Raw genomic sequence first — 144,179 nt, forward strand, 5'->3', positions numbered from 1 at the left:
GAATAAAGTCCTCTGTGTCTGTGTGAATAAAGTCCTCTGTATCTGTGTAAATAAAGTCCTATGTATCTGTGTGAATAAAGTCTACTGTATCTGTGTGAATAAAGTCCTATGTATCTGTGTGAATAAAGTCTACTGTATCTGTGTGAATAAAGTCCTATGTGTCTGTGTGAATAAAGTCCTCTGTGTCTGTGTGAATAAAGTCCTCTGTGTCTGTGTGAATAAAGTCCTCTGTATCTGTGCGAATAAAGTCCTCTGTGTGTGAATAAAGTCCTTTGTATCTGTGTGAATAAAGTCTACTGTATCTGTGTGAATAAAGTCCTATGTGTCTGTATGAATAAAGTCCTCTGTGTCTGTGTGAATAAAGCCCTCTGTATCTGTGTGAATAAAGTCCTCTGTGTGTGAATAAAGTCCTTTGTATCTGTGTGAATAAAGTCTACTGTATCTGTGTGAATAAAGTCCTATGTGTCTGTATGAATAAAGTCCTCTGTGTCTGTGTGAATAAAGTCTACTGTATCTGTGAATAAAGTCCTATGTATCTGTGTGAATAAAGTCTACTGTATCTGTGTGAATAAAGTCCTATGTGTCTGTGTGAATAAAGTCCTCTGTGTCTGTGTGAATAAAGTCCTCTGTGTCTGTGTGAATAAAGTCCTCTGTGTCTGTGTGAATAAAGTCCTCTGTATCTGTGTGAATAAAGTCCTCTGTGTCTGTGTGAATAAAGTCCTATGTATCTGTGTGAATAAAGTCTACTGTATGTGTGTGAATAAAGTCCTCTGTGTCTGTGCGAATAAAGTCCTCTGTGTCTGTGCAGATAAAGTCCTCTGTGTCTGTGTGAATAAAGTCCTCTGTATCTGTGTGAATAAAGCCCTCTGTATCTGTGTGAATAAAGTCCTCTGTGTCTGTGTGAATAAAGTCCTATGTATCTGTGTGAATAAAGTCTACTGTATCTGTGTGAATAAAGTCCTATGTGTCTGTATGAATAAAGTCCTCTGTGTCTGTGTGAATAAAGTCTACTGTATCTGTGAATAAAGTCCTATGTGTCTGTGTGAATAAAGTCCTCTGTATCTGTGTGAATAAAGTCCTCTGTATCTGTGTGAATAAAGCCCTCTGTATCTGTGTGAATAAAGTCCTCTGTGTCTGTGTGAATAAAGTCCTATGTATCTGTGTGAATAAAGTCTACTGTATCTGTGTGAATAAAGTCCTATGTGTTTGTGTGAATAAAGTCCTCTGTGTCTGTGTGAATAAAGTTTACTGTATCTGTGAATAAAGTCCTATGTGTCTGTGTGAATAAAGTCCTCTGTGTCTGTGTGAATAAAGTCCTATGTATCTGTGTGAATAAAGTCTACTGTATCTGTGTGAATAAAGTCCTCTGTGTCTGTGTGAATAAAGTCCTCTGTGTCTGTGTGAATAAAGTCCTCTGTATCTGTGTGAATAAAGTCCTCTGTATCTGTGTGAATAAAGTCCTCTGTGTCTGTGTGAATAAAGTCCTCTGTATCTGTGTGAATAAAGTCCTCTGTATCTGTGCGAATAAAGTCCTTTGTGTCTGTGTGAATAAAGTCCTCTGTATCTGTGTGAATAAAGCCCTCTGTATCTGTGTGAATAAAGTCCTCTGTGTCTGTGTGAATAAAGTCCTATGTATCTGTGTGAATAAAGTCTACTGTATCTGTGTGAATAAAGTCCTATGTGTCTGTGTGAATAAAGTCCTCTGTGTCTGTGTGAATAAAGTCCACTGTGTCTGTGTGAATAAAGTCCACTGTGTCTGTGTGAATAAAGTCCTCTGTATCTGTGTGAATAAAGTCCTCTATATCTGTGTGAATAAAGTCCTCAGTATCTGTGTGAATAAAGTCCTCTGTGTCTGTGTGAATAAAGTCCTATGTGTCTGTGTGAATAAAGTCCTATGTGTCTGTGTGAATAAAGTCCTCTGTATTAGTGATGATCGAGCATACTCGCAAGTACTCGGTACTCGCCCGAGCATCTCAGTGCTCAAGATGCTCGGAGCTCGCCACGTACTTGCGAGATGCTCGGGCGGATGCTCGGGTCGCCTCTCTGCATTTTTGGCGCTCTTTACAGAGCCAATGAACATGCAGGGATTGCCTGCCACTCACTGTAATGCCGCAGCCATGTTGGTTGTGGCATTACAGTGATTGGTTGGCCGCACAGCGTTATCAGGTCTATATCAGACCTGGCGCCGCTGTGCTCGTCAGTCTACTCCGCAATCAGGCAGTGTAGGGAGAGGTGCTGCTGAGCTAGGGAGAGATTTGGTTGTGTATTAGGTAGTGTAGGGAGAAAACAAGTACATTACACATATCCATCTCAACAAACAGTCCTTCTGAGGACTAATCCATCTGCAGAGATATCAGACAGGCAGCGTATATAGGCAGGCAGGATATATTGCAGACAGCCGTGCATATAGCACAAGAGGCTCCATTCCAGTTCTGCCTTCTGCGGATGTTAGATATTTCTAGACAAAGGCCCAGGTCTCAGAGGCCAGGAATATTTTTTTGGGGATCTTAATCCTTATTATTTGCTTAAAAAGCAATCCAGAGAACACTTTTTTTGTGCCATTTGCTTGTTAGCACTGCAGAATACAGCCAGATCCTTTACAGCGCTAAAAATCCAGCTATTTAAAACTGTGGTTTGTCCGTCACACGGATTACATATAATTGCGCTGAAAATACTGCCATTTTTGGTCTCCATTCAAATTTTTTTTCAGTGTGTCAGCAAAGTTATTGGCATCGGTTTGCTGTTTAAAATAGTTACCTACAGGCCAGGTATTTAAAACTGTGGTTTCTCCATCACATGGATTACTTATAACTTCGCTCCAAATTCAGCCATTTGTAGTGAGCGTGGAAGATATTGTCCTCCATTTAAAATGGGCAAGGCGCGTGGCAAGGGACGGGGAACTGGACGTGATGGTGATGGTGCATGCCGAGGCAGTGGGCAAGCTGAAATTGTGCCACAACAAACACCCAAATCTTATCGCCTGACCTTCCTGTCCCAATTCCTAGGGGACCGCAGCACACCACTATTGAACCCAGAGCAGTGTCAAAAGGTTGTTGGTTGGATAGCGGATAATGCTTTCAGTCACTTAGCCACCACCACCATCATGTCTTCCACACGGTCAAGTCTCAGTAGCCATGAGTCTGGACCGCATATTCACCCTGATCCTCCTTCCTCCCACCAGGCCGAGTGCCCAGAGACAAATGATCCCACACTTGGACACTCTGAAGAGCTGTTCACTTTTCCATTTATAGATTCAGGCCTCTCGCCCGGTCCACTTGAAGTGGGGCAAGAGGAGATCGCAGGTAGCGATACCCAAATATTTGAGCAGCCACGGTCACATGAAGGCTACGGTGGGAAAGTGTCACAAGAGGTGGACGATAATGAGACACAATTGCCAGAAAGTCAGGAGGAGGAACAGGGTGCGGAAGTGGAAGACGAGGTGGTGGATGATATAGTAACTGACCCAACATGGCAGGAGGACAGGAGCATACAGGTGGAGGGAGGCAGAGTACCCCAACAGGCAGGAAGAAGCAGTGTGGTGGCTGCAGACAGAAGGCAGGCAACCGCTCCCCATAACACCAGCACAAAGCAAGTTGCCAGTACAACTGTTAGGTCTTCCCGAGTCTGGTTGTTTTTTAAAGACTCCGCCGACAACCCCCAAAAGGCTATTTGCACCACCTGCCAGGCCAGCATCAGCAGGGTTGGCAAAACTAGCAGCCTGACCACCACCAGCATGATCAGGCACATGGCAGCAAAGTACCCGACTTTGTGGGCCGAACCCCCGGGACAAGGAACAGTGTCAGCGGGTGGCACCATTGACTCTTTCGCTGTTGTGCTTGCAAGCCAATCTCCTGTCCATGGTGCATGCGAAGATGCCTCCTGCCCTGCACCTGTCGTTGCACACTCTCAAGTAGCAGCATCAGGAAGCACGTCCTTGTCCCAGTGCAGCGTTCAGTTGTCCATACCTCAGTCCTTGGAACGCAAGCGCAAATACGCAGCCAACGCCCCACAGGCCACAATACTAAATTCCCACATTACACGACTGCTTGCGCTCGAAATGTTGCCTTTTATGCTCGTGGAGACAGAAGGATTCCGCAACCTGATGGCGGCAGCCGTCCCTCGGTACCCGGTCCCCAGCCACCACTATTTCTCCCGGTGTGCCGTCCCCACATTACACAAGCACGTGTCCCAAAACATTAGCCGTGCCCTCAACAACGCAGTTACCGGGAAAGTCCACCTAACCACGGACACGTGGACAAGTGCTTGTGGGCAGGGACGGTACATCTCGCTGACGGCACACTGGGTTAATATAGTGGAAGCCAGGACCCAGTTGGACCTTGGGACAGAACATGTCCTCCCGATGCCAAGGATTGCGGGCCCTAGGTCAATCAGGGTTGCCCCCACAGTCTACAGTTCCTGCACATCAGCCTCCTCTTCAGCCTCCATCTCCGAAATGACCACATCGGTCACAAGCTAGAAGCACTGCAGCACTGCCTCGGCCAAGAGGAAACAGGCTGTGCTGAAGCTAATATGCTTAGGTGACAAACCGCACAATCCTGAAGAGTTGTGGACAGAACCTACAGCCAGGCATGGTCGTGTGTGACAATGGCCGGAACCTGGTGGCGGCTCCGAGGCGAGGAGAGCTCACACACGTACCATGCCTGGCCCATGTGCTTAACCTCGTGGTTCAGTGGTTTCTCAAATCCTACCTGGAGCTGCTGGATCTGCTTGTTAAAGTACGCCGCCTGTGTGCCCATTTTAGAGACTCACCTACAGCTTCCGCCCATGCCGTGTTTCAGCAGTATTTTCAGCTTCCGGCTCACAGACTGGTGTGTGATGTCCCCACGCATTGGAACTCTACACTGCAGATATTGGGAGGATTTGTGAGCAGAAGAGGGCCGTTGTTGATTACCAGCATCAAGGCCGTCGGTATTCAGTTCAGACTCCACACATAAGACCTCAGGAGTGGACATGGATGTCAGACATATGTACCATCCTCCAAAACTTTGAGGACTCCACTAAGATGGTGAGCGATGATGATACCATAATTAGCGTCACCATCTCTCTTCTCTGCCTTCTGAAATGACCTCTGCTCACAATCAAAGAGGATGCATTGCAGGCGGAGCACGATAATATGGATCAAGGAATCATACAGGGTGATTACACACAGCCCAGCCTCATCTCATCCCAATGTGGATTGGGTGACAATGAGGAAGAGGAGGAGGAGGAAGAACAGGAGCTAGTAGTACCGCTATAGACGGTACTATCTGCACAGCTGTAATACCGTCTGTTCAGCGTGGATGGCCAGAGGACAGAGAGGAGGAGGAGTAGGAGAGCATGGTCAGTCATCCTTTTGGTGAGGACTCGGAAGTCTTGCCTGTTAGCAGTCTGGCACACATGGCTAAGTTTATGTTACGCTGCCTTTCCCATGACCCTCGCGTTTTCAAAATTTTGGGTGACAGTCATTACTGGTTGGTGACACTTCTAGACCCACGCTACAAGGAGAACTTTATATCTCTTTTTCCTGAGGCGGACAGGTCTACAAAAATGGGGCTGTACCAGAAGGCCCTTGTTGCAGAACTATTAAAAAAATTCCCATCTGAAAACGCTGGCGGCAGAGGTCACAGTTCGCTGGACAACCAAGGACTACAGGAGAGACACAACTTCAATCCAGCAGAGGCAGGGAAACACTGTCAAAGTTCTGGGAGAATTTTCTCAGCCCCTCCCATCGCACAGGCCCTGAGATGCAGGGTACTCTCACAAGGAGTGCAAAGTTTGGGAAGATGCTGAGGGAGTGCTTTACCGACCGTACCAACGTCCTCCGTGATTCCTCTGTGCCTTATAATTATTGGGTATCCAAGCTGGATATGTGGAATGAACTGGCTCTCTACGCCTTGGAGGTCTTGGCCTGCCCTGCCACCAGCGTTTTATCAGAGCGGGTTTTTAGTGCCGCTGGTGGAATTATAACTGATAAGCGCATCCGCCTGTCAACTGAAAATGCTGACAGGCTGACTCTTATAAAAATAAACAAGGGCTTGATTGGGCCAGACTTCTCAACACCTCCGAATGATAGCAGCGTAACATAAACTCAAATCCAGTGTCTTTTTTCGTGAGGTGTATTCCCATGCATCTCCTCACACCCACACATGGGTATACGCTTCCTGATTTTGGCTATTTGCTCTTGTCCTCCTCTTTCTCCTCATCCTCCACCACCATATCACCAGGGTGACCGTGGTCCGTGATGCAACATCCACCTAATTTTTTTAAAGGGTGTTGTTTATGATGCCCGTAAAAAAAAAATGTATACAGTATGTTCATATATACCCCCCAAGGGTAAATGTTTGTCAGCCCATACACTTAGTGCATGGGCATTTCAAGTATAGGAGGCCTGCTCCTTTCTAATGGGAACATTTTTTTATGAGGCCCTCCTCCACGTCTCTTCCAAGGGGCATTGGAGTGCCTCCCAATTTTTGGCAGCCCTTGCATTCACTGCATAGGCAAACACAATGGGAGACCCACTTCCTAATAATGGGAACATTGTTTTCAGGAGGCCCTCTGACCTCTACGTCTCTTCCAAGGGGCATTGGAGTGCCTCCAAATTTTTGGCAACCCTTGCATTCACTGCATAGGCAAACACAATGGTAGACCTACTTCCTAATAATGGGAACATTGGTTTCAGGAGGCCCTCCTCTAAGTCTCTTCAAAAGGGGTATTGGGGTGTGTCCAAATTTTGGGCAGCCCTGCCACTAACTGCATACGCAATAACAGTATAGGAGACCCACTATTTAGTAATGGGAACAATAAAGCATAGCCGGGTGATGGCTCTCTAAGAATAGTGAGGGCCGACTGCTGGTCCTTTAAGAATAGTAAAGGCCGCCTGATGGCCCTATAAAAATAGGCTTTGTGACTTTCAGAGTCCCTCCATCATAAATAAAATAGGATGTGTCTGATGATGTGTCACACACCACATGGCCCGATAAGGTTGTAAAATGTTAAAATGACATTACCTGGTGAATGCATTTGTCACGGTTGAAAGCAATGCAAAAGTGCAAAAATGCATCAAAAATGCTTAGTGTGAACATAGCCCAAGGTGTGGAGGAGTATTTTTGTTTTTGGTTATTTATTTTGCTTTACATACAAGTTATTACCCTGGAAAGGAAATTCCTTAACATATTTCCCAGGAAAATCCATTTTGGTTTCGTTTTTGTATGTTTTATTGTGAGTCCGCAATAGTGGCGTAATACCTCTGACCACGTTGTTGACAGAAGTGACCTGGGAGTCAGAAATACTTCCAGGGGTCTTCCCCATGCTGTTCCCATGTTATTTGAGCACTGTTCCCATCGAAACTCTGCAGACCCCCGGGGGATCCGCCTGAAAAATGCTCGAGTTTCCCATAGACTTACATTGGGCTCATTGCTCGGGTTGAGTCCTCTGTATCTGTGTGAATAAAGTCCTCTGTATCCGTGTGAATAAAGTCCTCTGTATCTGTGTGAATAAAGTCCTCTGTATCTGTGTGAATAAAGTCCTCTGTATCAGTGTGAATAAAGTCCTCTGTATCAGTGTGAATAAAGTCCTATGTATCTGTGTGAATAAAGTCCTCTGTATCCGTGTGAATAAAGTCCTATGTATCTGTGTGAATAAAGTCCTCTATATGTATGTGAATAAAGTCCTCTGTATCTGTCTGAATAAAGTCCTCTGTATCCGTGTGAATAAAGTCATCAGTATCTGTGTGAATAACGTCCTCTGTGTCTGTGTGAATAAAGTTCTCTGTATCTGTGTGAATAAAGTCCTCTGTATCTGTGTGAATAAAGTTGTCAGTCTCCACGGATGATCCGCAGCCTCTGATGCATGCATAGTGAACATGGGATTTCTAGAGATCCCATCCATTATGTGTAGGGTAACATCTGGATGCTGCAGGTATGACGCTGTATAAACATGCAGCATCAAACCTGCAGCGGCTCCTGATCGTGGCCATGTACCCAAACTCACCCGCAGCATGTAAATTTCTGTAGCGGACACGCTGGTCTATGCTACAGATTTTGACCGATTGAAGTGTTATTATATGCGGTGGATTGACATATACCGACAACAAAAGTGCGGCATTAGAACACCTCATTTTGGACGCAGCAAGAATATGCTGCATCCAAAGCGCTGCTTCTTGCTGTTCGTGGGGACGTAGTGGCTGTGATTAACAGCTGTGAGCTGTTAATAACAGCCAGGGACCATGTTTGCAAATAGCACTTTCCCAGGCTAAAAATAGCAGCTCGCAGCTGCCCCAGAAACTACATGAATAGAAATGCTAATGAAGATTGAAATGGAATTAGCTGACACCTAGCTCTTTTGTTTGGTGTTGACAAGGTGTCAAACAGACCCTTTCATGACCAAACCTAATTAAAGTAAAGTTAAATAAAACACACAGAGTAAACAGTTTATTTGAAATATAACAGACACGTTCTTTAATCATTTAAATTATATACTCACCCCAGTTCTCACGGTAATCTGTAAAAAATACTTATTTTCGTATAATTTTCTATCGAGGACTTCTTATTAGATGTGATTGATCAAAAACTATATCACAATATTATTATGAAAAAAATGTATTGATTTATTCTCGGATTCTCCATTAAAAAGAATGATTGAAATAGTTACAAAGTGATTGTCCATTTGTCCATAATTAGCTTAATTGTTGAGAGTCACCCATCTTTCCCTGGGATCCTGGATGGTAGATTGCGTCTGTCTGTGTCCAGCACATGTGTCCGGATGACACCATGTGTCCGGGTGTCTCCTTAGGCCTACATCAGCAGCTGTTTTCTTCACACATAGATTCTTGTCCTGTGAAATGGCAAGATCCCCCCTCTCTCTAACATGGGCTTTTATAGCTGGTCATGTAACACCTGTTCTTCTGCATATGGCACTGAACTAAAAATACACAAATAGCACATGTCATCTAGAAACCCTAGCACGATGGCTGATGGAATCTTATGCAGTATATGGTACAGAATTCAGAATAAAATGAATATCCGTAATTAATATTTAACAATTCCCCCTTTTTGAGGATGACAGACATCAACTGAAATCCTCAAAGTAGATAGGTTCATCATTAGGATAACAGGATCATTTTTCTTTTCTTCTTCCTTGGCAATATCATTTAATGTCCATAATAATAATATTAATATCAATATCAGTTTATTGTTATATGTATTCAATAGCATAATGATATGAATTCATGTTATGGTAAGCCGTGACTAATATTCATTTAATATGTATAATTATACTTCCCTATATCTAAATTGAAGCAATCACGGGTCCCATCGTCATCATCTGATGTCATCGGGTCTTCGTCTCGTCTTCTTCTTGGTTCTTTTATAACACAGTCTTTAGATGAAAACTCCTTTGAAATAAATTATAGCGTGTAGATATTGTACAGTCCATAATTGTATTCATTATTGTGCAGTCCATAAACTGTTCTCTTTATTAGAAAGATCATGTGTCAATTGATAAGAAAACAAAGTCCATGGATGAAATGTAGCTTTAATATCTGTGCAGTGTCACCTGGACTTACGTTGGATTGTCTTTGGATAATTCTGGAATCCTCCGTGTCATCCGCACTGGTCTCGTGTCACTTTTGGAACAGATGTGACATCTTTGGTCAGCAAAGCAAGGGTTAGCTTGACACTTCCCAGCTTTATATAGCACCATAACCAGTACTCAGTCCTTAATGTACAGGACACATATGTCAGGCTGGCAGCTTTCTGACACTCCTTCATTATTCAGCAGCTTTCATGTGATAGGAAACCACTGGAGCGTGATGAAAACTTGAACACAACCCAGTTCATATAGGATCATCGTCCTCTGTAGTCGTGGTTATCAGTGGTGTGAATGCAGGGGCGTACATAGAAGTCATGGGGCCCCATAGCAGAAGGTCTAATTGGGCCCCCCCCCCTCCCCCCCAAAAAAAAAAAAAAATATTTGTCTGCGTCACAGAAGAGCAGATCTCATAACTTTCCAGCCTTTACATAGTAATTTTCCTCCTTCTGAAGTCGTAGATTCCTCTTTCATTGCCCCATAAAGTATGATGCCAACAAAAGTGCCCCCCAAACAGTATGATACCCCTATGGTGCATTCCTCCACATTAGCCTTCATACGCTCTCATGGCCCCCACACAGCCCTCCAAACAGTATAATGGACCCCACACACACCTTCACACTGTATAATTGCTTTCATACAGTATAATGGCCCCCCACATAGCCCTCAAATATTATAATGGCCCAACATAGCCTTCCATATAGTATAATACACCACCGATAATCTTCCATATAGTATAATGCGCCCCCATAATCCTCCATATAGTATAAGGCTCCCCCATAATCCTCCATATAGTATAAGGCTCCCCCATAATCCTCCATATAGTATAATGCTCCCAACATAAACCTCCATATAGTATAATGAACTTCCCATAGTCCTCCATAGAATATAATGCACTGCTCATAGTCCTCCATACAGTATATTACACACCCCATAGGGTAAAATGCAGCCCATATAGTATAATGCCACAGTCCTGCAGTATTATGGGCACCACGTACTCACTGATTTTAAAATACCGTATATTTTAAATAAGCCGACCCGAAAATAAGTCGAGGCCCCTAATTTTACCACATAAAAATGAGAAAACCTATTGACTTGAGTATAAGCCTAGGATGGGAAATGCAGCAGCTACTGGTAAATTTCCCTATCCTGGTATGTGTGGCCCCCTCAACCCCACAATCCCTGGTATGTGTGGCCCCCATAATCCCTGGTATGTGTAGCCTCCTCAATCCCCCAATCCTGGTAAGTGTGGCCTTCTCAATCCCCCAATCCTGGTGTGGCCTCCTCAATCCCCAAATCCTGGTATGTGTGGCCTCCTCAACCCCTCAAGCCTGGTAAGTGTGGCCTTCTCAATCCCCCAATCCTGGTAAGTGTGGCCTCTTCAATCCCCAAATCCTGGTATGTGTGGCCTCCTCAACCCCTCAAGCCTGGTAAGTGTGGCCTCCTCAATCCCCCAATCCTGGTATGTGTGGCCTCCTCAATGCAAGTATCCTGGTATGTGTGGCCTCCTCAATCCCCAATCACTGCACACATAAAACAATAAACACTTATACTCACCTTCCTTCCTCACCTCTGCTCCATCGCTGAGTCCTGTCTGCAGCAGCTCATGTCGGCATCTGAGCAGCGCGCGCTCTCAGTTGCTGAGGTGAGCTGCTGCTGCTGCCGGCACATTCAATCCTCTCCACGTAGGGACTATGTGCGTGAAGAAGCGTGAATATGCTTCCTCTTTAGCAGCGGGCACTGACAGGAGCCGCGGCTCAGCGCTCCTCCGTGCCCACTGCTGAAGAGAATGAATATTCCGTCTTCTCCACGCCCATGGGCGTGGAGAAGAGGGAATATTCATGTTCCTTTAACAGCGGGCACATGTAGTAGCTGCGGAAGGGGCTACTGCGTGTGCCCTGCTCCTCCACTGCCGCAACCCGCTCCTCTGCCGCCGCAACCTCCTACTCACCTATCCTCCTCGTTCCCAGGCTGCTTGGGGAACGCCACTGTGTGAATGTATTTGACACAGTCTATTATAACACTCAGCATTCACAACATCTTTAACTTCTGAGATTTCCGGATATCGGTTGCTTCTTCTTGTAACTTTTGAGAGTCTCTATGATTTTTAAATATGAAAGTCTTTATTAAGATAGAATTCATAATTGCGATGTCTTGATTGAAGTCTTCATTCCCTAATCTGATACCAAATCTGGCAATTTTCCTAACCTATAATATCACAGCGTACCATAGCAATCAATAATATCCATCTAATTATTATCAAAATATTAAAATTAATTATGTTAGGAATAATAAAACAATAATAGATAGTAATTCATTATTAAACAAGTTCTTCATGTGATGGAATATTTTTGTGTCATAGGTGTAATTACCTTTTCCAACCCATAGGTGTCAGTGTGTTTTGAAACAACAAGTGTTTATATCTTTATTAAACCAATAATACCAAAGAATGTATACTCATGAACCAAAATGAATAAATATAAGAATGAATGAATGAATGAATGAAAGAATGACTTGTTGTGTTTACTCAGAAAATTGAAACATTTTTTCTTCTTATATTGGGACCATATCATTGTATTTAATGAAGCAATATTCTTGTACTAGACATTACTTTATTAAATATTAATGTGCTTTCTCAATTGAGATATGGAGCTGAAATAAAATCAAAAAATGAGAATTAAAAATGAAAAATGGAAAAATAAGTAAGAATAAAATTTAAAAATGAAGATTAAAATTAAGACTAAAAATAATAATAATAATAATAATAATGCCTTTTTATGTTAATTACAAATGCAGAGTAATTATATTCTCCATAAAAATACTCTAATATTTCAATTATCTGGATGATTTCATATTTGTCATAACATTGTATTACCAAAAATGATTAAATTATGCAACTTTGCATATAACCCATTCTTTGTTATACCATTGTACCTTATTACTATTTTTCCTTTATTAAAAATGTGTGAAAAATAAGTATCGATCAAATGTGATTATGTAATCAGGATCAAAAACACATTTCCCTCCTTAATGCCAAAAAATATTATTTTATAAAATAATTTATATATCAGAACTAAATTAAAAATAATTATTCTTCTATAAATATTTTGCATAAATTTCATATCAATGTGTAGCATATATTTGTCTGAAGAGGTGTGTACCTATTTAGGTAACCATTAAAAAATAATAACCTTGAATACTATAAAATTATCATGTGGAAAAATGATTCTAAATGTAAATTTGCTTTGTAAATCATTTTGATGTGTGGTTGCCCTTATCCACTATTAGCTAAATCAAGAAATAATTACTAAAGAAATCTAGAAATGTATACATATATTATGTAGATAATACTTATTTATGTATCATAATTTTCTCAGAATTAAATATATTTTTGTACCTTCACATAAAGAAACATTTTTTTTCAAACATACATGAAATGAGGCCTCTGTCACACAAATCACACTTAGCAGATGAAGTAAATGAGCAGCTGCTATTTCACTCTGACATTCACAAATTTGTTGAACTATACATTCCACATACAAAGGTATGAATATATATACAGTACAGACCAAAAGTTTGGACACACCTCATTTAAAGATTTTTCTGTATTTTCATGACTATGAAAATTGTACATTCACACTGAAGGCATCAAGACTATGAATTAACACATGTGGAATTATATACTTAACAAAAAAATGTGAAACAACTGAAAATATGTCTTATAATCTAGGTTCTTCAAAGTAGCCACCTTTTGCTTTGATAACTGCTTTGCACACTCTTGGCATTCTCTTGATGAGCTTCAAGAGGTAGTCAACGAAAATGGTCTTCCAACAATCTTGAAGGAGTTCCCAGAGATGCTTAGCACTTGTTGGCCCTTTTGCCTTCACTCTGCGGTCCAGCTCACCCCAAACCATCTTGATTGGGTTCAGGTCTGGTGACTGTGGAGGCCAGGTCATCTGGCATAGCACCCCATCACTCTTCTACTTGGTCAAATATCCCTTACACAGCCTGATGGTGTGTTTGGGGTCATTGTCCTGTTGAAAAATAAATGATGGTCCAACTAAACGCAAACCGGATGGAAGAGCATGCCGCTGCAAGATGCTGTGGTAGCCATGCTGGTTCAGTATGCCTTCAATTTTGAATAAATTCCCAACAGTGTTACCAGCAAAGCACCCCCACACCATCACACCTCCTCCTCCATTCTTCACGGTGGCAACCAGGCGTGTAGAGTCCATCCGTTCACCCTTTACTGTGTCGCACAAAGACACAGAGGTTGGAACCAAAGATCTCAAATTTGGACTCATCAGACCAAAGCACAGATTTCCACTGGTCTAATATCCATTCCTTGAGTTCTTTAGCCCAAACAAGTCTCTTCTGCTTGTTGCCTGTCCTTAGCAGTGGTTTCTTAGCAGCTATTTTACCATGAAAGCCTGCTGCACAAAGTCTCCTCTTAACAGTTGTTGAAGAGATGTGTCTGCTGCTAGAACTCTGTGTGGCATTGACCTGGTCTCTAATCTGAGCTGCTGTTAACCTGCGATTTCTGAGGCTGGTGACTCGGATAAACTTATCCTCAGAAGCAGAGGTGACTCTTGGTCTTCCTTTCCTGGGGCGGTCCTCATGCGTGCCATTTTCTTTGTAGCGCTTGATTGTTTTTGCAACTGCACTTGGGGACACTTTCAAAGTTCTCCCAATTTTTCACACTGACTGACCTTCATTTCTTAAAGTAATGATGGCCACTCGTTTTTCTTTACTTAGCTGCTTTTTTCTTGCCATAATACAAATTCTAACAGTCTATTCAGTAGGACTATCAGCTGTGTATCCACCAGACTTCTGCACAACACAACTGATGCTCCCAACCCCATTTATAAGGCAAGAAATCCCACTTATTAAACCTGACAGGGCACACCTGTGAAGTGAAAACCATTTCCGGTGACTACATCTTGAAGCTCATCATGAGAATGCCAAGAGTGTGCAAAGCAGTCATCAAAGCAAAAGGTGGCTACTCTGAAGAACCTAGAATATAAGACATATTTTCAGTTGTTTCACACTTTTTTGTTAAGTATATAATTCCACATGTGTTAATTCATAGTTTTGATGCCTTCAGTGTGAATGTACAATTTTCATAGTTATGAAAATACAGAAAAATCTTTAAATGAGAAGGTGTGTCCGAACTTTTGGTCTGTACTGTACATACAGTGCAGAATATATACATACTGACCCAATATACATACAGTACAGAATATATACATACTGACCCTATACACGTACAGTACAGAAGATATACATACATACATACAGTACAGAATATATACATACTGACCCTATATACATACAGTACAGAATATATACAGTACAGACCAAAAGTTTGGACACACCTTCTCATTTAAAGATTTTTCTGTATTTTCATGACTATGAAAATTGTACATTCACACTGAAGGTATCAAAACTATGAATTAACACATGTGGAATTATATACTTAACAAAAAAGTGTGAAACAACTGAAAATATGTCTTATATTTTAGGTTCTTCAAAGTAGCCACTTTTTGTTTTGATGACTGCTTTGCACACTCTTGGCATTCTCTTGCTGAGCTTCAAGAGGTAGTCACCGGAAATGGTCTTCCAACAATCTTGAAGGAGTTCCCAGAGATGCATAGCACTTGTTGGCCTTTTTGCCTTCACTCTGCGGTCCAGCTCACCCCAAACCATCTCGATTGGGTTCAGGTCTGGTGACTGTGGAGGCCAGGTCATCTGGCGTAGCACCCCATCACTCTGTTGAAAAATAAATGAAGGTCCAACTAAACGCAAACCGGATGGAATAGCATGCTGCTGCAAGATGCTGTGGTAGCCATGCTGGTTCAGTATGCCTTCAATTTTGAATAAATCCCCAACAGTGTCACCAGCAAAGCACCAGCACACCATCACACCTCCTCCTCCATGCTTCACGGTGGGAACCAGGCATGTAGAGTCAATCTGTTCACCTTTTCTGCATTGCAGAAAGACACGGTGGTTGGAACCAAAGATCTCAAATTTGGACTCATCAGACTAAAGCACAGATTTCCACTGGTCTAATGTCCATACCTTGTGTTCTTTAGCCCAAACAAGTCTCTTCTGCTTGTTTCCTGTCCTTAGCAGTGGTTTCCTAGCAGCTATTTTACCATGAAGGCCTGCTACACAAAGTCTCCTCTTAACAGTTGTTGAAGAGATGTGTCTGCTGCTAGAACTCTGTGTGGCATTGACCTGGTCTCTAATCTGAGCTGCTGTTAACCTGAGATTTCTGAGGCTGGTGACTCGGATAAACTTATCCTCAGAAGCAGAGGTGACTCTTGGTCTTCCTTTCCTGGGGCGGTCCTCATGCGTGCCATTTTCTTTGTAGCGCTTGATTGTTTTTGCAACTGCACTTGGGGACACTTTCAAAGTTCTCCCAATTTTTCACACTGACTGACCTTCATTTCTTAAAGTAATGATGGCCACTCGTTTTTCTTTACTTAGCTGCTTTTTTCTTGCCATAATACAAATTCTAACAGTCTATTCAGTAGGACTATCAGCTGTGTATCCACCAGACTTCTGCACAACACAACTGATGCTCCCAACCCCATTTATAAGGCAAGAAATCCCACTTATTAAACCTGACAGGGCACACCTGTGAAGTGAAAACCATTTCCGGTGACTACATCTTGAAGCTCATCACGAGAATGCCAAGAGTATGCAAAGCAGTCATCAAAGCAAAAGGTGGCTACTCTGAAGAACCTAGAATATAAGACATATTTTCAGTTGTTTCACACTTTTTTGTTAAGTATATAATTCCACATGTGTTAATTCATAGTTTTGATGCCTTCAGTGTGAATGTACAATTTTCATAGTTATGAAAATACAGAAAAATCTTTAAATGAGAAGGTGTGTCTGAACTTTTGGTCTGTACTGTACATACAGTGCAGAATATATACATACTGACCCTATATACATACAGTACAGAATATATACATACTGACCCCATACACGTAGAGTACAGAATATATACATACATACATACAGTACAGAATATATACAGTACAGACCAAAAGTTTGGACACACCTTCTCATTTAAAGATTTTTCTGTATTTTCATGACTATGAAAATTGTACATTCACACTGAAGGTATCAAAACTATGAATTAACACATGTGGAATTATATACTTAACAAAAAAGTGTGAAACAACTGAAAATATGTCTTATATTTTAGGTTCTTCAAAGTAGCCACTTTTTGTTTTGATGACTGCTTTGCACACTCTTGGCATTCTCTTGCTGAGCTTCAAGAGGTAGTCACCGGAAATGGTCTTCCAACAATCTTGAAGGAGTTCCCAGAGATGCATAGCACTTGTTGGCCTTTTTGCCTTCACTCTGCGGTCCAGCTCACCCCAAACCATCTCGATTGGGTTCAGGTCTGGTGACTGTGGAGGCCAGGTCATCTGGCGTAGCACCCCATCACTCTATTGAAAAATAAATGATGGTCCAACTAAACGCAAACCGGATGGAATAGCATGCTGCTGCAAGATGCTGTGGTAGCCATGCAGGTTCAGTATGCCTTCAATTTTGAATAAATCCCCAACAGTTTCACCAGCAAAGCACCCCCACACCATCACACCTCCTCCTCCATGCTTCACAGTGGGAAGCAGGCATGTAGAGTCCATCCGTTCACCTTTTCTGCGTCGCACAAAGACACGGTGGTTGGAACCAAAGATCTCAAATTTGGACTCAACAGACCAAAGCACAGATTTCCACTGGTCTAATGTCCATTCCTTGTGTTCTTTAGCCCAAACAAGTCTCTTCTGCTTGTTGCCTGTCCTTAGCAGTGGTTTCCTAGCAGCTATTTTACCATCAAGGCCTGCTGCACAAAGTCTCCTCTTAACAGTTGTTGTAGAGATGTGTCTGCTGCTTGAACTCTGTGTGGCATTGACCTGGTCTCTAATCTGAGCTGCCGTTAACCTGCGATTTCTGAGGCTGGTGACTCGGATACACTTATCCTTAGAAACAGAGGTGACTCTTGGTCTTCCTTTCCTGGGGCGGTCCTCATGTGAGCCAGTTTCTTTGTAGCGCTTGATGGTTTTTGCAACTGCACTTGGGACACTTTCAAAGTTTGCCCAATTTTTCGGACTGACTGACCTTCATTTCTTAAAGTAATGATGGCCACTCGTTTTTCTTTACTTAGCTGCTTTTTTCTTGCAATAATACAAATTGTAACAGTCTATTCAGTAGGACTATCAGCTGTGTATCCACCTGACTTCTGCACAACACAACTGATGGTCCCAACCCCATTTATAAGCCCAAAAAATCCCACTTATTAAACCTGACAGGGCACACCTGTGAAGTGAAAAACATTTCCGGTGACTACCTCTTGAAGCTCATCAAGAGAATGCCAAGAGTGTGCAAAGCGGTCATCAAAGCAAAAGGCGGCTACTTTGAAGAACCTAGAATATAAGACATATTTTCAGTTGTTTCACACTTTTTTGTTAAGTATATAATTCCACATGTGTTAATGCATAGTTTCGATGCCTTCAGTGTGAATATACAATTTTCAAAGTCATGAAAATACAGAAAAATCGTTAAATGAGAAGGTGTGTCCAAACGTTTGGTCGCATGGACTTATTATTTTGAGCTTTGTTCTGTTATTCCTTTTTGTGCCAGGAAAAGGCTGTTACTTTTGTTTCCTCACTGGTGTATGGACACTAAATAAACCACCAGTTTGTTTGAACTCGCGGATTGCATCACTGTGTGAATCTGTGCCTACCTCCAACGCGGCTCAGTGAGTACAAATCCCTACAATTGGTGCTAGAAGCACGGGCACAGATCCCAAGCTGCAGTGTGACTACTGCAAGAAGACATATATGTCCTGGGTGAAGTCCACCATAAGCCAGCAAGTGTCGCCGGACAAAATGGAGTACCTGCTTAAACATTTGTTGCAAGCACAGCAGGAGCAACAAGCGCAACACCAGCAGCAGTACCAGCAGAGCATGCTGCAGCAGGAAACAAACTTCTGATGCAGCAGATCCAACAGCAGCAAAGACAAATTAAATCATGGCAGAGCAGAACCGTGGCAGGACGACCGCCACATCCTCAGATCCAGGTGATGACTCATACGTCAGGAAGATGGTAAGAAGAGCATTACAAAAGACCCCGGGTGATGACGTTGAGGCGTTCCTGACTGTCTTTGAGAGGGTGGCAGAGCGGGAAAAATTGTCTCCGGAGCAGTAGGCGGAGGTGCTGGCGCCATATTTGACAGGCGAGCCGCAGAAAGCCTATTATGACTTGGCCTTGCAGGACGCGAAAGAGTACGCTATGTTGAAAACTGAGATTTTGGCACACTTAGGAGTGACTCTGTCAGGGCGCAACGGGTGCACCACTGGGCCTATTGCAGTGACAAACCTCCCCGGTCCCAGATGTTCGACCTCCTACACCTGGTCCAAAAGTGGTTGCAACCAGAATCTTCTTCCCCAGCACAGATGGTGGAGAAGGTCATTATAGACAGGTTTATACATTCTCTTCCGAAGTTGGTGAAATCCTGGGTTGCCCAGGGAGATCCCCATAATGCCGATGACTTGGTGGGGTTGGTGGAAAGATACCAGGCGGTTGAGAGTCCGTTGGGAAAACAAGGGGTCATAGCCTCTCAATACTGGGGTTCTCAAAAGGCAGCGGACAACCAAAAGAAGGGAGCTAGCGCCACACCTGGGGGGCGTCATAGAGTTCAGGAGGGGTCTGAGTTGGTGCCCAAGGTTCCACCCCATAATATAGTGTGTTGAAGATGTCATACCCCTGGCCATACTGCCGCCCGGTGTTCCGTAAACTCTGAGCCAATGGACTGCAACATGGGCCGACGTTGCTCTTATTTTGCCTACCCCGCCTGCAGCGCAGTTTCTCAACATGGCGAGGGTCCTCAGGCATGCTCAGTGTCAGTATACGGGGCACGATTCTCTGGACTATTGGACTCAGGAAGTTTGGAGACCCTGATAAGGGCTATACTCCCTCATGGACTGATTTCTGGGAAGGTGGTGCGTGTCCGGTGTATCCATGGGGACGCTAAGAACTATCCAGTGGTTCCGGTGGATGTAAACACGGACTGTGGCACCACATCTCATGAAGTGGCGGTCGTTAAGGACCTATTGCATCCCATAATAATTGGACGTGACTTTGCATTATTCTGGGAGATGTGGGGGAAAGCGGGGACACACGTGGCTCCGCTCCGTACACCTCATACACACACGGCTCTGCTCCGTACACCTCGTACACACGCGGCTCTGCTCCGTACACCTCGTACACACGCGGCTCTGCTCCGTACACCTCGTACACACGCGGCTCTGCTCCGTACACACGCGGCTCTGCTCCGTACTCCTCGTACACACGCGGCTCCGCTCCGTACACCTCGTACACACGCGGCTCCGCTCCGTACACCTCGTACACACGCGGCTCTGCTCCGTACACCTCGTACACACGCGGCTCTGCTCCGTACACCTCGTACACACGCGGCTCTGCTCCGTACACCTCGTACACACGCGGCTCTGCTCCGTACACACGCGGCTCTGCTCCGTACACCTCGTACACACACGGCTCTGCTCCGTACGCCTCGTACACACGCGGCTCTGCTCCGTACACCTCGTACACACGCAGTTTCGCTCCGTACACCTCGTACACACACGGCTCTGCTCCGTACACCTCGTACACGCGCGGCTCCGCTCCGTACACCTCGTACACACGCGGCTCTGCTACATCCACACTGTAAACCCCTCCTGAACCCACACATAAACTTCAGCTCATCCAGCACCATGACAACCAGCACAGCAGAGTCCTGCATCCAGAGGCCCCTGATCATGTGACCCCTGACTCCTCCCCTCCTGTGACCTCATCACAGCTCCTGTGCGCACAGAGCAGCCATATATGTGGTGGCGGCTCTGCAGGTGGAGGTATGTGGAGACCCCATTACTGGGTGCAGGGGGCATTAACCCCTTCAGCACGGAGACTCTTTTGGGGTCTTGTGTTGCCCCTTTATAAGAATCATAAGGTTTTTGTTCTGTTTCCTGTAATAGATACATACGACCCAACTATGGAGACAGGAAGGGAGGAAACGTATTGTTCTCATAGTACAGGACCCCTTTATTGCCCCCACAGCGTAATGCCCCCATTATACCCCTTATGCAGGATGTATGATGCCCCCACACAGTGTAATGCCCCCATTATGCCCCTTATGCAGGATGTATGATGCCCCCACACAGTGTAATGCCCCCATTATGCTCCTTATGCAGGATGTATGATGCCCCCCACAGTGTAATGCCCCTTATGCAGGATGTATGATGCCCCCACACAGTGTAATGCCCCCATTATGCTCCTTATGCAGGATGTATGATGCCCCCCACAGTGTAATGCCCCCATTATGTCCCTTATGCAGGATGTATGATACCCCCACACAGTGTAATGCCCCCATTATGCCCCTTATGCAGTATGTATGATGCCCCCACACAGTGTAATACCCCTATTATGCCCCTTATGAAGGATGTATGATGCCCCCACACAGTGTAATGCCCCCATTATGCCCCTTATACAGGATGTATGATGCCCCCACACAATGTAATGCTCCCATTATGCCCCTTATGCAGGATGTATGATGCCCCCACACAGTGTAATGCCCCCATTATGCCCCTTATGCAGTATGTATGATGCCCCCACACAGTGTAATACCCCTATTATGCCCCTTATGTAGGATGTATGATGCCCCCACACAGTGTAATGCCCCCATTATGCCCATTATGCAGTATGTACGATGCCCCCACACAGTGTAATACCCCTATTATGCCCCTTATGTAGGATGTATGATGCCCCCATTATGCCCCTTATGCAGTATGTATGATGCTCCCACACAGTGTAATACCCCTATTATGCCCCTTATGCAGGATTTATGATGCCCCAACACAGCGTAATGCCCCTTATGCAGGATGTATGATCCCCCACAGTGTAATGCCCCCATTATGCCCCTTATGCAGGATGTATGATGCCCCCAGACAATGTAATGCCCCCATTATGCTCTTATGTAGGATGTATGATGCCCCCACACAGTGTAGTGCCCCCATTATGCCCCTTATGCAGGATGTATGATGCCCCCACACAGTGTAATGCTCCCATTATGCCCCTTATGCAGGATGTATGATGCCCCCACACAGTGTATTGCCCCCATTATGCCCCTTATGTGGGATGTATGATTCCCCCACACAGTGTAATGCCCCCATTATGCCCCTTATGCAGCATGTATGATGCCCCCCCACCGTGTAATGCCCCTTATGCAGGATGTATGATGCCCCCACACAGTGTAATGTTCCCCCAGTACCGCCTGAGGTCTTGCAGTTGGAATAATCCCTCTGTAAAATGGTTTTGCCTTTGCCTGCTCTCCTACATGTATACCTTCGAGCATGTATACATGCATGTAGGGGAGCAGTCCTTACTAGATATCGAGGCTTTGTACAGTAATATACCGCATGAGGATGGTATCAGAGGAGTAAGACATTTCTTGAAATCGAGATCAATAGAGTGTAGCAGACATAATGACTTCATGGAGGATCTTCTAAAATTCACTCTTACTCATAACTTCTTTCTTTTTGATAGGAAGTACTTCCACCATCTCAGGGGTACTGTGATGGGGAGCCCCTGGGCTCTCTCGTATGCTAACCTATTCCTGGGCTGGTGGGAGGAAACCACAATATTCAGGGATGATCATAAGTGGTGGCATTCATTTATTGGGGTATGGTATAGATATATTGGCAACATTTTAATCATCTGGTCAGGGACGAGTGAATAATCTTTTGAATGTGTCAGGGAACTCAACTTCAACAGAGTCGGCCTGAGATTTACATCTGAGTTTAATGATTACCAGTTGCCTTTCCTGGATGTACTAATCAAGAAAGAAAGGGATGGGACCCTAGGGACATTCATCTACCATAAACCTTCAAGCACTAATAAACTATTGAAGTGGGATAGCCACCACCCCATCCCCATAAAAAGAGGAATACCCAAGGGCTAATTTTTATGGTTGAAAAGGTACTGCCATAATGTCACAGATTTTAATATACAGGCAATAGACCTGAACAACAGATTCAGGGAAAAGGGGTACTCCTGGTACATTTTGGATTCCGCATTATTGTTTGCAGAAAAATGGGAGAGACAGACACTCCTACATACCTATTCAAGAGACCAAGAAAAAGATGAGATAACACAAGTAAGAAAAACTTGCGACAGTCAGAGTGACTGTATCTTTAATATCCTCAGTAAACACTGGGATATACTTGTGGCTGACCCAGACCTGAGGGTGCTGTGGGATCTACTCCCACAATAACTTTCAGAAAGGATCAGTCAATTAGAGACCATTTAGTGCATAGTTTCTACAAAAAGACTGCACCCAAGGGGACTTGGCTAGATAGAAGAATCTCTGCGGTTTATTTAGATCTGGAGAATGTTGTACATGTAATTGGATGAGACCATGTAAATCTTTCTCGAGTTCCTCCACGACTAAAAAAAATTTTCAGAGAGATTATTCCAACTGTAAAACCTCAGTACTTGTGTATATGGCCACATGCACCTGCCCCCTAGATTATGTAGGCAAGACCAAGACAGAGTCTAGGAGGAGGGTGGGGGGCAGTTGGGTGATATATGCCATGGTCAGTACACCACATTAGCGAGACACATTAACAGTGCACATTGAAGTGAAACCGGAGACATCTCCTTTTGTATCATTGAGGTGGTTAAACCCAATGTGAGAGGAGGTGATCACAATAGATGTATCCTCAAAAAAGAAAGTAAGTGGATTTTTAGACTGGATTCACGAGCCCCTAAGGGACTCAATGAGCAAATCTCCTATGCCTGTTTTGTATGAATACAGACCCATTCCGGATTACATTTTTGGATTTTATACTCTACCCATTGCTACTCAGTTCCCTGTGAATGGGGATCACATATTGTTGTACTTCATCGAGATATCTGAGCTTCTATATCAGAATTATTTCTTATCAGTTATATCCCATATATACTATTTAGTAACTAACAAGTGTGGTGATCCTTCTGTATCTCTAATTATGCAATAGGGGTCAAATATTACCATTTAGGAATTTACTGTGGGCCACCATCCCATATTTTATGTAGTGATAAAGTAGATCTACATGCCTATTGCATTATGGGATGATGTGCAATACTTGTTTTTAGTCTCCCATGACGCTGATCTCAGAGATAGGATTTTTCTATATTGGTGGAATGCAATCCAATACCATATGCGTGGGACGCATGCTTCCGGAAATGCGCATTCGCAGATAGGAGACCGTGATGCACTCCGGCATGGAACGCACATGTCCGGGCACGTTTTTGCTTTCTGCCCGCCGGTTGTTTTGTGCTGAATTGTGGGGAATACTTTAGAATTTATTTTTGTTCCATCTGTCTTTAGTTGATCCCACTGATGCATCAGATAAGTCCTCAGAGAATTATAATTAGAGGAACCCATGGACACATTAGGATTTGTGAAGCTGACCTCCGCTCTCCTCTATTTCCTTTGAATTTATTGTGTGACTTGTATTTCAGAACAGTAGCTCCTGGTTTGTTTCATTTCCATGCGTAAATTGAATTTGACTCGCAGTCTTTGATATCTCTTTCAAACTTAGTTTTTTTGATGTCTGAGATCCATCCTCCAGACTTTGTAAAGTCTTTTGCATATTTTGTTTGAGTTTTGTATCCAAAAAGGCTTCTACACTGGGCGGAAAACTTTCACCGAGTTTTTTTCAAGAAACAAATATCAAACGCAATGTGATTTGATTATCCTTTATAAATTTATCTTTATTAAGTTTTGAAAAGGAAATACAAATACAAACACCGGGTACTAGTTGTGCAACAAGTAGTAGGTCAAACATGACCCCATAACCATAACAATAACCAGTATTTCCAAAACATTTGAAAATGAAATAATTAAACACAATACAAAGTAGAGTCGCTGGTAGAACATTTGGTTCAATGTGTTTTAGGATATACCAGCGTGGTGACTCAGACTTAAACATTAAGTCATTACATATTCATGTTGATTAACAAATAAGGGCTATAAAAGAAAAAACGAGTAGTTAAAACCAAAAACATAAGTGCACACAAAGACAAAGGGAAGTGATGTATGGGTAAGAGGGTTAGGGTAACTTCGGAGAGGCTCCTTAAGTATAGACTTAGCTTTCCCCTATGAGGTCAAGGTAATCAGCGGAAGATTTAAACTCCAGTAGAACCATGTTTTATAAAATTTATCATGGGAGTTATTGATCGTGTAGGTGAGCTCCTCCGTTAACATAATCTCATTTATTTTGGAGAACCATAGTGAGATTGTCGGGATAGTGTTACTTTTCCATAGCGAGGGAATACATGCTCTAGCAGACGTGATCAAGAGTCTCAGTATCGAGTTTTTATATGTTTTTAAAGGGATGTTGCTGTGATGGAGAAGGACGAAAGCTGGGTCATGTCTTGCTCCATCCACCAACGTCACGTTACAACACAGACTGTCCAGGAGTTTACGGAACCTTATTAGGAGCATGCCCAGGCGTTGTAGGGAGGTCATACAGGCACTTAGAGGCCACACACAATACTCAGCCTGATTTTGACTTGTTTTAAGGACATTACATCAAAGTTTGATCAGCCTGTAGTGTGTTTTTCCACTTTAATTTTGGGGGTGACTCCAAATCCAGGCCTCCATTGGTTAATAAATTTAATTTCCATTGATAATTTTTGTGTGATTTTGTAGTCAGCACATTCAACTTTGTACAGAACAAAGTATTCAATGAGAATATTTCATTCATTCAGATCTAGGATGTGTTATTTGAGTGTTCCCTGTATTTTTTGAGCAGTGCATTTAATAGAATGTATAGAGAGTAAACTACAATATGTGGGATGCACGTCAGAGTCGCTAAAAAAATGTATTAGAAGACATTTATCTGACACAATCAATCCCACAACATTAAACGTTTGTGGTTTCAAGACGCTTCACCATGACATATGATTCAAGCCGTGTTAGTTTCCTTGATACCGTGGTGATCAAGGATACACAGGGCCACCTAACAACTGACCTCTATTCCAAGCTCACCGATCGCATTGGCCTATTAGGCTATGCGCCCACGATGCAGAAATGCTCCGGATTTTTTCCTGAGCGTTTCTGCATCTCCCTGGCAGAAAAAAACGCATGCGGATTGTACATGCGGATTGTGCATGCGGATTGTACATGCTTTTTCCTGCCAGGGACTTGCGGAAATGGAGCGTTATTCACTGACATTTCCGCATGTGGATTGACAAGCGCTTTCCAAGTGATTAGCATCACTTGGAAAGTGCTTGTGACAACTAGGTCACACTATATAAATCCATGCAAACAGCATGGATTTATATAGTGTGAACCGAGAGAGTGGTAAAAATAAAAAAATATATATATATACTTGCCCTCCGATGGCCCGCACTGTCTTGTTTCGATCAGTCCCGGCTGCTGGCAGCAGTGGATTGAAAGACCTGCTGACGTTGGCATCGCGTGACCCATCACATGACTCTGACGTCAGCGCAGGGCCTTCAATCCACTGAAAAGTGCCGGGAAGCAAGCAGGAGCACAGCGCGGGCCGCCAGAAGGTAAATATATATTTATTTTTTATTTTATTCTTTTTTTACAGATTTTTTAATGGTACCTAGGTGTGGATGAGACTCTCCTCTCATCTACACCCGGGTACCATCCGCACATTAGAACGCATGGATTACGCATCTACATATACAGTGATTCGTAATCCATGCGGTCTAATGCAAGTCAATGGCGGCGAAGACGCAACACTTCCCTAAAATAATTGGTAGTGCTGCGTTTTTTTCCGCAATGATAATCCGCAGCGGAAATTTCCGCAGCATGTGCACAGCACATGCGGATTATCATTGGGGAACATTGCTGCCCTTCTACCATGCGTTTTTAATGCGTTTCCGCAGTTGCAAAAACGCTGCAGAAACACATTAAAAACGCATCGTGGGCACACAGCCTTACACTTTTCTAGCATTTATCCAAGGTCGATGAAGAAATCTATACCTACATCACGATTTCAGAGGGTCAAACGGATTGTGTCCAGTGAAACTATCCACAATCAGAGGTTACAAGAAATGTCGACCAAATTCACTGAACGAGGCTATCCACCTAGCTTCTTGCATCCCCAGGCGTCGAATTCCAGAGCTGTTCGTCCAAACACTAAGGACTGAATCCCCTTCGTTCACATGTTACACCCCTTCACCTACATCTTACATAAAACCATTAGGAAACACAGGAACATCTTACAAACCGGCTATCCCACGATCCCTGCGTTCCAACAACCTTTCCTACCTTGTTTTAAGAGAGCAACCAATATTAGAGACTCTCTGGTACGTGCCGATTTGGGCACAGCGCACCAAGATCCTAAACAATGGTTTTTGCAGAATCCCAAAATGGGCACATTCCCATGTCTCCAATGTCGTCAATGCAACAATGTCCTCAGGGGTAGCATTGTTCATCACCCACAAACTGGCAAAATATGCAACATCAAAGGGTACTTTACATGTGACAGTTCATATGTGGTATATCTTATTAAATGTCCATTCGGCCGAATCTATGTAGGGGAGACGGCACAGCCCATAAAGGATAGGATTTCAAAGCACAAGTCCACAATTTGGTGCAAAAACCTAATGTTACCCATTCGCCAACAGTTTATCACGGCAGGACATAGTATTTCTCAATTCAAGTACCAGGTATTGGAACAAGTTTTGACACCACGTCGGGGGAGCGACTGAGTGAGTCTTCTCAAACGTAGAGAAGCCTACTGGATTCATGAATTACAGTCCTTAGAGACGAAAGGCCTTAATAGGGACTATGACCTGCTGGCTTTTTATATAAGTTTTTTTTATGTTTGGAGTTTGGTTCTCATTGAACAATTGGTATAGAGAAACTTGTCACCCAGGGATCTTATGTGACCCTATGTTGAAATGTATTTGACATTTGGAAATGTGGTCTTCAATTTGAATAGGTCAATAATATACATGTTTTGATCTCCATATCCTACTCATATATTGTCTCCTTTATTGCAGATTATTCCTCTCTGGTACACTCTTGTCCCCCCTCCTGGATCCTTCTCCACTCCAACAAAGGCTCTGGCTCATGCCCATTGGGTCTTATGCTCTATACTAGTGGAACGCACATTCTCTCTCCCTGGCACTCAAACCTCCGGCTCACTGGAACGCATTTACACCAGCCTGCGGAACGCACAGCTTCCTGGGAGCATTGCATCACTTCCGGTGACGTCACACGTGCACTTCCGGAGTTCACACTACACAGCACTGCGGGATTGGTGGCGATTGGTCAGCTGATACCATCCTGCCCCTGACAACGCTCACAGCACCAGGAACTAGCGGTGGACACAGTGTTCCTCTAAGCCACTACGTGCAGTACCACCTTATAACCCGGAACTAGGGGTCACAGGTATGCTACGTCCAGCTCTATTCTGTGTATCTCTGACTCCACAGTCCCTCTCAGCTGATAACTCTGTGTCTGCCACTCTCTGCTCTTTTCTGCAGACCCAAGTAACCAGAGTCAACATATCTCCACACTTTTGAATTCCTACCTTTGAATACCATCCAGCAGTCTAGTAGGTGTCACCTCTCTTCAATTTGTATATATACTTGCTCTATACTATGATGTATCCGCATTAATGGGGTTTAACAAAATATTATACACTGTTTAAGAGGGGTTTGGGAGAAATTTTTAATATTTTCTCAATATTTCCCTGACAGTGCGTCTATGAGAAACGTATTCAGCTACATACTCCAAGGAAGAAACTGCTTGTTGTATGTGTCCTAAAATATATAGGTTTTATTACTAGATGTAAAGAAAAAAACGAAATACTGTAAAATAATAAATCTCCTCATATGTTTCCCCTCATTATCTCCAATAGTTGTGTTATTACACAGGATTTTTATGATGTTCCATCAACTTATCTTTTTCTCCTCCAGGTCTCTACAATATCGGATCCTCTCAGTGAAGATCTTCTATATGAGAAAATTTTTATGATTTACCCATCAAAGATGGATATGGACAGAGACAAGATGGCGGAGAGGATATTCCACCTCACCCTAGAGATCCTCTTCTGGCTTACTGGAGAGGTGAGAGATTCTGATGACGTCACATTACATCATTCTTATCTATGGGAATAACAGATGGACAGAACTGGAGAGGTGAGGACTCTGGAAATGTCTGGAGTGAGATTTATTAATGTGTCTCTCCATAACCAGGATTACACAGTAGTGAAGAAGACCTCTAATAAGCGCTGTCAGGACCCTGTGTCTGAGGGATGGGAAAGACCCCTGAGCCCAATCACAGGGCCTCCACCTCACCCCCTGATACATGAGGACATCAATGACCAGAAGATTCTAGAACTCGCCTACAAGATGATTGAGCTGCTGACTGGAGAGGTGACACTGCTGGGAATGCTGGGACATTATACAGTAACGCTATGAAGGGATCGGGGAGATGACGGTATCATTGTATGTGTCAGGTTCCTATAAGATGTCAGGATGTCGCTGTCTATTTCTCCATGGAGGAGTGGGAGTATTTAGAAGGACGCAAAGATCTGTACAAGGACGTCATGATGGAGGTTCCCCAGCCCCTCACATCACCAGGTAATAGACAGGACTAAATACACACGGCCTATAATTATCTGTATGTAAAGAATGAATTCAGTCCCTGTATGTGTTTCCTCCAGATCTATCCAGTAAGAGGACAACACCAGATAGATGTCCCCGTCCTCTTCTTCCACATGACTGTAAACAAGAAGGTCCCAATGTTCCTCAGGATCATCAGGTAGATGGAGAGAAGGAGTCATGAGATCTCACCTATGATGTGTAGACGGCTGTAAAGGTTTTGTATTTTTGGATTCAGTCTTGTTTTATCCACCATTATTATGTTTTATACTTGTGTAATGAGAACGGTGGAGATGGCAGGATTAGAGCCGATCATAGATGTGACTTCTCCATCTGTCTTTGACTTTTATAATATTTATTTGTTTCAGGGTGAAGATCTGACCCATATTAATACTACAGAGACATATGTGAGGAATGATGAGCGGTGTAAAGAGGAGATTCCTACATATGACTACCCAGGTGAGTAGTAATCACTAAATACAGAGAAGTCACAAATTCTTCTCGGTCACCGGCTGTGGCTGCTTTATCGGTGGTGTAGTCCAGCTGTATCACAATCGTGTGATCACCATTTTGCCTGTAGACCACAACATTCTCCTCCGTTCAAATTACTTTGGGAAATTGTGAAAGCCCTTTTCTATAGAACTTACAACCTGGAGGATCCACCTACCCCCTGGGATTAGGAGACGCTGACCGTTACCTGCCCAGGTCTGTAAACTACAAAGCGTACGTAGAATGTGCAGATGATCAGGCCCCATTTTTCAAATCTGACAGATGTCACTTTATGTGGTGATAACTTTGAAATTTTTCACAAAGGATAATAAGAAACAAATGGACCTTACAAATTATTTTCCAACTTCTTTTGAATTTGACAATCCCCTATATATGGTTGTACACTACTGTCTGGGCACATGGCAGGTTAAGAAGGGAAGAAGCGCAATTTAGCTATTAGGAATGCAGATTTTGCTGGAATAGTTTGCAGACACAATGTATTGGGGGCGCTTTGGAAGCTCAAAAGATGGCTACCACGAACAGCCTTGCCTTATCTACCCCGTTTACATATTTCACAAATTACTTTCCTCATCACCCTTTAACCTCTCTACATGGATCTGGACTTACACAGAGACCCCTAGGCTTGGGCCACGGTGTTACCTGCTGTTCTGTGGTGTGAGATGGGAAGAAGAATAGTCTGGTAGCCAGGTCAGAACCAGGAGGGCAGAGAAAATACAAAATCAGAAGACACAAGAGTAGTCAGTAAACGGGCCGAGGTCACAACAGGAAACAAATCCACAAGCCGGGAGCTGAGCACAGAGGACTGAACCAGAGGAGAACAAGGCTGTATCTGGCAGCTTCCGGCAATATGCTTCCAGCTTTAGTAGGGTGTGGTGCTCTCCAAATGGCTGAAGCCGGGAGCAGATTATTCCAGCTGGACAGCAGACACACCCATACTGCCAGACTGGATGGTACTACTGGTCCCAGGCTCCCTAATCTTAGTGGCTGGACAGAGCATGAGCCACCCAGAGCTTCTGGTTCTGATGTCTCCTCCATCACCAGCGCTGCCTGCAGGATGAATAAGGCGGCGCCTGGTGACAAAAGCAAACGTCACACAAGTTGAAGCAGGAGGAGAAGCCGACGTCCCAGACGAGATGGGACACACCTTTTGCAGAAGCCTTAATATGACAAAATGGCAGAAAACCGGAGCAGTAGAAATCCCCATAAAGTGACTCCATTTTGGAAATTATAACCTTCAGTGAATTAATTTATAGGAGAAGTGACTATTTTGACTCCACAGTCACTCTCCAGAAATTAGCACACAGTGGATGTTGGAGAGTGAAAATTGCAAATATGCTGTTTTATTACCCAACACATAGTGTCCAGATTGTGCTGCAGGAGACACACACCGTAAGTTAAGTGGGTTCTTCTCATTATAGTAATACCAAATACATGGATGCTAAATGTGACTTACTTAGGCACATAAACTACTGCAAGGCTCAGAAGCGAGGGGGAGATCTGACATTGGGAGAGTGGAAATTGCTGTATTGGTTTATGGAAGCCATGTTGCTTTTCAAGAGCCTTTGAGCCACTAATAATATGGAAACCTCTGTTCTATTCGTTCTCCCATGACAGCACCACGAGAGAGAGGATCCGCCCATCAAGGACAGGAAACCTACAGGTTAAAAAGGGCGGCACCTCTCTCTCGCCTCAGTTTAGGTTTCCTGTCCATGATGGGAGACCTCGCAGGCTTACCTGCAGGAGATGGTCTCTTGCCCCAGAGGGAGCCACAGGGCGCTGGATGGAGCTGTCGGTCCTGGGCCTCTGGAGACGCCACGGCAGGGCTCATTGGGGCACCTCCGTGTGCGTTGCAGCAGGCGAGACATCCCCTCACAGGAGGTAGATATCCGCCATGTGTGGAGCCGCTAGCGGACGTCCCCCCCCCCCCCCCGCTGTGCGAGGCAGGAGAACCGGGCGTATTTCCGGTGCGTCGGGGACGTCACCGGAAGTGGGCGGAGCTCGCGCGCGCAACCGGGAAGTGCGTGCGAGCATGAGGACGCCGAAGCCATGAGGAAGACAACGTCAGCTGGGCAGGCGGCGGTGAGCCAACCTGGGGGAGGGGAACCACGTGGGAACAATTAACTCCCTCCTGGGTTCGTAAAAAAAAATAAAATAAATAAATCAGCCCACACATGGTACCTGGTATAGCCAGTGTAAAAGAGTCCTGGCAACATACAGAGGTGCTTCCCAGCCCATTGTTACCTTGGTAGACATGGGAGATTCACAGGAGCAGCTTTCACCTCAGCAAGAACAACTGCTGCAGGAGCAGCCCTCTGGGGAGCCCTCACAACTGGTGGTGCAACGTCATTCCCGGTCTGGGTCTAGTCGTTCAGCTAGGAAGTTCACCACTAAGAGCAGAAAAAATGGTCCGGTTCAGCGTGATTCCCCGCCGGTTATGATGGATTCTTCTGCGGTACCAGATATTCTGTGGGGTAAGTGGAATCTTCGTGGAAGTTCTACTAATAGTTTCCTCCTCCTTTTTTCTTTCTATAAACTCCTCTTTCAGAGCAAGAAATGTTCAGCTAAATCGAAACATAAAGAATGTGCCTTATGCAGCAATCTGCTCCCAGATGCATATAATAAGAAATTGTGCCAGCTGTGTATTAACAAAGTAATGGCGGAGGAAACCCCGGGGTTTTCCCTGGGCCTAAAAACTTTAATTAGAGAGGAAATAGGCAAGGCTTTGCAAGGCTCAGAATCTACTCATATTTCTCAGGAACCTCAGCCGGGTTCAGACTCTGACATATCTGACATTTCCTCCTCTGCTCTCTCTTCTTCTGATAGTGAATCGGATAGACAGTGTTTTCCTCTGCAGGAAGTTGATGCCTTGGTAAAAGCTGTCCAGCCTACCATGGGCATTGTAGACATGAGGGCAGAAAAATTTGTGGAGGACGTAATGTTTGGTGGATTAGGTCAGAAAAAGAGAAAACGTTTTCCCGTGAATGCAAGAGTTAAAGACCTCATTGATAGAGCGTGGAAAAAACCCGACAGGAAGGGCAGTGTTCCTCCATATTTCAAGAGGAGGTACCCATTTGAGGATGCCATATGTTCCTCTTGGTCAAAAGCACCAAAGCTGGACGTTGCTGTCGCTAAAGCGGCAAAAAAGACTTCCCTCCCGTTTGATGACATGGGAGCATTAAAAGACCCCCTGGACAGACGAGCTGATACGTTCTTAAAAGGTGCATGGGAGACAGCTGCAGGAGCACTGAGACCAGCAGTAGCAGCCACCTGCACATTTAGAGCCCTGATGGTTTGACTGTTTAACTGTTCCAGTCAGCTAAGGGATGGTGTTTCTAGGAAGGAGATTATTTCTTCCCTTCCACTGGTTTAGGGTGCAGCGGCCTTTCTTGCTGATGCGTCTGCGGACTTAGTCAGATTGGCAGCAAAGTCATCAGCTCTGTCAAATGTGGCTCGACGAGCGTTATGGATTAAATGCTGGCCTGGGGATGTACAGACAAAGTCCAGGCTGTGTACAATCCCTTGTGAAGGGGAATATCTCTTTGGCCAGACTGTGGACGAATTATTGGAGAAGGCCGGAGATCCTAAGAAGGGTTTTCCATCGGTACCTCTACCCTCCTTTAAGAGATCGTTTCGGAAAAGAAAATTCATCCGAAGAAGATTCTTCAGGGAACCGGACAAGTCCGAAGAAAGAGGTCGAAAAGGTAGAGGCCTTCTCTTTGGTTCATCTCCAAAAAATGAGCAGAAGCCAGGGAATGCACAATCAGCCCAGGTGGGAGGGAGATTGTCATTATTTTTCCCAGCTTGGGAACAGATTTCTCATAGTAATTGGATTTTGAGCCTGATTAAGTATGGTCTAAAATTTCAATTTCAAGCTTTTCCTCACAAGAGATTCATGATTGTTCCCTCTAGTTCCTCCCCAGAACGCCAGACTGCCCTCGTATCGGAAATTCAAGTCTTAATAAGGAAAAACGTCCTGATTGAGGTTCCAGATTCAGAAAAGGGTCTCGGATTCTACTCCTCGCTCTTCTTGGTCCCAAAAACGCATGGGAGTTTCAGGACAATTATCAATCTAAAATCTTTAAATAGCTTCCTTAAAGTAGACACTTTCAAAATGGAATCCTTGAAAACAGTAATAAAGTTGCTTTTTCCCCACTGTTATATGGTAGTTCTCGATCTCAAGGATGCGTATTACCATATTCCCATTCATAGTTACTATCAGAAATACCTGAGGCTGGCCATTGAAATTGAGGGGGTGGTTAAACACTTTCAGTACACTGCACTTCCCTTTGGGTTAGCAATAGCCCCACGAATTTTCACCAAATTAATGGCAGAGGTTATGGCCCATATAAGAGAAAGAGACATTCTAATAATCCCTTACCTAGATGATCTCCTGATAGTGGGAAACTCTTTTCTCTTTTGTTCAATGCGAGGCCCACCTTTGGGTGACCATGTCTGTCTTGGAGGGCTTGGGGTGGTTTCTAAATTTGGAAAAATCTAGATTAACTCCACTCAAAGCTCCGCAGTATGTGGGGGCCATTTTAGATTCTAAAAGAACAGTTATGTTATTTATCTGAAGAAAAAATTACAAGAATCCAGGGTTTGGTAAGACAGTGTATGGATAAACCCTCTATGTCACTCCGTAAAGCCATGTCGCTATTAGGGACCTTAACCTCGAGTTTTTCCGCAGTTCGTTGGTCACAATTTCATTCAAGGGCTCTTCAGTGGGATGTATTGTATAACAACTCAGTCCTAGAGGGACATTTAGACCGTGAGTTTACCCTGTGTCCTCGGACCATACATTCCCTTCATTGGTGGTTACGACACGATAATCTTTCTAGGGGGGTCCCCTGGGAGTGTAAGCTGATGGCAGTCTTAACTACGGATGCGAGTGCTGCAGGTTGGGGAGCTCACTTCAAAGGAAACTTAGTTCAGGGGACCTGGTCAAGGAGTGAGATACAGTTGTCATCAAATGTTAAGGAGCTTTTGGCGGTGGATTATGCATTCAACAAGTTCCTTATATATTTACAGGGCCAGCATGTCCATATACTCTCGGACAATCAAGTCTCGGTAGCTTATATAAATCACCAAGGGGGAACCCGCTCAAGAGACTTAATGAGGGTAGCGGACAGACTTCTTCAGAAGGCAGAAGATCATTGTCTCTCCCTTTCGGTTATTCATCTAAAAGGGAAAGAAAACGTCACAGCTGATTTCCTAAGCCGTACTTCCATAAAAGAGGGAGAATGGTCGTTGAATCCTCAAATCTTCTCCAGAATTGTGGCAATGTGGGGTCTTCCGACAGTGGACTTCTTTGCGACAAAATACAACCGACCTGGAGGAAGTTTTTATCATTTACGGAATTTAAACCAGAGGAGGGGCCCCCTATTGGGAAAATACTAGAGTTTCTGCAGCGGGGCTTAGAATTGGGGCTTACCACTAGTACCTTAAAAGTACAGGTGTCGGCTTTGGGAGCTTTGTTTTCTTCCGATATTGCAGCTAATTATTGGATAGCACGATTTATGAAAGCTTCCTTTAGGTGTAGACCCATTATCAAAGCAAAATCCTCTCCCTGGGATTTGAATTTGGTCCTAGATGCCTTAACTAATCCTCCCTTCGAGCCCCTAGATTTAGCCTCCCCAAAAATTATTTTCCTTAAAACAGCCCTGTTAGTGGCCCTGACTTCCGCCAGAAGAGTGAGTGACATACAGGCTCTTTCCATATGTCCGCCATTTACTCAGGATGATAGGATTGTATTAAAACCTGACCCAGCCTTTCTTCCAAAAGTAGTCACTCGGTTCCATAGAACTCAGGAGGTAGTTCTCCCAACCTTTTGCTTTCCCCCAAAAAATCAAAAAGAGGAGAGGCTACACACTTTCGACGTGAGGAGGTGCGTACTCAAATACCTACAGATTTCACGCAGTTTTAGGAAGGATAATTCCCTATTTATATGCCATCAGGGGGCTAGAAAGGGTTGTAAGGCCTCAAAGTCTACGATTGCAAGATGGATTAGAGAGGCCATATCCCTCGCCTACTCCTCATGGAATAAGGAGGTTCCGGAGGGGTTGAGAGCTCATTCCACTAGAGCGATAGCAACCTCCTGGGCGGAGAAAACAGGGCTTTCCATCGAAGAGATATGTAAGGCTGCCACTTGGTCTTCTCCTTCTACCTTTTATAAGCATTATAGATTGGACCTGGGTGTCTCTGCCGATCTCACCTTTGGGAGAAGGGTGCTTCAAGCAGTGGTCCCTCCCTAATTTCCTTTCGTCTCTGTAATTCTCTCGTGGTGCTGTCATGGGAGAACGAATAAAGCCTTAGTTACTTACCGGTAACGGGATTTTTTGGAGCCCATGACAGCACCCGTATATTCCCTCCCTTCACTGGTGTTTTGCACTCCCGTAGAGTTGGCTTTCCTTTGTTTTGTGCACCTTTGGGAGAAGTTGGTGAAAGTAATGTACTTAATGTAATGATGTGTTTATTGTAACTAACCTTGGCGGTCCTCTCATGCTCTGTTAACTAAACTGAGGCGAGAGAGAGGTGCTGCCCTTTTTAACCTGTAGGTTTCCTGTCCTTGATGAGCGGATCCTCTCTCTCGTGGTGCTGTCATGGGCTCCGAAAAATCCCGTTACCGGTAAGTAACTAAAGCTTTTCCATTGACAGATGATGGATCTGAGTGGGGACTTGTTTTTTGTCAAATAAGTAGAAGTTTTTATTGGTATTATTTTCGCCTACATAACATTGTTTGGTGGCTTTTTATTCCATATTTTGGAGGCAGAATGAACAAACAGTTGAACACTACGCTCTACTGGTCCATCCTATGAGGTTTTCTATTAGACAGTCATTGTCCTGGTGAATAAGTGAATTTTTTTATATAACTTGCCTTTTTTACGGACAGTTTATGTAGAAATGTTCAAAAATATAAAATTCAAGGATTTTTTATTAAAAATAATAATTGGTTTTATTCTTGGCAGATGTCTGTACCAGGAGATCAGAGGGACAGCTGACATCTTCAATTTTCAAATCAGATAATTTTCAGATCCAACAGGATACAATTCAAATGAATGACATTTCTCCAGATTTACAATCATCCCTTCACAGCCAAGATCTGTCATCTGATCCTTTGAAACAGGTCCTGTCTTCTGATCCATTACCAACTACTAAGGAAAATCAAAGTCACAAAATAAGCATTAAAAAACAAACTGCTCCTAATGCAAAGAAGCCATTTTCACATTCAGAATATAGAAATAGTTTTCCTCTCAAAAAGTCTTTTCTTAAACCTCAAAAAATTCACACAGCGAAGAATAGATTTTCTTGCTCCAAGTGTGGGAGATGTTTTAATCAGAAAACAAGTCTTGTTAGGCACCAGAGAACTCACACAGGAGAGAAGCCATTTTCCTGTTCAGAATGTGGTAAATGTTTTATAGAGAAATCAAATCTTATCGCACATGAGAGAACTCACACAGGAGAGAAGCCATTTTCCTGTTCAGAATGTGGTAAATGTTTTACAGAGAAATCAAATCTTATCGCACATCAGAGAACTCACACAGGGGAGAAGCCATTTTCCTGTTCAGAATGTGGAAAATGTTTTAACCAGAAATCATATCTTAATATACATCAGAGAACTCACACAGGGGAGAAGCCTTTCCCATGTTCAGAATGTGGAAAATGTTTTAACCAGAAATCATATCTTAATATACATCAGAGAACTCACACGGGGGAGAAGCCTTTTCCATGTTCAGAATGTGGAAAATGTTTTAACCAGAAATCTAGTTTTCTTAAGCACCAAAGAACCCACACAATGGAGAAGCCTTTTTCATGTTCAGATTGTGGGAAATGTTTTGTACAGAAATCATATCTTAATATACATCTGAGAACTCACACAGGGGAGAAGCCATTTTCCTGTTCAGAATGTGGGAAATATTTTGCAGAGAAATCAACTCTTATCAACCATCAGAGAACTCACACAGGAGAGAAGCCATTTTCCTGTTCAGAATGTGAGAAATGTTTTTCAGAGAAATCAAATCTTATTGTACATCAGAGAACTCACACAGAGGAGAAGCCATTTTCATGTTCAGAATGTGGGAAATCTTTTGCAAAGAAATCAAATCTTATCAAACATCAGAGAACTCACACAGGAGAGAAGCCTTTTCCATGTTCAGAATGTGGAAAATGTTTTAACCATAAATGTAGTTTTCTTAAGCACCAGAGAACCCACACAGAGGAGAAGCCATTTTCATGTTCAGATTGTGGAAAATGTTTTGGACACAAATCATATCTTAATAAACATCAGAGAACTCACACAGGGGAGAAGCCATTTTCCTGTTCAGAATGTGGGAAATATTTTACAGAGAAATCAACTCTTATCAACCATCAGAGAACTCACACAGGAGAAAAGCCATTTTCCTGTTCAGAATGTGGGAAATCTTTTACAGAGAAATCAACTCTTACCAAACATCACAAAACTCACACCGGGGAGAAGCCTTTTTCATGTTCAGAATGTGAGAAATGTTTTACAGAGAAATCAAGTCTTATCAAACATCAGAGAACTCACACAGGGGAGAAGCCTTTTTCATGTTCAGAATGTGGGAAATGTTTTAACCAGAAATCGGATATTGATAAGCACCAGAGAACTCACACAGGGGAGAAGCCTTTTTCATGTTCAAAATGTGGGAAATGTTTTAACCAGAAAGCGCATCTTGATAGCCACCAGAGATCCCACACAGGGGAGAATGCCGCAACTACACCCAACTAGTCTCTGTAGAAACTAGAAAAAAAAAACATAGCAGCACAGCTAAAAATGCCACCACACACCTAACTAACTAATAAGCCGTTGAGGAGTTTCTCATACCTCCTGAGGAACTAGAGAGGAGGCTGCAACACACTCTCAACGAGGGAAAAGGAAAGTATGAAGTAAAATACGAAATCTCTGAATGAGAAACAAAAACACATTCATATAGGGCAAAGAAGGCAGGCTAAGGAGAACCAAAAATAAAAGGAACAAGTATAATCTCCCAGAAACCTAACATTGTTAGACTTAAAAGGTACTGGGAGGGAAAGCAAACTGACCGGGAGGATAGTTTCACCTTTGTGGTGAAGCTTACAAAATTTGTCCTCACCAACTGTATATGTAAAACCCGTCCATTTATAATGACCACGGACAAGATAAAGATTCCCAACTCACATCATGACCACAAGATCCCAGCTACTTTCAGCTGCATCACAACTAATGTAATGTACTTAATTATATGTAGCAAATGTCCAACTGGGGGTCTGTATGTAGGGGAGACCAGGCAAAAAATTAAAACAAGGATGAATTCTCATCGCCACCCAAAAAAAGAAAAAAAGAATAGATCTACTTGTGTCCACACATATTTACGGCCACAACTGCTTATCCCTTTCCGAAACTGATAGTTCTGCTTCACGTCACTTGTCTTATTTATTGCATTATTGCTGTGCCCTCTTGTGTATAAATATGTGACTCTTCAGATTTTGTGTTATACTATGTCTGCTGAAGAGATCTGAGTAGTCTCGAAAGCTTACTGACTAATGGCTAACTGAAAAGATTGTATCAACCACTGAGGACTCTCAAATTTTAATGTTTTTCTCCAAACAGCAATTTTAAGATCTCTCCACAGGTGTTCAATGGGATTTAGATCCGGATTCATTGCTAATCAGAACTGTCCAGCACTTTGTTTCCATCCATTTTCTGGGTGCTTCTTGAAGTATGTTTGGGGTCATTGTCATGCTGGAAGACCCATGACCTAGCACGCAAACCCAACTTTCTGACACTAGGCACTACATTGTTCCCCAAAATCCTTTGCTAATCTTCAGATTTCATGATTCCTTGCACACAGTCAAGGTACCTGACCAGAGGCAGCAATACAACCCCAAAACCTCTTTGAAGCTCCACCATATTTGACTGTATGTGTTGTAAATTTATTGATTATGTTGCGCACGTTGGACAGAGGAACATCCGGATCTCAAAAGATGGACTTATAACCTTGAAATTATTGATATTTTTCAACAATTTTGGTTCTCAAGTCCTCAGACACTTCTCTTCTTCTTTTTCTGTTTTCTCCATGCTTAGTGTGCCACACATATGCACACAATGCAAAGATTGAATCAACTTCTCCCTTTTTTATCTGGTTTTAGTTGTTATTTTCATATTGCCCACACCTGTTACTTGCCACAATTGCATTTGAACAAGCTTCACATGCTTGAAACAAAGTTGTTTACCCACAATTTTGGCAAGGTGTCAATAATTTTGTCCGACCTATTTTATGTAGTTTTGTGTGAAATTATGTTCAATTTGCCTTTTTTTTCTCTGTTTTCTTGTGCTGTTTCAATACACGCTAAGGAAATAAACGTGTATAATAAAACATGTAATTGCAATAATTTTCTGGGAGAATTACTTCATTTTCTGGAACAATTTCAAGAGAGCCAACACTTTTGACCATGACTTGTTTTTGTTGCTTTTTTAATTTGTTGCAGCATATCATCCTCTACGTGTTCAGCTATATTAGGAGGCTTCTAGCAAAGTCCAATTAGCAGCTTTCCATTATTGCCATTCCATGTACATTACCCATACTGATTTTACATCAGGGATGTAAAGGTCAAAACATGCAGAGGGCCAAAATGAAAAACTTGGATAAAGTTGTGGACCAACCAGTATACAGTATAATGGGCCCCACATAGTCCTCCATACAGAATAATGGGCCCCACAAAGTCCTCCATTCACAATAATAGCCCCACATAGGTGTGGTGGTTCTGGTGTCGTGGGTCAAATATAATCACCAAGAGTTGGGCATGTGTGCTGTACATTGTCGAAGCTGCCCCCCATGTCGTCATTGAGCTTGAGGTCTTAAGTTGGTTTTAACGAAAATACACACCCGTCTACCTATTTTTCTTTCCTATCCGTTTGAATGTAGTGTAACCCTCTATGTTTGACTCCAAGTCATGGCTTTCATCCAACCAGGTTTCTGTAATCTGTGGCTGACCTAAGAGTCTCTGATTCATTCATTTTGTTTTCAAGACTTCTTTCATTTGCCTGCAGACATTTAATACTATTAGCACATTTATTACTGTTACTCTCCTCCTTACTTTCCTTGAATGTCTCACTCTCTGTCTATTCTACCTCCTTATTTGCACGGCTAACCTCTCTCCCCCAGATTCTAGTTTGAAAGCTCCTCCATCCATCTGACCATTTTTTTCCCCAGCACATCTGCATTCTCCCCATTGAGGTGCAGCCTGTAGTCGACAGAGAAGTCATCCCAGTTCTCCATGAACCCAAACCCTTTCTTCCTGACAATTATCTCCTTAAGTTCCCGCTGACTTTCTAGTGACGTAGTGGAATCAGCAGTATTTCTGAAGACACCACCTGTACTTCAGCTTCTCTCCTAATTCCCTGTAATCATTTTTAAAGACCTTTCACCTCCCTCTAACTTTGTCATTGGTACCAACGTGTACCATGACTACTGGGTTTTCCCCAGTCCCACCCAATAATTTGTCTATCTGATCTTATGAAGATCCCCCTGTTAGGTGCACACATAATGCGTGTGTTCTCGTCTGAGTTGTCTGCCGCCAAATTGTATATAGGATCTATACGGTCGGAGAAATCACAAATGAACACTGAGTAGTGTCTCAAATAGGCTTTTTATAGGAAAAATCAGGTCCCTTTCCACACATTACCTCATTGCCTTATCTCATAATTATGGCTGACATCTGTCGCTAATGGGTCATTATTTTAATGTGTAAACAATTAAGTCAAGCTGACTCTCAATTAAATCAGTTAAGTCCGTCTTGCATGTAAGGTTCAAAGGTCAATCAGTATAGTCACTTATCTTTTATTATTCTGTAATTTCCCTAAAAGTAATAGAGATCATTAGCAAGCTCTTATTATCAGATTAATATGTTAGTCAATAATTATTAGGGATTTTCCATAATTTCATGTTCCACGTAGTATGTGGATCTTTGATCAATATGAGGTTATTGGTACAATGTGGTACGGGCAGGAGGAGGGAATTTTGGATTGTCTGCAATTCTTAATACATACTATTTTCATATAACTTCCATAATCATACATTTATTTATCCATAACACCCCAAATTAACTTAGGAATTATCTTAAGGACCATAATCTTTCCACTTGAAGAGATAATGCAGACGGTACCTGACCCACCTGGAACCAAGAATTCGCCTTACCTCATCCTCCCGATATCCTTCCAAATCCACCTCAATTATGTCTTGAGGTCCCCTCAAATTTTTTTAAAAGAGAAGAATGGAAATGATTATTGATTTTCCAGGCAATAGGAAGTTGCAACTTAACTGTCACAGGATTTAAAATTTTAATAATTTTATAAGGACCTACAAATTTAGGTGCAAACTTTCTAGATATTATCTTTAAGCGCAGATTTTTTGAGGACAACCACACAAAATCCCCCACCCTAAAGACAGGAGCCTTCCTATGTCTGCAGTTAGCAACTCTTTTGGTCCAGTTACTATCTACCAAAAGATACATTTCGACCTCCCTCCAGATCTTAAAGAGGTTGTCCACTACTATTAACAATGCCCCCATGGATTTAAATTGTGCCAACAAGTCTTTTTGTAAATACCTTGCTTGTTCTTTATTGCCTGTGAGCGGCGCTATTGCTGGCCGCTCACCAGGTATCATGTGACCCCGGCTGCAGCCGGCTCCGACATCCACTGATGTCACGTCAAGTTCCGGCTGCAGTCAGGCGTGAGCAAGTGACGCACTCCCCCTTGAGTGATGGGCTGTGGTCGTGGTTTCATCGCACATCACAGCTCAGCATCCACCTCGCGCTTTCCCTCTCTGCTTTAGTTAGGAAAGAGCAATAAAAAATTGAATTGCACTCGGACCAATGTTAATGAATGAATGACCGCTCATCTGCAATTTTTTTTAATCAGCTGAAATCGGGCTGAGAAAAAATTCACAGCATGCTGCGATTTGCCACATATCTCGGACGAGACTCGCCAATGCAAGTCAATGGGTGTGTGAAAAAAATCGCACAGCACTCAGACCATGCGAGTGCTGTCCGATTCTCACTCACCCGTCTCTTTAAAAGCCGGCAATTCATCAGCCGCATACAGTTAACAATACATCGGTGCCCAACAATTTAGAATAGAAAGAATAGCTATACACATAGAATAGATAGAAAGGTGTCAGTCATGTATATAATTAGTACAGTGACTGGTTACTGTACTTGTCATTTATTGTTAAATTAAAGGATTTATTAAAAAAAAATTGGTGTGGGGCCCCCTGTAATTTTATAGTCTAGCAGAGGTTAAGCAGACAGCTGGAGCAGATTTTTGAAACCTGGGAAGGGCTTTTTGTGGGGTCTTGAAGCCTTTGTGTGGGGTCCCCCTATTTTACCAGCTAGCACAGGCTATGCAGACAGTTGGGGACTGATATTAATAGCCTAGGAAGGGATCATGAATATTGGCCCCCTCCGAGGCTAAAAACAGCAGCCCTCAGCCATCCCAGAAGTGGCGCATCCATAGGATGCACCAATTCTGCCATTTAGCCTCCGCTCTGCCCACTGCCCTGTAGCGGTGGCAGTGGGGTTATAGGGCTGGGGTTGATGTCAGCTTATAAGGCCAGCTGACATCAAGCCCAGCTTAGTAATGGAGAGGCGTCTATAAGACGCCCCCATTACTAACACCATAGTGAAAGTGATATGTGAAATAACTACACTGCTCAAAAAAATAAAGGGAACACTCCAATAACACATCCTAGATCTGAATGAATGAAATAGTATCATTGAATACTTTGTTCTGTACAAAGTTGAATGTGCTGACAACAAAATCACACAAAAATCATCAATGGAAATCAAATTTATTAACCAATGGAGGCCTGGATTTGGAGTCACCCCCAAATTTAAAGTGGAAAAACACACTACAGGCTGATCCAGCTTTGATGTAATGTCCTTAAAACAAGTCAAAATGAGGCTCAGTATTGTGTGTGGCCTCCACGTGCCTGTATGACCTCCCTACAACGCCTGGGCATGCTCCTGATGAGGTTGTGGATGGTCTCCTGTTGGATCTCCTCCCAGACCTGGACTAAAGCATCCGCCAACTCCTGGACAGTCTGTAGTGCAACGTGCACGTTGGTGGATGGAGCGAGACATGATGTCCCAGATGTGCTCAATCGGATTCAGGTCTGGGGAATGGGCGGGGCAGTCCATAGCTTCAATGCCTTTATCTTGCATGAACTGTTGACACACTTCAGCCACATGAGGTCTGGCATTGTCCTGCATTAGGAGGAACCCAGGGACAACTGCACCAGCATATGGTCTCACAAGGGGTCTGAGGATCTCATCTCGGTACCTAATGACAGTCAGGCTACCTCTGGCGAGCACATAGAGGGCTGTGTGGCCCTCCAAAGAAATGCCACACCACACCATTACTGACCCACTGACAAACCGGTCATGCTGAAGGATGTTGCAGGCAGCAGATCGCTCTCCACGGCGTCTCCAGACTCTGTCACATGTGCTCAGTGTGAACCTGCTTTCATCTGTGAAGAGCACAGGGCGCGAGTGGCGACTTTGCCAATCCTGGTGTTCTGTGGCAAATGCCAAGCGTCCTGCACGGTGTTGGGCTGTGAGCACAACCCCCATCTGTGGACATCGGGCCTTATACCACCCTCATGGAGTCGGTTTCTAACCGTTTGTGCTGACACAGGCACATTTGTGGCCTGCTGGAGGTCATTTTGCAGGACTCTGGCAGTGCTCCTCCTGTTCCTCCTGGCACAAAGGAGGAGGAAACGGTCCTACTGCTGGGTTGTTGCACTCCTATAGCTTCCTCCACATCTTCTGGTATCTGCTCCATGCTCTGGACACTGTGCTGACAGACACAGCTACCCTTCTTGCCACAGCTCGCACTGATGTGCCATCCTGGGTGAACTGCACTACCTGAGCAACTTCTGTGGGTTGTACTGTAGACACCGCCTCATGCTACTGTACCTGTAGGGGTGAGAGCAATGGCAAAATGAAAAAGTGACCAAAACAACAGCCCAAAAGGATGAGAACAGAGAAATGGTCTGTGGTCACCACCTACAGAACCACCCCTTTATAGGGGGTATCTTGCTAATTGCCTATCATTTCTACCAGTTGTCTGTTCAATTTGCACAGCAGCAGGAGAAATTGATTCAGTGTTGCTTCATAAATGGACAGGTAGATTTCACAGAAGTGTTATTGACTTGGAGTTAAATTGTGTTGTTTAAGTGTTCCCTTTATTTTTTTGAGCAGTGTACAACAACACCATGAATAAAATATTTTATTTGAAATAAACACAGAGACCTTTTATTGTTATAAAGTAAACCCTACTTACCTTAATGCCCATTCCAGATGAAGCCAATGTCCCCTGCAATGAAAGTTAAATAATAAAGCAACCTCATCCTTACCTAACTAGAAACACTAGCGATCTTAGGCCATGGTCCCACTATCAGTATTCTGTCAGTATTTTTTCTCAGGAGTGAGACAAAATGAGGTGAGGAACAATCAGAGAAAAGGTATAATAGAAACAAGTCACCAATTCCTGCATTTATCCCCCATTGCTGAGAAAAAATACTGACCGAATACTGATAGTGGGACCGGGGCCTTAGAATAAAAAACTGCATTGTATTGACATCAGCGGTATAGATTTGAGTAACTAACTCAAAAACGAGGAATAAAGTGCAGATTTTTGGGGGGCACATGATACAATATATACAGTTGAAATCAGAAGTTTACATACACTATATAAAAAGACACATATGCATGTTTTTCTCAATATCTGGCATGAAATAAAAATAAACCTTTCCCATTTTAGGTCAATTAGGATTATCATAATTTTTTATATTTGCCAAATGCCAGAATAATGAGAGAGAGAGAATGTTTTTAAGGCATTTTTATTACTTAATGCAAAGTCAAAAGTTTCCATACATTTCATTAGTATTTGTTGCCATTGCCCTTAAACTGAATGACTTGGGTCAAACGTTTGGGATATCCTTCCACAAGCTTCTCACAATAGTTGGTCAGAATTTGGGCCCATTTCTCCTAACAAAACTGGTGTAACTGATCCAGGTTTGTAGGTTACCTTACTTGCACCTGCCTTTTCAGCTTTGCCCATAAATTTTTAATAGGATTGAGATCAGGACTTTGTGATGGCCACTCCAAAACATTGAATTTGTTATCCTTAAGCCACTTTGTTACCATTTTGGCAGTATGCTTCGTGTCATTGTCCATTTGGAAGACCCATTTCCGCCCAAGTTTTAACTTCCTGGCTGATGTTTTGAGATGTTGCTTCAGTATTGCCACATAATCTTCTTTGTTAATGATGCCATCTATTTTGTGAAGTGCACTAGTCCCTCCTGCAGCAAAACAACCCCACAACATGATGCAGCCCCCCTATGTTTCACAGTTGGCATGGCGTTCTTAAGCTTCCAAGCTTCTCCCTTTTTCCTCCCAACGTAACAATAGTCATTATGCCAAAAAAGTTGAATTTTAGTTTCATCAGACCACAGGACGTCTCCAAAAATTAAGGTCTTTGTTCCTGTGTGCATTTGCAAACATTAATCTGGCTTTTTTATGTTTCATTTGGAGTAATGGCTTCTTCCTGGCAGAGTGGCCTTTCAGCCCATGTTGATATAGTACTCGTTTCACTGTGGATATTGACACAATCTTACCAGCTTCCGCCATCATCTTCACAAGGTCTTTTGCTTTGGTCCTTGGGTTGATATGTACATGTCGGACTAAAGCACGTTCATCTCTGGGACACAGAACCCATCTCCTTTCTGAGCGGTATGATGGCTGGACATTCCCATCTTGTTTATACTTGCGTATAATTGTTTGTACAGATGAACGAGGCACCTTCAGGTATCTTGAAATTGTACCCAAGGATGAGCCAGACAAGTGCAAGTCCACAATTCTCTTTCTGGTATCTTGGCTGATTTCTTTAGACTTTCCCATGATGCTGCACAAAGAAGCAGTGTGTTTCAGGTGTGCATTAAAATACATCCACAGGTGTGTCTGAGAAGCTTCCAAACACATGACATTGTTACGGATCCGGGTGGTGGAACCTCTGTGCTGGGATGCAAGAAGGGACCAGAGGGGCGTAACTAAGTGCCTACTCTGACCGACCCTGGTCGCACGGCGGCTTAGTTGACTCCGTGAACCAAGGAGGGACCGGGCAGGTGGACCAGGTACCACACTGGGACCGATCTTGTGTGAGAACAGGCGACTCCCACGGGTCAGATGGCTGAAGCTGACAGGTACAGCGGGAGAGCACGGCAGGTAGCCTGACGGGTGATCCGGGTTGGCAAAAAGGCGGGCACGGCAGGTAGCCAGACGGGTGATCCGGGTAGACAGGTTGGCGGGACACGGCTGACAGACAGGCTGGCGGGCACGGCTGACAGGCTGGCGGGACACGGTTGACAGACAGGCTGGCATGCACGGCTAACAGACAGGTTGGCGGGCACTGGAACCTGAGGGCTGAGGAGAGTGTTAGCACACAAACAACAAACTTGCACAGGCACCTCCAAACCCCTTCCAATCCACAAGAAAGAAAGTCTTTCCTCTTACCCTCTTGATGGCCAAAATGTTCTCTACCTCAAAGACGTCCTCAGCGGAGACTGGAGCTGGAGCGGTACCTGGATCATCAGAGAAAGAATTAAGGATAACAGGTTTGAGGATAGACACATGAAATGAGTTGGGAATCCGTAAGGAGGCCGGGAGTTTCAGCTTGTAAGCCACTGGATTTATTTGGTTCTGAATCTCGACCGGACCGATGAACCGTGGACCCAACTTATATAATGGTATCTTGAGACGGACATATTTGGAGAAAAGCCAGACCTTGTCTCCCAGACGGAATTGAGGCGGATCCAGACGTCTCTTATCAGCATGCTTCTTCATCCGCTCGGAGGACTGAAGAAGCGCAGATCTAGTGTCTTCCCAAATAACAGAAAATTCACTGACGAGAGACTCCGTGGCAGGATTGTCCACTGCAGTGGAGACGGGAAACGGAATCCGGGGGTGTTGACTGTAGACCACAAAAAATGGAGACTTAGCAGAGGACTCACTCACATGGTTGTTATAGGAAAACTCGGACCAAGGCAGGAGCTCAACCCAATCGCTATTGTGAGCGTTGACAAAGTGCCGAAGAAAGCTGGTAAGGATCTGATACTTTCCACTTGACTGAGGATGATAGGCAGAAGAGAAATCCAAAGAGACATCCAGCAGCTTGCACGTGGCTCTCCAAAAGCGAGAAGTGAACTGAACTCCTCGGTCCGAGACAATGTGGAGGGGTAAGCCATGGAGACGGAAGATTTGACGGATGAAGTCCTTAGCCAGCACAGGTGCAGACGGAAGACCAGGCAGAGGGATGAAGTGAGCCATCTTGGAGAAGCGGTTGGCGACCACCCAAATGACTGTACAACTGGCCGATACAGGGAGATCCGTGATGAAATCCATTGCAATATGTTGCCACGGAGCGGAAGGCACGGGAAGAGGAAGGAGGTGACCGGCTGTAAGGTGCCTAGGTATCTTGTTACTGGCACAAGAGGAACAAGTCGAGACAAAATCCGCAACATCCTTGCGCAGGGTGGGCCACCAATAGTGCTGGGCAATGAGCAGAAGTGTCTTCCTCTGGCCGGCATGGCCAGCCAGTTTGGATGAATGGCCCCAGAGTAAGACCCTCTTCCGATCTTGAGCCGCTACAAAGGTCTTACCAGTAGGTAGATGGAGGGATCAATGATGTGTAGAGGCTCCTCCTCCAGTTCGGAAGACAAAAAAGAGCGGGATAGAGCATCGGCTTTAATGTTCTTGTCTGCCGGGCGGTAATGGAGATTGAAGCAGAATCGAGCAAAGAACAAAAACCATCTGGCCTGACGAGGGTTAAGTCTCTGGGCGGTCTGCAAATACGTGAGGTTTTTATGGTTAGTGTAGATGACCACCGGGTGCAGAGCCCCCTAAAGCAAGTAGCGCCACTCCTCCACAGTTCTCGATCTTCTATGGAGTAATTAGGCTCAGCCGGAGAGAAGAGTTTGGAGAAGCCGCAGGTCACCATTCGCCCGGACGAGGATTTCTGGGTGAGCACTGCTCCGGCTCGGGAGGAAGAGGCATCAACCTCCAGGAAGAACTGTTTATGGCCATCAGGACGGTGTAGCACAGGAGCTGAGGAGAAGGCTTGCTTAAGAGAGATAAAGGCATTCTCTGACTCAGGAGACCACTCCCTGGGATTTGCTCCCTTACGGGTAAGAGCAGAGATCGGAGCTGTCCGGGAGGAGAAATGAGGAATGGAGAGGGGAATGGAGAGGGGGTAATAGTTAGTGAATCCCAGAAACTGCTGAATAACCTTCAACCCCTCTGGTCGGGGCCACTTTAAGACAGCAGACATGTTCTCGGGATCCATCCACAGTCTGGTCTCCGAGTTGATATACCCCAGAAATGGCTGGGAGGTCTGCTCAAAGAGGCATTTCTCATACTTCGCATACAGGCGATTCTTCCCGAGCCTCAGCAGTACCTGACGAACATCCCTCCGGTGAGAGGGCAGATTAGGGGAGAACACCAAGATATCGTCCAGGTACACCACCACGCAGGAATACAGGAGATCTCGAAAGATATAGTTTACTAACTCCTGGAAGATGGCTGGAGCATTACAGAGACCGAAGGGCATCACGCGGTACTCGTAGTGACGATCCCGGGTGTTGAATGCAGTCTTCCACTTGTCTCCCTGGCGTATCCGGACCAGATTGTACGCCCCACGCAGGTCGAGTTTAGTGAAGACCTTTGCGCCCTTTAGGCGGTCAAACAGCTCCAAGATGAGTGGCAGGGGGTACTTATTCTTGAAGGTAATCTGGTTGAGGCCCCTATAGTCGATACAAGGACGAAGAGAGCCGTTCTTCTTCTTGACGAAGAATAATCCTGCTCCAGCCGGAGAGGTGGATTTCTGGATAAATCCCCTAGCAAGATTTTCTTCGATATATTCAGACATGGCACGGGTCTCGGCCAGTGACAAGGGGTAGATTCGCCCGCGAGCAGGTGAAGCACCAGGTATAAGATCGATGGGGCAATCATACGGCCTATGAGGTTGTAGTGTCTCTGCCTCCTTTTTATTAAAAACATCCTGTCACGCTGTCTCTGTATACTGGAGGTAGGGGGCCTAAGCTGACCCTAAGCTGGGGCCCTGACTAATCCCTCAACCTGGAGGTACTGTTAAAGGTACAGAGGTCCAGGCCGCCAGCGTAACCCCTACCTCCTGAGGATCCCTGCACCTAAGTAATCTAGTCCTGAGAAGGACCCCGATCACAACAAAAGGGGACAAGTAATAATATGCCCACACACAGTACTTAGACGAACGAGACAGTACAAGGGAAAAACCAAAACCACCTTGCATACAAAAACTACACAACTACAACAGAGGGAACACCAACGGGAAAGGAGATAAATGATAAAGCGAGGAAGGGAAAAAACGCTCCAAATACACTTATCTCTGAAACTCCAAATACCACGATCCGCTCTGTTAGTCTGCATGAAATGCTTTCACCGACACTTCCCTAACAGACCAGCAGGCATTTGAAGGAGTCTCACTACAGCAGCATTGATTGCAGCTGGGCGAGGCTGGACCTCGTCTAGCACAGAGAGAGAGAGAATTAACTCCCTCACTGCCGAAAAACACAAAGCACCAAAAAGTCAGCTGCGAGAAGTCAGGCTGTGTAATCGTGACGATCTTCGTGGCGACACACCCGTGACAGTACCCCCCCTTCTACGAGGGGCCTCCGGACCCTCAGGGCCAGGTTTATCCGGGTGAGTCGTGTGGAAGGCCCGAACTAATCGGTCTGCGTTAATATCCGACGCAGGAACCCACATCCTCTCCTCAGGACCATACCCTTTCCAATGAACCAGGTACTGAAGGGACCGGCGATTAAAGCGTGAATCGATGACCCTCGATACCTGGAACTCCAAGTTACCATTGACCACCACTGGAGGGGGAGGTAAAGGTGACGGTACCACCGGCGCCACATACCTCTTAAGCAACGATCTGTGGAACACGTTGTGAATTTTAAACGTAGGGGGGAGGTCAAGACGGAATGCCACCGGATTAATTATAGAACTGATTCTGTACGGCCCGATGAACCTGGGACCCAGTTTCCAGGAGGGAACCTTAAGTTTTATATTCCTGGTAGACAACCATACCCGATCGTTCACACTTAGGTCCGGACCAGACACTCTCCTCCTATCAGCCATACGTTTGTATCGGTTCCCCATAGTATTCAGATTCTTCAGCACCCCTCTCCATACTGAAGCGAGTGATGAGGAAAATCGTTCCTCCTCAGGAACCCCCGAAGAGCCCCCCCTACTGAAAGTACAAAACTGGGGGTGAAAACCATATGCCCCAAAAAACGGGGACTTACCAGTGGACTCGCTCCGCCTATTATTAAGAGCAAACTCTGCCAGAGGTAAGAAAGAAGCCCAGTCCTCCTGGTTCTCTGACACAAAACACCGGAGATATGTCTCCAAGCTCTGGTTCATACGTTCTGTCTGACCATTGGTCTGAGGATGAAAAGCCGATGAGAACGACAAATGCATCCCCCGCCGTGCACAAAACGCCTTCCAGAACTTGGACACAAACTGAGACCCCCGATCAGACACCACCTCGGAGGGTACCCCGTGAAGCCTCACAATCTCCCCAATGAACACCTGCGCAAGAGTTTTAGCATTAGGGAGAGCCGGAAGAGCGATAAAATGTGCCATCTTGCTGAACCTGTCCACTACAACGAGTATGACCGTTTTACCCGAAGACGGAGGGAGGTCCGTAATAAAGTCCATAGACAGATGAGTCCAAGGACGCTCCGGGATCTTCAAAGGTAAGAGGGCCCCAGATGGACGGGTATGTGAGGTCTTAGAGCGCGCACAAACCCCACAGGACGCGACAAAAGTTACCACCTCCTTATGTAAGTTAGGCCACCAAAACCGACGCGAGAGGAGATCCACAGTTGCTCTACTCCCCGGGTGTCCTGCGAAAACTGAGTTATGGTGTGCCTCGATCACCTTTTGTCGCAACTGATCTGGAACAAACAGTCTCCCCGGAGGTCCAACAGGGGCGTCCCCCTGAGCCTCCAATACCTCCTCCTCCAGCTCAGAGCATACTGCCGAAACCACCACCCCCTCCTGAAGGATAGGAATCGGGTCGTCCGTATTCCCGGCCCCAGGGAAACTACGAGATAAGGCATCCGCCTTTACATTTTTTGACCCAGGACGATATGTAACGACAAAATTAAACCTGGTAAAAAACAATGACCACCTAGCTTGTCTGGGATTCAGACGTTTCGCGGACTCCAGATATAGCAGGTTCTTGTGATCGGTGATGACGGTGACCGGATGGACTTCCCCCTCCAAAAAATGGCGCCACTCCTCAAAAGCTAACTTAATGGCCAAGAGTTCCCTATTGCCGACATCGTAATTCCTCTCAGCGGACGACAATTTTTTAGAGAAAAAGGCGCACGGATGCCACTTACCAGGGGACGAACCTTGTGACAATACTGCTCCCACCCCTACCTCGGAAGCGTCTACCTCTACAATGAATGGCTGTGACGCATCAGGTTGAATGAGTATGGGTGCCGAGGCAAAACATTTTTTCAAGGAGGAGAATGCTTGACAAGCCTTGTCAGACCACCTAGAAAAATCCGTCCCCTTTTTAGTCATGTCTGTGAGAGGCTTAACCATGGACGAGAAATTACGAATGAACTTCCGGTAATAATTAGCAAACCCCAGGAAACGTTGTAGTGCCTTAAGATTCTCTGGCCGATCCCACTCAAGAACTGCCCGCACTTTCCCAGGGTCCATACGAAAACCGGACGCTGAAACCAGGAAGCCTAAAAACTGGAGTTCCTGTACGGCGAACACACACTTTTCCCATTTGGCATACAGTTTATTATCCCGCAAGATCTGTAACACCTGCCTAACGTGCTCCTGATGAGACACCAGATCCGGCGAGTAAATTAAGATATCATCCAGATATATGACAACAAACTGTCCCACCAGGCGGCGAAAAATGTCATTAACAAAGTGTTGGAACACCGCCGGGGCATTAGTCAGACCGAATGGCATGACAAGGTTCTCATAATGCCCCTCCGGAGTGTTAAACGCCGTCTTCCACTCATCCCCCTCCTTCATCCTAATCAGATTGTACGCCCCCCTGAGATCCAACTTAGAGAACCATTTGGCGCCCACGATCTGATTAAAGAGATCGGGAATAAGTGGGAGCGGATACGGATCTCGGACCGTAATCCGATTAAGTTCACGGAAATCCAGGCAAGGGCGTAGGCCTCCATCTTTCTTCTTAACAAAGAAGAACCCCGCAGCCACCGGTGAAGATGAAGGTCTAATATGCCCCTTAGCCAGACTTTCTGAAATATAATCCTTCATGGCCTGCCTCTCAGGACCAGAAAGGTTATACAACCTAGCTTTAGGTAACTTGGCCTCAGGGAGCAGTTTTACAGAACAGTCATACACGCGATGAGGAGGTAGTTCCTGACACCCTTTCTCCGAGAATACATCCTCAAAGTCCGCCAGAAATGGAGGTAAGACCCAAGGAGTAACCGCACCGATGACCGTGTTCATGCAGTTTTTATTACAGAATTTACTCCATTGGCTTATCTCTCTGGTTTGCCAATTAATAACCGGGTTATGCTTAGTTAACCAAGGAAGGCCCAACACTATAGGAGTGGGAAGACCCTCCAACACGTAGCAAGACAACAGTTCTTTATGTATCGCCCCCACTTGAAGTTTTACGTCATGCACAGCTTGCAAAAAACTTCCCTGACCGAGAGGCCTGGCATCGATCGAGAATATGGGGATGGGTTTAGCCAACTCACTCAATCGCATACCTTGAACCCGGGCAAACCGAGCATCAACCAGATTAGCCCCGGCCCCACTATCCAGAAGAACAGATATCCTCTCAGTTCTCGTACCCACCACCACCTCCGCCGGTACGAGAAACTGAGACGAACCTAGGGACGAAATATCTACTCCCAGATTGCCGTCCACCACACAACCTGGGATCAACAGTTTTCCGACGACTCTTCACTCTGCAAGGGACGGGATGGACACCCCCCAATAAAATGTCCCTTTCTCCCGCAGAAGAAACACCTTCCTGTCTTATGGCGCACCACCGGTCCCCTCCCCCGAAATGATGTCCCTCCTAATTGCATAGGCTCCTCTGGACTGACCAGGGGAACAACCATATGAGGGGACCTTGTAGGAGGTGGAGTCATCACAGGGGGTAGAGTTATCCCGCACCTCTCCCGAAGCCGTCTGTCAACGCGAATAGCAAGGGCCATAGCGGCTTCCAGTGACGCGGGAGAGTCATACTGTGCCAACACATCCTGTAATTTGTCGGATAAACCTTGACAAAACTGGCTCCTAAGAGCCGGGTCATTCCACTGGGTGTCCGTGGCCCACCTACGGAACTCCGAACAGAATTCCTCCGCCGGACGATCTCCCTGCTGAATCCTACGTAACTTAGACTCAGCAAGGGAGATCCGATCTGGGTCATCATATACGAGTCCCAGAGCAGCGAAAAACCTATCCACTGACTGGAGAGCCGGGGAGCCCGGGGGAAGAGAGAACGCCCAAGATTGTGGGTCCCCTTGTAGGAGCGAGATGACCATTCCCACCCTTTGTTCTTCACTCCCCGATGAGCGAGGCCGCAGCCGAAAGTACAACTTGCATGCCTCCCGGAAAACAAAAAACTTGTCCCGCCCCCCAGTGAACCTGTCAGGGAGAGCTACTTTAGGTTCTGGTCCGGCTTGCTCCTGAGGATACAAAACCTTGGACCTAACGTCCGCCAGCTCCATGGACAAACTCTGCAACTGCCGAGCTAGACCGGCTACTGGATCCATGGTAGCTGGAAAAAAACTAAGTGGTCGGTGAAAATGTCACGCTGTCTCTGTATACTGGAGGTAGGGGGCCTAAGTTGACCCTAAGCTGGGGCCCTGACTAATCCCTCAACCTGGAGGTACTGTTAAAGGTACAGAGGTCCAGGCCGCCAGCGTAACCCCTACCTCCTGAGGATCCCTGCACCTAAGTAATCTAGTCCTGAGAAGGACCCCGATCACAACAAAAGGGGACAAGTAATAATATGCCCACACACAGTACTTAGACGAACGAGATAGTACAAGGGAAAAACCAAAACCACCTTGCATACAAAAACTACACAACTACAACAGAGGGAACACCAACGGGAAAGGAGATAAATGATAAAGCGAGGAAGGGAAAAAACGCTCCAAATACACTTATCTCTGAAACTCCAAATACCACGATCCGCTCTGTTAGTCTGCATGAAATGCTTTCACCGACACTTCCCTAACAGACCAGCAGGCATTTGAAGGAGTCTCACTACAGCAGCATTGATTGCAGCTGGGCGAGGCTGGACCTCGTCTAGCACAGAGAGAGAGAGAATTAACTCCCTCACTGCCGAAAAACACAAAGCACCAAAAAGTCAGCTGCGAGAAGTCAGGCTGTGTAATCGTGATGATCTTCGTGGCGACACACCCGTGACACATCCGCATAGGACCAGTAGGGTGCTGGCAGGCCAGGTAGGTTAGCCGGAGTAGACAGGGGTTGAGCAGGACGAACTGGAACCAGACAGGTCTTATGGCATTCCTGACCCCAAAGGAGCACCTCTCCCGAGCTCCAGTTCAGGACGGGCTCATGTCTTTGTAACCAAGGCAGGCCAAGCAAGATGGGATGAGAGAGACCGGACAGTACGTAAAAGGAGATCTTCTCAGAGTGCAGCATTCCCACCTGAAGAGTTACCGGCTCAGTGACCAGCAAGATGGTTTCAGGGAGAAGGTTTCCATCCACAGAGGAGACTGCTAAAGTGTCCGCCAGACGTATGGTAGGAATCTGAAAATGCTCTGCAACGGCCTGTTGGATGAGATTCCCAGCAGCTCCGGAATCAAGATGGGTAGTCTCAAAAAAGCGGGTCTCACCACTGGTAACGGAAACGGACAGAGTCAAGGGCAGAGAGGAAAAATTCTTGCCTAAGATGACCTCTCCGAGCAGTTCTAGACACTGGAGTTTCCCGGTCTCACTGGGCAAGAGCGGATAAGATGCTCATTATTGCCACAATAGAAGCAACTCCCCTCAGCACGACGGGTCTCCTGGTGAGACTTGACCATCTTGACTTGGTCAATTTGCATCGGCTCTGGAGAAGACACCCGGGGGAGTGCAGGTTGCGAGACTGGACTTTGGATGACGGGAGCGAGGCGCGGAGGTTTCCTCTCACGGTTCATCTCCTTAGCGCGTTCCAGGAAAAGAATGTCAATCTGGGTAGCTAATAACACCGGGTCGTCCAGGGAGGGAGATATGTCACGACCGGCTAGCTCATCCTTGATCCGTCCGGAAAGGCCCTCCCAAAAGGTGGACACCAGGGCCTCATTACTCCAGGCAAGTTCAGATGCGAGGGTTCGGAAATGTACGTCATACTGGCCCACAGTGAGACTCCCTTGGCAGAGTCGGAGAAGTGAGGAGGCAGTAGGAGATTTTCGTCCAGGCTCATCGAACACCTTCCAGAAGGCCGCGAGGAAAGCCTGAAGATCGGACACCAGAGGATCCCCTCTCTCCCACAAAGGGTTAAGCCACACCAACGCCTCTCCAGTGAGGTGAGACATGATGAACGCCACCTTGGCCCTGTCGGAGGTGAACTGGTGTGTCAGGAGTTCAAAGTGCAGCGTGCACTGATTTATGAAGCCCTGACATAGTACGGGATCACCACCAAAACGTGGAGGCGCAGAGAGCCAGGGTCCACAGCGCCCAGGGTTGAGGTGCCGCTGGAGCGGGTGCCGCTTGGATAGAGGTGGACACAGTAGGGGTGGACAGCGCGTCCAGATGGGAGTTGACTGTCCGCAGATAGGACAGGATAGTATCCTGTTGGTACAGGTCAGAGAGCAAAGGAGCCTGGGAGCCACCGGGTTTCATGGCCTGTGCAAACTGTTACGGATCCGGGTGGTGAAACCTCTATGCTGGGATGCAAGGAGGGACCAAAGGGGCGTAACTAAGTGCCTACTCGGACCGACCCTGGTCGCACGGCGGCCTAGTCGACTCCGTGAACCAAGGAGGGACCGGGTAGGTGGACCAGGTGCCACACTGGGACCGACCTTGTGTGAGAGCAGGCGACTCCCACGGGTCAGATGGCTGAAGCTGACAGGTACAGCGGGAGAGCACGGCAGGTAACCTGACAGGTGATCCGGGTTGGCAAGCAGGCGGGCACGGCAGGTAGCCAGATGGGTGATCTGGGTTGGCGAGCAGGCGGGCACGGCAGGTGGCCTGACAGGTGATCTGGGTAGACAGGCTGGCGGGCACGGCTGACAGACAGGCTGGCGGGCACGGCTGCTAGACAGGCTGGCGGGCACGGTTGACAGACAGGCTGGCGTGCAGGACTGACAGGCAGCGGGACCTGAGGGCTGAGGACAGTGTTAGCACACAAACAACAACCTTGCACAGGCACCTCCAATTTGGAGGAGGTGCTTTATATAGGAATGGTCCTTCGGCAAATGGCCGGGGACTCTTTAGGACGGCGCTCGTGGCCTAAGCACAGTGCCCGGGAAGCTGTGCGCGGTGCGTGGAACAGCAGCAGCAGGTGCAGGGGAGCTGGAGGATGCCGGACCGGGACTGTGGCGGTGAGGGAAACGGCATCTCTGCCCGCCAGGAGGCTCCGCTCCATACACCTCGTACACATACGGCTTCGCTCCATACACCTTGTCTCCGCTCCGTACGCCTCGTCCACGCGCGGCTCCGCTCCGTACGCCTCGTCCACGCGCGGCTCCGCTCCGTACGCCTCGTACACGCGCGGCTCCGCTCCGTACGCCTCGTACACGCTCGGCTTCGCTCCGTACACCTCGTAAACACGCGGCTCCGCTCCGTACACCTCGTCAACACGCGGCTCCGCTCCGTACACCTCGTACACACGCGGCTCCGCTCCGTACACCTCGTACACACGCGGCTCCGCTCCGTACACCTCGGACACACGGCTTCGCTCCGTACACCTCGTACATGCGCGGTTCCGCTCCGTACACCTCGTACACGCGCGGCTCCGCTCCGTACACTTTGTACACGCGCGGCTCCGCTACGTACACCTCGTACACGCGCGGCTCCGCCCCGTACACCTCTGCGTTGCTCCGCTCCGTACACCTCGTACACACGACTTTGCTCCATACACCTCGTACACACGACTCTGCTCCGTACACCTCGTACACGCGCGGCTCTGCTCTGTACACCTCGTACACGCGTGGCTCCGCTCCGTACACCTCGTACACGCGCGGCTCCGCTCCGTACACCTCGTACACACGCGGCTCTGCTCCGTACACCTTGTACACACGCGGCTCTGCTCCGTACACCTCATACACACACGGCTCCGCTCCGTACGCCTCGTACATGCGCGGCTCCGCTCACCTCGTACACACACGGCTCTGCTCCGTACACCTCATACACACACGGCTCCGCTCCGTACACCTCGTACACACACGGCTCCGCTCCGTACACCTCGTACACACACGGCTCTGCTCCGTACACCTCGTACACACACAGCTCCGCTCCATACACCTCGCACACACGCGGCTCCGCTCCGTACACCTCGTACACACGCGGCTCTGCTACATCCACACAGTAAACCCCTCCTGACCCCACACATAAACTTCAGCTCATCCAGCACCATGACAACCTGCACAGCAGAGTCCTGCATCCACTGAGGCCCCTGATCATGTGACCCCTGACTCCTCCCCTCCTGTGACCTCATCACAGCTCCTGTGCGCACAGAGCAGCCATTTATGTGGTGGCGGCTCTGCAGGTGGAGGTATGTGGAGACCCCATTACTGGGTGCAGGGGGCATTAACCCCTTCAGCACGGAGACGCTTTTGGGGTCTTGTGTTGCCCCTTTATAAGAATCATAAGGTCTTTGTTCTGTTTCCTGTAATAGATACATACGACCCAACTATGGAGACAGGAAGGGAGGAAACGTATTGTTCTCATAGTACAGGACCCCTTTACTGCCCCCCACAGTGTAATGCCCCCATTATGCCCCTTATACAGGATGTATGATGCCCCCCCACAGTGTAATGCCCCATTATGCCCCTTATGCAGTATGTATGATGCCCCCATGATACCCCTTATGCAGTATGTGTGATGCCCCCCACACAGTGTAATGCCCCCATTATGCCCCTTATGCTGGATGTATGATGCCCCCACAGTGTAATGCCCCCATTATGCCCCTTATGCTGGATGTATGATGCCCCCACACAGTGTAATGCCCCCATTATGCCCCTTATGCAGTATGTATGATGCCCCCCCACAGTGTAATGCCCCCATTATGCCCGTTATGCAGTATGTATGATGCCCCCACAGTGTAATGCCCCTTATGTAGTATGTATGATGCCCCCACACAGTGTAATGCCCCTTATGCAGGATGTATGATGCCCCCCACACAGTGTAATGCCCCTATTATACCCCTTATGCAGGATGTATGATGCCCCCCACACAGTGTAATGCCCCCATTATGCCCCCATTATGCCCCTTATGCAGTATGTATGATGCCCCACACAGTGTAATGCTCCCATTATGCCCCTTATGCAGGATGTATGATGCCCCCACACAGTGCAATGCCCCCATTATGCCCCTTATGCAGGATGTATGATGCCCCCACACAGTGTAATGCCCCCATTATGTCCCTTATGCAGGATGTATGATGCCCCCACACAGTGCAATGCCCCCATTATGCCCCTTATGCAGTATGTATGATGCCCCCACACAGTATAATGTTCTCACAGTACCGCCTGAGGTCTTGCAGTTGGAATAATCCCTCTGTAAAATGTTTTTCCCTTTGCCTGCTCCCCTACATGTATACCCTCGAGCTTGTATACAGGCATGTAGGGGTGCAGGCCTTACTAGATATCGAGGCTTTGTACAGTAATATACCGCATGAGGATGATATCAGAGGAGTAAGACATTTCTTGAAATCGAGGTCAGTAGAGTGTAGCAGACATAATGACTTCATGGAGGATCTTCTAAAATTCACTCTTACTCATAACTTCTTTCTTTTTGACAGGAAGTACTTCCACCAGCTCAGGGGTACTGCGATGGGGAGCCTCTGTGCCCCCTCGTATGCTAACTTATCCCTGGACTGGTGGAGAAAACCACAATATTCAGGGATGATCATAAGTGGTGGCATTCATATATTGGGGTATGGTACAAATATATTGACTACATTTTTATCATCTGGTCAGGGACGAGTGAACAATCTTTTGAATTTGTCAGGGAACTCAACATCCATAGAGTGGGCCTGAGATTTACATCTGAATTTTATTATTACCAGTTGCCTTTCCTGGATGTTCTAATTAAGAAAGATTGGAATGGGACCCTAGGGACACTCATCTACCATAAACCTTCAAGCACTAATAAACTATTGAAGTGGAATAGCCACCACCCCATCTCCATAAAAAGAGGAATACCCAAGGGCCAATTTTTATAGTTGAGAAGGTACTGCCATAATGTCACGGATTTTAATATACAGGCAATAGACTTGAACATCAGATTCAGGGAAAAAGGGTACTCCTGGTACATTTTGGATTCCGCATCGTTTGCAGAAAAATTGGAGAGACAGACACTCCTCCATGCCTACCCAAGTGACCAAGAAAAAGATTGGACGACACGAGTAAGAAAAACTTACAACAATCAGAGTGACTGTATCTTTCATATCCTCAGAAAACACTGGGATATACTTGTGGCTGACCCTGACCTGGAGGTCCTGTGGGATCTACACCCACAATAACTTTCAGAAAGGGTCAGTCAATTAGGGATCATTTATTGCATAGTTTCTACAAAAAAAACTGCACCCAAGGGGACTTGGCTAGATAAAAGAATCTGCGGTTTCTTTAGATGTGGAGAATGTTGTACATTTAGTTGGATGAGACCATGTAAATCTTTCTCGAGTTCCTCCACGAGTAAAAACTTTTTTCAGAGGGATTATTCCAACTGTAAAACCTCAGAACTTGTATATATGGCCACATGCATCTGCCCCCTAGATTATGTAGGCAAGACCAAGAGGGAGTCTAGGAGGAGGGTGGGGGAGCATTTGGGTGATATATGCCATGGTCGGGACACCCCATTAGCGAGACACATGAACAGTGTACATCGAGGTGAAACCGGAGACATCTCCTTTTGTATCATTGAGGTGGTTAAACCCAATGTGATTGGAGGTGATCACAATAGATGTATCCTCAAAAAAGAAAGTGAGTGGATTTTTAGACTGGATTCACGAGCCCCTAAGGGACTGAATGAGAAAATTTCTTATGCCTGTTTCGTGTTAATGCAGCCCCATTCGGGATTACATTTTTGGATTTTATACTCTACCTATTGCTACTCAGTTCCCAGTGAATGGGGTTCACATATTGTACTTCATCGAGATATCTGAGCTTCTATATCAGAATTATTTATCAGTTATATCCTACATCTACTATTTCATAATTAAGAAGTGTGGTGTTCCTTGTGTATCTCTATGCAATAGGGGTCAAATTTGACCATTTAGGAGTATACTGTGGGCCATCATCCCATATTTTCTGTAGTGATAAAATAGATCTACATGCCTATTGCATGATGGGAGGATGTGAAATACTTGTTTTTAGTCTCCCATGATGCTGATCTCACAGATAGGATTTTTCTTTGTTGGTGGTATGCAATCCAATACCATATGCGCTCCGGTGTGGAACCCATGCTTCCTGACATGCACATTCGCAGATAGGAGACCGTGATGCACTCCATCATGGAACGCACATGTCCGGCACGTTTGAGCTTCCTTCCGGCCTGTTGTTTTGTGCTGAATTGTGGGGAATACTTGAGAATTTATTTTTGTTCTGTCTTTAGTTGATCCCACTGATACATCAGATAAGTCCTCATAGAATTATAATTAGAGGAACCCATGGACACATTGGGATTTGTGAAGCTGACCTCCGCTCTCCTCTATTACCTTTGAATTTATTGTGTGACTTGTATTTCTGAATAGTAGCTCTTGGTTTGTTCCATTTCCATGTGTAAATTGAATTTGACTCGTAGTCTTTGATATCTCTTTCAAACTTAGTTTTTTCGATGTCTGAGATCCATCCTCCAGACTTTGTAAATTCTTCTGCATATTTTGTTTGAGTTTTGTATCCAAAAAGGCTTCTACACTGGGCGGAAAACTTTCACCTAGTTATTTTCAAGAAACAAATATCAAACGCAATGTGACTTGATTATCCTTTATAAATTTATCTTTATTAAGTTTTGAAAAGGAAATACAAATACAAACACCGGGTACTAGTTGTGCAACAAGTAGTAGGTCAAACATGACCCCATAACCACAACAATAACCAGTATTTCCAAAACATTTGAAAATGAAATAATTAAACACAATACAAAGTAGAGTCGCTGGTAGAACATTGGTTCAATGTGTTTTAGGATATACCAGCGTGGTGACTCAGACTTAAACATTAAGTCATTACATATTCATTTGGATTAACAAATAAGGGCTATAAAAGAAAAAACGAGTAGTTAAAACTAAAAACACAAATACACACAAAGACAAAGGGAAGTGGGGGAATGGATGTATGGGTAAGAGGGTTAGGGTAACGTCAAATAGGCTCCTGAAGTATAGACTTAGCTTTCCCCTATTAGGTCAAGGTAATCAGCGGAAGATTTAAACTCTAGTAGAACCATGTTTTATAAAATTTATTATGGGAGTTATTGATCATGGAGGGGAGTTCGTCCGTTAGCATAATCTCATTTATTTTGGAGAACCATAGTGTTACTTTTCCATAGCAAGGGAATACATGCTCTAGCACAGGGTTCCCCAACTCCAGTCCTCAAGGCCCACCAACAGGTCATGTTTTCAGGATTTCCTTAGTATTACACAGGTGATAATTGCATCACCTGCACAGGCAATAATTCCATCACCTGTGCAATACTAAGGAAATCCTGAAAACATGACCTGTTGGTGGGCCTTGAGGACTGGAGTTGGGGAACCCTGCTCTAGCAGACGTGATCAAGTGTCTCAGTATCGAGTTTTTATATGTTTTTAAAGGGATGTTGCTGTGATTGAGAAGGACGAAAGCTGGGTCAAGGTCTGAAATAAGATCAGTGAATTTACTAATCACTAGTAGAACTTTTCCCCAGAAAGGAGAAAGGTGTTATGATCTGCTACAAGCACTAAGGAAAGACAGGAGATCTGTCCCTACAATAGAACTACGCTAGATCCCTACAATGTAACGGGGAACCTGATCCTGCGATCAGACCCGCTAAAGTCCTCAGCTAGTCTGAACGAAGACCTATAGATGTGAGGGAGGGATCCCTACAAGAACTAGGGACTGGGAGAAAGATGGACACCTCCTAGCAGAAATTGTAGCAGTAAAAAGACAAACAAACAACATAGAACATAGAGGTCAAAAGACCTAGCTAAACTGACTGAGAAAGGTAACAAAGCACCTGGCTAGCTTAAGAGTAGAAATCACAATGAAGTCCAGCAAGGCCAGAAGGGCGGAGCAGGATTAAATAGGCAAAAACGGTCATGTGACCAGCATAATAGAAAAAACCTAACAGGAGAGTTCTAACAAAAGGAGTTTACAGGTCCAGAAAATATGTAGTAGGTCACCCTCCTCCTCCTCCTCACATCTCCAACACATGGGACTAGCATCTGGGAATATAGAGTGTAGGCGAGTTGGGACCCTGTACCACCGAGAAAGCAGTTTATAGCTGGCCTCCTGAAATCGCGAGCTGATTGATGATGTGTGTCAAGGTGAAGATTCACTTCCACTGATCTCTCGTTAAGGTGCAACCCAGATCTCTCTCCCATTGAGATTGGAAGTGTGTTTTAGGCTAGTCCAGGGATTCAATCAGTAGGGAATACAAGAGTGACAAAGTATGTCTTAATGGGCCGGTATTTGGTGACTTGGTTATCCTATAAGGGCTTTTTTTTTACATGTGGACATACACCCTGTAAAGCGTGCAACTATGTTAATAAAACCTACACATTTGAAGAAAACCTAACGGGACAACAATTTGCAATACACAATTTCATCAGTTGTAACACTATAGGGGTCATCTATTTAATAGAGTGTATAGAGAGTAAACTACAATACGTGGGATGGACGTCAGGTCCACTAAAAACATGTATTAGAAGACATTTATCTGACGCAATCAATCCCACAACATTAAACCTGTCTGTGGTTTCAAGACGCTTTTCACAAAAACATAAAGGGGATATCAGATCCTTCAGATATTAGGAATAGAAAAGGCTTATAAACCATTAAGAGGTGGAGATATGAAAAGAAAAATCTTAAATAGAAAGTCATATTGGATATTAAAATTACAAACTTGAGCCCCACAGGGAATGAACATCAGACCGGATTAATATTACAGTGCAATTAATTGTATTTGTCTTTGATTTCCAGTGATTTTATTGAATGTCTCATGCATGAGTTGTATTTGTGTATTCTCTTTTACTTCCATACAATACAGGGTTAAATTGTCTGAGAAGTGCTCAGTAATCAATGGACACCCAGGAAAGGGAAGGATATAAAAGTATCACAGAGACTCGCATGTTGTAAATCAGGAATAAGCATTGGTTTGGTATGTGGGCACTTGTTGGTATGCCATCACAACAGTTTTTATGAACTCACAATAAATGTGAGGTTTTAACAATATAGACAATGCTGGAGAATCCATCTCTCCTCCTTTCTCTACTTGAACCTTGAAATGTCCCTGACCAGGGCGGCTCCATGCGGTGATCTTCAGACAAGGTGCATTGAATAAACAGTGAGCTGACCTCCCTCTCCATTTTACCATTATATCCATGTTTTCCCTATAGTGATGGATATTTATTTTTGCTAAAACTGTGATATTTTCACTTTAAAACTTTTTTTAAACCTTTTTTTATAAACTTTTTTAAACCACTCTCATTAGTGCGATCATACAACATACAAGCCTTTGATCGCTCAGGTGATGCACTGTACTACTGTAGTGCCGTGTATTATCACTGCCTGTGCAATAGTAACGGCCCCATACACATGAGATAAGTGTTGACTTATTTGGTAGACGGCTATCTCTCCAGACTCCTCCATACACACAAATATTCCAGCTTTCCTGTGGTTTGTATGACTGACTGGTACTGTCGGGAGGCCCCCAAATACATTATATAGTCAACCAAAACCCCCAAAATCAGTGCTTCCATGCAACTTTAGTCTAATGTTTATGGGGCGTTAAAAGGTAACTTATTGGACGCTGCCTCTGGCCCGGCCTAATAGACTTTCGTACATTGCAGGCCCAGACACCATTATTAGGCATTTCAGTATTGTAGGAACTAGGCAGCCCCATACAATCGAGTACTTGGGGAGGAGGGGCATTCAGCCGAACTCTGTCACACCTTCTTAGATGCCATGTTTGCTTTTTGCAGGACAACGCGCACAGCACCAGGAACTAGCGGTGGACACCGCGATCCTCTAAGCCACTACGTGCAGCACCACCTTATAACCAGGAACTCTGGGTCACAGGTATGCTACGTCCAGCTCTAATCGGTCTATCTCTGCCTCCACAGTCCCTCTCAGCTGATAACTCTGAGTCTGCCACTCTCTGCTCTTTTCTGCAGACCCAAGCAACCAGTGTCACCATATCTCCACACTTTTGAATCCCTACCTTTGAACACCATCCAGCAATCTAGTAGGTGTCGCCTCTCATCAATTTGTATATATACTTGCTCTATACTATGATGTATCTGCATTAATGGGGTTTGATGAAATATTATGCACTATTTGACAGCATGTTTATTGTTCAGGTTAAACAAGAGATATTATCATGTTATTGTGCTATGATCCATTTGTATATGCTTTTTTATTTTATTACTTATTATTATTCTTTTATTTATTGTTTTGTTCTTTGTGCAATTTCCAATAGTTCTTGATTAAGGTCAGATCGACCGAAACGTTTACTTTTGTTTTTGGACTGCATTAAAAAAAATTTTTTCTATAAGAACCATTGAGTGCCGAGGTTATTCTCAATGTCAATTCCAGTGTCAGAAAATTAGACTAGAATTAGCTTTATAGAAGATGAGTCTATGAGAAACGTGTTCAGCTGCAGACTCCGGGGAAGAAACTGCTTGTTGTCTGTGGCCTAAAATATATAGGTTTTATTAATAGATGTAAAGAAAAAACTAAATACTGTAAAATAATAAATCTCCTTATATGTTTCCCCTCATTATCTCCAATAGCTCTATTATTACACAGGATTTTTATGATGTTACATCGGCTCATCTTCTTCTCATTCAGGTCCCTACAATATTAGATCCTCTCAGTGAAGATCTTCTACATAAGAAAATTTTCCTGATTTATCCATCAAAGATGGATATGGACAGAGACAAGATGGCGGAGAGGATATTACACCTCACCCTGGAGATCCTTTTCCGGCTTACTGGAGAGGTGAGAGATTCTGATGACGTCACATTACATCATTCTTATCTATGGGAATAACAGATGGACAGAACTGGAGAGGTGAGGACCCTGGAAATGTCTGGAGGGAGATTTATTAATGTGTCTCTCCATAACCAGAGATTAATCACTGGGCCTCCACCTCACCCCCTGATACATGAGGACATCAATGACCAGAAGATCCTAGAACTCACCTACAAGATGATTGAGTTGCTGACTGGAGAGGTGACACTGCTGGGAATGCTGGGACATTATACAGTAACGCTATGAAGGGATCGGGGGGATGACGGTATCATTGTATTTGTCAGGTTCCTATAAGGTGTCAGGATTTCGTCGTCTATTTCTCCATGGAGGAGTGGGAGTATTTAGAAGGACACAAAGATCTGTACAAGGACATCATGATGGAGCTTACCCAGCCCCTCACATCACCAGGTAATAGAGAGGACTAAATACACACGGCCTATAATTATCTGTATGGAAAGAATGAATTCAGTCCCTGTATGTGTTTCCTCCAGATCTATTCAGTAAGAGGACAACACCAGACAGATGTCCCCGTCCTCTTCTTCCACAGAACTGTAAACAAGAAGATCCCAATGTTCCTCAGGATCATCAGGTAGATGGAGAGAAGGTGTCATGAGATCTCCCCTATGATGTGTAGACTGCTGTGAAGGTCTTGTGCTCAGTTCTGTTTTATCCACCAGTATTATATGTTTTATATTTGTGTAATGAGAACGGTGGAGATGGCAGGATTAGAGCTGATCATAGATGTGACTTCTCCATCTGTCTGTGACTTTTACAATATTTGTTTCAGGGTGAAGATCTGACCCATATTAATACTACAGAGACATATGTGAGGGATGATGAGCGGTGTAAAGAGGAGATTCCTACATATGACTACCCAGGTGAGTAGTAACCACTAAATACAGAGAAGTCACAGATTCTTCTCAGTCACCGACTGTGGCTGCTTTATCGGTGATGTAGTCCGGCCGTATCACAATCGTGTGATCACCATTTTGCCACTAGACCAAAACATTCTCTTCCGTCCGAAAATGTTCAAATTACTTTGGGAAATTGTGAAAGCCCTTTTCTATAGAACTTACAACCTGGAGGATCCACCTACACCCTGTGATTTAGGAGACGTTACCTGCCCAGATCTGTAAACCACAAAGCCAGAAAATTACTTGAAGAAAAATATTATGATGGGCCTGTAAGAGAAAGTGGAGGGTAATGATGGTGTTGGCTTCCTAGATCCCTGATATCTTATTGGATGAATCTACCTTCTCTCCCTTCTGTGCGGCTGAATGTGCTCATATGGTCCCTACAAGACCAGGTCCAGTCTTTCTGGCCAAGCTTCACTTTTATGATCGACATTAAATGTGCAGTGAGGGACAAGTGTGAATTTCTGTACAATAACAGCAGAGTTTCCCTTTATCCTGACTGTTCTATTTCTTTTAAAACCGACTAACTTCAAACAGGATTGTGATAAACTACACAAAAAACATTACACCTGTGCCATGATATATCTCTAAGCTGTGCGTGGCTGATGGCTGTAATATACATTTATTCACGCCTGCAGGAGATGTGTTGGCTCCAGCCCTGGTTTCATGGATTCACTCCACGTCATAAATTACATTATGTTTTCATCCTAAGGAATTCAGATTACTGCACAATCTCTCCTGAAATGGGGGTGCTAATACTTTCTCTACTCTTCTGGTCAGGACTCATAGTAGCTTCAATAGTCCACCATAAATGAGTGTAACTCCAGGTTAGTGTTGGATTTCTCCCTTCATACGTACATTGTTGTTGGGGATGTTACATGTTTTCATATTCTTTCTTTTTTTTTTTACAAGTTCATTCTGTATGATACGAGGGTCAGTCAATAAGTAATGCCTCCTATTTTTTTTCTCCTTTTAATTGGCAAGAAATTCAAATGCAATTACATAGGTTGAAAACCACAACATTAACAATTAATTTGTCATTTTTCAATATAATCTCCATCCATTTCCACAGTCTTGGTCCACCGTTTAACAAGGGCATGTATTCCAGCATGGTAAAAAGCATTCTTGGGACCCACCGTGCACAAACTTTTCTGTATCCCAGTTGTCCAATAATTTTCATCACACTGCCTTTACTGAGGCAGATAATGGCACACAATTCATCTGCAGTCACCCGGCGGTCACCACGAATGATGTCATCGACTCGCTGAATGCTGCTTGGATTCACTGCGGTTACTGGCCTGCCACTCCGCATTTTGTCAGCCAACGGTGATGGCCCTTCAGCTGTGTTACAGCGACGAACCCATCGTCTACCAGTACTGACATCCACTGTTGCATCACCGTACACATTTTTCAGTCTCTCATGAATTCAAATGGGCGTTTCACCTTCTGCATGCAAGAATTCAATCACAGAACGTTGTCTAATACGAACATCGATGTCAGCCATTTTGCAAACGGATACAGTCCTGCCACCTGTTGGTGCAGGAAGTTGCAATTGCTGTGGATTGGAGAAGAAGGTTTGAGGAATTGTGCCAAATTCGAATATTTAACATAACTACCTTATTTAAGGAGAAAAAAAATAGGAGGCATTACTTATTGACTGACCCTCGTAGTTTCATTGTGGTGGGATCGGCCGGCCTCACTTATGTGAGTCTGTAACTCCCTGGTCGTCTTTCAGAAAGATCTCCATTTCCTCTTCCAAATGCCCGAGATCTAAATTTAAGACACCTCAGCTCTGCAGTATTGTAAAAAAGTTCACTTTAAATGTCTAATATTTCTTCTTGACACTCATCTGACAGAAAATATTGTTCCTTACGATAGTTTAGATTGCCAAGAGCCACCGAGCCCCATACTCCAATTACCCCAGAGAGGTTTCACCACTAGTTACTCATTTTTCTCTGATGGAGACTGTTGAGTTTGTTCATTTCAGTTGATGTGTTATTGTCTATAGTCACAGTTTTTGACTTCAGTAATCCTCTGCTTTAACCCCTTCCTGCAGTCAGTTTTCTGTTCCTAATCAGGGCCATTTTTCAAATCTGACGTGTGTCACTTTATGTGGTGATAACTTTGGAATTCTTCACAAAGGATAAGAAAACAAATGGACCTTACAAATTATTTTCCAACTTCTTTTGAATCTGACAATACCCTGTATACGGTTGTACACTACTGTCTGGGCACATGGCAGGTTAAGAAGGGAAGGAGCGCCATTTAGCTATTAGGAATGCAGATTTTGCTGGAATAGTTCCCAGAGACAATGTATTGGGGGCACTGTTTATGGTCATTTGGAAGCTCAAAAGATGGCTACCACGATTAGGCTTGGCACTATCTACCCCATTTACAGATTTCACAAATTACTTTGCCCATCACCATTTATCCCTTCTACATGGATCTGGACTTACACAGAGACCCCTAGGCTTGGGCCACGGTGTTACCTGCTGTTCTGTGGAGTGAGATGGGAAGAAGAATAGTCAGGTAGCCGGGTCAGAACCAGGAGGGCAGAGAAAATACAAAATCAGGAGACACAAGAGTAGTCAGTAAACGGGCCGAGGTCACAACAGAAACAAATACACAAGCCGGGAGCTGAGCACAGAGGACTGAACCAGAGGAGAACAAGGCTGTATCTGGCAGCTTCCGGCGATATGCTTCCAGCTTTAGTAGGGTGCGGTGCTCTCCAGTTGGCTGAAGCCGGGAGCAGATTACTCCAGCTGGACAGCACACACACCCATACTGCCAGACTGGATGGTACTACAGGTACCAGCAACCCTAATCTTAGTGGCTGGACAGAGCCTGCGCCGCCCAGAGCTTCTGGTTCTGACGTCTCTTCTATCACCAGCGCCACCTGCAGAATGAATAAGGCGGCTCCTGGTGACAGAAGCAGACGTCACACAAGTCGAAGCAGGAGGAGAAGTAGACGTCCCAGACGAGATGGGACACACCTTTTGCAGAAGCCCTAATATAACAAAATGGTAGAAGACCAGATCAGTAGAAATCCCCATAAAGTGACTCCATTTTGGAAATTATAACCCTCAGTGAATTAATCTATAGGAGTAGTGACTATTTTGACTCCACAGTCACTTTCCAGAAATTAGCACGCAGTGGATGTTGGAGAGTGAAAGTTGCAAATATGCTATTTTATTACCCAACACATAGTGCCCAGATTGTGCTCCAGGAGACACACACCGTAAATTAAGTGGGTTCTTCTCACTATAGTAATGCCAAATACATGGATGCTGAATGTGGTTTCGGCGCACTGCAAGGCACAGAAGTGAGGGGGAGATCTGACTTTGGGAGAGCGGATATTGCTGGATTGGTTTATGGAAGCCATGTTGCTTTTCAAGAGCCTTTGAGCCACTAATAATGTGGAAACCTCTGTTATTCCATTGACAGATGATGGACCTGAGTGGGGGCTTGTTTTTTGTGAGATAAGTAGAAGTTTTTATTGGTATTATTTCACCTACATAACATCATTTGGTGTCTTTTTATTCCATATTTGGGAGGCAGAATGAACAAACAATTGAACACCACGCTCTACTGCTCCTTTCTATGAGGTTTTCTATCAGACAGTCATTGTCCTGGTGAATAAGTGATTTTTTTTTTATATAACTTGCCTTTTTTATGGACAGTTTAAGTAGAAATGTTCAAAAATATAAAATTCAAGGATTTTTTTATTAAAAAATAATATTCGGTTTTATTCTGGGCAGATGTCTGTACCAGGAGATCAGAGGGACAGCTGACATCTTCAATTTTCAAATCAGATAATTTTCAGATCCAACAGGATACAATTGAAATGAATGACATTTCTCCAGATTTACCATCATCCCTTCACTGCAATGATCTGTCATCTGATCCTTTGAAACAGGTCCTGTCTTCTGATTCATTACCGACTACTAAGGAAAATCAAAGTCACAAAACAAGCATTAAAAAACAAACTGCTCCTCATGCTAAGAAGCTATTTTCACATTCAGAATATAGAAATAGTTTTCCTCCCAAACAGTCTTTTCTTAAACCTCAAAAAATTCACACAGCGAAGAATAGATTTTCTTGTTCAAAGTGTGGGAGGTGTTTTAATCAGAAATCAGATCTTGTTAGGCACCAGAGAACTCACACAGGAGAGAAGCCATTTTCCTGTTCAGAATGTGGGAAACGTTTTACAGAGAAATCATATCTTATCGCACATGAGAGAACTCACACAGGAGAGAAGCCTTTTTCCTGTTCAGAATGTGGGAAATGTTTTACAGTGAAATCAACTCTTAGCAAACATCAGAGAACTCACACAGGGGAGAAGCCATTTTCCTGTTCAGAATGTGGGAAATGTTTTACAGAGAAATCAAATCTTATCAGACATCATAGAACTCACACAGGGGAGAAGCCATTTTCATGTTCAGAATGTGGGAAATCTTTTGCAAAGAAATCAAATGTTATCAAACATCAGAGAACTCACACAGGGGAGAAGCCTTTTTCATGCTCAGATTGTGGAAAATGTTTTGGACGCAAATCATATCTTTATAAACATCAGAGAACTCACACAGGGGAGAAGCCTTTTTCATGCTCAGATTGTGGAAAATGTTTTGGAAACAAATCATATCTTTATAAACATCAGAGAACTCACACAGGGGAGAAGCCTTTTTCATGTCCAGAATGTGGGAAATGTTTTAACCAGAAAGCGCATCTTGATAACCACCGGAGAATCCACACAGGGGAGAATGCCGCAACTACACCCAACTAGTCTCTGTACAGACTAGAACAGCCCTAGCTGCACAACTAAAAACTCCACCACACACCCAACTAACTAATAAGCCGTTGAGGAGTTTCTCATACCTCCTGAGGAACCAGAGGGGAGGCGGCAACACACTGTCAACCAGGGGAAAGGAAAGTATGAAGGAAAATACGAAAACTCTGAGTGAGAAACAAAAACACATTCATATAGGGCAAAGAAGGCAAGCTAAGGAGAACCAAAAATAAAGGGAACAAGTATAATCTCCCAGAAACCTAACATTGTTGGAATAAAAAGGTACTGGGAGGGAAAGCAAACTGACTGGGAGGATACAAGGTCAAGGGGGCCAAGGTCGGACCCCACTTAAACAGGGTCCCCAGGCAGGACCCAGCTCACCCTGCTTCTTCCTTCTCAGGACATTGGCCATGTTCGAATCTGACACAGCGGTTGAATATGACTAATACACTGTGAAGTCTACAGGCCCCACAGACAGGATCAACGAAAAAAAAGTGGGCCAATCACATCCGGCAGAAGGTACGTGATCACGCCCCTGATCACCAAACTGTATGCACAACTCTATACTAAAAGAATCATCTTACTCCTATTATATTTTCTCTCCCCCCCCTCCCCCTCCTCCCTAGCTAAATCCAAAAAGAAGCAAAAAACCCCACTACGCTGAGGTACGATCACCACGTCTGACCAGGTCTTCGCACCAATACCTCCATCAAGGAAAACCGGGATCATATGCCAGTACTGACCCATTTCCATTGAACTACCTACTGGCCTATTCAACTGATATTCATGTATTGAAATCTATGAACTCTATTTTATTTTATTTTATTTATTGAAAATTTACTGTACACACCCGGACCTAGTGTACTTCTTACGGACTATCTTATATCCTATTCTATTCCAATTTTAATAATTGTAACCCAATAAAGGAATTTTAACTAATTACCCCATCTCCCTAATCCATTCCACTATCGCTGGCGCAATTTTAAAAAAACTCTAAATCTACAATACATACATCCATACGGACAGGCATCGGTTCCCTGTCTACAAATTCGCAGCCACCATAGCGCCTTCTTCCTCCCAATCTACATGACCGGGAGGATAGTTTCATCTTTGTGGTGAAACTTATAAAATTCATTCTCACCAACTGTAAATGTAAAACCCGTCCATTTATAATGACCACGGACAAGATAAAGTTTCCCAACTCACATCAGGACCACAAGATCCCAGGTACTTTCAGCTGAATCACAACTAATGTAGTGTACTTAATTATATGTACCAAATGTCCAACTGGGACATGTATGTAGGGGAGACAGGGCAAAAACTTAGAACAAGGATGAATTCTCATCACCACACAATAAAAAAATAAAGAATAGATCTACTTGTGGCCAAACCTTTTTACGGCCACAACTGCTTCTCCCTCTCCCATGATGATAGTTCTGCTTCACGTCACTTGTCTTATCTATTGCATTATTCCTGTGCCCTGTTGTGTATTAATATGTGACTATTCAGATTTTGTGTTATACTATACAAAACCTACAAAAGACAAAAAATATATCACATACCCTACCATCATTATACATAAATGTAATGCAAAGTTGCATATGAAATATAGTGTACTTAGTGAACTATTTTTGATCAAAAAAAGTATACAAGCCGTCCCACCAGCGACAAGATGACCCTAATTGGGACGGTCCTACACTGTCTATATTAAAAACCTTACTGTATATCAAAGTTGAAGTGATGCATATTAAAGGGTAGACAAATAGAACCGGGTCCCAATATCAGACCACCTAAGCCCGTGGTAAGCTACATATATACTGACCAGCGCAACAAGGCGGATGCCACACCCCTAATTTGCACAGAATGCAAACAAGACAAAAAAACAAGCAATGTTCACATTGCTTGTTTTTTTGTTTTGTGTTATACTATGTCTGATAAAGAGACCTGAGTAGTCTCGAAAGCTTGCTGACTAATGGCTAACTGAAAAGATTGTATCAACCACTGAGGACTTTCAGATTTTTATATTTTTCTCCAAACAGCAATTTTAAGATCTCTCCACAGGTGTTCAATGGGATTTAGGTCCGGATTCATTGCTGGTCAGAACTGTCCAGGACTTTGTTTCCATCCATTTTCTGGGTGCTTCTTGAAATATGTTTGGGGTCATTGTCATGCTGGAAGATCCATGACCTAGCAAGCAAACCCAGCTTTCTGACACTAGGCACTCTATTGTGCTCCAAAATCCTTTGCTAATCTTCAGATTTCATGATGCCTTGCACACAGTTAAGGTACCTGACCAGAGGCAGCAAAACAACCCCAAAACATTTTTGAAGTTCCACCATATTTGACTGTATGTGTTGTAAATTTATTGATTATGTTGCGCACCTTGGACAGAAGAACATCCGGATCTCTAAAGATGGACTTATAGCCTTGAAATTATTGATATTTTTCAACAATTTTGGTTTTCAAGTCCTCAGACTCATGCAAAGATTGAATCAACTTCTCCCTTTATCTGGTTTTAGTTGTGATTTTCATATTGCCCACACCTGTTACTTGCCACAGTTGCATTTGAACAAGCTTCACTTGCTTGAAACAAAGTTGTTTACTCACAATTTTGGCATGGTGTCAACTATTTTGTCCGACCTATTTTGTGTGAAATTATGTTCAATTTGCCTTTTTTTCTCTGTTTTCTTGTGTTGTTCCAATGCATGCAAAGGAAATAAACGTGTATAACAAAACGTGTAATGGCAATAATTTTCTGGGAGAATTACTTAATTTTCTGGAACAATTTCAAGGGAGCCAACACTTTTGACCATGACTTGTTTTTGTTGCCTTTTTAATTTGTTGCAGCATATCATCCTCTTCATGTTCAGCTATATTAGGAGGCTTGTAGCAAAGTCCAATTAGCAGCTTTCCATTATTGCCATTTCCATGTACATTACCCATACAGATTGTACATCAGGGATGTAAAGCTCAAAACATGCAAAGGGCCAAAATGAAAAACCTGGACAAAGTCATGGACCAACCAGTATACAGTATAATGGGCCCCACATAGTCCTCCATACAGTATAATGGGCCCCACATAGTCCTCCATACAGTATGATTGGCCCCGCATAACTTTCCATCCAGTATAATGGGCCCCACATAGCTTTCCATCCAGTATAATGGGCCCCACATAGCTTTCCATCCAGTATAATGGGCCCCACAAAGTCCTCCATGCAGAATAATGGCCTCACATAAGTGTGGTGGTTCTGGTGTCGTGGGTCAAATATAATCAAAAGTTGGACATGTGTGCAGTACATTGTCGAACCTGCCCCCATGTCGTCATTGAGCTTGAGGTCTTAAATTGTTTTTTACGAAAATTCCCACCCCTTTACCTATTTTTCTTTCCTATCCGTTTCAATGTAGTGTAACCCTCTGTGTTTGTCACCCAGTCATGGCTTTCATCCATCCAGGTTTCTGTAATGCCCACCACATCATAATCTGTGGCTGACTTAAGAGTCTCTGATTCATTCATTTTGTTTTCAAGACTTCGTGCATTTGCCTGCAGACATTTAATACTATTAGCACATTTATTACGGCTACTCGGCTCCTTACTTTCCTTGAATGTCTCACTCTCTCTGTCTACTCTACCCTCCCTCTCCCCAGATCCTAGTTTGAAAGCTCCTCCATCCATCTGACCATTTTTTCCCCCAGCACATCTGCATTCTCCCCATTGAGGTGCAGCCTGTCCCTATCGTAAAGCCTGTAGCCGACAGAGAAGTCAGCGCAGTTCTCCATGAACCTAAACCCTTTCTTCCTGACAATTATCTCCTTAAGTTACTGCTGACTTTCTAGTGACGTAGTGGAATCAGCAGTATTTCTGAAGACACCACCTGTACTTCAGCTTCTCTCCTAATTCCCTGTAATCATTTTTAAAGACCTTTCACCTCTCTCTAACTTTGTCATTGGTACCAACGTGTACCATGACTGCTGGGTTTTCCCCAGCCGCACCCAATAATCTGTCTATCTGATCGCATGAAGATCCCCCTGTTAGGGGCACACAAAATGTGTGTGTTCTCGTCTTAGTTGTCTGCCACCAAATTGTATATAGGATCTATACGGTCAGAGAAATCACAAATTAACACTGAGTAGTGTCTCAAATAGGCTTTTTGTAGGAAAAATCAGGAACCTTTCCACACATTACCTCATTGCCTTATCTCAGAATTATGGCTGACATCTGTCGCTAATGAGTCATTATTTTAATATGTAAACAATTAAGTCAAGCTGACTCTCAGTTAAGTCCGTCTTGCACGTAAGGTTCAAAGGCCAATCAGTATAATCACTTATCTTTTATTATTCTGTAATTTCCCTAAAAGTAATAGAGATCATTAGCAAGCTCTTATTATCAGATTAATATGTTAGTCAATAATCATTAGGGAATTTCCATAATTCCATGTTATAGATTCATAGAATGGTAGAGTTGGAAGGGACCTCCTGGGTCATATGGTCCAATCCCCTGCTCAAAGCAGGATTCACTAAATCATCTCAGACAGACATCTGTCCAGCCTCTGTTTGAAGACGTCCATTGAAGGGGAACTCACCACCTCTCGTGGCAGCCTATTCCACTCATTGATCACCCTGTCAAAAAGTTTTTTCTAATATCTAATTTGTGTCTCCTCCCATTCAGTTTCATCCCATTGCTTCTAGTCTTTCCTTGTGCAAATGAGAATAAAGATGATCCTTCTACAATGTGACAGCCCTTGAGGTATTTGTAGAGAGCTATTAAGTCTCCTCTCAGTCTTCTTTTTTGCAAGCTAAACATTCCCAAATCCTGTAACCGTTCCTCATAGGACATGGTTTGCAGACCGATCACCATTCCGGTCGCTCTTCTCTGAACTTGCTCCAGTTTGTCGATGTCTTTTTTAAAATGTGGTGCCCAAAACTGGACACAGTATTCCAAATGAGGTCTGACCAAAGAGGAGTAAAGTGCAATAATGACTTCATGTGATCTAGACTGTATGCTTCTGTTAATACATCCCAGAATTGTATTTGCCTTTTTTGCTGCTGCATCACACTGTTGACTCATGTTCAGTCTATGATCTATTAGTATACCTAAGTCTTTTTCACATGTACTGTTGCTTAGCTCTATTCCTCCCATTTTGTATATGCTTTTTTCATTTTTATTGCCCAGATGTAGTACTTTGCATTTTTCCCTGTTAAAAACCATTCTGTTGGTTGCTGCCCACTGCTCCAGTTTATTTAGGTCTTTTTGAATCCTCTCTCTCTCTTCTCTAGTATTAGCTATCCCTCCTAGCTTTGTGTCATCAGCAAATTTAATCAGTTTACCCTCAATTCCTTCATCTAAATCATTGATAAAGATGTTGAACAATACAGGTCCCAGGACGGAGCCCTGTGGTACCCCACTTGAGACATTCATCCAGCTGGATGTGAAGCCATTTACAACCACCCTTTGAGTCCGATCACTAAGCCAGTTATGAACCCACCTAACAGTTGCCTTGTCCATTCCATACTTGGTCATTTTTTCAATAAGGATGGTGTGAGATACTTTGTCAAATGCTTTGCTGAAGTCAAGATATACTATATCTACAGCATTTCCCTGATCCACCCAGTCAGTAATTCTGTCATACTATGTTCCACGTAGTATGTGGATCTTTGATCAATATGAGGTTATTGGTACAATGTGGTTCGGGCAGGAGGAGGGAATTTTGTATTGTCTACAATTCTTAATACATACTATTTTCATATAACTTCCATAATCATACATATATTTATCCATAACACCCTAAACTATATTAGGAATTATCTTAAGGACCATAATCTTTCCACTTGATGAGATAATGCAAACAGTACCTGACCCACCTGGAACCAAGAATTCGCCTTACTTCATACACCCGATACCCTTCCAAATCCACCTTAATTATGTCTTGAGGTCCCCTCAAATTTTTTTAAAAGAGAAGAATGGAAATGATTATTGATTTTCCAGGCAATAGGAAGTTGCAACTAAACTGTGACAGGATTTAAAATTTTAATAATTTTATAAGGACCTACAAATTTAGGTGCAAACTTTCTAGATGTGATCTTTAAGCACAGATTTTTTTAGGACAACCACACAAAATCCCCCACCCTAAAGACAGGAGCCTTCCTAAGTCTGCGGTTAGCAACTCTTTTCGCCCAGTCATTATCTACCAAAAGATACATTTCGACCTCCCTCCAGGCCTTAAAGAGGTTGTCCACTACTATTAACAATGCCCCCATGGATTTAAATTGTGCCAACAAGTATTTTTGTAAATACCTTGCTTGTTCTTTATTGCCTGTGAGCGGCGCTATTGCTGGCCGCTCACCAGGCATCACGTGACCCCGGCTGCAGCCGACTCCGACATCCACTGATGTCACGTCAAGTTCCGGCTGCAGTCGGACGCGAGCAAGTGACGCACTCCCCCTTGATTGATGGGCTGTGGTCGGGGTTTCATCACACATCACAGCCCAGCATCCACCACGCGCTTTCCCTCTCTGCTTTAGTTGAGGAAGAGCAATAAAAAACTGAATTTCACTCGGACCAATGTTAATGAATGAGTGACATCTCATTTGCGATTTTTTTTTTTTCTCAGCTGAAATCGGGCTGAGAAAAAATTCACAGCATGCTGCGATTTGCCACGTATCTCGGACGAGACTCGCCAGTGCAAGTCAACGGGTAGGTGAAAAAAATCGCACGCACATCACTTGGACCATGCGAGTGGCGTCCGATTTTCACTCACCCGTCTCTTTAAAAGCCGGCAATTCATCAGCCGCATACAGTTACAATACATCGGTGCCCAACAATTTAGAATAGAAAGAAAAGCTATACACATAGAATAGATAGAAAGGTGTCAGTCATGTATATAATTAGTACAGTGACTGTTGGTTACTGTAGTTATCATTTATTGTTAAATTAAATGATTTCTTAAAAATTGGTGTGGGGTCCCCCGTAATTTTATAGTCTAGCAGAGGTTAAGCAGACAGCTGGGGCAGATGTTTGAAGCCTGGGAAGGGGGTAATACCCACAGAGCTTCCCAGGCTACTAATATCAGCCCCCCAGCTGAATACTTAGCCTTTACAGGCTATTAAAATGGGGCACCCCCCAAATAATGACGTTCGGTCCTCCTCTTTTAACAGCTAGCAAAGGCTATGTAGACAGTTGGGGACTGATATTAATAGCCTAGAAAAGGGCCATAAATAATGGCCCCCTCCGAGGCTAGAAACAGCAGCCCTCAGCCGCCCCAGAAGTGGCACATCCATAGGATGCACCAATTCTGGCACTAAGCCTCCGCTCTGCCCACTGCCCTGTAGCGGTGGCAGTGGGGTAATAGGGTTGGGGTTGATGTCAGCTTATAAGGCCAGCTGACATCAAGCCCAGGTTAGCAATGGAGAGGCGTCTATAAGACGCCCCCATTACTAACCCCATAGTGAAAGTGAAATGTGAAATAACTACAACAACACCATGAATAAAATATTTTATTTGAAATAAACACAGAGACCTTTTATTGTTCTAAATTAAACCCTACTTACCATAATGCCCATTCCAGCTGAAGCCAATGTCCCTGCAATGAAAGTTAAATAATAAAGCAACACTAGCGATCTTAGGCCACGGTCACACTATCAGTATTTGGTCAGTATTCGGTCAGTATTTTTTCTCAGGAGTGGGAGCCAAAACCAGGTGAGGAACAATCAGAGAAAAGGTATAATAGAAACAAGTGCACCAATTCTGCATTTATCCCCCATTCCTGATAAAAAATACTGCCTGAATACTGATAGTGGGACCGGGGCCTTAGAATAAAAAACTGCATTGTATTGACGTCAGGGGTATAGATTTGAGTAACTAACTCAAAACCAATGAGGAATAAAAGTGCAGATTTTTGGGGGCACATGATACAATATATACAGTTGAAATCAGAAGTTTACATACACTATATAAAAAGACACATATGCATGTTTTTCTCAATATCTGACATGAAATCAGAATAAACCTTTCCCGTTTTAGGTCAGTTAGGATTATTTTTTATATTTGCCAAATGCCAGAATAATGAGAGAGAGAGAATGTTTAAGGCATTTTTATAACTTACTGCAAAGTCAAAAGTTTACATACATTTCATTAGTATTTGGTACCACAGACCTTAAACTGAATGACTTGGGTCAAAGGTTTGGGATATCCTTCCACAAGCTTCTCACAATAGTTGGTTGGAATTTGGGCCCATTCCTCCGGACAAAACTGATGTAACTGATCCAGGTTTGTATGTCGCCTTGCTCGCACCTGCCTTTTCAGCTTTGCCCATAAATTTTCAATAGGATTGATGACCACTCCAAAACATCGACTTTGTTATCCTTAAGCCACTTTGTTACCATTTTGGCAGTATGCTTCGGGTCATTGTCTATTTGGAAGACCCATTTCCACCCAAGCTTTAACTTCTTGGCTGATGTTTTGAGATGTTGCTTCAGTATTGCCACATAATCTTCTTTGTTAATAAAGCCATCTATTTTGTGAAATGCACCAGTCCCTCCTGCAGCAAAACAACCCCACAACATGATGCTGCCCCCCTATGTTTCACAGTTGGGATGGTGTTCTTAGGCTTCTAAGCTTCTCCCTTTTTCCTCCCAACGTAACAATAGTCATTATTAGAGATGAGCGGTGTTCGACTAGAACTGTTCGCCAATCTCAAATTCGAGCTGTTTTGGGCGGTGTTCGAGTTGTTCGACGAACCCGAACGATTTGCAAAAAATTCGGCTGTTCGAGGTTATGTTCGATAACTGTTCGTGCACCAAAAGCGTGTCCTGCATGTCTGGCGCTATTTAGAGCACCAATCATGCAGGGATTGTCTGCCACTCACTGTAATGCCACAGCCATGGTGGTTGTGGCATTACAGTGATTGCCCAAATCGATGGGAACAGTGCCAACAGTGAAACATGAAAAGCCGGCAATTCAGCAGCGGCATACACCTGTACCCGACAATTTAGAACCGAAAGAATAGAGCTTCACACATAGATTAGATAGATATAAACATGTCAGCCACATATATACGAAGTACAGTGACAGTGCTGCTTACTGTACTTGTCATTTAGCGTAAAGGATTTATCAAAAAAAATAATAGTGTTTTCATGCACCGTCTCTTTAAAAAAGCCGGCCGGCAATTCAGCATCTGTACCCGACAATTTATAACAGACAGAATAGAGCTTCACACATAGATTAGATAGATAGAAATATGTCAGTCACATATATATGAAGTACTGTGACAGTGTTGGTTACTGTACTTGTCATTTAGTATTAAAATAAAGGATTTATTATTAAAAAAATTGGCGTGGGGTTCCCCTTAATTTTAGGCTCTAGCGGAGGTTAAGCAGACAGCTGGGGCAGATGTTTGAAGCCTGGGAAGGGGGTAATACCCACGGAGCTTCCCAGGCTACTAATATCAGCCCCCAGCTGAATACATAGCCTTTACTAGCTATTGAAATGGGGGACCCCCCCAAAAAAATGACGTGGGGTCCCCCCTAATTTAATAGCTAGCAAAGGCTAGGCAGACAGCTGGGGGCTGATATTAATAGCCCAGGAAGGGAGCCATGAATATTGGCCCCCTCCCAGGCTAGAAAACCAGCCGTCAGCCGCCCCAGAAATGGCGCATTCATAGGATGCGCCAATTCTGGCACTTAGCCTCGCTCTTCCACGCTGCCCTGGTGCGGTGGCAGGGGGTAATAGGGTTGGGGTTGATGTCAGCTTATAATGCCAGCTGACATCAAGCCCAGGTTAGTAATGGAGAGGCGTCTATAAGACACCCCCATTACTAACCCCATAGTCAAAGTTAAAAAAAGCACAAACACCCAGAATAAAGTCCTTTAATTGAAATAAAGACACAATCCTTTATTGTTCTAAATTAAACCATACTTACCGTCACGCCCATTCCAGCTGAAGCCAACGATCTCCTGCAATAAAAGAAAAATAATAAAGCAACCTCATCCTTACCTTTCCATGGTTCCCACGACAGCTTCAGCTCTGCTACATCGAGATGACAGGCTGGACCGCAGCAGAACGCTGCCATCCAGCCTCTCATCCCGCAGACACTGAGAAGCGCAGGCTTGCTTGCGCTGCTCAGCGTCTCTCTGTGACGACATCCAGATGAGCCGAGTTCATGTCCAATGAACTCGGCTCACTTCATGCACGTCACTGACAGCGTGGGAAAATTCTCAAGCTGAATCGGTGAGTGCAGGAGAATTCTCCCACGCTGTCAGTGACGTGCATAAGGTGAGCTCATGTCCAATGAACTCAGCTCACCTCCTGCACGTCACTGACAGCGTGGGAGAATTCTCCTGCACTCAGCGCTTCAGCGTGAGAATTCTCCCGCTGAAGCGCTGAGTGCAGGAGAATTTTCCCACGCTGTCAGTGACGTGCATAAGGTGAGCTCATGTCCAATGAACTCAGCTCACCTCCTGCACGTCACTGACAGCGTGGGAGAATTCTCCTGCACTCAGCGCTTCAGTGTGAGAATTCTCCCACGCTGAAGCGCTGAGTGCAGGAGAATTTTCCCACGCTGTCAGTGACGTGCATGAGGTGAGCTGAGTTCATTGGACATTAACTCGGCTCATCTGGATGCCCTCACAGAGAGACACTGTGGAGCGCAAGCAACCCTGCGCTTCTCAGTGTCTGCGGGATGACAGGCTGGATGGCAGCGTTCTGCAGCGGTCCAGCCTGTCATCTCGATGTAGCAGAGCTGAAGCTGTCATGGGAACCATGGAAAGGTAAGGATGATGTTGCTTTATTATTTTTCTTTTATTTCAGGAGATCGTTGGCTTCAGCTGGAATGGGCGTGATGGTAAGTATGGTTTAATTTAGAACAATAAAGAATTGTGTGTTTATTTCAATTAAAGGACTTTTTTCTGGGTGTTGTGTTTTTTTTAAATACTTTACTAGAAATTCATGGTGGTCATGTCTAATATTGGCGTGACCCCATGAATTTCGGGCTTAGGGCCAGCTGATAATGCCAAGCTGGCCCTAACCCCTTTATTACCCAGTGAGCCACCGCATCAGGGCCCTGGATGAGTTGGGTACAGCGCCAGAAGATGGCGCTTCTATGAACGCGCCATTTTCCGGGGTGGCTGCGGACTGCAATTTGCAGCGGGGGTGGCCCAGAAAGCTTGGGCCTCCCTGCGCTGCGGATTCCAGCCCCCAGCTGCCTAGTTGTACCTGGCTGGACACAAAAACAGGGCGAAGCCCCACGTCAATTTTCTTTAAATTATTTCATGAAATAATTAAGAAAAAAAGGGCTTCCCTATATTGTTGTGTCCGGCCAGGTACAAATAGGCAGCTGGTGGTTGGGGGCAGCCCGTTCCTGCCTGCTGTACCTGGCTGGACACAAATATAGTGCGAAGCCCCACGTCAATTTTTTTTAAATTATTTCATGAATTTCCTGAAATAATTTAAAAAAATTGAAGTGGGGCTTCGCACTATATTTGTGTCCAGCCAGGTACAGCAGGCAGGAACGGGCTGCCCCCAACCACCAGCTGCCTATTTGTACCTGGCCGGACACAACAATATAGGGAAGCCCTTTTTTTCTTAATTATTTCATGAATTTCATGAAATAATTAAAAAAAATTGAAGTGGGGCTTCGCACTATATTTGTGTCCAGCCAGGTACAGCAGGCAGGAACGGGCTGCCCCCAACCACCAGCTGCCTATTTGTACCTGGCCGGACACAACAATATAGGGAAGGCCTTTTTTTCTTAATTATTTCATGAATTTCATGAAATAATTAAAAAAAAAAGTACGTGGGGCTTCGCCCTATTTTTGTGTCCAGCCAGGTACAACTAGGCAGCTGGGGGCTGGAATCTGCAGCGCAGGGAGGCCCAAGCTTTCTGGGCCCCCCCCCGCTACAAATTGCAGTCCGCAGCCACCCCGGAAAATGGCGCGTTCATAGAAGCGCCATCTTCTGGCGCTGTACCCAACTCATCCAGGGCCCTGGTGCGGTGGCTCACTGGGTAATAAAGGGGTTAGGGCCAGCTTGGTATTATCAGCTGGCCCCAAGCCCAAAATTCATGGGGTCACGCCAGTATTAGACATGACCGCCATGAATTTCTAGTAAAGTATTTAAAAAAAACACAACACCCAGAATAAAGTCCTTTAATTGAAATAAAGACACAATTCTTTATTGTTCTAAATTAAACCATGCTTACCATCACACCCATTCCAGCTGAAGCCAACGATCTCCTGCAATAAAAGAAAAATAATAAACCAACCTCATCCTTACCTTTCCATGGTTCCCACGACAGCTTCAGCTCTGCTACATCGAGATGACTGGCTGGACCGCAGCAGAACGCTGCCATCCAGTCTGTCATCCCGCAGACACTGAGAAGCGCAGGCATGCTTGCGCTCCTCACTGTCTCTCTGTGACGGCATCCAGATGAGCCGAGGTCATGTCCAATGAACTCGGCTCACCTCATGCACGTCACTGACAGCGTGGGAAAATTCTCACGCTGAAGTGCTGAGTGCAGGAGAATTCTCCCACGCTGTCAGTGATGTGCATGAGGTGAGCTCATGTCCAATGAACTCAGCTCACCTCCTGCACGTCACTGACAGCGTGGGAAAATTCTCCTGCAATCAGCGCTTCAGCGTGAGAATTTTCCCACGCTGTCAGTGACGTGCATGAGGTGAGCCGAGTTCATTGGACATGAACTCGGCTCATCTGGATGTCGTCACAGAGAGACGCTGAGCAGCGCAAGCAAGCCTGCGCTTCTCAGTGTCTGCGGGATGACAGGCTGGATGGCAGCGTTCTGCTGCGGTCCAGCCTGTCATCTCGATGTAGCAGAGCTGAAGCTGTCGTGGGAACCATGGAAAGGTAAGGATGAGGTTGCTTTATTATTTTTCTTTTATTGCAGGAGATCGTTGGCTTCAGCTGGAATGGGCGTGATGGTAAGTATGGTTTAATTTAGAACAATAAAGGATTGTGTCTTTATTTCAATTAAAGGACTTTATTCTGGGTGTTTGTGTTTTTTTTAACTTTGACTATGGGGTTAGTAATGGGGGTGTCTTATAGACGCCTCTCCATTACTAACCTGGGCTTGATGTCAGCTGGCATTATAAGCTGACATCAACCCCAACCCTATTACCCCCTGCCACCGCACCAGGGCAGCGTGGAAGAGCGAGGCTAAGTGCCAGAATTGGCGCATCCTATGAATGCGCCATTTCTGGGGCGGCTGACGGCTGGTGTTTCTAGCCTGGGAGGGGGCCAATATTCATGGCTCCCTTCCTGGGCTATTAATATCAGCCCCCAGCTGTCTGCCTAGCCTTTGCTAGCTATTAAATTAGGGGGGACCCCACATCATTTTTTTTGGGGGGTCCCCCATTTTAATAGCTAGTAAAGGCTATGTATTCAGCTGGGGGCTGATATTAGTAGCCTGGGAAGCTCCGTGGGTATTACCCCCTTCCCAGGCTTCAAACATCTGCCCCAGCCGTCTGCTTAACCTCCGCTAGAGCCTAAAATTAAGGGGAACCCCACGCCAATTTTTTGAATAATAAATCCTTTATTTTAATACTAAATGACAAGTACAGTAATCAACACTATCACTGTACTTCATATATATGTGACTGACATGTTTCTATCTATCTAATCTATGTGTGATGCTCTATCTTTCTGTTCTAAATTGTCGGGTACCGCTGCTGAATTGCCGGCCGGCTTTTTTAAAGAGACAGTGCATGAAAACACTATTATTTTTTTAAATAAATCCTTTACACTAAATGACAAGTACAGTAAGCAACACTATCACTGTACTTATTATATATGTGACTGACATGTTTCTATCTATCTAATCTATGTGTGATGCTCTATTCCTTCTTGTCTAAATTGTCGGGTACCGGTGTATGTCGCTGCTGAATTTGCCGGCCGGCTTTTTTAAAGAGAGTGTCTTCTGAGCAGTTTGTCAGCTTTTGGACACCTTTGCAGGTGTTTTCTATGTGTTTCTATGTGTTTTTGTTTGCCTGCCATTGGTTTTAACGGTGTTCGACGGTGTTCTAAGGTGTTCGACGAACAGTTCGACGAACAGTTCCTCGAACATCCCGGTGTTCGACGAACCGAACCCGAACACTACGGGGGTGGCTCAACACTAATAATGACTTCATGGAGGATCTTCTAAAATTCACTCTTACTCATAACTACTTTCTTTTGACAGGAACTTCTTCCACCAGCTCAGGGGTACTGCGATGGGGAACCCCTGTGCCCCCTCATATTCTAACCTATTCCTGGGCTGGTGGGAGGAATCCACAATATTCAGGGATGATCATAAGTGGTGGCATCCATATATTGGGGTATGGTATAGATATATTGACAACATTGTTATCATCTGGTCAGAGACGAGTGAACAATTTCTTGAATTTGTCAGAGAACTCTATATCAGTAGCGATGGCCTTCGACTTTCATCGGAGTTTGGTTATAACCAGTTGCCTTTCCTGGATGTACTAATCAAGAAAGAACTGGATGGGCAAGAAAGAACTGGATGGGACCCTAGGAACACTCATCTGCCATAAACCTACAAGCACTAATAAACTATTGAAGTGGAATAGCCACCATCCCATCCCCCTAAACAAAGGAATACCCAAGGGCCAATTTTTAAGGTCGAGAAAGAACTGTTCTAATGTCACAGATTTTAATATATAGGCAATAGGCATGAACACCAGATTCAGGGAAAAAGGTACCACAGTACATTTTGGATTCCGCATGATTGTTTGCAGAAAAATGGGAGAGACAGACACTCCTCCATACCTAACCAAGAGACCAAGAAAAAGATGGGATAACACAAGTAATAGGAACTGACGACACTCAGAGTGACCTTATCTTTAATATCCTCAGAAAACACTAGGATGTACTTGTGGCTGACCCGGACCTGAGGGTGCTTTGTGATCTACGCCAACAATAACTTTCAGAAAGGGTCGGTCAATTAGGGACCGTTTAGTGCATAGTTTCTATAAAAACCTGCACTCAAGGGGACATGGCTAGATAGAAGAATCTGTGGTTTCTTTAGATGTGGAGAATGTTGTACACATAATTGGATGAAACCATGTAAATCTTCCTCGAGTTCCTCTGTAGGTAAAACCTTTTTCCAGAGGGATTATTCCAACTGTAACACCTCGGGACTTGTATATATGGCACATGCACCTGTCCCCTAGATTATGTATGCACGACCAAGAGGCAGTCTAGGATGAAGGTGGGGGGGGCATTTGGGCGATATACACCATGGTCGGGACACCCCATTAGCGAGGCACATGAACAGTGTACATTGAAGTGAAACCGGAGACCTCTCCTTTTGTATCATTGAGGAATTTAAACCTAATGTGAGAGGAGGTGATCACAATAGATTTCCAGACTGGATTCACGAGCCCCTAGGGACTCAATGAGCAAATATGCTATCTAGTACTAAGAAGTGTGGTGATCCTTGTGTATCTCTAATTATGCAATAGGGGTCAAATTTGGCCATTTAGGAATATACTGTGGGCCATCATCCCATATTTTATGTAGTGATAAAGTAGATCTACATGCCTATTGCATGATGGGAGGATGTGCATTACTTGTTTTTAGTCTCCCATGATGATGATCTCAGAGAGAGGATTTTTCTGATGATGGAATGCACTCCAATACCATATGCGCTCCGGCGTGGAGCGCAGACATTCGAGCATGCGCAATCGCAGACAATGTTCCAGTGTGGAATGCATAACTATGGGAATGCGCAGTCACGGGTACCAGTGGGGCGGTGGCAATTAGTTTATCTGAACATGCACACTAGAGGATGGACATTATTGGATCTCTAGCGCATGAGAAGTAGCACAGGCGCAGTACATTATTGTAGAAAGACTCCATTCTTTATATCCTATGACAATTCATAAACAAAAAAAACAAAATAATAATAATAAAAAAATAAAAATATATTGTACCCATAAATAAATATATATTATGATATATTATGAAAAAAACTAACAAAAACAATAAAAGTACACATATGGAGCGAGACATGATGTCCCAGATGTGCTCAATCGGATTCAGGTCTGGGGAACGGGAGAGCCAGTCCATACCTTCAATGCCTTCATCTTGCAGGAACTGCTGATACACTCCAGCCACATGAGGTCTGGCATTGTCCTGCATTAGGAGGAACCCAGGGCCAACCGCACCAACATATGGTCTCACAAGGGGTCTGAGGATCTCATCTCGGTACCTAATGGCAGTCAGACTACCTCTGGCGAGCACATGGAGGGCTGTGCGGCCCTCCAAAGAAATGCCACCCCACACCTTTACTGACCCACTGCCAAGCCGGTCATGCTGAAGGATGTTGCAGGCAGCGTCTCCAGACTCTTTCACGTCTGTCACATGTGCTCAGTGTGAACCTGCTTTCATCTGTGAAGAGCACAGGGCGCCAGTGGTGACTTTGCCAATCCTGTTGTTCTGTGGCAAATGTCAAGCGTCCTACATGGTGTTGGACTGTGAGCACAACCCCCATCTGTGGACGTCGGGCCCTCATACCACCCTCATGGAGTCGGTTTCTAACCGTTTGTGCAGACACATGCACATTTGTGGCCTGCTGGAGGTCATTTTGTAGGGCTCTGTCAGTGCTCCTCCTGTTCCTCCTTGCACAAAGGCGGAGGTAGTGGTCCTGCTGCTGGGTTGTTGCCCTCCTACAGCCCCCTCCTCGTCTCCTGGTGTACTGGCCTGTCTCCTGGTAGAGCCTCCAGCCTTTGGACACTACGCTGACAGACACAGCAAACCTTTTGCCACAGTTCGCATTGATGTGCCATGATGGATGAGCTGCACTACCTGAGCAACTTCTGTGGGTTGTAGAGTCCGTCTCATGCTACCACGAGTGTGAAAGCACAACCAACATTCAAAAGTGACCAAAACATCAGCCAGAAAGCATTGGTACTGAGATGTGGTCTGGGGTCCCCACCTTTATTGAGGGTGTCTTGATAATTGCCAATAATTTCCATCTATTGTCTATTCCATTTGCACAACAGCATGTAAAATTGATTGTCAATCAGTGTTGCTTCCTAAGTGGACAGTTTGATTTCACAGAAGTTTGATTCACTTGGAGTTGTATTCTGTTGTTTAAGTGTTCCCTTTGTTTTTTGAGCAGTGTACTACCCATATATGTGTACATGTAATAAGTTCAATATTTTCTTTGGGTGTTTTCTTTGCTAAGTTCCCTGAGGGGTCTAGTTTCCAAAATGGTTCACTTGTGTGGGGGTTTCCTCTGTTTAGGCACATCAGAGGATCCCCAAACGCATTTAGGCTATGTGCCCACGATGCAGAAATACTCCGGATTTTTTCCTGAGCGTTTCTGCATCTCCCTGGCAGAAAAAACGCATGCGGATTGTACATGCGTTTTTCCTGCCAGGGACAAGCGGATGTGAAGCGTTCTTCACATGCATTTCCGCATGGGGGTTGTCAAGCGCTTTCCAAGCGATTTTAGCATCACTTGGAAAGTACATGACAATTTCGTCACACTATATAAATCCATGCAACCGGCATGGATTTATATATTGTGACTGAAAGAATGGTAAAAAAATAAATATTATACTTACCTTCTGATGGCTCCCGGTTTCCTTGTCTTGGCTTGCCGGCAGCTCGCGGTAGACTAAAGGACCTGCCGACGTCAGTGGTCGCGTGACCCGTGACTAAATGACGTCACCGCAGGTCCTTAGTCTACCGCGAGCTGCCGGCAAGCTGAGACAAGGTCACCGGGGGCCATCAGAAGGTAAGTATAATATTTATTTTTTATTTTATTCTTTTTTTTACAGGTACTATGGTACCCGGGTCCGGAGGAGAGTCTCCTTTTCTCCAAACCCGAGTACCATCCGCACATTGAAATGCATGGAATCCGCATCTGCAGATGCAGTGATGCGGATTTCATGCATTCCAATGCAAGTCAATGGCGACGAAAACGCCGCGCTTCCGCAAAATAATTGGCAGTGCTGCAGCACATGCAGATTATCATTGGGGAACATGGCAGACCTTCTACCAAGCGTTTTTTAAGCGTTTCTGCTGCGGAATTGCCGTTGCGGAAACGCTTAAAAAACGCATAGTGGGCACAAAGCCTAAAGCAAATTTTAAATTCAAACAGTCAAATGGTACTCTTTCCCTTCCGAACCCTGCCTTGTGCCCAAACAGTAGTTTTCCCCCACATATGGGGCATCGACATGTTCAGGAGGAATTGCACAAAAAAATTGAGGTCCATTTTTTCCTTGCGAAAAGAAAAAGATTGGGGTCTAAAGTAACATTTTTGTGCAAAAAGTTAAACGTTCATTTTTTTCTTCCACATTCCAAAAATTCCTGTGAAGTACCTGAAGGGTTAATAAACTTCTTGAATGTGGTTTTGAGCACCTTGAGGGGTGCAGTTTTTAAAATGTTATCACTTTTGGGGATTTTCTGTCATAAAGGCCCCTCAAAGTCACTTCAAATGTGATGTGGTCCCTAAAATGGATTTTGTAAATTTTGTTGGAAAAATGAGAAATCGCTGGTTAGCCCTTATAACTAAAAAAAACATTTGGTTCCAAAATTGTGCTGATGTAAAGTAGACATGTGGGAAATGTTATTTATTAACTATTTTGTGTGACATATCTCTCTGATTTAAGGGCACGAAAATTCAAATTTTGAAAATTGCAAAATTTTCAAAATTTTTGCCAAATTTCTGATTTTTTTACTAATGAACATAAATGATATCAAATAAATTTTACCACTATAGTGAAGTACAATATGTCATGAAAAAACAGTCTCAGAATCTGGGGAATCCGTTGAAGTGTTCCAGAGTTATTACCTCATAAAGTGACAGTGGTCAGAATTGTAAAAATTGGCCTGGTCATTAACGTGCAAACCACCCTCGGGGATAAAGGGGTTAATCAGCTGTGGGGTAGTCGGTGGAGTGGATTCCCTTTAATAAACACTCACTTAGCCCCATTTTTGGTGCATACACTAATGAATCTAGGATCTATGAGATTTTTACCACGATAGTTGGATAGTTAGCGGCGTATCATCCATAGTGGCAGCCCACATGGCCACTATGGTGCCCATAAAAAACATAGTATTTGAGTTTGGTGTAAGTTGGTATCCATGCAGCACATAAACGCATGTTTACAATGGCCATAAATCAGAAAAAATCTACAAGAAGAAAAATTGATCATAAACCCTGCTGTTATCATAGGTGTGTCAGAAGTGATAGACAGTCGCCCTGCAGTTGGTTGCAGAAGATCTCTTCGTCTGGCATTACAGACACCATCTTAGCTGTCTCATTCTAGGACCCAGCGGCTACCTCCCTCCTGCTAATTGACACCCAGGCTGGGTGTTTAAATACTGGCTGTTGCTAGAGGGAGGTGGCGGTGATATTCACATGACCCCTTGTGAAGGCTTGGAGCAAGTGCAGTTTTTACTTCCTCTCTGATGCTAAGAGGACGTGTGTGCCATCTCTCTGAAGTCGACTCAAGCTAAGCTACTTCCCCCGTGTCTGTTTCCACTTGCTGTCTTTAGTTATCAGTGGGGATTAACTAGCGCTTATTCCCCTTCCCTATCTAGGGTGAAGCGATAAGGAAATACAGGGATAGGTTCCTGCGCAGCGATTTGCGAGGAACCAATATAGGGACGATAGGGGTAGACAGGGTGATTGCAGATCTGCCTAGGATTTCTCCACTTCCCAATTTCCCTAGTGTCTGGGCTCCTTTCCCCTCATCCCTTCTTGTCGCACTTTGTCTTTCCTACTCTGTGCGTGACAGCTGTAAATGAATAAATAAAAAGCAAAAGTGCATTTAAATAAAATAGGGTTCTTAGCAACACTGTTTTTGATCAAAAATAGCATGAAAGCTATCCCACCATGACAAGGTGAACCCATGCGGGATATTTCTACTCTGTCTAATATTAAAAACCTTACCATCTGTCAAAACCTGTATGTGAATCAGACATGAGATCTTAAGTGATAGAAGATTACAGTTCGGTAAAGACGGGAAACCTTCATATAGACGGCCGGTGGTGATGTAGTCAGTGAAGCACTCTAGCCAAATATGTTTCTAGAGCCGTAGTAGAAGATGAAGATGTCGTCCTCATCATGAAGTAGTTATTTCTCATGTCACATGTAATGGATATCTCCTGCAGTATTGCTAATGCCGATTCCAGTGTCAGTAAATGAGACGAGAATTAGCTTTATGGAAGATGAGTCTATGAGAAACGTGTTCAGCTGCAGACTCCAAGGAAGAAACTGCTTGTTGTCTGTGGCCTAAAATATATAGGTTTTATTATTAGATGTAAAGCAGAAAACTACTGTAAAATAATAAATCTCCTCATATATTTCTCCTTATTATCTCTAGCAATTGTATTTTTACACATGTTTTTATGATGCTAAATAAGCTCATCATCTTCTCATTCAAGTGCCTACAAAATCAGATCCTCTCAGTGAAGATCTTCAATTTAAGAAAATTTTCCTTATTGACCCATCAAAGATGGATATGGATAGAGACAAGATGGCGGAGAGAATATTGTGCCTCACCCTAGAGATCCTCTTCCGACTTACTGGAGAGGTGAGAGATTCTGATGACGTCACATTACACCATTCTTATCTATGGGAATAACAGATGGACAGAACTGGAGAGGTGAGGACTCTGGAAATGTCTGGAGTGAGATTTATTAATGTGTCTCTCCATAACCAGGATTACACAGTAGTGAAGAAGACCTCTAGTGAGCGCTGTCAGGTCCCTGAGTCTGAGGGATGGGAAAGACTCCTGAGCCCAATCACAGGGCCTCCATCTCGCCCCCTGATACATGAGGACATCAATGACCAGAAGATACTAGAACTCACCTACAAGATGATTGAGCTGCTGACTGGAGAGGTGACACTGCTGGGAATGCTGGGACATTATACAGTAACGCTATGAAGGGATCGAGTGGTGATGGTATCATTGTATGTGTCAGGTTCCTATAAGGTGTCAGGATGTCGCTGTCTATTTCTCCATGGAGGAGTGGGAGTATTTAGAGGGACACAAAGATCTGTACAAGGACGTCATGATGGAGGTTCCCCAGCCCCTCACATCACCAGGTAATAGACAGGACTAGACACACGGCCTATAATTATCTGTATGTAAAGAATGAATTCAGTCCCTGTATGTGTTTCCTCTAGATCTATCCAGTAAGAGGACAACACCAGAGAGATGTCCCCGTCCTCTTCTTCCACAGGACTGTAAACAAGAAGACCCCAATGTTCCTCAGGATCATCAGGTAGATGGAGAGAAGGTGTCATGAGATCTCCCCTATGATGTGTAGATGTCTGTGACGGTCTTGTGTTCAATTTTGTTTTATCCACCAGTATTATATGTTTTATACTTGTGTAATGAGAACGGTGGAGATGGCAGGATTAGAGCTGATCATAGATGTGACTTCTCATCTGTTTGTGACTTTTACAATATTTGTTTCAGGGTGAAGATCTGACCCATATTAATACTACAGAGACATATGTGAGGGGTGATGAGCGGTGTAAAGAGGAGATTCCTACATATGACTACCCAGGTGAGTAGTGACCACTAAATGCAGAGAAGTCACAGATTCTTCTCAGTCACCGGCTGTGGCTGCTTTATCGGTGGTGTAGTCTGGCCGTATCACAATTGTGTGATCACCATTTTGCCGCTAGACCACAACATTCTCCTCCGTCCGAAAATGTTCAAATTACTTTGAGAAATTATGAAAGCCCTTTTCTATAGAACTTACAACCTCGACGATCCACCTACCCCCTGGGATTAGGAGATGCTGACCGTTACCTGCCCTGATCTGTAAACCACAAAGCCAAATGACAGCGTACGTAGAATGTGCTGACAAGTGAGAAAATCACTCACAGTAAAATATTATGATGGGCCTGTAAGAGAAAGCGGAGGGTAATGATGCTGTTGGCTTCCTAGTTCCCTGATATCTTATTGGATGAATCTACCTTCTCTCCCTTCTGTGCTGCTGAATGTCCTCATATGGTCCCTACAAGACCAGGTCCAGTCTTTCTGGCCAAACTTTACTTTTATTATCGACAGCATTAAATGTGCAGTGAGGGCCAAGTGTGAATTTCTGTACAATAACAACAGAGTTTCCCTTTATCCTGAGTTTTCAATTTCTTTTAAAACCAACTAACTTCAAACAGGATTGTGATAAACTATACAGAAAACATTACACCTGTGCCATGAAATACAGTTGAAACCAGAAGTTTACATACTCTATATAAAAAGACACATATGCATGTTTTTCTCAATATCTGACATGAAATCAGAATAAAGCTTTCCCGTTTCAGGTCAATTAGGATTGCCATCATTTTTAATATTTGCCAAATGCCAGAATAATGAGAGAGAGAGAGAGAATGTTTTAAGGCATTTTTATTATTTACTGCAAAATCAAAAGTTTAAATACACTAAGATTACTATGGCTTTAAACAAATCCAGACTGCCCATATGATGATGTCATGTGTTTGGAAGCTTTTGGCAACATCTGAGTTAATTAGAGACACACTTGTGATGTATTTTAAGGCACAAATAAAAAACACTGTTTCTTTGTGTAGCATCATGGGAAAGTGTAAAGAAATCAGCCAAGATATCAGGAAGAAAATTGTGGACTTGCACAAGTATGGCTCATCCTTGGGTACAATTTCAAGATACCTGAAGATGCCTTGTTCATCTGTACAAACAATTATATGCAAGCACAAACAAAATGGGAATGTCCAGCCATCATACCGCTCAGGAAGGAGACGGTTTCTGTGTTCCTGAGATGAACGTGCTTTGGTCCAACATGTGCTTATCAACCTAAGGACAAAAGTAAAAGACCTTGTGAAGATGATGGCGGAAGCTGGTAAGATTGTGTCAATAACCACAGTGAAACAAGTACTATATCAACATGGGCAGAAAGGCCACTCTGTCAGGAAGAAGCCATTACTCCAAAACAAACATAAAAAAGCCAGATTAATGTTTGCAAATGCACACAGGAACAAAGACCTTAATTTTTGGAGACATGTCCTGTGGTCTGATGAAACTAAAATTGAACTTTTTGGGCATAACGACCATTGCTACATGTGGAGGAAAAAGGGAGAATCTTGGAAGCCTAAAAACAACATCCCAACTGTGAAACACGGGGGTGGCAGCATCATGTTGTGGGGTTGTTTTGCTGCAGCCAGGACTGGTGCACTTCACAAAATAAATGGCATCATGAGAAAAGAAGATTATGTGGCAATACTGAAGCAACATCTGTCACGGGTGAGTCAGAGGTGACAGACAGTCGCCCTGCAATGGTTTGCAGGCGATTTCCACGTTTGACAATGCAGACAGCTGCCTAAATAGGAGGCTGTGTTTAGGACCCATCGACTACCTCTCTTTAGTCTGGGTGTATATATACCTGGTGTGTCTAGGTGGGCGTCGCCGGTTATATTCATTCCTACTTGGAACTTGGCTGAAGCAACATCACGTCCTCTCTGGAGTCTTGTGGCCGTGTGCCCTGTTGGAGTTCTTCTAAAGCTGAGTTGTTGTTCCCCTGTGTTGTCTTCCCCTTTTTGTCTTTAGAGTGCTAGCGGAGGTTGACTAGTGCTCATATCCTTCCACCCCCAGCTATAGACTTACACCAGGGATAGTAAGGCGAGGCACTTGATCGGCGACAGCTGCGGAGGCTGTATAGGGATGTTAGGGGGAGACAGGGTGACGCTAGTCCAGATTAGGAGGTCACCTCTTTCCCCTTTCCCTAGTGTCTGGGCTCCCTTTCCCCTCTGTGTTGCACTCACACCTGGCGTGACTCTCTGTGTTGCACTCACACCTGGCGTGACATTATAACCGGCCGAGCACGTTTTGGAAAAAAGGAGAAAAAAAAATGACACTAGATTGACATCTTTTTTTTTTTTCTTTGTGTGTTTTTGGGCATGCACCTTTTTTTCCTTACTCCCTTTAGTATGGGATCAGTTGCAGAGCTCGCAGAGCTGTTCTGCTGTGTGTCTCTGGAGGTGAATGACCTCCGTTGTGAGGTTCAGCAGCAGTATCACTGGTTACAGGCCGCCAATGTAGGGGTCGCTGCTGGTAGACCTGTCCAGTCTGAACCCAAGGTTGCCCTCCCGGACAGGTTTTCAGGAGGTAGTGACACATTTTTGTGTTTAAGGAGGCATGCTAATTGTACTTCAAACTTCGTCCCCACTCCTCTGGTAATGAGGAGCAATGGGTTGGTATTGTGATCTCTCTACTGCAGGGCGATCCTCAGTCATGGGCGTTTTCGTTACCGCAGGACTCAGTTTGTCTTCAGTCTGTGGAGGGGTTTTTTGGAGCTCTTGCCCTCATCTATGATGACCCTGACCGAGTCACCTTCAGCAGGGGATTCGGTCAGTAGAAACGTACAGTTCGGAATTCCGTAGATGGGAAACGGATTCCAAATGGAATGACTCAGCCCTTAAAAGTTAATTTTGTGACTGGCTTACTGAAAGGTTGAATGATGCCTTGGCTGTATATGATACCCCTCAGTCCTTGGAGGCTGCCATGTCTTTGGCCATACGTCTGGATAGGTGCCTTCGGGATAGACGGGTACAACCTTCTTCTCCTGGACCTTCTTGTCGGGGTTGTGTACCTTTGCCAAGGGAGCGGTCTGGGGGTGAACCAGTACTGGGAGAGGTGGAGGAACCTATGCAGTTAAGGGGTGTCTACATCATACATCTCCCCGGAGATTCACAAGAAAAGAGGCGTATGTTTTTTTTGTGGGAAAAAAGGATACTTTGTTGGGACCTGTCCTTCAATTTCTAAACAAAAGGAGACTCGTTTAACTCTCGGTAGTCTGGAGTTGGATAAACAAGGGGTGCACTTGTGGCCAAACTACCGTTCCCACTTTGTCTTGACAGCAGAGGTGGTGCTAGAGAGCAAAACCGAAAAAATTTCTGTGTTTGTTGACAGTGGAGCCGGGGTCAGCATGGTTGATGCTGAGTTTGTGAAAACTCATGGTCTTGCTTGCTGTGCTTTAGCTGAACCTATTCCCATCTTTGCCATTGACTCGGCGCCACTTGCACAGAAAGCATTTACTCAGATTGTACATAATGTAAAACTGAGGGTGGGGTCAGTTCATTGTGAAATCATCCCTTGCTATGTTTTGGAAAATCTCTCTACTCCGATTGTTTTAGGTATCCCCTGGCTTGTTAAACATAATCCGCTGGTGGATTGGAAAGCCGGGGAGATTACTGAATGGGGAGATTACTGCCATGAGAACTGTCTAAATGTTTCTATTGCTACTATCTCTACGGGGATACTGCCTGTTTTTTTGTCTGATTTTGAGAACGTTTTTTCTGAAAAGGGGTGTCAGGATTTGCCTCCTCATCGTGCTTATGACTGTCCTATTAACCTGACCCCCGGAGCTACTAAACTACCAAAGTCCAGACTATATAATCTTTCTGGCCCTGAGAGACAAGCCATGAAGGTTTTCATTTGCGGAAAGTCTGGAGAAGGGACATATCACACCCTCATCTTCGCCCGTGGTGGCAGGGTTCATCTTTGTGAAGAAAAAAGATGGCGTTCTACGTCCCTGTTTAGATTTCCGGGAATTAAATCAAATTACCATCCGTGATCCATACCCTCTTCTTCTGATTCATGATTTGTTCAGCCAGGTTGTGGGAGCTAAGGTATTCTCCAAGTTGGATTTAAGGGGAGCCTATAATCTGGTTAGAATCAGAGAGGGGGGCGAATGGAAGACAGCGTTCAATACCCCGGAAGGTCATTTCCAGAGTCTGGTTGTGCCTTTTCATTTGACCAATGCACCTGCGGTATTCCAGCATTTCATAAATTATATTTTTCATCAATTGGTGGGGGGGTTTGTGATGGTCTATCTGGACGATATTTTGGTTTATTCACCTGATTTTGAGACCCATCGGGGGCATGTTAAGCAGGTACTCCAGATATTAAGGGATAACAAACTTTATGCCAAACTAGAAAAATGTGTTTTTGCTGTTCAACAGGTGCAGTATTTGGGGTACTTGTTGTCATCTTCAGTTTTTTGGATGGATCTGGAGAAGATCCCTGCAGTCCTTGACTGGGAACGTCCCGAGAACCTGAAGACCCTACAACGTTTTCTAGTCTTTACTAATTTTTACAGGAAATTCATCCAAAATTACTCGGTGGTAGTGAAACCCCTTACTGACATGACTAAGAAGGGGTCTGATTTTTCCTACTGGTCGGAGGCTTACCTCCAGGCTTTTTCTTCCTTAAAGAATCATTTTGCCACTGCACCCATTCTCAGTCAACCTGATGTTTCTCAACCCTTTATTGTGGAGGTCGATGCTTCGGATGTCGGGGTTGGGGCTGTGTTGTCTCAGGGTTCGTCCCCTGGTAAATGGCGTCCATGCGCCTTCTTTTCTAAAAAATTGTCTCCGGCTGAGAGAAATTATGACGTGGGTAATAGGGAACTTTTGGCGATCAAATTGGCGTTCGAGGAATGGCGACATTGGTTGGAGGGAGCAGTCCATCCTATTACTGTTATTACTGACCATAAGAACCTGTCATAACTTCAGTCAGCTAAACGTCTCAACCCTAGGCAAGCCAGATGGTCCCTGTTTTTTACTAAGTTCAATTTTGTTGTCACTTTTCGTCCAGGGGTCAAAAACGTCAAGGCTGATGCTTTGTCCCGGAGCTTCCCTGGTGGTGGTGACCATGAGAACCCTGCCCCGATATTACAGAAAGGGTTAGTTATTTTGTCTCTTTTTCCTGAACTGGAGGGTGAGGTGCTGGAGGCGCCCTGCCTCCTGCCCTTCAGGAAAGTTATTTGTACCACCTGATCTGTGCTGTAAAGTAATCAAGGAACATCATAACTCTGTGCTTGCTGGGCATTCAGGTGGTAAGACAACCGCGGACCTCCTCTCTCGTCGTTTTTGGTGGCCGGTGTTGCATCGGGATGTAATTGAACACATAGCTGCTTGTAGTATTTGCACGCATTCTAAGGTTTCACACACCCGTCTGTCTGATACTCTTCTTCTGCTACCTATCCCTAGCCGGCCATGGACACACTTGTCCATGGATTTTATTACTGACCTACCGGTTTCTGCAGGCAAAAAGGTGGTTTTGGTAGTAGTAGATAGGTTCAGTAAAATGGTTCACTTCGTCGCTTTACCTGCACTTCCCAATGCTAAGACACTTGCTCAGGTGTTCATAAATGAGATTGTGAAGCTTCACGGGGTTCCCTCCGATGTGGTGTCTGATCGAGGGACCCAGTTTGTTTCCAAGTTCTAGAAGGCATTCTGTTCTCGACTGGGGGTGCAGCTGTCCTTTTCTTTTGCCTTCCACCCTCAGTCAAACGGTCAGACCGAGGGGGTCGATCAGAACTTGCAGAGATACCTCAGGTGTTTCGTCTCCGAAAATCAGCAAGATTGGGCATCCTACTTACCGATGGCAGAATTTTCCATCAATAATAATCGTCAAATATCCACTGGCCGGTCACCGTTTTTCGGTGCATACGGTTATCATCCACAGTTTGGTACTTTCAGTGGGGGAGGAGCTTTAGGATTTCCTGAAGAGGAACGGTTTGCTTTATCGCTCTCCTCGCTGTGGCAGGGTGTTCTGTGTAATTTGAAGACAATGGGTGACAGGTATAAACGTATGGCCGACAGAAAACGCTTGCCAGGTCCGGACCTGAATGTGAATGACTTTGTGTGGTTGTCTACCAAGAATATAAGATTGAAAGTTCCTTCTTGGAAGCTGAGACCTAGATTTATTGGTCCCTAAAAAATTACCGCCGTCTTTAGAGAGCCAGCGGAGGTTGACTAGTGCTCATCTCCTTCCACCCCAAGCTATAGCCTTACACCAGGGATAGTAGGGCGAGGCAAGTGATTGGCGACAGCTGCGGAGGCTGTATAAGGATGTTAGGGGGAGACAGGGTGACGCTAGTCCAGATTAGGAGGTCATCTCTTCCCCCTTTCCCTAGGTTCTGGGCTCCCTTTCCCCCCTGTGCTGCACTCACACCTGGCGTGACTCTCTGTGTTGCACTCATACCTGGCATGACAACATCTCAAGACATCAGCCATGAAGTTAAAGCTTGGGTGGAAATGGGTCTTCCAAATGGACAATGACCCAAAGTATACTGCCACAATGGTAACAAAGTGGCTTAAGGATAGCAAAGTCAATGTTTTGGAGTGGCCATCACAAAACTCTGATCTCAATCCTGTTGAAAATTTATGGGCAAAGCTGAAAAGGCAGGGACGAGCAAGGCGACCTACAAACCTGGATCAGTGACACCAGTTTTGTTAGGAGGAATAGGCCCAAATTCCGACCAGCTATTGTGAGAAGCTTGTGTAAGGATATTTCAATTGTTTGACCCAAGTCATTCAGTTTAAGGGCAATGGTACCAAATTCTAAAGAAATGTATGTAAACTTTTGACTTTGCAGTAAGTAATGAAAATGCCTTAAAACATTCTCTCTCTCATTATTCTGGCATTTGGCAAATATTAAAAATTATGGCAATCCTAATTGACCTAAAACGGGAAAGGTTTATTCTGATTTCATATCAGATATTGAGAAAAACGTCATATGTGTCTTTTTATATAGTGTATGTAAACTTCTGGTTTCAACTGTATATCTAAGCTACATTTAAGAAACCTCAGCTCTGTACTATTATACAAAGTTCTCTTTGAATGTCTAATATTTCTTGAAACTTATCTAATAGGAAATATTGGCCCCTATTATGGTTTAGATTACCAAGAGCCACCGAGCCCCATACTCCAATTACCCCAGAGAGGTTTCATCACTAGTTGCTCTTTTTTTTACTGATGGAGACTGTTGAGTTTGATCATTTCAGTAGATGTGTTATTGTCTATACTCACAGCTTTTTACTACACTCTTCCTGCAGCCAGTTTTGTGTTCCTAATCAGGCCCCATTTTTTAAATCTGACGTGTGTCACTTTATGTGGTGATAACTTTGGAATTCTTCACAAAGGATAATAGGAAACAAATGGACCTTACAAATTATATTCCAACTACTCTTGAATCTGACAATACCCTATGTCAGAGTTCACAGAGACGACACCGGGGCGATCACACAATATCCCACTGCTGCCGTCGCTCTGTCAGGATTTTGTCAGCTCTTCTCCTCTGACAAATACTATAGGGGAGAGGGGATGAAGAGGGTCTGGGAGAGAGAAATTCTTAATATTTCTATGACATCTTCCCCTCTTTTGAGGTAGCGTAGGGGCGGATTTACAGATCGCCCCTTAAGCCTACCTCGCAGCCCACCCTTCCTGCTAATCCGACAAGCCGTGGACCCAACTCGCCCACCACTCTGACCAACTGGGGATCCAGCTTTCCGATCACCCTGACCGGTTCGGGATGCATTTTCCCTACACCTCTGACAGGCTATGGGTACCTTCCTTCCATACTCCTGACAGACAGGGGGACCCACATTTCTTTTACCTTGCCTGGTTGTGGGGCCTACCTTTCCACCCCTCATGGTTACCTGGGGAGCTGGGCTAACTATGGGGCAGCTACGACTGGCCATGTCACAGTACGTCGTGACACTGGTCGGCGGCACGGTACCACTTTCCTTATGATCCCCGTGTTTCTCCCCATCCTTTCTCATTACCTCTGGAGCCGTGCTAATCATGGGACAGCTACCATCGACCATGTCACCATCTGGTGTGACCCTGGTCACCTGCATGGGACGACCTGCTTCCTGGTGTCCGTGCTTGCTCCGCTTGCCCATAGCACTTATGCTGGCTCTCAGCAGCATCACCCCGCAGGGTGAGGTGGCTGAGTTCCCCTCTACCACAACACACATTTTCAATATGCATCACATTGACATTATTGACAGTGGCATTACATGACATATCAGATCTGGGAGGGTGGTCAGGGATGTATCGGGCAACCAACTACCCCAGATCAGTTCCCAATAGCACATTAGTGGGGAGATTCTTTGACACCCCCACTTCCCTTAGCCTCCTCCTCGCACCCCAGTCCAGTTAAACTCGGGCCATCGGTATGGGACGGCGAACACCCCCAAACCCAGTAACAGGAGTGAGCTCATCTGGTAACATTAACTCAGGGCGGATGAGGGTCCGTTCTGCACCAGTATCCTTAAGGCCAACAGTAACGGTGTTGCCAACAGTAACCGGTTGTAAGTTCTCACGGGCCCTTCCAATCGCCCCTCCCACAAAAAGAATGGCTGCAGTAGGCCCTGGGGCCTCAGGTGTGTGGTTCATCTTCTGCCTCTCCAGGCAGACAAGGCTGATGTGACCCGTTTGGTCACAAGTATAACACTTACGGGAGTCAAATGCAGGCCGGGTGCTGGAAGATGAGACAGGACCCGCTGAGGGCCGGCTGGCTGGAACACTGGGGATGGCTGACAGCTTACCCCCTGTCCAGCTGGCGGCGGCTGACTTCTGCACCTCTGGTATGCGGTTGGCCTCATAGGCATCCACGATCTTGGCTACTTTGACAGCTTCTTTCGGCTCCCGGTCCAGCACAAACTGGCGCACTTCCACTGGGCAAAGATGAAGAAACTGGTCCTTCACCATCAGATCCTTCAGGTGCTCGAAGGTGGTGACTGACAGTCCTTGGACAGTCCTGCGCAAAGTGGGTCCTGAGCTCATCCACCACATCACTGTAGCTATCATGTGGTCCACGTTGGAGGGCTCTGAACTTCTTCCGGTAAACCTCCGGAGTCAGCTGGTACTTTTTTTATCAAGGCCTGCTTGATGGCCCTATAGTCTCCATCTTGTTCTCGAGGGAGAGAAGCAAACACCTCCAGAGCTTTTCCTCTGAGCCTTGGAGTTAAATATCTGGCCCACTGATCTTCAGGCAGCTGGTACTGTCTCCAGGCTTTTTCAAACCCTTGCAGAAATATGTCCATGTCTCCATCCTTTTCCATTACGGGAAAATGTTCCCGACGGGGTGTAAAGTAGTTGGCACTGTTGGACTCATGGATCTGCAGGGTGGATAGCTCCTTCCGAATCTGGGCCCGCTCCAGCTGGTACAGATGCTCCTCTTGCCACTCTCGCTCAGCAGCCTCTCGGTCAGCTCTGGCCTGTTGCTCTGCTCGCTCCAGGAATTTCAGTATCAGTTGCAGTCGTCCGTCACGATCATCAGCAAGCTGCTCCAATGCCATCCACAGTTGGGGGTCCACATTACCCTTGCTGTGGACATTGCTGGCAATCACAGGTGGGACCCCTGCAGCAGCGCCATCTGGGCTTTGGCTGGCTGCCCCATCATCAGGGCTCTGCTGTCGGACGGGCTCTGCAGCACCTTGCAACAGGTCAGCAATCAGTTGGGCCTTGGTTTTGCCTGTGGGGTCAATCTGTCTCAGCTCACAGAGGGCAGTGATGGTGTCCCTTGACTGCTGGTGATACCAGGGCTCTTCACGCATAGCCATCTTTGCCAAATAAAAGATAGAACTGAAAAACAAGAGAAGGGAGGGGGTGCAACTGCTACACATACAGTAATGTCCCAGATAAAAAAAATATTAAAACACAGTGTGATTTCTTAAAACTTTGCACAGAATTCTCACAAGAACCATGCAAGTTTTCAATGACAGGAATGATTGTTCAATCCAGCCACTGATGTTCTGTAATATCCCACCGCTTGCCACCAATTTGTCAGGGTTCACAGAGACGACACCAGGGAGATCACACAATATCCCACCGCTGCCGTCACTCTGTCAAGATTTCGTCAGCTCTTGTCCTCTGACAAATACTATAGGGGAGGGGGGATGAAGAGGTGTCTGGGAGAGAGAATTTTTTAATATTTCTATGCCACCTTTATACGGCTGTACCCTACTGTCTGGGCACATGGCAGGTTAAAGGTTAAGAAGGGAAAGAGCGACATTTAGCTATTTGATTGCAGATCTTGCTGGAATAGTTTGCAGACACAATGTATTGTGGACACTGTTCATGGTCACCTGGCAGCTCAAACGATGGCTACCACAAATAGGCGTTGCTCCATCTACTCTTTTTTCAGATCCCAGGGTTTGCCTTGCTCATCACCCTTTAACCCCCTCTACATGGATCTGGAATTATACAGAGACCTCTAGGCTTGGGCCACGGTGTTACCTGCTGTTCTGTGGTGTGAGATGGGAAGAAGAATAGTCAGGTAGTCGGGTCAGAACCAGGAGAGCAGAGAAAATACAAAATCAGAAGACACAAGAGTAGTCGGTAAACGGGCCGAGGTCACAACAGGAAACAAATACACAAGCCGGGAGCTGAGCACAGAGGACTAAACCAAGGGAGAACAAGGCTGTATCTGACAGCTTTAGTAGGGTGCGGTGCTTTCCAATTGGCTGAAGTAGGGAGCAGATTACTCCAGCTGGACAGCACACACCCATACTGCCAGACTGGATGGTACTACAGGTACCAGGCACCCTAATCTTAGTGGCTGGATAGAGCCTTCCCCTGCCCAGAGCTTCTGGTTCTGACGTCTCCTCCATCACCAGCGCCGCCTGCAGGATGAATAAGGCGGCTCCTGGTGAGAGAATCAGAGGTCGCAGGAGCAGATCCCAGAGGAGATGGGACACACCATTTACAGAAGCCCTAATATTACAAAATGTCAGAAAACCAGAGCAGTAGAAATCCCCATAAAGTGACTTCATTTTGGAAATTATAACCCTCAGTGAATTAATCTATTAGAGTAGTGACTATTTTGACTCCACAGCTACTTTCTGGAAATTAGCATGCAGTGGATGATGGAGAGTGAAAATGACAAATAAGCCATTTTATTGCCCAACACATAGTGCCCAGATTGTGCTCCAGGAAACACACAATGTAAATTAAGTGGGTTCTTCTAACTATAGTAATTCCAAATACATGGATGCTAAATGTGGTTTGGGCACACTGCAAGGCTCAGAAGCGAGGGGAAGATTGCAGAGAGAGCGGATATTGCTGAATTGGTTTATGAAAGCCATGTGCCACGCAAGGTGTGGGAAAGACCAGTGCAACACAAAGGGAAGAGGAAAAGGGAGACAAGACTCTAGCCAAAGGGGGGAAGTGGAGACCTCCTAGTCTGGTCTAGCGTCACCCTGTCTCAACTATTGACCCTATATTGGCTCTTCACCAATCGCCGCATGCATGCCTCGCCCTGTCTTTCCCTGGTGTATGGCTAAGACTAGGGAAGGGAGGAGATGAGCACTAGTCCATCTCACTAAACACTATAGACAACAAGTGTAGACAAACGGGGAAAATGGCTTAGCTTTAGACGACTCCAAACAAATTCGCACACGTCCTCAAGCTCCAGAGAGGACGAAGTACTGCTCTTGCTAAGCAAGTAGTAATGAATATAACCAGCAACTCCCTCTGAAACACAGCAGGTATTTAAACACCCAGGCAAAGTGTTAATTAGCCAGAGGGAGGTAACCACTGGGTCCTAGAGACAGCCTCTAAGAAGATGTCTGTAATGCCAAAGGTAGGGTTCTCCTGCAGCCAACTGCAGGGCGATTGTCTGTCACCTCTGACACACCCGTGACACCATGTTCCCTATCAAAAGCCTTTGAGCCACTAATAATGTGTTTTTCCATTGACGGATGATGGACCTGAGTGGGGGTTGTTTTTTGCGAGATGAGTAGAATTTTTTATTGGTATTATTTTCATCTACATAACATTGTTTGGTGGCTTTTTATTCCATATTTGGGAGGCAGCATGAACAAACAGTTGAACACCACACTCTACTGGTTTCTGCTATGAGGTTTTATATTAGACTGTGAACTACCATTGTCTTGGTAAATAATTCCATTTTTGTTATCACCCATGACAGCACCACAACGAGAGAGGTGATCCGCCCTGCCAGGACAGGAAACCTACAGAATAGGGACATAGGGACCTGGGAGCACCATGGTGAGTCCAAGGGGGCCTGTTCCGTCGGACGGGCGTGAGCAGCAGCCGCACCATTACCTTATGGTGGCCTGGCAGCTGCGCATCCCGGTTGCGCAGGCGCAGGACGCTATCCAGGAAGTTGCGCCCTAAGACACACGCCGGTGAAAAAAGAAGTAGCGGAGACCCATGTGTTCTAACATGTTTCCGGCTACTGTTTTGTACCAGCCTGCGGCCCTGATGACGAGCGTACTTGTGGGTCTTTGATGGGAGAAACTTAGACAGGCTTACCTGTTGAAGATCCAGATACGTCTGAGCGGCACCCCTGCCTGGGGTCGGCAGCTCCAGTTCCATGAGTGGAGAAGCTGCTGTGGAACTGCGCCCCTGTCTGGGGTTGGCAGCTCCAGATCTGCACGTCAGTGAGAGAGCAGCTGTAGAACTGCGCCCCTGTCTAGGGTCGGCAGCTCCAGCTCCGTGCATCAGTGGAGAAGCTGCTGTGGAACTGCGCCCCTGTCTGGGGTCGGCAGCTCCAGCTTTGATCAGCTCACTGTTGGAGGCGCCCCTGCCTGGGTTTGACCACCCCAGTATTGCTCAGGCACGGCCGGATGGAGAGGAACAGGTCTGTGACTTGGTCCAGCCTTCGAATCTGGTGGTGAGTAATCTTCGTGAATGTTTACCTGGTTTATGGGGCCCTTTCCTTGTTATGGTTACTAGGAAAGGCTGAAGGAAGTTAGCGCAAAACTCAAAAATGGGTGTGTGCGCTCTGTAAGACACCATCTGGGCCAAGGGCCTCGTGCTTTAGATTTGGCTTCAGGAGGGAAGCTGGACCTTAGACCTCTAGGCTAAAGTTAGCCATATGTCTGGGCCGCACAGAGCCTCATGATTGGGCTTCAGAATTTACCACAAAAATGAGCCTCAATCTGCTGAGTAAATGTTAAAGTAACACTCAGAGGTTTTTACTGTTGTCCTCCAGTCTGTTTACTCCATCCATAGGACGGCATATGGTGTTAATACAGCACATGGTCTCTGTGAAGGTCTGCTGTCCAGCTGCGTCTCATCAGTTGGCTCCTTCGGGTGGGGCTAGTCTGACAATTGAGATTTACCACCCAAAGGAAAGGTTTATCCTTCATTGAGATGGATTACTCTTTGCGCTTCACAAAGAGCACATCATAGTGCTTCATAGCATAGCGCTTTATATCACATCATAGTGCCTCACAGCGCCTCTTGGCACATCATAGTGCCTCGTAGCATAGTGCTTTATAGCACATCATAGTGCCTCACAGTGCTTCATGGTACATCATAGCGCTTCATAGCACATCATTGTGCCTCATAGCGCCTCATGGCACATCGTAGCATAGTGCTTCATAGCACATCATAGTGCCTCTTAGCATATCATAGTGCCTCATGGCACATCATAACATAGCGCCTCATGACACATCATAGTGCTTCATAGCATAGTGCTTTATATCACATCATAGTGCCTCACAGCGCCTCTTGGCACATCATAGTGCCTCGTAGCATAGTGCTTTATAGCACATAATAGTGCCTCATGGCACATCATAGCGCTTCATAGCACATCATTGTGCCTCATTCGCCTCATGGCACATCATAGCAAAGTGCTTCATAGCACATCATAGTGTCTCATAGCACATCTTAGTGCCACATAGCATAGCGCTTCATAGCACATCATAGCGCCTCATAGCACATCATAGCATAGTGCCTCATAACATAGCGCTTTATAGCACATCATAGTGCCTCTCAGCACCTCATGGCACATCATAGAGCCTCATGGCACATAATAGTGTGTCGTAGCATAGCACCTCATAGCATAGCGCCGCATAGCATAGCTCTTCATAGCACATCATAGTGCCTCATGGCACATCATAGCATAGTGCCTCATGGCACATCCTAGTGCGTCATAGCATAGCGCTTCATAGCACATCATAGTGCATCATAGCATAGCGCTTTATAGCACATCATAGTGCGTCATAGCATAGCACTTCATAGCACATCATAGTGCCTCATAGCATAGCTCTTCATAGCACATCATAGTACCTCATAGCATAGCGCTTCATAGCATAGCATAGTGCCTCATGGCACATCATAGTGTGTCATAGCATAGCACCTCATAGCATAGCGCCTCATAGCACATCATAGTGCCTCATGGCACATTATAGCATAGTGCCTCATGGCACATCCTAGTGCGTCATAGCATAGCGCTTCATAGCACATCATAGTGCGTCATAGCATAGCGTTTCATAGCACATCATAGTGCCTCATAGCATAGCACTTCATAGCACATCATAGTGCTTCATAGCACAGCATAGTGCCTCATGGCACATCATAGCATAGTGCCTCGTGGCACATCATAGCATAGTGCCTCATGGCACATCTTAGTGCCTCATAACACATCACAGTGCCGCATAGTGCTTCATGGCACATAATAGTGCCTCATAGCACATCATAGCATAATGCCTCATAGCACATCATAGCATAATGCCTCATAGCACATCACAGTGCCTCATAGCACATCACAGTGCTTTATAGTGCCTCATGGCATAGTGCCTCATAGCACTTCATAGCGCCTTATGGCTCTTCATAGCGCCTCATAGCATAACATATCATAGTGACTCATAGCATATCATAGTGCCTTATGGTGAATTCATAGTGCCGTATAGCGCCTGTTAGTACCTCATAGCACTACACAGTGCCTTTTAGTACCTCATGGGGCCTGATATTGTCTCTCGGTGCTTCAGGTTGCCCCTGTGCCTTGTAGTGCTTTATAGGGTGTCTGTGACTTGTAGCGCCCCTGTGCCTCATAGTCCCTCTTTGTAAAGGTACTGGTTGCACAACTAAGTTTATGTCTGATAAAACCAAGTTCAGCAACTGTAAACTGTGCATGGCAAGCTTACTGAATTCAGGGGGAAAAATATCCTAGCCTCTATTTTGAGACAGAGAGTGGCAGTATTCCTGGCTGGTGCTCAGCTGGCTCGGTGGAATGCCGATTGGAGGCAGGTGACAATAAGAGCGCTTCCTTAGTTTTGCAGGTTAATAATAAACCTTTTAGGGTTTCATTCTTAAAGGTAGGAGGCATCATGTAGTGTTCATACAGCCATTGTGTGTTTGGTCCAATCGAGTGCAGTTTTATTGCTTTTTACAGGTTGCGCAGAACTCATAAACATTAATATTTCTGGTCTTGTCCAAGCTCTGACTAAATAGGACAGACCCTGACTACTCATATACAGTTCAGCTAACCCAGCTTGATCAAACAAAACAATATTTATCGATACCCCTTAATACAATTGTGACTATTCATACTGTAAGATTGTTAATTTGCTGTGGACAGAACTGTGGAACATTTAACTCAAAATGTTTTGTTTGAAAGAGCGATGTGTTGTGGGAGGAGGGATAGAATAGGGACTGGGTCCTTTCTTTGGTTGGGTTGTTTTATTTGTTTTACTGTTGTGTTACAAAAAAGTTTTAACAATAAAAAATATTTGATTTAAAAAAAACAACAACAATATTTATCCAGGGCAACCACTGATACTTGTGAAGTCTGGCCTGTGTCTCTGATTATCTCCAAGACACATACCGTCTGCTCTGCTTTCCAGCAGTCTTACTAAGGTGAATGCCTAGCCTGCTCTGGTGCTTAGCTCTCCAGGTGCCCTAATCAAGACCTGTAAAGCTATTATTTAACCCAGGCCTACCTGGGTTTGCTACAACCTGAATGGGCTGTACAGATTCCTGAGAGTTAGATAATTGGAAATGGACTCTATAAGACCTGCTAGTAAATCTGCAGTTCCTAATTGCTATATAGTAGTATAGGCATTTAAGGAGGTATACAATCAGGTTTCAATTCACATGAAACATCAAATTTCCTGAGAATACTTCTTGGCATAAAATGAGGATTTAGGCTTTCAGTTTGTGACCTTCCATTCAGATGTTAATGAGCCTTAAGGCTTTATGGAGAATTATAGTAGTTAGGACAACTCTCATATTGAAGGAAGAGGCATTGACAATAGTTTACCTCAAGTATTTCGGGATTATGGGCAGATCCGTCGAGCGCTACAGAACTCACTGGGCAGTGAGTAAGAGTTGTGGTCTCCCAAGGTAGAATAAGGAGTCCTGTTATATGTCAAAATTAATAAGCAGTCTGGCCGCAACTCTGAACAAGGCAATATTGCTGTTAATAACTTTAATCTCCTACATTCCTGTAGTAGCATGGTTACAGGTATATACCCATGTGTTGCCTCTAAAGACCCGGTTCCTCTAACCTAAAGAAGCTTTAGACAGTATATAAGAAAGCTCCATTCATCTATACATGGTCACCATGTAAAGGTCTTCTCATACAGCAGAGTAGCTTTAGCTTACGTAAACTATTATGGAGGAACTCTGCCAAGATCCCTAATGACACTTATGTCTAATCAGTTCAGATGGCGAAGTCTCACCTTTTATCTTTAACAGCACCTCATATAAAGAGGAAGAGAATTACCAGTGGACCTTTTTAGCCATAGACTACTGGAACAGTGTTCAACCTGCATTGAATAAGCAAGGAATGTGAAAGTGAGTTTTGGATCTAGGCCCTTTTTCAGTCCAAAGATGGCACCCTGGGATCTGAATCCAAGCCTTCGCTTGAACCCATGGATTCAGCGTCTTCACATTAAAGACTATTATCCCGGTGGCCCTGAGCACCTCAGCATGGTAAGTTAATGACATTCAAGCTTTGTCGGTTAATCCTTTGTTTATACAGATCCTAAAAGATGGGCCAGTTCCGGAGCTACCCAACTTTCGAAGATGGCTTCCAATTTCCATAGAAGTCAGGAAATTGTGCACCCTACTTTCTGTGCTAATCCGGGGAATCCATGGCAGATCAATAAGAAAGCGGATGTCCCCATAAAGCATTTTGTAAGGTTGCGATTCAGTCTTCACCTTGCACCTTCTATAGACACTATAGACTTGATCGGGGATCTTCTGCTGTCCTTTCCTTTAGGAAAACTGTTCTACAGGCTGTGGTCCCACCCTAACTTTAAAGTTTTTTCTCTGTAAATCTCTCGTTGTGGTGCTGTCATGGGTGATAGGAAAACACTAAATTACTTATGGTAATGTGATTTTCCTGAGCCCATGACAGCACCCTTATATTCCCTCCCATCACTGGTAGAAGTTGATCACTTCATTCTCTTCGTGATGTTTGATTCACGCGGCGTGTAGAAGCAAAAATCATGGGATATATAACTATTAAGTAGTGTCCTCTCATGCTCTGTAAACAACTGAGGTGGTGGAGAGGCGCCACCATTTTATTCTGTAGGTTTCCTGTCCTGGTAGGGTGGATCGCCTCTCTCGTTGTGGTGCTGTCATGGGCTCAGGAAAATCACATTACCGGTAAGTAATTTAGTGCTTTTTATATAACTTGCCATTTTTACAGACGGTTTAAGTAGAAATATTACACAATATAAAATTCAAGGATATTTTATTCAAAAATAATAATTGTTTTTTTCTTGGCAGATGACTGTACCAGGAGATCAGAGGGACAGCCGTCATCTTCAGTTTTTCAATCAGATGAGCTTGAGATCCCACAACATACAATTGAACTGAATGCCATTACTGCAGATATACCATCATCCCTTCACAGCAAAGATCTGTCATCTGATCCTATGAAACAGGTCCAGTCTTCTGATTCATTACCGACTACTAAGGAAAATCAAACTCACAAAATAATCATTAAAAAACGAACTGCTCCTAAAGCAAATAAGCCATTTTCACGTTCAGAATATGGAAACAGTTTTCCCCTTGAAATATCTTTTCTTAAACATCAAAAAATTCATACAGTGGAGAATAGATTTTCGTGTTCTAAGTGTGGGAAATTTTTTAACCAGAAATCAAATCTTGTTAGACACCAGAGAATTCACACAGGGGAGAAGCCATTTTCCTGTTCAGAATGTGGCAAATGTTTTAACCAGAAATCAGATCTTGTTAGTCATCAGAGAACTCACACAGGGGAGAAGCCATTTTCCTGTTCAGAATGTGGCAAATGTTTTAACTTGAATTCAAATTTTGTTAAACACCAGAGAATTCACACGGGGGAGAAGCCGTTTTCATGTTCAGAATGCGGGAAATGTTTTAACTTTAATTCAAATTTTGTTAAGCATCAGAGAATTCACACGGGGGAGAAGCCTTTTTCATGTTCAGAATGCGAGAAATGTTTTACAGATAAATCAAATCTTATCACACATCAGAGAACTCACACTGGGGAGAAGCTTTTTTCATGTTCTGAATGTGGGAAATGTTTTACTGATAAATCTAATCTTATCGCACATCAGAGAACTCACACTAGGGGGAAACTTTTTTCATGTTCAGAATGTGGGAAATGTTTTACTGATCAATCTAATCTTATCGCACATCAGAGAACTCACACTGGGGAGAAGCCTTTTTCATGTTCAGAATGTGGGAAATGTTTTAACAAGAAAGGGCATCTTGATAGCCACCAGAGAATTCACACAGGGGAAAAGCCTTTTTCCTGTTCAGAATGTGGGAAATATTTTACAAAAAAATGTAATTTTGTTAGGCATCAGAGAACCCACACAGGGGAGAAGCCATTTTACTGTTCAAAATGTGGGAAATGTTTTAGCCTTAAATCAACTTTGGTTAAGCACCAGAGAATACACAGAGGGTAGAAGCCTTTTTGATGTTCTTAATGTGGGAAATCTTTTACACGGAAATCAACTTTAAATACACATTATAGAAGTCACACACGGGACAAGCATTTTTTCATTTTCAGAATGTTGGACATCTTTTTAACCAAAAATTGTATCTTCTTAAATTGGTTGTACAATACTAGGACAAACCCTTGTTATGAAGACCCGGCATCTTCCCTGGGCTTAGTACTACTCAGACAACACAGGGTGAGGGTAAAACAGTGTAGCAATATTTTATTGAACCACCAAACAGACAATAAATACATAGAACAGTCCCAGCAAATACCCAAGATGGTGCAACATTACACAGTCTCACCCTTCCGCTGGCCCGCCAAGAATAGAAAAGCTGCGACTTTGGAACTTCCAGAGCCAACGACCTCAAACAGTTCCCCCCACCCCTCCTTTTTGCGGGCCCCCACAGAGAGAATGTAGCGGCAAGCTTAGGAAGCTGACAGTCCATCGAGGAAAAAGGCCAAGAGCCCCTAGGGTGGCACACTGACCTCTCCGAGAGTATCCATGGGGCCAGATGACCGGCTGGTCCCAATCTGGTTTCTTCGAATGTCTCAATGGGTTCCAGGAGACCGGAGGGTCCCACCTGCAACCCCAAACAACATATCCATAGGGCCAGGTGACTTCATTGTCCCAACCTAGTCTCCCCAACTGTATCCATGAGCTCTCTGATGGTCAATGGAGCAGATCCGTATCCTTCCAGTCAGGGCCATGTACCCTTAGGCCGGAATCATGTAGAATCGAAATCTGTGTCTTTCTGGATGAAGCCATGCTACCAAACTGATGTTCTGAAGAGTCTGACTGATCTTTGATTCTTTCAATTCTGACTGCTACAGAGGCATATGTCTCTTAAATAGTTACAATCGTCCTTTCAAGTACACATCCACAGGTCAAGGATTAGGGAGGGTATTATTCCACAGGGCTCAGGTCTCATTGTTTGAGCATTTAATCAATTTACATAGTTGGTATAGCAGGGAGCTCTTGCAAATCAACATCTAGCTGGCTTTAGCATAATATATAATTAGCATATTAACAAACATTATTGTTTCAAAACCAAGAGAAGTCAACATTCAGGTTTATACACATAATAGTATGTCCTCCTTGACCAGCCACAGAAATACACATACATTCACAAGTCAACACAAACCCAATGGTGTATTTCTCTTGGCTTAACAAATCTAAACATCTGTCTGATTAAGGTAACAACCTGTTTCGTCACACTTCTCATTCCTCATACTTAGCCTTGTTAAAATATAAACACTCACCTCCCATGGTAGGGCCGTTCCAGCGGCATTGGCACTCACGTTCCCAAGACTGATGTAAGGTTGTTACATCATATGAGCCCTGCACCCAATTAGTGCCAGTTTTACTGTCCCCGCCTTCGGACGTGTTGAACATTAACAGGAAGCCAGGGCTGTGGTTGCTCTTTGACCTTCTCTTAATGTTGGATTTGTCAGAAGGTGGAGACAGTGACGTCAGCACTGAGCGCAGGGCTCACATGACGTAACAACCTCACATGAGCCCCGAAACACAAATGCTGACTCTGCTGGAATGGCCCTGGCACGGGAGGTGAGCATAACTGTTTTTATTATAACAGGATCAAACATCAGTGATGAGAAGGGGTTGTCCAAGTAGTGGACAACCCTTTTAAACATCAAACATCCCACACAGAGAGAAGTAATTATGATACCTAGAGTGTGAAAAATTAATTACTGGAAAATCGAATTTTGTTGACCATCAAAAATAACTATATAAGTTATTGACAAATTGTACAAAAACATATAACACAGTCGTATAATTAAATGAGAAAGGGATATTACTTCAGAACTTACCATATTTTTTGGAGTATAAGGCACAAATTTAGCAAGAAAAAAATCTTTCTAATAAGTGAGTGCATCTTATAGCCTGGAGGCAACTTCCTGTGACAGGAGAACTCTGAGACAGTGTCCTTCCTGATTACTGAGAGAACTGTTCTCTCTCCTCCAGCCCCACATGTATCTAACTGATTGGTCAAAATCAGGGTCCTTTGGATGTTTTTTTTGGTTGTCATTAAGATTTAAAAAGAGAAAACACAGTAGTTTGACAGTAGATGGCTTCCCCCAACCAATTATCCTTGAGTGGAGAAAAAGTTTTTTGTTATCATTCATATTCTCTGAAACAAGGCCAAGAAAATTCTGCCGGGGTATGTAAACTTTTGAGCACAACTGTATACAGTACAGACCAAAAGTTTGGACATACCTTCTAATTTAAAGATTTTTCTGTATTTTCATGAGTATGAAAATTGTACATTCGCACTGAAGGCATCAAAACTATGAATTAACACATGTGGAATTATTTACTCAACAAAAAAGTGTGAAACAACTGAAAATATGTCTTATATTCTAGGTTCTTCAAAGTAGCCACCTTTTGCTTTGATGACTGCTTTGCACACTCTTGGCATTCTCTTGATGAGCTTCAAGAGGTAGTCACCGGAAATGGTTTTCACTTCACAGGTGTGCCCTATCAGGTTTAATAAGTGGGATTTCTTGCCTTATAAATGGGGTTGGGACCATCAGTCTTGTGCAGAAGTCTGGTGGACACACAGCTGATAGTCCTACTGAATAGACTGTTAGAATTTGTATTATGGCAAGAAAAAAGCAGCTAGGTAAAGAAAAACGAGTGGCCATCATTACTTTAAGAAATGAAGGTCAGTCAGTCCGAAAAATTGGGAAAGCTTTGAAAGTGTCCCCAAGTGCAGTTGCAAAAACCATCAAGCGCTACAAAGAAACTGGCTCACATGAGGACCGCCCCAGGAAAGGAAGACCAAGAGTCACCTCTGCTTCTGAGGATAAGTTTATCCGAGTCACCAGCCTCAGAAATTGCAGGTTAACAGCAGCTCAGATTAGAGACCAGGTCAATGCCACACAGAGTTCTAGCAGCAGACACATCTCTTCAACAACTGTTAAGAGGAGACTTTGTGCAGCAGGCCTTCATGGTAAAATAGCTGCCAGAAAACCACTGCTAAGGACAGGCAACAAGCAGAAGAGACTTGTTTGGGCTAAAGAACACAAGGAATGGACATTAGACCAGTGAAAATCTGTGCTTTGGTCTGATAAGTCCAAATTTGAGATCTTTGGTTCCAACCACCGTGTCTTTGTGCGACGCAGAAAAGGAGAATGGATGGACTCTACATGCCTGGTTCCCACCGTGAAGCATGGAGGAGGAGGTGTGATAGTGTGGGGTGCTTTGCTGGTGACACTGTTGGGGATTTATTCAAAATTGAAGGCATACTGAACCAGCATGGCTACCACAGCATCTTGCAGCGGCATGCTATTCCATCCGGTTTGCGTTTAGTTGGACCATCATTTATTTTTCAACAGGACAATGACCCCAAACACACCTCCAGGCTGTGTAAGGGCTATTTGACCAAGCAGGAGAGTGATGGGGTGCTACGCCAGATGACCTGGCCTCCACAGTCACCAGACCTGAACCCAATCGAGATGGTTTGGGGTGAGCTGGACCGCAGAGTGAAGGTAAAAGGGCCAACAAATGCTAAGCATCTCTGGGAACTCCTTCAAGATTGTTGGAAGACCATTTCCGGTGACTACCTCTTGAAGCTCCTCAAGAGAATGCCAAGAGTGTGTAAAGCAGTCATCAAAGCAAAAGGTGGCTACTTTGAAGAACCTAGAATATAAGACATATTTTCAGTTGTTTCACACTTTTTTGTTAAGTATATAATTCCACATGTGTTAATTCCTAGTTTTGATGCCTTCAGTGTGAATGTACAATTTTCATAGTCATGAAAATACAGAAAAATCTTTAAATGAAAAGTTGTGTCCAAACTTTTGGTCTGTACTGTATATGTGCGCTGTAGAGTGTTCATTAAAGTTTATGTTATGAAGCCATATGTGAATAAAACACATGGTGCAGAGAAACACTATCAATAGATTTATTACTTTTTCAAGGCACTAGGGTAAAATATGGAATATTCATCCCTCCACTTTACACGATCAGGGATGATTTAATTAGTAGAAAAAATGTTTTGTTTTTTTCTGCTGCATAAACCTTGGATATTGTTAGGTGTGTTTTATAGTCAGAAAAATACAATGTATTAGAATTAAAAAATATATGCAATACCTTTATCCAAACAACAATAAAAAGCAATATTCAATGTGCAATCAATATTTCACATTGTTATACAGCAGGGGAAATAAGTATTGAACACCTCACTAATTTTCTAAGTAAGTATATTTTTAAAGGTGCTTTTGACATGAAATTTTCACCAGAATGTCACACAAGAAACATCTCATGATGGGTAAAGCCAGTGAACTGTCTCAAAACCTTTACAAACTTATTGTTGCAAAACATCCTGATGGCATCTTTTACAAAAGAATTTCTAAACTACTGTAGGTCCCAGTGAGTATTGTTGTGGCAACAATCCGGTAGCTAAAAGAAAATCAATTCACCATAAACCGGCCACAACCAGGTTTCGGACAATTTCAATTTTCTTTGGATCTTGCTCTGACTGCAGCCGTAAGGTAAACTGTAGAGATTATATAAAGGGCACGCCAACCGTAGCACAAGCATTAAGCTGCGAAGGATTTTTACAGCATGGATTCTGATTGACTGCCTTTATTCCCTGCACTCTGTTACTTTAATATTGCAAAGGATTTCTACAGCATGGACTCCATGTCATTTACGACCTCTATTCCCAGTACTCTGTGTCACTATATGGTTGTCGTTGTTATCAATGGTATTATTGTCATCACTCAGTACTTAAACTACTAAAAACAACTTTTTTTTTATGCCTCACCTAGTAGGATATTTTTAAAAAACAATATCTAGTATAGTTCTCCAGTACTATACATTGTATTTATTTATTTTTATTCACCATATTTAGTTAACCAGATTTTTTTTTTTTTTTCTCTACAATCGCTGCCAGGGCTGTGGAGTCGGAGTCCATTTTGGTGGAGTCGGAGTCAGTATAAAATGGACTGACTCAGACTACTAAAATATATAATAAACTAGATGGTGGCCCGATTCTAATGCATCAGGTATTCTGGAATAGGTATGCGGCCAACCGGGAGCAATCAGCAGAGCTGTGTTTAAATTTGGCGCCTATATCGCAGATTGGTCACGCCCGGCGGTCGAGACTAATCAGCAGAGCGGGGTTTAAATTTGGCGCCAATAATGCTGATTGGTCGCGGCCAGCGAACGTGACCAATCAGCAGAGCGGTATTTAAATTTGGCGCCAATAATGGTGATTGGTCACGGCCGCGACCAATCAGCAGAGCGGTGTTTAAATTTGGCACTAATAATGCTGATTATTCGTGACCGGTAACCACGACCAATCAGCAGAGCGGTGTTTAAATTTGGCACCTATATCGCAGATTGGTCACGCCCGGCGGTCGAGACTAATCAGCAGAGCGGGGTTTAAATTTGGCGCCAATAATGCTGATTGGTCGTGGCCAGCGAACGTGACCAATCAGCAGAGCGGTATTTAAATTTGGCGCCAATAATGGTGATTGGTCACGGCCGCGACCAATCAGCAGAGCGGTGTTTAAATTTGGCACTAATAATGCTGATTATTCGTGACCGGTAACCATGACCAATCAGCGGAGCGTTGTTTAAATTTGGCACCAAAATCGCTGATTGGTAGCGGCCGGCCACTGCGACCAATCAGCAGAGCGGGGTTTAAATTTTGCGCCAATACTGCTGATTGGTCGCGGCCGGCGACCGTGACCAATCAGCAGAGCGGGGTTTACATTTGGCGCCAAAATTGCTGATTGTTCGCACCCGGCGGACGCGCTAATCAGCAGAGCGGGGTTTAAATTTGGCGCCAATACTGCTGATTGGTCGCGGTTGTCGGCCGTGACCAATCAGCAGAGCGGTGTTTAAATTTTGCGCCAATACTGCTGATTGATCTCGGCCAGCGACCGCGATCAATCAGCAGAGCGGTGTTTAAATTTGGGGCCAAAATCGCTGATTGGTCGCGGCCGGCGGCCTCGACCAATCAGCAGAGCGGTATTTAACTTTAGCGCCAAGATCACTGATTGGTCGCGTGCGGAGAGCGCGACCAATCAGCGAATCATATTGGTGAGGTGCGGAGAGCGGAATCCTATTAGTGAGGACCGGGGAGCGCCGCTGCCTGTGCGGATACTTCCGCTGCGAGAAGTCGGGACATGAGCGACTGCTCGCAGCAGAAGTATCCCGACCCGCAGCGCCACTCCCCGGTCCTCCCTTGACACGCTAGCCGCTGATGTCCCCACAGTATCTGCATGGTGTTACAAAGGTCCGGACATTTGTGTTAAAAATCGCTAATTTGGGCGCCAAATTTAAATATCGGCCGCGACCAATCGCCGATTTTGGCGCCACATTTAAACACCACTGTGCTGATTGGTCGCCGACGCTGGGCGCGACCAATCACCGATTTTGGCGCACCATTTAAATAGCGTCCGCGACCAATCAGTACAGCGGTGTTTAAATGTGGAGCCAAGATCGGTGATTGGTCGAGGCCGATATTTAAATTTAGCGCCCAAATCAGTGATTGGTCGCGGGCAGCGCCCGCGACCAATCAGCGATTTTTAACACAAATGTCCGGACCTTTGTAACACCATGCGAATACTGTGGGGACATCAGCGGCTAGGGTGTCATGGGAGGACCGGGGAGCGGCGCTGTGGGTCGGGATACTTCTGCTGCGAGCGCCCGCTCATGTCCCGGGTTCTCGCTACGGAAGTATCCGCACAGGCAGCGGCGCTCCCCGGTCCTCACCAAGACAATTCGATGATTGGTCGCGGTCTTCGGACCCGACCAATCACTGATCTTGCCGCAAAAGTTAAACACTACTGTGCTGATTGGTCGCGGACGCCGCCTGCGACCAATCACCGATTTGGGCGCCAAATTTAAATATCGGCCGCGACCAATCACCGATCTTGGCTCCACATTTAAACACCGCGGTGCTGATTGGTCGCGGACGCTATTTAAATGTGGCGCCAAAATCGGTGATTGGTCGTGCCCAGCGTCGGCGACCAATCAGCACAGCGATGTTTAAATGTGGAGCCAAGACCGGTGATTGGTCGCGGCCGATATTTAAATTTGGCGCCCAAATCGGTGATTGGTCGCGGGCGGCATCCGCGACCAATCAGCACAGTAGTGTTTAACTTTTGCGGCAAGATCAGTGATTGGTCGGGTCCGAAGACCGCGACCAATCATCGAATCGTCTTGGTGAGGACCGGGGAGCGGTGCTGCCTGTGCGGGTACTTCCGCAGCGAGAGCCCGGGACATGAGCGGGCGCTCGCAACAGATGTATCCCGACCCGCAGCGCCGCTCCCCGGTCCTCCCTTCCGCATGGAAGTCAGCAACGCCGGCGGTCCTTCCGCTGCTACCGGCCGGGAGATGAGCGCCTCGCGCCGCTCATCTCCCGGCTGCATCTCCGTCCCGCAGATGGGTCCGGCGGTCGGGGTCCTTCTGCTGGTACCGGCCGGGAGATGAGCGCCTCGCGCCGGTCATCTCCCGGCTGCATCGCCGCTGACCTCCGTCCGCCAGATGAGCCGCTAACGGCCGCCATCTTTTTTCAGAAATCCCGCGGCGCTAATTGGCCGCTGCCGGACCAATGAGCGACGCGGGATTTCCTGGACAGACAGACAGACAGACAGATGGGATAAGACAATTATATAGTAGATTGGGTACAGTAGTTCAATGGAGTTTGTGGGGAATATTTTTTTCATAAGAATTTGGGAAAGTTATGAAATGTCCTATAAAGGTCTGTCCTATTTCTGATCTAAGGGTCCAGACTTTTAGCTGAGATGAATCTGTGCTACAGTAAATTTATTACTTAAACATGAGCCATGTATGAGGGAGTCAGAGTCATGGAAATTGAGGACTCGGAGGTTTGGTTTACCGACTCCGCAGCCCTGATTGCTGCATTTTCTATATGTGTTAGCCCAATACGGGCATTTCTAGGTTCCTAGCACAGTAGCTTTTATACAAGTAGAAATTGCTCTTTCACCACAATGTGCTTTCCAGGTCATCCACCCGGTTCCCTCACTTATGTTTCCTTCCTTCGGAGTCCACACCATTAGACTCTTTAAACCCTTCTCCCTCCCCTCCGGGTGGCGGTTGTGTATTGCCCTCCAGGCCCCTCCCATCAGTTTCTGGATCACTTTGCCACCTGGCTTCCACACTTCCTATCTTATGATATTCCCACTCTCATCATGGGGGATTTTAACATACCCATTGATAAGCTGCTTTCCCCATCTGCATCTCTTCTTCTTTCTCTAACAGCCTCATTCGGCCTCTCACAGCTTACTAACTCTCCTACGCATGAAGACGGGAATACTCTGGACCTGGTCTTCTCACGACTTTGCTCGCTGCATGACTTTAGTAACTCCACTCTACCACTCTCTGACCATAACCTTCTTTCCTTCTCTGTCAAGAACGGTCTTCTTACCCGGGACACCCCCACTTATCATACACACAAAAATCTACATGCCATTAATATCCAGCAGCTTATGAACAATCTACAGTCATCTTTAGCTCCCATCCTCTCCCTCTCCTGTCCAGACTCAGCATTGTCACGCTATACCCACACATTGCAGAGTGTCCTGGATGAAGCAGCACCTTCTACACGCAAAATGACCCAGCATAGACGACAGCCCTGGCACACGATACAAACACGTTTTTTCCAGCGATGCTCAAGGTGCACTGAGCATCTGTAGAGAAAATCACTTTTGGCAGAAGGCTTCATCCACTATAAGTTCATTCTCAAAACTTATAACTCTGCTCTCCATCTGTCTAAACTGTTATGATCTGCTACAAGCACTAAGGAAAGACAGGAGATCTGTCCCTACAATATAACTAAGCTAGATCCCTACGATGTAACGGGGAACCTGATCCTGCGATCAGACCCGCTAAAGTACTCAGCTAGTCTGAACGAAGACCTATAGATGTGAGGGAGGGATCCCTACAAGAACTAGGGACTGGGAGAAAGATGGACACCTCCTAGCAGAAACTGTAGCAGTAAAAAGACAAACAAGCAACATAGAACATAGAGGTCCAAAGACCTAGCTAAACTGACTGAGAAAGGTAACAAAGCACCTGGCTAGCTTAAGAGTAGAAATTACAATGAAGTCCAGCATGGCCAGAAGGGCGGAGCAGGATTAAATAGGCAAAAAAGGTCATGTGACCAGCAAAATAGAAAAAACCTAACAGGAGAGTTCTAACATAAACAAGTCTACTTTACCACTCTCATCACAACTCTAGCCAACATTCCTAAATGACTCTTTGAAACTTTCCACTCCCTCCTGAGCCCTAAAGTACAGACCCCCGTGACCAACCTATGTGCTGATAGTCTGGCTACTTATTTCCCTCAAAAAATCAATCATATCCATCAAGACATTTTTGCACAATCCCCTCAGAATCTGGATCCCCTTCCCTCCCGCACCTCAAGTTTACTTTCCATCTTCAAACCGGTCACAGAAGAAGTGACCAGACTCTTTGCTTCATCTCGCCCTACAACCTACAACAGTGACCCTATTCCCTCACATCTCCTTCAGTCCCTTTCCCCAGCTGTCACTACCTACCTAACTAAAATATTTAACCTCTCTCTTTCTTCGGGTATCTTTCCCACTTCATTTAAACATGCAATCATAACCCTTTTACTTAAAAAGCCATCCCTAGACCAGAACTGCACTGCTAACTACAGATCGGTCTCTAATCTTCACTTCATCTCTAAACTCCTGGAACGCTTGGTCCACTCCCGTCTAATCCGCTATATCTCAGGTAACTCTCTTCTTGACCCTTTACAATCCAGTTTCCGCTCCTCACACTGTACTGAAACTGCCCTCACTAAAGTCTCTGATTATGTACTAACAGCTAAATCTAATGGTCACTACTCCCTGCTGTTTCTCCTGGATCTCTCTTTTGACACTGTAGATCATCATCTCCTCCTCACTATGCTCCGCTGTATAGGCCTCAAGGACACCGCTCCCTCCTGGTTCTTCTCCTACCTCTGACCGCTCCTTCACGGTATCTTTTGCCGGCTCTTCTTCCTCTAATCTTTCCCTCACTATCTGTGTTCCACAAGGATCAGTCCTAGGTCCCCTCCTCTTCTCTTTGTATACTGCCCCATTGGACAAACCATCAGCAGATTTGGTTTCCAGTACCATCTCAATGCTGATGACACCTAACTATACACTCCTTCACCTGACATCACCCCCACTCTAATACAAAATACCAGTGATTGTCTGTCTGCTGTCTCTAACATCATGTCTTCCCTCTATCTGAAAATGAATGTCTCCAAAACTGAACTCCTTATTTTTCCTCCCTCTACTAACCTACCTATACCTGACTTTTCAATTTCCTTGGCATAACTCCCAAGCAGCAAGCTCGCTGTCTGGGAGTCATATTTGACACACAACTTTCCTTTATTACCCATATACAATCACTCACTCGCTAATGTCACCTGCACCTTAAAAACATCTCCAGAATTCAACTTTTTCTCACCTTTGATACTGCAAAAACTTAGTCGCTTTTATTCACTCTCGTCTGGACTACTGCAACTCTCCTCTAATTGGTCTTCCTCTAAACAAACTCTCTTCTCTCCAATCCATTCTGAATACAGCAGCCAGGGTCGTATTTCTATCAGGCCGATTCACTGACGCCTCTACCCTGTGCCAGTCATTGCACTTGTTACCTATTCACCACAGAATACAATACAAACTCATCTCTTTCACCCACAAAGCTCTCCACATTTTTGCCCCACCCTATATCTCATCCCTTATTTCTGTCTATCACCCCTCCCATGCCCTCCGTTCTCCAACTGATCTAAAGGCCCCGTCACACTTAGCGACGCTGCAACGATCCCGACAACGATACGACCTGTCAGGGATCACAGCAGGGGCCTGATCGTTGCAAAGTGTCACACATAGCGACATCGCTGGTGAGGTCGCTGTTGCGTCACCAAAACCGTGACACAGCAGCGATCTCGCTAGTGATCTCGCTATGTGAGACGGGGGCTTTAGACTAACATTTTCCTTAATCCGAACCTCACACCTCTGTCTCCAAGACTTCTCTCGTGCCGCACCAGTTTTCTAGAATGCACTGCCCTATACGATCTGACTAATATCTAGCCCCCGTGTCTTCAAACGTGTTTTAAAAACACTTCTGTTTAGACAAGCCTATCACCTCAACTCACCAACCTAATCCTCCCCTGTTCCCTCCTAAATGTTAATCTTAATCTGCTCCTGCCTATTCATCTGTCTCCAAAGCCTCTATGCACCAAATGGCACACGGTAACTGCACTTAGACAGATACTGGCTGATGACCATGTTCTACCTATTGTGTCCCCCCATTTCCATATAGATTGTAAACTTGCGAGCAGGACCCTCACTCTTCCTGTAACTGTTGAAATGTGATACATTGTAGTTTTTATTGCCTGTACATGTCCCTACTTAATTGTAAAGTGCTGCGGAATATGTTGGTGCTATATAAATAAAAATTATTATTATTATTAAAGTGGTAGCGCTGGCGCTTAGTGTAAAAATTCGTTTTCGAAACGATCCCCTGCTGCTCATTGGTTTGGCAACCTCCACACTTTGCTAAAAAAGAGTAAATTCAATATAACCAATTAGCGCTGGAGGTAGAGGGCACATAAGGGTTACAGAAAGCAGATGTGCGGTATATTTCTGTACCACTTTTTATCTTAGCTATCAGCATTTTTTATTTAAATGAACCAGCAGATATCACAAAGTGCCTGCTGTATCTATACTCTACGGAAGCCAGAAAGAGGGGGAAGGAACTACAACTCCTCTTAGCGCATCTGACATGTACGTCTGATACCTAAACATTCAGATAGCTGATTGATGCAGACAAATATAAATGTGTATGGGAACACACTTTGTGATATCTGCTGGTTCATTTAAATAAAAAATGCTGATAGCTAAGATAAAAAGCGACACAGAAATCTACCGCACATCTGCTTTCTGTAACCCTTATGTGCCCTCTACCTCCAGCGCTAATTGGTCATATTGCATTTGCCTTTATACAATTAGCTGTTTCATTTCTGGCAGGCACTCGCACACAACCTGCTTTCTACCAGTGACTATTACCTTTCAATTTTCGGGAAGATCATCAGTGTTTATTTGCATTTATTATTTCGGCTTTTAGTGTTACACTGTCTGCAGCTCCCCTAAGGCCACCAACAATCTCCGGCAAGATGGATAATCGCATAAGTTTTGTCCACCAATTTTTCAAACAACCAGACCGGAGTAATGCATCCATTTGTGAAATTGTCATGGCCAGGGATCTTCTCAGATCCTTATGGTTGAAATGAGGGATCTCTGGGAGGTGACATCGTTAGAGAGATACCAGCAGGTAGGCCGCATCCCTAGGGGTCTTTTTTTTTTTTTAAATCAGGTTAATTTTTATTAAACATTTTCCTCTTACATTAACACAACAACATTTATAAATGTAACTAAACAGGTGAACATCAAAAATAAAAAATGTACTAAATGTACAATTGTCTTTTACAAATATCTTGGTAATAAAAGGTTACACCTCAGCATCAATCTTCATTGTATTGTATACTCTAGATTAACCCCTCTATCTCTCATCATATTGCAAGAGTTCTATCTGACTAGGAGAATATGAGAGACGAGTGAGCAGTCATCCGATTTTACAGTTCAAGAGAACCAGATCAATTTACATTAAACTAAACTATAAGGAGTAAGAATTGATCCAACGCATTATACTGGAGTATACTTGGTGAGGGAAAATCTTTAATACTAGTTGTTATTCCCATGCATTGGGAACATTGCACTCTGTTTTCTAATACAAACATGAAGAGAAATGTACCGTATATAATTTTCAACTACTTCACAAAAAATAACAAAAAATTAACATTGGGCCGTTCTAAAAAATAGCAGTGTCTGCATTTGTCTTTACACACTTATAATATGTACTCTTCTTCTTCTTTTTTTTTGTAAGGATTTAGCATCCTGTGAATCACCAACCTAATGTTTAGTTGTATACCCATCTGGCAAAAAAAAAAGAAAGCAGCACACTGTAACGTTAAGTATGCGAACATGAAATATATGAAATATGAATAGCATTACTGCTGTAGAAAATAGAAATAAATGAGAAATCTTAGCACATAAATTGGCCAATTCATGTGTACCTGGTAGCCACGATAAGGCGTCTCTCATAATACCAGGACCCCATCAATGTGAACTCCTCTCTAAGTGACTATGTCTGCTTGTGTGTGCGATAATAAGATCCTGCTGCAATTAAAATCGCCTGTGGCCTAGAGACGGAGTGCTCAGTCACAGCTAATACCTAGAAACAGAAAAAAACTGTCTGACACTTTCAAAACAAGAAATAGGTGTGAACAGGTGCTTACTAGGAGAAGCTACCTCCATGCCTTACCGTGGCTACTGGGTACACATGAATTGGCCAATTTATGTGCTAAGATTTCTCATTTATTTCTATTTTCTACAGCAGTAATGCTATTCATATTTCATCTATTTCATGTTCGCATACTTAGCATTACAGTGTGCTGCTTTCTTTTTTTTCGTATATGGAGGTAGCTGCTCCTAGTAAGCACCTGTTCACACCTATTTCTTGTTTTGGAAGTGCCAGCCAGTTTTTTCTGTTTCCATAACAGTACTGTAGCACCCTGAGGATTCGGCTGCTGCAGGGGTATTGCACCTCAACCCAGAGGTGTGATATTCCACTCCCGGGTAAGGATGGAGTGTGGAACTGAGCTCAGTTAGCTGCATGCACTACACACATCCCATTTCCGAGGAACAGACCAACGGTACTCCCACTTAGAAATGTGCAGGTACGACCAAGTCTGTTCCTGGCTGGAGTGGGAGGGGGGTGGTACATCCCAGTAGTGTAGGGGCAGATAGGGGGAGCAGCCTGGGTAAAGATAGGAGCTCATTGGGTGCTGGTCACCTGAGCTCACACATAGAGGGAGTATATAAGGTGGGCACCATCTAAGATCAGGGTCAGTCAGTCAGCCACAGTCAGTCTGTGAGAAGTCAGTGAGACATCAGACTTTGCAGAGCAGTGGAGGAAAGCAGAGGAGCAGAGCAGCCCCAAGGCCCAAAGAGAGAGAGGAGAAAACGAAAGACCCAGAGGGGGAGAAAGAAGGAACTCTGAGAGCCCAAATATAATCACAGGGTGAAGAGTTGGCAACAGGGTACCGGATCCCAAACTGGTGGGGGTTACAGCATACCTCAGCCAGAGACCGGAGGCCGTGGGCAGCATCTGCCACGGCCACCCACCATATCCACCCAGAAGGCAGACCACGCATAGGGTCAGGGAACCCAGAGGCAAGGGTTCGCCAACAAGAGGCCCGAGGGAGCCGGACTTAGGTGGATCCCTGGTGGGGAAGGCCAGAGACGAGGACAGGACAGAACGGGAGCTCAGAACCACGCTCCAGAACTACTTGGGGGTTGGCCGAGTCCAGGACCTGGTGGACGCAGCACGGCTCGGGTGGTCACTCAAGGCCGGAGTGACCGGAACATCTGCAGTAAGTAAAGAACCCTGAACTGCACAACCCGACTCTGACTCTCATTACCATCATCCCTGCACTTCCACAACCACCATCCTCTGCACCTGACCCCCTGAGGCTATACCCCTCCCGTTGGGGGTTATACTACCTAAGCTGCACAAACACCATCAACCTCAGCGGACCCTGCTGCAGCGGCGGCCGTAGTGACCGCAATTCAACGGGTGGCGTAGTCGACATAAAGAACTTTAGTAACATCAGTAAGGACTGCCACACACTGAGCTTGACACCCTGGGCACGGACCGGGTCACAGCCACTCGGAGACTACAACCCCCATCTGATCCGGCTCCGGGTATTCCCCTAAAGAATATGGCCCAGGGGGCGCGTCAACTTTGGCGTAGTCGGCAGGATAACGTGCCCGCAACACCCGGGTACTGCGTGCCTGAAGAAAAGAACAAGTTTACCTCAAAAAGAAGTCTCCTGCCGGTTCCGGAGGGTCCCCGCCATCGGACTCCATCACAGGTCGATTCCCGCCGGTTGTCCGCCATTAACAGCTTTTTCCCGCCATCTGCAGAGTTTCCCGCCACTGGGAGACGATTCCCGCCATTTCCAAAGGTTTCCCGCCTTGGAAGAGCGGACGCCATTATGGGCGTGCCAGAGGGTGGCAAGAGGCCGCCTCCCATCGTGGGCCAGGACCGAAAATGGCGCCAAAAGTGGAAACCGCCCCCACCAACAGAGACTGTGATGCTAGAGGTGTCTGTCAGCGTGAAAGAACTGCCCCTGGAGCTGACAATCACCAAGTGGCCCCGGGACCGCCCTTGAAGTGGGAGGACTGAGAACAAGAGAACAAAGATGGGTGTCGCCTGGAGCAGTCTGGAGAGAGCGCACCCGGAGACGAGACGTCTGGAGCAGAGTCCAGAAAGAGCCTACCCGGAGATGGAGGGAGAGCCAGGCAGCACCGACCCAGCGGTCAGGAGCCTGATGCGGGCCGCCACTCCAGGCAGCACCGACCCAGTGGTCAGGAGCCTGTTGCAGGTCGCCACTCCAGAAGGCCTGCTGGAGATCCTAGCACAGCTCCCCCGAGACCGGGAGTGTGCACAGACCGCGCTGGAGGGCCTCGCACGGAGGATGGCCCGGGTGCAGCGGGAGACGTTGGCGGAGTGGAGCCGAGAGATGGCCCAGCGGACCGAGACTCGTCAGCGGAGCACGCCACCCGAGACGAGGAGACAGACCGCCTCTGAGGATGGCGCAGGAGGACTGAAGGCCGGAGACGGCGCCGAGAAGGGAGCCGAACGAAAGGAGGCAGGTAAAGGGGACGTTTCTACCCCAAACCGGGAAACCGCGTACCTGCCCCAGCTCCCCGTCGCAGAGCCCGAAGTACCCCCTGCCGTGCCCGTAACCGCAACGTCACTGCCACAGACTAGGCCTCAACCGGAAGCCGCAGCCGCGACCCCTGTGACGTCACACGCCTCGACCCCGAGCGTGACCAAGCAGGAAGTACCACCAGCCTGGTCGCAAGGCCTAGTACCCCCGGGCGCCGCAATACCAACAGCGCCCCCCTACCTCCGCGGAGCCACCGGCCTGGTCGCAGGGCCAAGTAACACAGGGCGCCGCCGTCCTTACGGTGCCCTTTACTTTCAAAGTGCCCCAAGCCTGGTCGCAAGGCCTGGGCAACCCGGGCGCCACCACCACCGCGCCCATAAAACCAAGAGTGCCGCATCTGGGAGAAGATCTGTTCGCCCAACACACATGGCCGGACGGGCAGCCCTTTGTCTGGCCCAGGGAGTACTACGAACAAGAGCTCCAAAAGAGGGCAAGGCCCATGTGTGAGCCCCTGATCCCGGCTCCGAAGCCCGTAAAAAGGACCTCGCCCCCGCTAGAGGAGGCACAGTTTGAGTGGGACCCCACCGGAGAAGACCTCATGGGGTTCACTCAGGAGACTCGGGCAGCCGCAGCGGAGCGTGCAGAGTGCTGCCGCCAGCAGCTCGAGGTCTTTGAGAGGGAGCGGAGAGAGAGGCGGGTCCGGGAACAACAAGCCCAAATAAAGAGCGCGGAGCAGAAGAGCCGGGCCAGGAGGAGTCCCCGTGCAGCCCATGGTCCCCCTTCCACCGGGACTGTGATCAAGTTTAATATGCAGCACGGGTGGGGTTTCATCAGAGATCACCGCACCCCAGGCGACGTCTTCGTGACAAGAAGAGACGTTGAGTCCCACCTACCGGAGGGACACAGAGGTCGTGACCTTTATATAGGGGACGAGGTCACCTTCACCCGGCACAAGTGTGCCAAAGGACCCTACGCCCTCCATGTGCATCGCCTGACGGAGGAGGAGCTGCGGTGTGAGGAGGAGCAAGAGGACCCGGACGGGTCTGAAACTGAAACTGTCCACAAAGAAGGAGCAGGAGGACGCCGTCGTTGAGTACGGTAGTGAAGAGACTGTAAAATAGTTACCCGTAAGGGTATATGCCATGCTGCTTGATTAAAATGAGGTCCCCGTTGGGACAAGTGTGAACTGTTCCAGTGTGTCCCATCTCCCCACAGGCTGAGGACTGTGAGCAGCCACTCCCTTACCCCCACTGGCCGAGGACTGAGAGCGGCCATCTCCCATTGTATATAGTTGCGCTTCCTAAAGCGCCCCCTACTGGTTTTATAGAAAACCATGTTTCTTCAAGAGACTGTCGCACTTTACCCGGTCACAAGTTGCACAGTGACCGGAGGAGCTAGAAGCAAGAAACGACTACGAGAAAGTTTTATATGAAAAGTTTTATGACGTTTTATATGTTTATGTTTATGAAAAAAAATTGTATGTTTTGATGTTGTTTATATCTTACAGCCCGAGGACGTGCTGTGATTTACCAGGGGGGAATGTAGCACCCTGAGGATTCGGCTGCTGCAGGGGTATTGCACCTCAACCCAGAGGTGTGATATTCCACTCCCGGGTAAGGATGGAGTGTGGAACTGAGCTCAGTTAGCTGCATGCACTACACACATCCCATTTCCGAGGAACAGACCAACGGTACTCCCACTTAGAAATGTGCAGGTACGACCGAGTCTGTTCCTGGCTGGAGTGGGAGGGGGGTGGTACATCCCAGTAGTGTAGGGGCAGATAGGGGGAGCAGCCTGGGTAAAGATAGGAGCTCATTGGGTGCTGGTCACCTGAGCTCACACATAGAGGGAGTATATAAGGTGGGCACCATCTAAGATCAGGGTCAGTCAGTCAGCCACAGTCAGTCTGTGAGAAGTCAGTGAGACATCAGACTTTGCAGAGCAGTGGAGGAAAGCAGAGGAGCAGAGCAGCCCCAAGGCCCAAAGAGAGAGAGGAGAAAACGAAAGACCCAGAGGGGGAGAAAGAAGGAACTCTGAGAGCCCAAATATAATCACAGGGTGAAGAGTTGGCAACAGGGTACCGGATCCCAAACTGGTGGGGGTTACAGCATACCTCAGCCAGAGACCGGAGGCCGTGGGCAGCATCTGCCATGGCCACCCACCATATCCACCCAGAAGGCAGACCACGCATAGGGTCAGGGAACCCAGAGGCAAGGGTTCGCCAACAAGAGGCCCGAGGGAGCCGGACTTAGGTGGATCCCTGGTGGGGAAGGCCAGAGACGAGGACAGGACAGAACGGGAGCTCAGAACCACGCTCCAGAACTACTTGGGGGTTGGCCGAGTCCAGGACCTGGTGGACGCAGCACGGCTCGGGTGGTCACTCAAGGCCGGAGTGACCGGAACATCTGCAGTAAGTAAAGAACCCTGAACTGCACAACCCGACTCTGACTCTCATTACCATCATCCCTGCACTTCCACAACCACCATCCTCTGCACCTGACCCCCTGAGGCTATACCCCTCCCGTTGGGGGTTATACTACCTAAGCTGCACAAACACCATCAACCTCAGCGGACCCTGCTGCAGCGGCGGCCGTAGTGACCGCAATTCAACGGGTGGCGTAGTCGACATAAAGAACTTTAGTAACATCAGTAAGGACTGCCACACACTGAGCTTGACACCCTGGGCACGGACCGGGTCACAGCCACTCGGAGACTACAACCCCCATCTGATCCGGCTCCGGGTATTCCCCTAAAGAATATGGCCCAGGGGGCGCGTCAGTACAATGTCACATCCCCTCCCCCGCATACAGTGTAGTATTCCCCAGGCCATAACACTACAGTGCCACATCCCCCACATACAGTATATTCCCCAGGCCATAACAGTACAGTGAAACATCCCCCCCACACACACACAGTGTAAAGTGTAGTAGACCCACAGCCCCCCATAATATACATAGTAACATACACCAATCACCTCATAATACATGTTAGCAGCAACCCCCATCCCCCACACATACAGTGTAGAATTCCCCAGGCCATAGCATTAGAGTGTCACATCCCCCACACATACAGTGTAGAATTCCCCAGGCCATAACATTAGAGTGTCACATCCCCCTCCCCCACATACAGTGTAGTATTCCCCAGGCCATAACCTACACAGTGTAAAGTGTAGTAGACCCCCAGCACCTCATAACATACATGGTAACATGCACCAATCACCTCATAATACATATTAGCAGACCCTTATTATAGCTGCCCACCACAGTACACAGTGATGCACACTCTGACACCACACAGTAATGACGCACCCCTGGGCCTGTGTCGCGCAGCGTTGCGCACGCGGGAGCTTACCCGGAGCCGGATCTGTTGGGAGTTGTAGTCTCGTGGCGGTGACCCGGTCCGTGCCCAGGGAGTCAGACTAAGTGGCGCTGTATTAGTGGTAGATGTTGTACGACTACGCCACCCGTTGAATGCAGCGAAGGAGCTGCTGCTGCAGGGCAGACCGCTGAGGCCGGTGGTAGGATTGTGCAGCGTGATAGTATAACCCCCAACGGGAGGGGTATGGCCTCAGGGCAGCCGACGTGGATGATGGGGGTAGCAGGAACCACTCAGAGACGGTACGGTGTAGTTCAGGGTCTTTACTGGTGACAAAGATAGACCCTCCCGGAGTACTGGCTAGCGGTCGGGGCCTGGTCAGTCCTTGAGCAGATGGGATCCCCCTTGGCCAGGCGGAGTTGTAGGCCTCCCCAACTAATTGTACTCTTCTGGCTTCCTTGCTAGAGGCGGGTAAAGGTAGCCCACGTCCCTGAGTGTACCGTGTGGTGCTCACCCGTATGGCCGGTGACTCGGGGCCTTCTAGTGGCTTCCGCTCCACGACGGCGGTGCTGGTCCCACGCGTGTGACCGTGCCTTCGGGTTTCTTGGCCAGAGGACCTGAAATCCCCTGCCGGTCGGTTTCTGCTGCTGGGTCAGGGTTAATCCCCACAGCCTCGGACTCCGGGTCCGGTGGTAACTCTTCAATCAGGGCGAGCTCTTCAGCTGCCAGCCCCTGATTCCTTTTAGCACTGCTCCCACTGAGCTCCTGATCTTTCTTTCCTAAGCTGCTCCTCTTCTTCTCTACTCTTGTTCTCTACTCCTGGGATGGCCCATGAGCTGGGCCCAGCCGGAGCCGCAGCTCCCTGTCAGCCCTCCTGGCTGAACTCTCCCTCTGAACTCTCTAACCCTGCCTCAGCCCCAGGTTTATATAGGGGAAGTTCTTCCCCTCCCAGGACTGGGCAGGAGGTGTGGCATGCATAGGATTCCTGACCAAGAGACCTCCCACCTGCTCTCAGACATAACATTGCTGTTACTGTGGAAACCAGACCCCTGGGGTGCCACAGTAACACAGCACCTTCCTTACACAAACCATTAGCTGCATCTCACCATTATTCCCCGGCCAGGAGCTGCAGCACAGAGCGGAGCGGAGCCAGCACCGAGCATCGCACAGGTCTCCTGAACGCAGGGAAGCAGCCGGGAATCCTCCTCACCAGGCAAACACAGAGCATGGCGCAGGGGAGGAGCCGGGAATCCTCCTCACCAGGCAAACACAGAGCATGGCGCAGGGGAGGAACCGGGAATCCTCCTCACCAGGCAAACACTGAGCATGGCGCAGGGGAGGAGCCGGGAATCCTCCTCACCAGGCAAAAACAGAGCATGGCGCAGGGGAGGAGCCGGGAATCCTCCTCACCAGGCAAACACAGAGCATGGCGCAGGGGAGGAGCCGGGAATCCTCCTCACCAGGCAAACACTGAGCATGGCGCAGGGGAGGAGCCGGGAATCCTCCTCACCAGGCAAACACAGAGCATTGCGCAGGGGAGGAGCCGGGAATCCTCCTCACCAGGCAAACACTGAGCATGGCGCAGGGGAGGAGCCGGGAATCCTCCTCACCAGGCAAACACTGAGCATGGTGCAGGGGAGGAGCCGGGAATCCTCCTCACCAGGCAAACACTGAGCATGGCGCAGGGGAGGAGCCGGGAATCCTCCTCACCAGGCAAACACTGAGCATGGCGCAGGGGAGGAGCCGGGAATCCTCCTCACCAGGCAAACACTGAGCATGGCGCAGGGGAGGAGCCGGGAATCCTCACCAGGCAAACACAGAGCATGGCGCAGGGGAGGAGCCGGGAATCCTCCTCACCAGGCAAACACAGAGCATGGCGCAGGGGAGAAGCCGGGAATCCTCCTCACCAGGCAAACACTGAGCATGGCGCAGGGGAGGAGCCGGGAATCCTCCTCACCAGGCAAACACTGAGCATGGCGCAGGGGAGGAGCCGGGAATCCTCCTCACCAGGCAAACACAGAGCATGGCGCAGGGGAGGAGCCGGGAATCCTCCTCACCAGGCAAACACTGAGCATGGCGCAGGGGAGGAGCCGGAAATCCTCCTCACCAGGCAAACACTGAGCATGGCGCAGGGGAGGAGCCGGGAATCCTCACCAGGCAAACACTGAGCATGGCGCAGGGGAGGAGCCGGGAATCCTCACCAGGCAAACACTGAGCATGGCGCAGGGGAGGAGCCGGGAATCCTCCTCACCAGGCAAACACAGAGCATGGCGCAGGGGAGGAGCCGGGAATCCTTCTCACCAGGCAAACACAGAGCATGGCGCAGGGGAGGAGCCGGGAATCCTCCTCACCAGGCAAACACTGAGCATGGCGCAGGGGAGGAGCCGGGAATCCTCCTCACCAGGCAAACACTGAGCAAGGCGCAGGGGAGGAGCCGGGAATCCTCCTCACCAGGCAAACAGAGCATGGCGCAGGGGAGGAGCCGGGAATACTCCTCACCAGGCAAACACAGAGCATGGCGCAGGGGAGGAGCCGGGAATCCTCACCAGGCAAACACTGAGCATGGCGCAGGGGAGGAGCCGGGAATCCTCCTCACCAGGCAAACACTGAGCATGGCGCAGGGGAGGAGCCGGGAATCCTCCTCACTAGGCAAACACAGAGCATGGCGCAGGGGAGGAGCCGGGAATCCTCCTCACCAGGCAAACACTGAGCAGGGCGCAGGGGAGGAGCCGGGAATCCTCCTCACCAGGCAAACACTGAGCATGGCGCAGGGGAGGAGCCGGGAATCCTCCTCACCAGGAAAACACTGAGCATGGCGCAGGGGAGGAGCCGGGAATCCTCCTCACCAGGCAAACACTGAGCAAGGCGCAGGGGAGGAGCCGGGAATCCTCCTCACCAGGCAAACACAGAGCATGGTGCAGGGGAGGAGCCGGGAATCCTCCTCACCAGGCAAACACAGAGCATGGCGCAGGGGAGGAGCCGGGAATCCTCCTCACCAGGCAAACACTGAGCATGGCGCAGGGGAGGAGCCGGGAATCCTCCTCACCAGGCAAACAGAGCATGGCGCAGGGGAGGAGCCGGGAATACTCCTCACCAGGCAAACACAGAGCATGGCGCAGGGGAGGAGCCGGGAATCCTCCTCACCAGGCAAACACTGAGCATGGCGCAGGGGAGGAGCCGGGAATCCTCCTCACCAGGCAAACACTGAGCATGGCGCAGGGGAGGAGCCGGGAATCCTCCTCACCAGGCAAACACTGAGCATGGCGCAGGGGAGGAGCCGGGAATCCTCCTCACCAGGCAAACACAGAGCATGGCGCAGGGGAGGAGCCGGGAATCCTCCTCACCAGGCAAACACAGAGCATGGCGCAGGGGAGGAGCCGGGAATCCTCCTCACCAGGCAAACACTGAGCATGGCGCAGGGGAGGAGCCGGGAATCCTCCTCACCAGGCAAACACAGAGCATGGCGCAGGGGAGGAGCCGGGAATCCTCCTCACCAGGCAAACACTGAGCATGGCGCAGGGGAGGAGCCGGGAATCCTCCTCACCAGGCAAACACTGAGCATGGCGCAGGGGAGGATCCGGGAATCCTCCTCACCAGGCAAACACTGAGCATGGCGCAGGTGAGGAGCCGGGAATCCTCCTCACCAGGCAAACACTGAGCATGGCGCAGGGGAGGAGCCGGGAATCCTCACCAGGCAAACACTGAGCATGGCGCAGGGGAGGAGCCGGGAATCCTCCTCACCAGGCAAACACAGAGCATGGCGCAGGGGAGGAGCCGGGAATCCTTCTCACCAGGCAAACACAGAGCATGGCGCAGGGGAGGAGCCGGGAATCCTCCTCACCAGGCAAACACTGAGCATGGCGCAGGGGAGGAGCCGGGAATCCTCCTCACCAGGCAAACACTGAGCAAGGCGCAGGGGAGGAGCCGGGAATCCTCCTCACCAGGCAAACAGAGCATGGCGCAGGGGAGGAGCCGGGAATACTCCTCACCAGGCAAACACAGAGCATGGCGCAGGGGAGGAGCTGGGAATCCTCACCAGGCAAACACTGAGCATGGCGCAGGGGAGGAGCCGGGAATCCTCCTCACCAGGCAAACACTGAGCATGGCGCAGGGGAGGAGCCGGGAATCCTCCTCACTAGGCAAACACAGAGCATGGCGCAGGGGAGGAGCCGGGAATCCTCCTCACCAGGCAAACACTGAGCAGGGCGCAGGGGAGGAGCCGGGAATCCTCCTCACCAGGCAAACACTGAGCATGGCGCAGGGGAGGAGCCGGGAATCCTCCTCACCAGGCAAACACTGAGCATGGCGCAGGGGAGGAGCCGGGAATCCTCCTCAGCAGGCAAACACTGAGCAAGGCGCAGGGGAGGAGCCGGGAATCCTCCTCACCAGGCAAACACAGAGCATGGTGCAGGGGAGGAGCCGGGAATCCTCCTCACCAGGCAAACACAGAGCATGGCGCAGGGGAGGAGCCGGGAATCCTCCTCACCAGGCAAACACTGAGCATGGCGCAGGGGAGGAGCCGGGAATCCTCCTCACCAGGCAAACAGAGAATGGCGCAGGGGAGGAGCCGGGAATACTCCTCACCAGGCAAACACAGAGCATGGCGCAGGGGAGGAGCCGGGAATCCTCCTCACCAGGCAAACACTGAGCATGGCGCAGGGGAGGAGCCGGGAATCCTCCTCACCAGGCAAACACTGAGCATGGCGCAGGGGAGGAGCCGGGAATCCTCCTCACTAGGCAAACACAGAGCATGGCGCAGGGGAGGAGCCGGGAATCCTCCTCACCAGGCAAACACTGAGCATGGCGCAGGGGAGGAGCCGGGAATCCTCACCAGGCAAACACTGAGCATGGCGCAGGGGAGGAGCCGGGAATCCTCCTCACCAGGCAAACACTGAGCATGGTGCAGGGGAGGAGCCGGGAATCCTCCTCACCAGGCAAACACTGAGCATGGCGCAGGGGAGGAGCCAGGAATCCTCCTCACCAGGCAAACACTGAGCATGGCGCAGGGGAGGAGCCGGGAATCCTCCTCACCAGGCAAACACAGAGCATGGCGCAGGGGAGGAGCCCGGAATCCTCACCAGGCAAACACTGAGCATGGCGCAGGGGAGGAGCCGGGAATCCTCCTCACCAGGCAAACACTGAGCATGGCGCAGGGGAGGAGCCGGGAATCCTCCTCACCAGGCAAACACTGAGCATGGCGCAGGGGAGGAGCCGGTAATCCTCCTCACCAGGCAAACACTGAGCATGGCGCAGGGGAGGAGCCGGGAATCCTCCTCACCAGGCAAACACTGAGCATGGCGCAGGGGAGGAGCCGGGAATCCTCCTCACCAGGCAAACACTGAGCATGGCGCAGGGGAGGAGCCGGGAATCCTCCTCACCAGGCAAACACTGAGCATGGCGCAGGGGAGGAGCCGGGAATCCTCCTCACCAGGCAAACACAGAGCATGGCGCAGGGGAGGAGCCGGGAATCCTCCTCACCAGGCAAACACTGAGCATGGCGCAGGGGAGGAGCCGGGAATCCTCCTCACCAGGCAAACACTGAGCATGGCGCAGGGGAGGAGCCGGGAATCCTCACCAGGCAAACACTGAGCATGGCGCAGGGGAGGAGCCGGGAATCCTCCTCACCAGGCAAACACTGAGCATGGCGCAGGGGAGGAGCCGGGAATCCTCCTCACCAGGCAAACACTGAGCATGGCGCAGGGGAGGAGCTGGGAATCCTCCTCACCAGGCAAACACTGAGCATGGCGCAGGGGAGGAGCCGGGAATCCTCCTCACCAGGCAAACACTGAGCATGGCGCAGGGGAGGAGCCGGGAATCCTCCTCACCAGGCAAACACTGAGCATGGCGCAGGGGAGGAGCCGGGAATCCTCCTCACTAGGCAAACACAGAGCATGGCGCAGGGGAGGAGCCGGGAATCCTCCTCACCAGGCAAACACTGAGCATGGCGCAGGGGAGGAGCCGGGAATCCTCCTCACCAGGCAAACACTGAGCATGGCGCAGGGGAGGAGCCGGGAATCCTCACCAGGCAAACACAGAGCATGGCGCAGGGGAGGAGCCGGGAATCCTCCTCACCAGGCAAACACTGAGCATGGCGCAGGGGAGGAGCCGGGAATCCTCACCAGGCAAACACTGAGCATGGCGCAGGGGAGGAGCCGGGAATCCTCCTCACCAGGCAAACACTGAGCATGGCGCAGGGGAGGAGCCGGGAATCCTCCTCACCAGGCAAACACTGAGCATGGCGCAGGGGAGGAGCCGGGAATCCTCCTCACCAGGCAAACACTGAGCATGGCGCAGGGGAGGAGCCGGGAATCCTCCTCACCAGGCAAACACAGAGCATGGCGCAGGGGAGGAGCCCGGAATCCTCCTCACCAGGCAAACACAGAGCATGGCGCAGGGGAGGAGCCGGGAATCCTCCTCACCAGGCAAACACTGAGCATGGCTCAGGGGAGGAGCCGGGAATCCTCCTCACCAGGCAAACACTGAGCATGGCGCAGGGGAGGAGCCGGGAATCCTCCTCACCAGGCAAACACTGAGCATGGCGCAGGGGAGGAGCCGGGAATCCTCCTCACCAGGCAAACATTGAGCATGGCGCAGGGGAGGAGCCGGGAATCCTCCTCACCAGGCAAACACTGAGCATGGCGCAGGGGAGGAGCCGGGAATCCTCCTCACCAGGCAAACACTGAGCATGGCGCAGGGGAGGAGCCGGGAATCCTCCTCACCAGGCAAACACAGAGCATGGCGCAGGGGAGGAGCCGGGAATCCTCCTCACCAGGCAAACACTGAGCATGGCGCAGGGGAGGAGCCGGGAATCCTCCTCACCAGGCAAACACTGAGCATGGCGCAGGGGAGGAGCCGGGAATCCTCCTCACCAGGCAAACACTGAGCATGGCGCAGGGGAGGAGCCGGGAATCCTCCTCACCAGGCAAACACTGAGCATGGCGCAGGGGAGGAGCCGGGAATCCTCCTCACCAGGCAAACACTGAGCATGGCGCAGGGGAGGAGCCGGGAATCCTCCTCACCAGGCAAACACTGAGCAAGGCGCAGGGGAGGAGCCGGGAATCCTCTTCACCAGGCAAACACAGAGCATGGCGCAGGGGAGGAGCCGGGAATCCTCCTCACCAGGCAAACACAGAGCATGGCGCAGGGGAGGAGCCGGGAATCCTCACCAGGCAAACACTGAGCATGGCGCAGGGGAGGAGCCGGGAATGCTCCTCACCAGGCAAACAGAGCATGGCGCAGGGGAGGAGCCGGGAATACTCCTCACCAGGCAAACACAGAGCATGGCGCAGGGGAGGAGCCGGGAATCCTCCTCACCAGGCAAACACAGAGCATGGCGCAGGGGAGGAGCCGGGAATCCTCCTCACCAGGCAAACACTGAGCATGGCGCAGGGGAGGAGCCGGGAATCCTCCTCACCAGGCAAACACTGAGCATGGCGCAGGGGAGGAGCCGGGAATCCTCCTCACCAGGCAAACACAGAGCATGGCGCAGGGTTGGAGCCGGGAATCCTCCTCACCAGGCAAACACTGAGCATGGCGCAGGGGAGGAGCCGGGAATCCTCCTCACCAGGCAAACACTGAGCATGGCGCAGGGGAGGAGCCGGGAATCCTCCTCACCAGGCAAACACAGAGCATGGCGCAGGGGAGGAGCCGTGAATCCTCCTCACCAGGCAAACACAGAGCATGGCGCAGGGGAGGAGCCAGGAATCCTCCTCACCAGGCAAACACAGAGCATGGCGCAGGGGAGGAGCCGGGAATCCCCCTCACCAGGCAAACACAGAGCATGGCGCAGGGGAGGAGCCGGGAATCCTCCTCACCAGGCAAACACAGAGCATGGCGCAGGGGAGGAGCCGGGAATCCTCCTCACCAGGCAAACACAGAGCATGGCACAGGGGAGGAGCCGGGAATCCTCCTCACCAGGCAAACACTGAGCATGGCACAGGGGAGGAGCCGGGAATCCTCCTCACCAGGCAAACACTGAGCATGGCACAGGGGAGGAGCGGGGAATCCTCCTCACCAGGCAAACACAGAGCATGGCACAGGGGAGGAGCCGGGAATCCTCCTCACCAGGCAAACACAGAGCATGGCACAGGGGAGGAGACGGGAATCCTCCTCACCAGGCAAACACAGAGCAATGCACAGGGGAGGAGACGGGAATCCTCCTCACCAGGCAAACACAGAGCATGGAACAGGGGAGAAGACGGGAATCCTCCTCACCAGGCAAACACAGAGCATGGCACAGGGGAGGAGACGGGAATCCTCCTCACCAGGCAAACACAGAGCATGGCACAGGGGAGGAGCCGGGAATCCTCCTCACCAGGCAAACACAGAGCATGGCACAGGGGAGGAGCCGGGAATCCTCCTCACCAGGCAAACACAGAGCATGGCACAGGGGAGGAGCCGGGAATCCTCCTCACCAGGCAAACACTGAGCATGGCACAGGGGAGGAGCCGGGAATCCTCCTCACCAGGCAAACACTGAGCATGGCACAGGGGAGGAACCGGGAATCCTCCGCACCAGGCAAACACAGAGCATGGCACAGGGGAGGAGCCGGGAATCTTCCTCACCAGGCAAACACAGAGCATGGCGCAGGGGAGGAGCCGGGAATCCCCCTCACCAGGCAAACACAGAGCATGGCGCAGGGGAGGAGCCGGGAATCCTCCTCACCAGGCAAACACAGAGCATGGCGCAGGGGAGGAGCCGGGAATCCTCCTCACCAGGCAAACACAGAGCATGGCACAGGGGAGGAGCCGGGAATCCTCCTCACCAGGCAAACACTGAGCATGGCACAGGGGAGGAGCCGGGAATCCTCCTCACCAGGCAAACACTGAGCATGGCACAGGGGAGGAGCGGGGAATCCTCCTCACCAGGCAAACACAGAGCATGGCACAGGGGAGGAGACGGGAATCCTCACCAGGCAAACAGAGCATGGCACAGGGGAGGAGACGGGAATCCTCCTCACCAGGAAAACACAGAGCATGGCACAGGGGAGGAGACGGGAATCCTCCTCACCAGGCAAACACAGAGCATGGAACAGGGGAGAAGACGGGAATCCTCCTCACCAGGCAAACACAGAGCATGGCACAGGGGAGGAGACGGGAATCCTCCTCACCAGGCAAACACAGAGCATGGCACAGGTGAGGAGCCGGGAATCCTCCTCACCAGGCAAACACAGAGCATGGCACAGGGGAGGAGCCGGGAATCCTCCTCACCAGGCAAACACAGAGCATGGCACAGGGGAGGAGCCGGGAATCCTCCTCACCAGGCAAACACTGAGCATGGCACAGGGGAGGAGCCGGGAATCCTCCTCACCAGGCAAACACTGAGCATGGCACAGGGGAGGAACCGGGAATCCTCCGCACCAGGCAAACACAGAGCATGGCACAGGGGAGGAGCCGGGAATCCTCCTCACCAGGCAAACACAGAGCATGGCACAGGGGAGGAGCCGGGAATCCTCCTCACCAGGCAAACACTGAGCATGGCGCAGGGGAGGAGCCGGGAATCCTCCTCACCAGGCAAACACTGAGCATGGCGCAGGGCAGGAGCCGGGAATCCTCCTCACCAGGCAAACACTGAGCATGGCGCAGGGGAGGAGCCGGGAATCCTCCTCACCAGGCAAACACTGAGCATGGCGCAGGGGAGGAGCCGGGAATCCTCCTCACCAGGCAAACACTGAGCATGACGCAGGGGAGGAGCCGGGAATCCTCCTCACCAGGCAAACACTGAGCATGGCGCAGGGGAGGAGCCGGGAATCCTCCTCACCAGGCAAACACAGAGCATGGCGCAGGGGAGGAGCCGGGAATCCTCCTCACCAGGCAAACACTGAGCATGGCGCAGTGGAGGAGCCGGGAATCCTCCTCACCAGGCAAACACTGAGCATGGCGCAGGGGAGGAGCCGGGAATCCTCACCAGGCAAACACTGAGCATGGCGCAGGGGAGGAGCCGGGAATCCTCCTCACCAGGCAAACACTGAGCATGGCGCAGGGGAGGAGCTGGGAATCCTCCTCACCAGGCAAACACTGAGCATGGCGCAGGGGAGGAGCCGGGAATCCTCCTCACCAGGCAAACACTGAGCATGGCGCAGGGGAGGAGCCGGGAATCCTCCTCACCAGGCAAACACTGAGCAAGGCGCAGGGGAGGAGCCGGGAATCCTCCTCACCAGGCAAACACAGAGCATGGCGCAGGGGAGGAGCCGGGAATCCTCCTCACCAGGCAAACACAGAGCATGGCGCAGCGGAGGAGCCGGGAATCCTCACCAGGCAAACACTGAGCATGGCGCAGGGGAGGAGCCGGGAATCCTCCTCACCAGGCAAACAGAGCATGGCGCAGGGGAGGAGCCGGGAATCCTCCTCACCAGGCAAACACTGAGCATGGCGCAGGGGAGGAGCCGGGAATCCTCCTCACTAGGCAAACACAGAGCATGGCGCAGGGGAGGAGCCGGGAATCCTCCTCACCAGGCAAACACTGAGCATGGCGCAGGGGAGAAGCCGGGAATCCTCCTCACCAGGCAAACACTGAGCATGGCGCAGGGGAGGAGCCGGGAATCCTCCTCACCAGGCAAACACTGAGCATGGCGCAGGGGAGGAGCCGGGAATCCTCCTCACCAGGCAAACACTGAGCAAGGCGCAGGGGAGGAGCCGGGAATCCTCCTCACCAGGCAAACACAGAGCATGGTGCAGGGGAGGAGCCGGGAATCCTCCTCACCAGGCAAACACAGAGCATGGCGCAGGGGAGGAGCCGGGAATCCTCCTCACCAGGCAAACACTGAGCATGGCGCAGGGGAGGAGCCGGGAATCCTCCTCACCAGGCAAACAGAGCATGGCGCAGGGGAGGAGCCGGGAATACCCCTCACCAGGCAAACACAGAGCATGGCGCAGGGGAGGAGCCGGGAATCCTCCTCACCAGGCAATCACTGAGCATGGCGCAGGGGAGGAGCCGGGAATCCTCCTCACCAGGCAAACACTGAGCATGGCGCAGGGGAGGAGCCGGGAATCCTCCTCACTAGGCAAACACAGAGCATGGCGCAGGGGAGGAGCCGGGAATCCTCCTCACTAGGCAAACACAGAGCATGGCGCAGGGGAGGAGCCGGGAATCCTCCTCACCAGGCAAACACAGAGCATGGCGCAGGGGAGGAGCCGGGAATCCTCACCAGGCAAACACAGAGCATGGCGCAGGGGAGGAGCCGGGAATCCTCACCAGGCAAACACAGAGCATGGCGCAGGGGAGGAGCCGGGAATCCTCCTCACCAGGCAAACACTGAGCATGGCGCAGGGGAGGAGCCGGGAATCCTCCTCACCAGGCAAACACTGAGCATGGCGCAGGGGAGGAGCCGGGAATCCTCCTCACCAGGCAAACACTGAGCATGGCGCAGGGGAGGAGCCGGGAATCCTCCTCACCAGGCAAACATTGAGCATGGCGCAGGGGAGGAGCCGGGAATCCTCCTCACCAGGCAAACACTGAGCATGGCGCAGGGGAGGAGCCGGGAATCCTCCTCACCAGGCAAACACTGAGCATGGCGCAGGGGAGGAGCCGGGAATCCTCCTCACCAGGCAAACACAGAGCATGGCGCAGGGGAGGAGCCGGGAATCCTCCTCACCAGGCAAACACTGAGCATGGCGCAGGGGAGGAGCCGGGAATCCTCCTCACCAGGCAAACACTGAGCATGGCGCAGGGGAGGAGCCGGGAATCCTCCTCACCAGGCAAACACTGAGCATGGCGCAGGGGAGGAGCCGGGAATCCTCCTCACCAGGCAAACACTGAGCATGGCGCAGGGGAGGAGCCGGGAATCCTCCTCACCAGGCAAACACTGAGCATGGCGCAGGGGAGGAGCCGGGAATCCTCCTCACCAGGCAAACACTGAGCATGGCGCAGGGGAGGAGCCGGGAATCCTCCTCACCAGGCAAACACTGAGCATGGCGCAGGGGAGGAGCCGGGAATCCTCCTCACCAGGCAAACACTGAGCATGGCGCAGGGGAGGAGCCGGGAATCCTCCTCACCAGGCAAACACTGAGCATGGCGCAGGGGAGGAGCCCGGAATCCTCCTCACCAGGCAAACACTGAGCATGGCGCAGGGGAGGAGCCGGGAATGCTCCTCACCAGGCAAACAGAGCATGGCGCAGGGGAGGAGCCGGGAATACTCCTCACCAGGCAAACACAGAGCATGGCGCAGGGGAGGAGCCGGGAATCCTCCTCACCAGGCAAACACAGAGCATGGCGCAGGGGAGGAGCCGGGAATCCTCCTCACCAGGCAAACACTGAGCATGGCGCAGGGGAGGAGCCGGGAATCCTCCTCACCAGGCAAACACTGAGCATGGCGCAGGGGAGGAGCCGGGAATCCTCCTCACCAGGCAAACACAGAGCATGGCGCAGGGTTGGAGCCGGGAATCCTCCTCACCAGGCAAACACTGAGCATGGCGCAGGGGAGGAGCCGGGAATCCTCCTCACCAGGCAAACACTGAGCATGGCGCAGGGGAGGAGCCGGGAATCCTCCTCACCAGGCAAACACAGAGCATGGCGCAGGGGAGGAGCCGTGAATCCTCCTCACCA

At 46.6% G+C, this 144,179-nt stretch overlaps 1 protein-coding gene across 1 annotated transcript; it reads left to right on the plus strand.

The window, feature by feature from the left end:
- Window positions 1–20,443: 20,443 nt before the first annotated feature.
- LOC141176205 (uncharacterized) lies at window positions 20,444–72,960 on the plus strand. Its single transcript, XM_073660191.1, has 15 exons — window positions 20,444–20,516; window positions 27,688–28,078; window positions 28,174–28,244; window positions 28,609–28,758; window positions 28,888–29,067; window positions 29,151–29,274; window positions 29,358–29,455; window positions 29,664–29,754; window positions 36,771–38,539; window positions 66,142–66,285; window positions 66,415–66,519; window positions 66,603–66,726; window positions 66,810–66,907; window positions 67,106–67,196; window positions 70,991–72,960. Exons 4-15 carry the CDS (start codon window positions 28,663–28,665, stop codon window positions 72,013–72,015), a joined length of 3,945 nt encoding a protein of 1,314 aa, XP_073516292.1. The 5' UTR covers window positions 20,444–20,516; window positions 27,688–28,078; window positions 28,174–28,244; window positions 28,609–28,662; the 3' UTR covers window positions 72,016–72,960.
- Window positions 72,961–144,179: the final 71,219 nt, after the last annotated feature.

The sequence above is a fragment of the Phyllobates terribilis genome, unplaced genomic scaffold, assembly GCF_046119375.1.
Source record: "Phyllobates terribilis strain yellow unplaced genomic scaffold, ASM4611937v1 Scaffold_17__1_contigs__length_24005725, whole genome shotgun sequence".
Lineage (NCBI taxonomy): Eukaryota > Metazoa > Chordata > Amphibia > Anura > Dendrobatidae > Phyllobates > Phyllobates terribilis.

Coding starts and splice junctions, on each gene's coding strand:
- LOC141176205 (XM_073660191.1), top strand. CDS start 28,663: ATGATTTACCCATCAAAGATGGATATGGACAGAGACAAGATGGCGGAG. Junction 38,540..66,141: donor CAGGGGAGAATGCCGCAACT/ACACCCAACTAG, acceptor ATTCAGGTCCCT/ACAATATTAGATCCTCTCAG. Junction 67,197..70,990: donor TCCTACATATGACTACCCAG/GTGAGTAGTAAC, acceptor TATTCTGGGCAG/ATGTCTGTACCAGGAGATCA.